We start from the raw sequence: 144,179 nt of genomic DNA on the forward strand, positions 1-144,179 counted from the left end.
AAATAAACCAACAAATAACAGGGAAACCAAGGAAGCTGAGAATTGCCTAATGTCGGCACCAGGGGGCAGCGTAAATGTTATAGGAGAGCTAAAATAAAAGTTAACTTGTTTTGACAACTTTATTGAAGAGTAATGAAGAGTAAAATCATGATTTCAGTCAAGTTGGCTTCTAAATCTCTTTTTGTATGCGTCTGTGTGGTGATTGGTTAACCACACACATCCTAAAACTAGTTTGAAGCAGCCAGACTATTAACCACTTTACCATGAGGTGAAAAAGAATAGGTGCCACCCCAGAAGCGTAAATAAAACTAAAGAAATGGAGCCTGTGAACTAATAATAGTACAGTATCACAAACCAAATGCTACGATACTTGGGGATGCAGGTAGACTAATATCTGTTGTTTTCATAAGAATAACAGATGAGGAGGACTCAGCCGTACCATAGGTTTTCTGCTAAATAAATAAGCAATCAGGTGAACTTCAGCCAGGATATCAAAATAACTTTTTGAAAAGTAAACCACAAGCAACTTAAAGGGTGTCAATGCTGTTGTTTAGACACAATAAGTGAAAACAGAGGAGTTTTAACTGACTGAGTAGCTGACTGAGCAGCTGAATGAGTGGCCTTGCAACGGATATTCTCACTAAAACCCGGAAGATAGAACACGTCGCCCCAGTTCTAAAGTCCTTACACTGGCTCCCTGTATCTTAGAGAATAGACTTTAAAATACTTTTGTTAGTCTATAAATCAGTGAACAGCTTAGCACCTAAATACATTTAAGACCTGTTGTTGCTGCATCAACCCTCCAGACCACTCTGATCTTCTGGTTCTGATCTGCTCTGCATACCCAGAACCAGAACCAAACGTGGAGAAGCAGCATTCTGCAGATCTGGAACAAACTTCCAGAAAACTGCAAATCAGCCGAAACACCAAGTTCATTTAAACCAAGACTGAAAACCTGTTTAGAGTTTCTTTCAGCCATAATAACAGCAACAATGACCAACATATTTGATGTGTATTGATGTTTTCACCTGATACAATTTAATGTTTGTACCGGTCTCACAAACAGCGTCCGTTTTGATGTGTTTCATGTTTCTATGATGTAAAGTGCTTTGAACCACTTTGCTGCTGAAATGTGCGACACAAGTAAACTTGACTTGTGCTGAAAGAAGAAATTTAATGTGATGTTAAGATGTCACGCTACAAACAGCATGCCTGTTCAGCAGCCAACTGCAGTCTTACTGCACAGACTGCATTATTAACCAACTAATATTATCTTGTTATAACTTCTGTTACTTCATAAACAGCAGAATAGCAAGAAGTGATACTATTCCACATACTAGACGAGTGGAACTTCTAAATTCAGAATGTTCTTATCATATTTTTGATAAAAACAAATAGATTATATTTAGCTGTGATATGTCCTTTTTCGCAGCACATTGCATTGCTGTTTTAGGTAAAATGAATTAGTGTGGTTCTAATAAGTCTTTGTTTAAATTTATAGTTGCAGTGACTCCAAAATGAAGAGCATGATAAATTATTGCCTTAAATAACATACTTGCATGACTACACACATCATGTACTACAAATGCACAGCAACACAACCTTGATATTTCTTTTAACACATTTTTGAGTTCAAACCAGCCATCACTTATTTTCTTGTATTTTTCTTATTTCATGTACAAGAAATGAAGTCATGGTCCTTTGGCATTTGCTTTTTTTTACTAAATCTAATGGAAAATTTGTGCAATTACTTGAGAATTCACCTATTCACACCCTGACTGTGGTGTTAGTAGCCACAGCTGCCCTGGGGCAGACAGACTGAGACGAGGCTGCCATACATCGGCGCCACCGGCCAGCAGGTAATTCAGGTGAAGTGTCTTGCCCAAGGACGAAACGACTTAGATGGTTGGAGCGGGAGATCGAACCAGCAACTTGCCGAATGTAGGATGAACTCCCTAACTCCTACACCACTGCTGCCCAAAAAGAAGACTAAATGTTGAAACCAATCGAAAATGTTATTTTTTTCAGGTTATTTCAGGGGCTTAATTTTCTTCTTTTTAAAATAAATATTTCCCTCCCTAAGAGATTTTATTTTGCTATCCCAGTTGAATTATAAAGAACACATGTCACAGTAAGGTTGGAGAGTGAAGAGTGGCTGGAGTACCCTGGAAAAACCTGCACACGTACTGGGATATCATTGAAACTCCACACCCAAAGACCTAAGGAGCTGAAATTTGAAGTAGAAACATTTTCCGTGTAAGGGGGCAGTTCTAACCACCAAGTAGCCCCAGCAGAAAAAAAAAGTAAAAAATGAAAATGTGTATCTCTGGAATACTGTGCAAAATAATGGGAAAACAGCTTTCAGTTTAGAAAATTGTGTCTGATTTTTATATGTTTTGGAGTTAAAAGCTGAATTAAAGCACATACGGTTCAACAAAGAAACAGGAAAAGGATAATCTCTTCACACCCCATGTGTTAACCAAACCAAATCCAGCTTTTCTGTAAGCACGGTTTATTGGCACACATAATGGTAAAGCATACATACCAGACATCAGATATGACACTGAACACCTCTGCTATATAATGTACAAATGGTGTCTAATAATACTAGGCTCAAACATATTTCCAAATGTGTTAGCTTCCTTACAAATACACAAATAAATACCCATTAGATCCAGTTGTAGTTGTAAGACATCTGTCATTGTCTTCTTGCCCGTTTTTAAACAAACCAAACAAAAAGATCAGGGATATACTGGGGTATCGATTCAATTAAAGATTAAAGAACAATCGTGAACACAAACACAGGGGTCTTAAAGCATTTCTGTGGGGTGGATGAGATTTTATATCAATATTAAAACGTAGAAATAGTTTATTTCCTTCAGTTTGTCATAAAGTAATCAACAAGCATGATCATGTGTCTGTGTGGGTTTTCATTAATTTCTGGCTTTGGTTCTGGTACTAGCTAGAGAGGTCTAGGAACATGAGAAGTTTTGGTTCAAAATAAAGCACCCAGCATCCATCCAAACCACCCAACAGAAATGAGAAACTGGTAGAAAACAAAAACAGCTGCCATATCCAAACTGCTTTCAGTGGCTGATTTACAGTGGACAAAATAGATTCCACCTCTATTTACAGAGCTACAAACCTTGTTACAGTGTTCCCAAACTGACCAACAGAAAAAAGAAAAAGAACAACCGATGCGTTTCAAAGAGCACATTAATCAAACCAAATAAAAAGTGTATAAAATCATGCAGGAGAAGGATTTCGTATCAGTTTGGGAGTAGGTCATTAAAGGGAAAGAAGTCCTACTTTCCAGGAATAATAATAATAATAATAATAATTAAAAAAAACAATAAAGCGTCAACATGTGTCAGCAAAGTTCACAAACTGATTGGCAAAATTACAATGTGACTTCAAAGGATTCAGAAAGAAGCAAAATACCAATAGACTACAAACACAATCAAACTGGTTTGCATGAAATCACAATCTGTGACAACCGCAGTAACGTTAAGAAAACAATTCCAGGACGAGATTTTCCTCATTTGAAAAAGCATCCACTTTGTAGAGATCTTTTATTTCCTCTTAATTGGAAATGAAACTCGAGCAACAGTAGAAACAAACCAACGGCCGACTGAATTTCCAATAAAAATGCAATTGCCTCCAACAATGTTTCATTTGAGTCCAATGTGGTGAGACACTTCCATGGGCTCTGCTGGCTGCTGAAAACCACCTTCCCTTCACCCGCTTTCTATTTGAGAGACATTTTGTTTGTTGTTTTTACTCTTCTTTCCTTCCCACTGTCTGCGGTCAGCGTGATGACTTGTGACCTGCAGGTCAACCAATCACAGCTGAGGTATTCCACCAGACAGCAGGCTTGTATCTGAGGGTCCAAGAAGGAGAATTTGATCCACAGTTTCCCCCCTGAAGGAAAAAGTCGCTCTGCAATAATCATTTTTATGTTACATTGCATACGTCTTGTACGCGTTTGTTGTCTGTAGATACTTCGGAGCAGTTCAGCCAGTTCTGTGTGTGTGTGTGTGTGTGTTTTTTTTTAAAGAAATTATACAATGATTCAGAGAAGAAAACATCCTGGATGACACAGTTTGGCTAGACATACCAGTGATGAGTTTGCAGACGGGTGAATTTGTTATGTGCCATAGAAGCGCTGCCCTCAGGGTGAGGAGGAGATGTTTAAATGTCTAACCCACATGGAGCCAAGGATCTGTTGTTTTCTTCTTTTATTTCATTGGTTTATGAGATTTTTACTGCGAGGGCTGGGGCGCCGTGCTCTCGGGCTTGCTGTCCTGGGCGGCAGGGGGTTTGCTGCTCCAGGGGGCGTTGTTTCCCAGAGCTGGGGAGCTGTTGAAATCGTCCTCGTCGTCCAGGCCGTTGGTGGCGTCGTACTGCGTGTTCTCCAGGCGGGTGATCAGACGCTCATCCTCGTCCCCAAACTCCCCGCCCATGAGGGTCGGCTCGCCGACGACCATCACGTCCTGCAGAGGTGGAGAGGGAAGGGAAACGGCTTGATGAACCGAAACTCGTTCTCATAAAAATGTTTTTAAAAAAATGTGTGATTCAAACTATTTTACATCTAATAAACTGTGAAATACAGGGCTGTGAAAAAGTATTTGCTCCCTTAGAGATTTGTTTTCTTCTTTCCTTCTTGTAACACTTAAATATATATCAGATGGTCAGATAATTGGCAATACCAAAGATAACTTTTGCAAATATAAAATGCAGATTTAAACTTTGGCCTATAATGCCTAGTGTTATGATCTTTTACATAATAATGTAATATTTAGCAAGTTGGACAGAGCCTTATGGCAGCAGATTCTCCCACAGGACACAAATGTCATTGTCCAAAACGCTTTAAGTCACAAAGTTTAGGGCACAGATTGATTAAAAGATATACACGAGAAAAATAGGGCATAAGAAATTGGGCATATATTGTACTGTAACTGATATCGTCATCACAATATTCATCAATATTATCAGCATAGCAAGATTTTCTTAAGTTGTGGCGCACTAAAAAAACCAACCTGGCCCTATTTACAAAACCTGTTTGATGATCTGAAGCACATCAGTGTGACAAAAAGCAAAAACAGAAGAACTCTGTTAGGAGGCAAATACTTTTCACAGCGTTGTAGTTGCTGCAAACCGCTTCTTATTTCTTTATAACTTCTATAAAAAACTTCTTTCCTCTGAGAAAGAAACATTTTGAAATTTGTAAAATTGTCTATTATTGTATACATAACATTGATTTATTCCTTAAGTTTAGAAGTAAGTTCATTGCCTGAATGATTTGCAGGTTACAGTTTAACAGCTTAAGGTTCCTCTGAAAATGCTCAGCTAAAGGACTAATAACACTTTGAAAATTCAAATGTTTTTTGTTTTATTTGGTTGTGGACACTGATAAATTAAAGTATTTAAGCATTAAAGTTAAACTGAGCAAAGCAAAGTCTGCTTCCTGATAAGGCAACATGCTGCTTTGTTTTCTATCTGAACTTGTTAGTTCACATTGTCCTGTTTTCTGCATCCTATTGGTCTTTGTTTTGTTTTATTTGCTATTCCTAATTTTATGAATTTCATCATATAGTGATCTCTCAGCAATCTCTGGCTAGGGTTTTGAAGAACACAAAAAACGAAAGCACTTTTTAAAAAGCGATAAAGTGTTTTTGATTATGCCCTGGAACCAACATATGCAGCCAAGAGGCGATTTGAAATGTTAATTGAACGGAAACAATCATCACAGCAGAAACAAATGCATATATGTTTTATCTGATTCTCAGACCAAAGCACCACCAGAACCTCAAAGGGACACTACGGTACTTAAAGAGACTTTTAATAGTGCTTCCATTACTTTAAACAAATTATGATGTTTGTTATGATATCATCGGCCACCTTTAAACTGAAATACCATAAGGGCAAAAAGATAAATGTTGACTTTTAAAAGGCCTTTATGGTTATATGAGGTTTTCTGTCTGATAGAGAAACATCCAGCTGCTCCACACTGAACGCTGAGTGTCTTCCTGCTTTAAATGCAGACCCCCTGCCTGCAGGTGAATGACAGCAAATGTGTGTTTGAGTGTGTTTAGTACAAGTGCGGCTGTATCCAGTGAACCTATCCGAATGGGCGACCCCTCTCGGAGCTCCCCGTGCAAATGAAACCTTCCCGTCCACCGAGTGGATACCCCTGGTGCTCTGTACCCGGGCCCGATCAATACTCATCATGTAAGACATATTTCACAGAGATAGCCCTCTCACGCTGGGTCATGGAAAAGATGGAGAGAGATTCATCCATTATCTACTGATATCTGTGACTCGCCAGATGCGAAGGAATCCTGATGGAGAGGGATGCTCCCTGGAAGTGCTTGTGTTTAGTCATTTTAAACTCCTGTGCAAAAATAATCAGCGCCGTGCAATAAATTATTTCAAGCACCGATCAATAAGGACCTCAATTACAGCTATATCTATTTGGGAGTTCTCGTGTCTCATCCTTTGTTGCCGGCGAGTGTCTGGACCTGCAATAGTAACCTGGGAGCAAGCCGTACGGTTAAATGGAGTGCATGCTTCACTGGCCATGTGTGTCAACGCTGCCTGGTTGGGAGATCTCACTCTCCGCAGCCATCTCCGCCGCAACAAATACACAAATATAAGCCACGGACGTGCATGTGCATTGGACAGAAGCCAAGACAAACCCACCGCATAACCGCGCCGTTACAAACAGTTCCACACAAAGGCAGATGAATTCAGATTAACCCGGCCTGCACGACACAACCTGCTCCTGTCTTGAACACAACAAAACGCGCGCACACTTTGATGGCAAAGACAACAAGGAAATCCAGCTCATGAATCCGAGCCATCTCCACCCTCTTTCCCCCCCCCCCCCCCCCAGCGACCACTTCTACACCTCTCTATGCCTTAATCAGGCTAATTAATTTAGGTGAGCTTTTCAACTAAATGACAATATCCACACTGATTTGTCAATTTGCATAGCTAATTAAGTCATTAGCTAAAAATGTACTGATTGCCAACAAGCCTTGCATTCACCATCTGTTCCTGTGAGGAGGCCTGTCAACCTACCTCTGGCCAATTTTAGGCAACCCTCTCCCCCCACCACCACCTCTTGAAAAAACTCCCTCCGACGATAACAGCTGGTGGCTAGTCTGAGACTGGGGAGAGCTAATTGTGAGCTAATTAATGCTGTCTACTTGTCTACTCATCTTGTTAGAGGAGTTTTCTTTCGCACTAGCCGAGCGGGGAGATTTTGAATGGGCCAACGCAGAGAGAGACCCCCCCCCCCCCCTCTTCTCACTTGATTTCCCTGAGTGTTGTATTAGCATGTTTTCACAGAGATCAGCAGAGGGGAGCGAGAACGACGAGTCTGCTCCTCCTCGGACCTCCAAAACAACAAGTGGGAATCTGGTGGGAGGGGAAAGGATGGAGAGGGTCGCTCAAAGCAGGACAACCAGACGACTGATTCATTCATTCGTTTATGGATCACGTGAAAAACAACTTCATTTGCACCACAAAGCTATACAGCCAGAAAGAAACTCTGCCATAAAAAAAGAAGGTTCCCAAAATGAATAAACTTTGTAAAAACAATGATCAAATAACAAATTATTACAATTATTCAGGGTAAAAAGTCTCAATTTTTAACATCTTTGACCAGACCGTAAGCACAAGATTGCTTATTGCCTGATCGACTTTTCAAAAACATTTACCTACAGGCAGTTTAAGACAGATCTAGCATTACAACGATTAGAATGGGAATTTCTCTTATTAGGCTTCATTTTCTTGCAACAAATTTGTCCGGCTGACAGTGTTTTAAACCATGTTCTAATGAACTTATTTTCATTTGAAGAACCTGTCATAGCTCAGCTGGGCTGTCGAGCTGGAGACTTCATACTGAGTGGATTTCAAAGATGTTGGATCGGTGTTAGAGAAACTGGTAATTTACTTTTTTTTTTTTTTGGTCAGAATATTTAAAGATTTTTTTTTTGAACTCATTCTTTTTTATTCAATAAATCCCTGTCAGAACCTAGCTACGAATAATCTTGCTAATGCAGGAAACTATACATCTAAAATCAAAGCACAATAAAAAGAGAATGCAAGGATTAGAATCTGATTCTTTTGGATGCGGGTCTGGAAATGGTTGCAGAGAAAATAATTTGCTCACTTCCTGATGGGCATCCAATCCAATGCGCTGGCGGAATCAATTGTTTTAGGAATGATTGTAATGCTTTTTCTCACACATAATTATTGTATTTAATAATCACTTCACGTCACTCTTTGCAAGGCTCAGAGATTATTCAACAGGCAAAAAGCTTTGGACTCCAGAGAAACCTGCTAAACAGTTCCAGTCAGAAGTTTTCATACGCTCATCAACGGCATTAATGTCATATTATTTTGGAACCTTAAATGAGTTTTGGTTGCATTTCTTTTTTTCAGGTGCACAAGTTTCAATTTAATGAGGATTTTTCCTTATCTTAATTCAAATTTTTGTATATTATCAGTTGGTATCACAGCCTCCCACTTTCTATGACCATCAACAAGATCCTGGTATAATTTCAGCTCGTCTTTATTGAGAGGCATTCCCCTGTCTTCATTATTCCAGATGTTTTCTATAGGGCATCAGTACCAAAGGGCAGGGAAACGTGTCCTCAGTATGATGCTAACTCTCCCGTGCTTGGCAGATGTCACAAGTTTAAAAGCTTCACCTTCACTTGTCCTTGCAGCCAGGTAGCTCAAAGAATCCCCCTCAGGCAGGCACTGCTTTCTTAGTCAGCATACTCACAAGCCGTACTGATGGTGAACTGTCTCGACTTTGGAAAGTGATGCTGGAGTTCAAGCTAACACCGGTTTATGGTAAGTTTCAGTGTTGGTGGTTCCTGGGTTGGACATCGTCTTTCCTTTCATTAAATTAAAGATTAAATCAAGAACCTTGACTGTCACCATGTTTTACCATTGGGACATTTTTTGAGACAGACAGAAATTTGGACGAACATTTTGCCCAAACACCCTTAAATTTACCGCATGGCCTCTTCAAAGCTATGACCTCGACCCTATTGAAAATTTGTGGACTACACTCAGAAACCAGATTTGTGGCAGGAAACCAACCAACTTAAATCGACTTTACCAATTCTACATGTGGTCAAATATCTAGCCAGAATCAGGCCAGCAGCTCCTTTGACGGCCACGACAAGTGTGCAGTTCAGGCCCAACTTGCTATGGGATATTTAACATTTTAGATAAGGTTTAACTAAACAGTAGTGTGTGTATAAAAACACAACCTGCTATATTCAACTTAAGAATCCATTTATTTCTTTTTTTAATGCTAATAAAAATTGTTTGATCCATAATCATTAAACCTCCTAAAAAACAGCAGTTTAAATTAAAGCTCAAAATAAGTTTGAAACTCCTGTCCATCATGAGTGTATGCACATTTCTGACCTGAACTGCATATGCCACAATATGAAGGCTATATAAATGTAGTGTAAAAGTGGTGTTATAGATTATAAAACAAGACAATTCAAAGATGATTTCAGTCTCCTAGGTGAACATCGTCTCAACAGCTTGCGCCTTTTGCTCTCCTGAAAGACCTTCATACATGTTCGTACCTGTGACCACTAGAGGTCAGTGTTGCTCATTCTATGAACCCCCTCTCCATCAGCACCAGTAACCCCCCCTCTTCCAGTTGCCAGGGTCCACTCCTTATTGTTATTGGACTCACGTAGGCTTATGTTCAGCCACAAACGAACAACTTCTCAGACAAAGACAGCAGGCGCGCAACATATGTAACCAGCATGTTACCGACCGCGCTGCCCGTCTTTAAGAGTTGTGTGAATGCACGACACAAGTGGGGATGTGTACATGCGTGTGTTTGTGCGAGTGGGTGGGTAGGTAGGTGGAGGTGATGAGGAAGGGGAAGAGGGAATGGGGGTGGCTCGGGTTCAATGATGGAGCAAAGACGGAGCATGTGAAGGAGGAGGAGGAGGAGGAGGGGGGGGGGGGGTATACAGATATCTGTGATAATGAGAGCTGGCACAGAGCCACGCTGCCTCCCAAAGAGAAAACAATTTGCGAGTGTGGTGTGTATATGTGCATGAGATGTACATTATGTATGGGTGAGACGAAGGCAGGCAGGTAAAAGAATAAGAAAAGATGAGGCAGCCCGAGTCCGTCCTGTCAATATAGAGGGGTCAGTGCAGAAAGTGTGTAGGCTACCAAGGGTGTGGGACATTTAACACTACAGTACAGCTAGAAGAACAACAAAATAGTACATTTGTGCATTCACTCAGTCATAAAACTGGTCTCCCTTCTTCAAACCCGTTTAAAAGGACTAAAATATCCTGGATGCCAGTCCCCTTCAATAACATCTCAAACACCAAACCTGCTTCTAGTGAGCACAGAGTAAAAATTCTTCTCCTAACATCTGTAGAGTAAAATAACTTGGTTGAAGTGGGTGAAAAAGCAGTTCTTGTCAAAATTTGAAAAAAAAAAAAAAAAAAATTTGTAACAATGGTTGTAATGCAATGTAAGTGGGGCTGGCCTAAGGCAAGTATGAACTAAGCCCCTACATGGGACCATGATAGTTTACAAAATAACTGATTTGAAAGAATTTCAACATCTTAATCACATCAAATCAATTGATAAAGCATTTAATCCGAGCAGTATTGACCCTGTAGGTGAAGGGTACACTGTGTAAACATATGAAGTCAAATGTTCATAGTTTAGAAGCTAACTCCAGGGAATCGATGCATTAATAACCTACTACTGTGGTTTAAGAATCTGTTTCTTGGAGTCATTTTATATCCACACTCTGTTTGCAACTAAACAAGAAGTTTGTGAATGTAAGCGCATTTAATTAAACCTCCCCAACTATCCTGAGCTAGTACTTAAACGGCATAGACCAGAGAGCAAAGCTGTAAGTTAGAAAAACTTTCTGCAATTTATTACCATCTTTTACATTCTAAACACTTTATGTTGTATTTATTTAATTAATCTAACGAATGATGAACAACTGATTGGTCTAATTATAATACAATCAAATTAAGGAATTGTTGACTAACCTGTTATCTCCATATCCACCATCTGCAAACTATTAAGCAGGGAGTTGCTGCGGTGGCTTCCAACTTAAACTCAGATTTGATCCCCAATAAACCGTGGGCCGTCCCCGAGTCTCCGTCTGGTTCCTACATGCAGGTCTTTTACAATCTCCCCCCTTTTTTATAATTTATGATAAGATTAGGTCTTGTTTTTGAGACAAATGAACTGTATATGGACATCTTTACTGCCAGAGTGGGCAGACACTGTATAGAAAGCCAGTAACAGCCTTAAATTTCCCATTAGGCTGAATTAGTGCCGAGGACAAGACGAACGCACATTAATGCCAACCAGCGACACCTTAACAAAAACAAATTCCTTTTATGTTTTGTATCAGTGCACTTTTCGCTGCTCTGAAATGATCTGTGCGGAGGAACAGCGGAGTGCTGTGCCGGCGCGCCTACAGAACAGTAAATTGGAAGCTGGGGAGTGAATGTAATACAGCATGTGTATAATGAGCATTGTGTGGAATAAAAGAGCCTCTGCAGACAGCACACTCACAGCGGCATCCAATCCTCCGGGGAGGTGCCAGGCATGTGGTGAAACACTGAACTGTTTAGGCGGCTGTTTAACCTTTAAGTACGCCAAGTAACCTTTTATAGAGCCGTGTCGCCGGATCAGGCACTTTAAAACTAAGACAGGTTATGAAGCTGCATGCTTTAAAATTCATTTCAATTCTTACAGGATTTAGTTCTTGAATCATTAAAAAGGTGTTGTTGTGATCGTTTACTGCCGATATAAAATAGTTTAATTACTCACGTGTCCACATTTATATAAAACTTCCTTATTTAATAGTAAAAAACGCACTGAGTTGGAAATTGAAGTAGAGATTAAATAACAATAATGGATTTCTGATGTGGTTTTGGTGATTATTTTTTGTAATACAATGAAACACATTTAAAAAAGTAATCTTGTGAAAAAGTTAAATTAGATTTATGTTTATCACATGCAGATTGCAAAAGCAGAAATTACCGCACGATTACTCTACCATGCTTTGTGAAAAGGTGTTAGAGGGAACATTGACTCCACTTTTAGCTTTATAAACAGCCAAGCTGCCTGACCAAAACTGGCACATATATAATGTTTAAGGTGCCGTTTATTACACATTCACACAGAAAGTATGTGTGTTTAAAGCCTGCTTGTTATGGCATTCACACCTTTGTGTAAATAAAAAAAAAAACAGACATGTACATCACCCCTCCACATCTATGGCCCCCAGTAAATACGTGTAAAAAACACCTAAATAAATGTAGCTTTTATCGTGGTAACATAATCTCACGCTGTAAAATATAAAAACTTTCATTTGAAGCTATTTGTACAGTGGGTAAACACATTATATGTTAAGAATTATTATTATTTATTTTTTTTACAAAATCACAGGTGCCTTAATGATTGCCAATGCTATATAACACGGCTGGCTTGCGTTCCGATAGCATAGAAAAATTACTTTGATCCAGTTTACAAAAAATAACACACCAGTATCCTATTTGACACTGTGGCATAAACAACCTGGCTTCAAGCTAAGTCAGGCTTCTACAGATGCGTTGGACATGTCAAACAATTCTGCAGCATATATACCACCCATAGCAACTACTGCTGCAGAGTTTTCTGTTTCCACTCCTCTGAAAGGCAGCGGAAAATCTATTTAAATCAGCCTAATGATGTATGGGGAAGCTGTCAAGAAAACAAACTGCACGACACCTCCAGTCCAACCAGTGGCGGTGATAACAAACCAAAGGCATCATCAGCTGTTCCAGCACTTGCCTCAGGGTAGCTTTTGCCGCTCACTTCGGCCAATGAGCCTCCGTTTGAATAATCTACTTAAGCCCCGCCCCCAACAACAATCCTGGGGTGTTCTGAAAGTCCAACCCACAGACCAGGGCATTTTATAAGGGAACGTGTGGGCGCAGAAAATTAAAATTACTCAGGTAAAAATATTTCCTAACACACTGAGGGCTTTTAGAATCCCAGTTAATGGTTGAACGTTTCTTTAATAGAAAAGGGGCCACAAAGGCCTACTTAAGTAATTCGTCAAACCAGGATATACAAGAAAACATGTAATTTAAGTGAGGCAGATGTACTGTATGCTAATCAATATAAGTCAGGAAATGGTGACAAGGAAATATACTCAACTCTTCGCATATCATTGTCAGATCAAAAATGACAAAAGTTTACAAACAGAACTATGACAAATAAGCCCGGACAAGGACTGTGTTTTATCTTGTCCCCAGGCACAGGGTGGAGGATGGTAAAGGAGGTAATAATAAAAAATCTCTAAAGCCCCCTTTTAGGAAGCATTCACACTGCGCAGAGTACTGTGTCCGCACAGAAAGGTTTGAGCGTAAAGATGAAAATGCACCGGGCCAGACGACCTGTAATAGCTGTTGTAATACCCATGCCAGGCCAGGGAGTGGCGCAGCAACATTGCCACAGAAGTAGAGAAGAACGAAGAAGAGCAGGGCGATAAAATAACAAATTAGTGTGTATTTCATGTTTTTGTATGTGTTCATTATTTTTAATCTGCCCTATCTCTTGTTTGTTTTTCTTCAAATTATTTGAATTATCCTGTGTATAAATGGCGCTGGATGTTTTAGTTTGCCTTTTCTTGCCTTGCTGGAATAGAAATGAAAATATTGGACTATTACATCTTTACCAGAGTTGCCATGAATTGTGGAGTAGCTGTAATGTTATTGAGTTATTTATGCCACTTAACTGAAATAATCTGCATTGATTTTTTTTTCAAACTTTTCTCAAGAAAAATAACAGATTGACTTATATTTGCATTTCCGACATGGAAATATACACACTTTACCTTAAACATTTCACAAAATGTGTTTGTTTTTATCTGCTAGCATGGTGCCATGCTTCACATCGATATCTGAGTAAAACTGAGTGCTCCTGGGCAGTCGTTGAGTTAACTGCCTTGCTCAAGGCCTTGGTCAGTATGGTGGCTGTGAGAGGTCAAACCGCTATTCTCACCGCCCACGTTTTTCTGTTTGCTTCCGAGATTTTCTTTCCTTTATTTAAAGCCCAAGGCTTCGGTCACTTGGATGAGCAACAGGGCCTCGTTGCTGATTGGTCGTTCAGAGACGGCTGCCGTTTTTCTGAGAACCAGGAGAGCATTTAGGAGGCAACTTTAATCATTAGTCACATGGCAACCCAGAGAAACAGTTACCTTCTAATGTTTCACTAAAACCCTTTTCTTGCATTTATCATTTCAAAATGTTATCATTTTATTTCCTTTCACATAACTTTTTTTTTTTTTTTTTAGTTTTGAAGCATTTTCTTTCATTTGAACAAATAAATTAATCTGTGAAAGCTGAAATGCCATTAGGAATTTCTGGTGCTTGTCTGAAACCCTGCAAACATTCCACTGCGGCTACAGAAACCAATTAAGGCTCCTTTCTGAGATGCTCGAAGAAAAGCGACTGCTAAATGGCTGTATGTAAATAAAAGAGGAGGCAAACCGAGAGGAGCCGATGCTTACAGGTACCTGACTGGAGAGGCTGAAGTTGGTGGCGGGGCTGCGCTTCTTGCTGGCGGCGGTGCCCACGCTGCTGTTGGCGCTGCTGGCTGAGTTCTTCCGTTTCCTCCTCTTCGTGGTCGTCTGTCGGGCAGGCTCAGCTTTGGCGCGACCAGCAAAGAGAAACAGAGGCCATGCCAAGAACATAATGCATACAGACGGAGACAAGGTGTAGGAGTGTGTGCAGAGTGTGCAGTGTGTAGGTGAGCTCATGCAAACTTGTTCCCGGCGCTTCTACACTTTAAAGGCATGCAGACAGACACCCCGCAGACATGTTACACAGATAACAGCCTCTATTAAACAAGGATGCATGCTTTGTTATCTTCAGAGGTGAAACCACACGAGCGTTAACATCTCCCACAACATGCAGTTATAAGAAAGAACCCATGTTTCATTGGCAGGGATGCTCAACTATGGACCCTGATGTGATGCAAATTCCTACAAAACAAGAGAAAGACTAGAGCAAGAAACACATTCGCAATCTAACTAGCATTGCTGCTCAGGTTTTATTCTTTCTATTGTGCATTGGTGAGTAATAGCTTTAATTACAAGTTCTAGCCAAGTCTTTGCATGCAGTAAACCTTCAGCACACGATCTGTCAACAGGCAGCTGAGCTTGCACGTAAACATGTATTTCAGTCCATCCAAGGGAGCAACACACGTGATGCGGCTTGACGTCGTACAGCTTGACGATTGTTAGAGAAGAAGATACCTTTTTTGTGATTTGTGGGAAATATTTCCGTTTTGAAGTTCTGTGGGTGTCCAGCTGAAACCGGAGCCAAAAATCAGGTTTGTTTTACTCGGTTGGTTAAACAGACAGAAGGATAACAGAGGTGACAGCAGAGAACGGCTGAGCAGATGCTAATGACATCACTGGGTAACTCAGCATACATTAAGCAGCACGAGCAATTAAACTACAAGGGAAATCATTTGTTTTACAATGTTACACAGGTAAATAGTTCAGCTTGTCCCTTTATCCCTCACTGTTTCACTCGCTTTTATAAAGGAAGAGATGCAATGTGCATCATTTATGAGGTTTTGCAAATGCTCCCGACATTTGTTAGAAAGCATTATTCTTTTCAAATCTCTAGAGAAGACAAGAACATCCAGCCGTGATCTTCAAACAGATGTCTGAAAGTGAAATACATTTTTTGAGGTTCTCTCTAATCACGCCAAGGGAGATGCTCTCACATTCAGTTATAACAATCAGAGACTCATAATGCATACAGAAGTAGCACTATAAATCAGAGGCCAAACAATCAAAGGAGTTCTTATTCGTATCTAATCTTGTTTGATTCCTAAATTTGACAGACGTGTTTGTTTATAAAAAAAAAAAGAAAGGAAAAAAAAAAGACGGGCCTATTGTGAAAGACAATCATTTGTGTTATCCAACGGGTTTCCTCCGATGCTGAGCCTGTGACGCACAAATATCGCTTCCATTTCCACAGAAAGGACTTATCAGAGCATAAATGCGCCCGTGGCTTCCTTCCTGCCAAAATCCCAACCTGTTTCCGAGCTGGAGAAGAATCGCAGGAAAAGTGGAACAACACGCCGCCAATAAGGAAAACCCCAATTTCAGCTAAACTGCAAAGATTGAGCCACAGATGTGTCAAGGTGTAAACGACTGAGATGAAATAACCTTTATTTAGGGGTCAACACGGAGTGGAGTAATTTTAAAATAAAAATGCTGTGTTTTACCTTAAATTGTGTCATGAATTAGGCTTTACATTTAAAAGTATCATGCATAGAGGATTTCAAATATGCTTATCCTCTTCTACCATGAACACAAATAACTGTCAATGCAGCCAAGGGTCTTTATTATACTCATAAAATGCTTTCTTTTCCTTTCTCTCTGAGTTTTTTTTTTTTTTTCAGTTTCTTTGAAGAATGTCGTCGACGCTGGGGAGCCACTGTCCGGGGAGCAGGATCTGCGAGTTTGATTACAGCCGGCACTCTTAATTAAAGATACACAGGTCTGAGTCAAAGGCTTTTTGACTGGTGTTGGTTTTTAAAGACATCTCGTCACGCCTCGCTAAGCATTGCTGTAATTTGCAGCCACTCCAATGTGTCCAAAAAAAAAAAAAAAAAAAGAAGCGGCCTCGGCTTACTCCCTCTCCGGCTTAAGACCGCGCAGCCAATTTAAGCTCGGTACTTTTCAGAAACCAGCCTGCAAACATCAATCAAGGGCGCCTGAGAGGCCCGTTACAGATTGGCAGGGTTGGGATTCAAGAGGCAACCCTGAATTCTGATGATTTCATATACCTGACAGGCAAAAAAATAAATATTTCAGGGATTAAGATGTATAATGGCAAATTTGGGAACATAAATGATGCAATAAAACGCACTCTGAGTGCAAATATTCTTGCAGAGTGATGGATGGAGTGGAAATAAAAGCTGTTTAAATGGAACAACAAACTCAAAAGCTCAGTAGAGGGAGCAATTACCTCTCACTATTTTTTTATGAGGAACCAGCTGTTTATTATGTTGGTTGCTTCAGTCCTATTAGGACTCACTTTTGTCATCAAATGTTCAAGAAGACAAAGCAGACCTGAAGAGTTTTGCTGAAGGAAACAGCTTTCAGGGGTTCAGTAAAAGGGAACACTACACGTTAGGGAGTTACCTGGTGGCGCTACCATTCGCTGCCATTTTTGGAACAGGCATGTCTTGAGACAGTCCCGGGGACTGAGGTTGTAGGTCTTGTGCCTCGACATGAGCTCTTGCATGGGCTCCAAGATGACACACAACTGCAGACACAACGAGACAAAGCAAAGGTTCGGTGAAAGGAGATTTAATGGTGAGAGAGAAGCCCCCCCCCCCCCCCTCCTTCCTGCTGATGCTGCTCCAATCATGGTAAACCAAAACCTGAAAAGGCTGAGTTTGGTGCCCAATTAATCACTCGCTCACTGACGTCTACGGGATTAATTAGGAAGTGAACTTGTTTTTATAGACACTTGGGTAAAGTATCGTTACCATTTCATATCAAAGAGCTTCTGTGAGAACAGGAAAACATAAAATTCATGGTTTTCTATCAAAATCTTATGGGATATATCCACAGAAAGACGTACATGACTGTGAAGTGGAAGAAAAAAGGATGCATGATTTTGACATTTTTTTAGACAAAGACAAATCAAAAAAGACTGCTGCACATATATTTTTAGCCCTCTTTGAGTCAATGCAATAGATTTTTGTGAACCACCTTTCAGGGCAATTATGGCTCCAAGTCTTTTGGGGAATGATTCATCCAGGTTTGGACATCTAAAGATTGACATCAGTACCCATTATTGTTTACTATCCATCCATCCATCCATCCAGACATATAGATAGATAGATTTTTTATATATTTTACAACCTCTAATAAATTTTGTAATCTGATAGAGGCTGTTTGTAATATATATATATATATATATATATATATATATATATATATATATATATATATATATATATATATATATATATATATATATATATATACATTGCTGTTTCTCTGAGGTTGAAATGTGACACAGAGGCCTATTTGTTTCAATCACTCTTCAAAATGGGAAAGAAAAGAGAACATGCCGTTTTAGGAAGGCATGCGTGTTGATCTTCATAAGTCAGGAAACAGATCAAAGGAAATGTGTGAATCTAACACTGCCCATATAATTAAAAAGGCTAAAACAACTGGGTTCATCTTGCGACCAGATTCACTGACAAAGATAACTGAGGAAGTAGAAAAAACCCCTCAACGGTCCACTGTTGGAGAACTGCAGCAAAGGGCCACCAAGTCTCCACTCCTGCTTAAAGCTATTTATTTTAAAGCTATTTATTGTAAAGCTTTAGTGCACATCTTTAGCAACAGTGCCAATAATTGTGGAGGCCACTCGATTCATCCACCCAGACATTTATTACATATTCCCTGGTTAGAGGAGCAGCCACAGAGAACAGTCCGTCCTTCCCACATTGCTCCTTGTATTGAAAGACCGCAAGTAAAATATTCATTCTGGAGAAAACCGTAAATCTCTGGCGACCCGCTTTGAGAGGAATCAGGGGTCAGCATGTCATCTTAAATACATCAGGATCAGCTTATCCACAGAACATCTGGACGACATTACAAGCCGGTTATAGCACTGTGTTCAGCGGCAGGAATCATCCGGATACGTTTTGGACGAGTCAGTTGAGAGGCTCAGAGAGTTTTATCAGTTTCCAGGTGAGATTCAACGTTTACCTGTACAAGTGAGCAAACATGTCAATGAAATGTCAACGTTAAAGGTTGTATTGTTGACTTTTTAATTTATAAAACAGTTTTCATAGTAATAAGGAACATCATGCAGGCCCCCTGGTGAAATGGCATAACTTAAAATGTAGTTCTTTGCTCAGCTTTCTTCTTTCCTTCCTCTCTTTCTCAGCACCAACGGGAGGACGAGCGGCATGATCATTTGTTGAAATGGCCCAGAACAACCAACATTTATGTTCCGTATTATTGGGAAGTAGCTGCAAAATGTTTTAGGGAGGGGGATGTGCTCACCAAACGTTTGACTTCATCTCTTGGCTTCAAATCTGTATCCTATTAACTGTAAACGTTGGCTTCTCGTAGCTTTGCGGGGTCTTTCCATTACAGTATCTATAACCACAAGCGTTTCAGTTCTCCTGGTGTTTCTGTGTTCCATTAAGAGGATCTAAACAGCTACAAAATGACTCAAATGAGCTAATTTGTCAAGATCGTGTATTTTTTTTGTGTGTGAGGAAACAGGACTTTTTAGTTAGCAGTGCTCTCAAATATTAAAAACAGTATTGCCACTGTTGTGGGTTCTACACCATCTGGCTTCCTTCTCCAGTTTTGATTTGTGGATAATTTTGTGGCTATACTTGAACACATATTGCTTAAGGGCATTTACTGCAACTATTGTTCAGTTCTTGTGCCCCACTTATCTGGAAAAAACTCCCAGAGGACTATAAAAGTGCTGAAACCCCAAGTCCTTTTAAATCAAGGTTAAAAACCCATTTGTTTCGAGTTGCCTTACCATTAAACTATTAACTGAAAAACAGTTACTTTAGGCCTGTAGTCTAACTTTTCCTTACTTGCTTTTATTATGCCACAGCAATCTACTTTTCTCTGTCTTTATTATTTTCCTATGTTCTATTCATGTAAAGCATTTTGAATTGTCCTCTTACTTAAATGTGCTATACAAATGAACTTGCCTTGCCTTAACTATTGTTAATTCCAAAATGCATCGAAGCCAAATACATCCATATAGTGTATGGAACCGTTAACAGGGTTTTACAAGACGTTTTTCAATTTAAATACCATTATTTTATGGACTAAGTGCTCTCTGTCCTATTTTAAGCCTATTTCTTTCTGTATAAATACGAGTCATTATGAATTTATTGCAGATATTTCAACAGTGGTCACCAGTTAAATATAACATGCAACAGTAAAAAACAGTACTCATGATTTTCCACATTTAAATTTTTATTTCTCCAACTCAGAATTTTGAGAGGTCTTTGTTTTTTTTAGCCTAATTTTAATGCATAAATGCAAAAGAGACCATGATGAATTAATGCCGTTATTTGACAAATGTCAAATAATGTCTTTAAAGACATGTAATATTTGTTTTGAGATTTTTTTAAGTTTCAAAGGTTAGAGCAGATCTGATACTCCTTGACTGAATGTACTAAAGCCAAAGGGCGGTCACCCTGAAGGCTTCATCATCTCATCCAACATATTGCCATGCATGTTGGGAAGGACACCCTAGGAGTGGTGTGTGAGTATGAGAAGTTGTTTAGGAAACTTGCAGATTACAGGAAGCACCTTCGTTCCTCCAGGTGAATTTGCATGTGAATCTAAACTGTAGTGAGGTCTCGCTTGTAGGTCAATAAACCTTGGAGCTCCACAGTACCCCAGAATTTTGAATTGAGAAAGCTTCCTGGTTGGGAAGCGAAATGTCTTCAGCTTTAGAATAGAAGTCCTGTTGTTTTATTTTTTAACCTTTTTTGGATTGATCATGACCTGGATGACTGAGAGTCTTCACCAACAAATCATCTCAGGTCTTCCAGCAGAAGCCGGTTAGTAGACAAAGGATCCTAGCTGGGGAATGAGATGCTACAGTTCTGCAAGATGTTGAGGTGTCGGTCCATTAAGAGCAAGCAAGAGCTGAAACGTGATCATGTTTTCACTGTCTCAATGTGAGAACTGGCTGTAGACAATGTATTATTGACTGATCAACACCATAGTGTAATTAGTTCAAGAAGTTATTAAAGTGGGGATCTCTAGATCTTTGAGAGAGAGATGAACTATGGCAATAAAAACCTGGACTTTACCCAAAAAGTTCGCCAGATTGGCAAGTTGGCTAGTCTGACAGTTGTGTGGAAATGAAAGTTTAAGAGGCCAAAGATAAAGTCAGGGTTTTTCTGCCCAAGCAAAATTATTTTATTCTAATGTTTAATTTATGTTTAAAAAGTTACTGGCTGTCCAGGATTTAACCTTGTAGTCAAAGGTTAAAGTGAAATCCTTGCTGTTTGGTCTCAGGAGCAGCTAGATCTGGACATAACCAGCAAAGCAATTAGAGGTGTTGTTTTGCTTTTTTTTTTAATCAAGTGAAGCAGCAATGACAATAGTAGAAAGCAAAGAGGGCTTAAGACAGAACCTTGGGGAATCCCAGAAGTGAGGTGAACAGCTGCTGTGGAAAATGACTCAAGCTCAGTCCAGTAAAGTATGACCTAAACCACCAAAGGAACGTGGCCACTAAGGCCACTAAGAGCACCTGTTTCTCTACTGTTGTACATTAAGGCAGATTGAAGCGTCTCATAGATATTGTCGGAAGACAATTGATTAAAAAACATATTATGTAAAAATATGGATGGTTTACAAATAAGTCTGAAACGAGTTAAAAACACAAGGGTCCAGGTTTCATATTAGGATGGAAATATGGAGGAAAACAACTTTAGACAATAAAGATAAAAGGTTAGAAATGAACATCCAACCTGACCTGGAAATGACAGAATAAATCAAACACTCTACTTTTCCACACGTTTCCCTACTGATTGACTTGGCCAGTGCAGCTTCCCAACAGCTGAGTGTTAACTACTCTAATGTGTCCACATAGTTGCTGTCTCCTAATCAGATTGTAATATAAGGTCAGAATTGCTGCAGTGACGATAGGCGTGGGTTTACTAAGTTGCTCAAGGGCACTCTCATAGTCATTACTGAAAGAAAAGGAGACTGTTAATCATTCGTTGCATGCTCAAATGATCTCATCTGACCTTCAGCATCCCACCACTCCTACTTTCCTGATGTCAGTTCTAATCAACGGGTTATTTCCATCCCGAAGCGGCCTGTACAGTAAAATAAGAAGAAAATAAAAGAAACCTTTGCAGGACACATGAATGCAGTACAGTCCGCCCACAGCTGTTTGTAAAGCAGCATCGGAGGCTTTTATGCAACTCCGGCTGCAACATTAGAATCCGAGCAGAAATGATGGATGTTCTCCAGGTTTTAAACCAGTCGATCTAATAGCAGCGAAGTCAGCTGCTCAAGCCAAATTACCCTACATGAACACAGCAACGTGTGCTGCTTTTTCCTCAGCTGGGATGTAAGGTTGTGTTTGGATGCTATGCCGCTAGAGGTAAAGTGAGCATCCCTGTGGCAGACTAATCCAGTGTTCTCCTCTGATGGTTCCCTCCTGACACAGTAATATCCCTCCCCGGCTCAGCCAACAAGCTCTGGCTCTCTGCCTGAAAACAAGGGCTATTTTCAGGCTGAATAGTAGGAAGCCAGCAGCTCCAATACATGGAAAGGCTTAAACACTACAAATAAAAAAAAAAAAAGATGTGTGTGTGCGTGCTTGTGTGTGTTTGAGCGGGAGAGAAGGCGAATTGTTGCCCCTTTAGCCAGGAAGCCGTCATCCTCTCTTGGAGGGGCTGATAAACGCTGGGAAAGGCCTTTTCCAAAGGCACGTTATTACTAGTTTAATGTGAGGAAAGGGACTATTTTACATCGACAATCTCAGATAAGAATGACAAAAGCGTGCTACCTGTTGACTATACAGCCGGGGTTTCCAGACTTAAGAATCAGACATAAGATGGATCTGAGGTGATGATTAGAAGTGCGAAAAGGAAATCTATTTTGGGTTATTTATGTATCTTGTTATGAAGCTGTTTTAAGTTTTAAATCTTCAAATGTCAGCTTTGTGGGTTTTTTTCCCCAAACTTCAAATGCATTTTTAAAATATCCTCCATGGTTACAGAATAAAGTAAAATAATGCTCATTAACAATCCTAACCGAGCAAAAGTTTATCTTAGGAAAGAAGTCTAAATTTACCAGACAAAACGAGATATGTGGGCTATTTCAGGGTTCATGAGTCCCATGGAGACAGTTTAGACACAAACACCTTAACCTCTCCCATTAAATGCAAGTTTTCAGCACTCAAGGCATAAACACCATTTTATTTCTTAAGTGCTGACCCCGTGAATCACCAAAATACAGAAAGAGCAGAAAGGAAACCTTTAGTTTGTAATTAAAGATGCTTGAATTACGCGTCCTCCCCTTTCAGCTGTGCTGGAGTCGCCTTCTGTATAGAAAATCTTTGTTATAGAAAAAAAAAAAAAAAAACACCATCCTGCTCCCTCGCTTCTTCCCTGTGTGTTTTTCTTCACTCGGCTATAATAAGCTGCGAAGGTGCCGTACTCTGATTCGCGCCATTTCACAATTATGAGTCTCAACAGGGAGCGTTCATTAATGTTATGCTAATTTTCTGTATCCAATTAATTCTTTCCTCTCCCCGTTTCTCTCCTCTCGTTCCCCCATTTGAAAATTGTACCTGTCAGTCAACTGTGGTGTTGCAAAAACACAAACAAAACCCGCTGAAATCACCTCCAACACATTCGGCGAGCTTATATCACATATTACTACATGTTAAAATGTCGAGAAAAAAAATTGTTATATCAATATTTCTTTGAATATACACAATGAAATGCGGAAAAACCCCCATAGTAAAGAGCTTTGGCTTTTAATGTAAATTTAAGGCAACGTGCAGGAGAAGAGAGCATTAAAATAACAAAGGCCTTCAAACACCTGCAAGTGCAAAATATCTGTATAAAAATTACAACTTGATTGCGGAGCATGTAATATTTTCTGACAACCAGCCTGTGACAACTGAAGAAGCATGAACATCCTGCAAAATAAAAACAACAGCATGCTGTCTAGACATGCGCCTTAATTAGAAATTATGAGTAACAATTTTCCCATGTATGAAAATGGATAAGAATAGCTCCTTGGGGTACATCGGGAGAGACTGGATCAACACTAAACCAGAAGCTAAAGGATCCCCCCCCCCGCCCCCCACACACACACACACACACACAAACAAACCACACACCCGCGCATACACAAGCAAGGTACTCACCCTGAGGTAGTTGAGGGTGAAGTTGGTCAAGCCCATGCGCGTGATGTTTTTGGACAGTTGTTCCAGCACCTGAGGGTCTTGCGCCTAAAGTCAGCAGCACAAAATAAACAAAAAAAGGAAAATTTATGTATATTTCAGCCCATGTGGCATCCGGCTGGACAATAGTTTAGCTAATTAGCATTAAATTGAGCTATTTGATTTTCATTTGACTGTACAGTTTTGCTAATTTGGCAGCCGATCAGTTACATTGTTAACATTTAGCAGCATTTATAGTGTTTTTTTTTTTTTTTTTTGTATTTACTAGATTTTATAATTGCTGACTGTGGGTATGTCGGGCCTGGGCTGCAGAGAGCATTGAATAAATAATGACAAGTTACAGAAGAATGTAGTCCAAAAAAACAAAAACAAAACAAACTCCTGGTTTTATACGCTTTGCTTTGTACTGTTTATGAAACATAGATACCGTGTGGCAAGGTGGTTAATTTGCATGATGCACAAACACAATTAATACAAAAAACAAATACCAAAATATGATAAACACAATAACTAAATAGTCTGCATGTTTTGTAGAGAACGGAATATTTAAAAAAAAAGTTGGAGTAGGCAATTATAAGGATAAATCTGAAGAGTTTTTTCCCTAAGCTTGTTTGCTCCACAGATACGCATTCACATCATAAAAAGCTGGAGGTATTGACATACCTAAACACAGCCCAGACAGAGCAGAAGCAGCGAGCACACTTGGATTCAGTGGCTCATGAAAAATGCATAATTCCATCTCCAGTCGCATCTCTGTGTGGGGAAAGTCAAGAGGGAAGCGGGGGAGTCCTTTTGTACCGTCAGCAGACCAGCATGAGTGATGGCAGGACTGAACTAGTGTGCATCATTTGACAGCTGGCAGGATCACAGTCTGAATTACTTCACTCATCAAGCAGAATTAGGATGAATGCACTGTACACGTATTTTTCTTGGCATCACTGGTACAGCGATGCATCAACAACAGAAGAAACTTGAGGAGATGCTGACACGTGTGGAGCAGCGGAGACAGAGCCGATCAGCTCAGGAAGCCCAGCAAACAAAGGAGTTCAAACCAGATTAGAAGGTCACTTATGAAGTTTAAAAATGAGGACATAAATTAAATCTAAGAGGCGACAAAAAACAATCCTCAAAGCAAACTACAGCAGCTGATAAGAGTCAAAAAAGACATAATGTCTTTCATTCCCAACGGAGCGAAGAAACACATCTTCAGACATCTTTGCTCATATATAACATCCAAAATATGTATCTCTTAATCTTCCTTGGTGATGGAAATTTAAGGACTTTAATTTTATTAAAGTAATTAAGTATGTTTTTAATGGCAATTAATTCTAAATGAAATTTTGTCATAGTGGTGATTAAATCTGGTAACTATTTAATTGTTTGTTGTTGCTTTTTTTGGTGGGGAGGAACCAAAAGAACTGAAAATTAAGAAAATTAACAATTAGATTGCAAAGTAAAGATGCTTAAAACAGACACATTTGCAACTTCTGATATCCATCCTAGTATGCATTTTATACTTGGAAAAAGTGCACTTTTATCTAATATTTTGTGACATCACGTTCAACTAATTTCTAAAAAGGACTTTGTTAAGCATGTTTGCTATTTTATTGAAAAATATTGCAAGTGAACCAACTTGATATTTTATCAAATAAATCAAAATAAATTGCTTTTAGTTAAAAAACTTGAATTCAGTCACTGACAGGTGACTTTGTGAGGTTAGCCTTTAGTATCTTCTGCAGAAGTTGTAGCATTCACATGCGATGTCCACTAATAAACTGATTACAACTAGGGGAGGGCAATTTAGACCTATGAGTTTATCAGGATATTTTGTGGAGTATATTTTAGAAATAAATAAAAGCGATGATAAAAAATATATATATTTTAACAACTTCACTGCAGTCTTTTTTAGGAAACTCTAGTCACAGACCCATAAGCACAAGTTACTGTATACAATAACTGCATTTAATCATATTTTTAAATAATTTTAGATTTATTGATGCTCTCATGGAACAAACTGGAGAAAAAGGTAAAACTAGCAACTGCAACAACACAACAGGTTTGAAGGGTTTTCAAACACCATTAATTAAAGTTGTTTTTTTATTACAAAATAGATAAACCATGCTTACTCCTAGCTGCACACTTAAATAAATGGTGACGCAGAAGCTTCAAAAATGTGGACCTTTCCAAAGCAGCTAGAATCTGTAGTCTCAACTTTCCTTTCATTAGCCCAGGCAGCGATCAAAAGAATGTACTTACACTCAAACACAAATCACAGAAGACCTGGCCGGGACCTGCAACAGCCCACAATATCCCACTCTCCAGGAATTAACGTGAATACCCAGAGGGGCCAATTTATTGGTGAGTGAAATTCATAAGAAGTTTCAGGCAAAAAGCAAGGCTGGCTTTTATACCTTTAAACCCACGTTAAAAAGAAACTAATCCTGCCTTCGTTCTATAGCAAGTTGAAGAAGTTACATGTGCAAAAAAATAACAATGATGAAAGGGAAAACCTATGCTTTGCAATTGAAAAGGGATTGTTTTTACTTTGATAAAAACCCTTTTTGCTCAATGATCACCCCTGCTAAATCATTTCAGTAATACCAATAAAAAAGGCAAATAAATGAAAGAAACAGCAGTGAAATTAATTACTATATATATATATATATATATATATATATATATATATATATATATATATATATATATATATATATATATATATATATATAGGAAACAATTACTCTTAAATGGACAAAGTATAAGTTAATAATCAGTCGGCCACCGTCTACACCACCCTACAAGATCTTAGCTCATAGTGTAATTCAGAAAGAGGTAGGGGATCAGACCAGAACTACTCAGAATGACCTTGTTAATGATCTCAAAGGAGCGGGGCCGCAGTCACCAAGAAAACCATTGGTAACAGATTTTGCCTTACCACAACGAGGGAGCATTGGATGGGAGTCTTCCTGCAGAACATTACCCAAAACCTATCACCAAAGCACCAAAGGAGTGGCCCAAGAAAAAACGCATTATGGAGTCCTACTCAGTCTCTAGACCAGAATCTCAGAAAAGAAGAATCTGTGGACAGATCTAAAACTGGCTGTTTCAAAAGTGAAAGCTGAACCAAAGTCCATCCTGAGGAGCAAACAACTCTGGTGACCGACTACAACAAGCATCTCATTTCTGTGCCTCCTAGCAAGGTTTTCACTCTTGGCACCAAACACCAAGTCAGGCTTTGCTTAAGGATCAATTATGTATTTCACAAATTTAAATATGAAGTTATTTAAGAGCTCTAAGCCATGTTCTTTCCCAGGAAAATGTGCTTAATGGTTTTAAATAAGAACATTCAGAGTCCCTAAAAGTAGAGATCTGATGTGCTTTATTTGGTTGATAATATATTGTAAATTTGTACATTACAAAGACATTTAGGTTCTATAATGATTTGCTGATTATGAAAGTAAATACAATTTTACATAAAATTCTATTATATGATTGCAGATGCAAAGCAAATAAAATTCCCAGTTGAATTTTATTTGCTGTGGAGCTCAGTGGTTTGTATGGCCCCTATGTGCTTGTATGCATGGACTATGTAAAAGCAAATGTCTAATGTTGAAGAACCTGGAGCCACGGCCCCATCAACTTTGTTAAAATGTATGGGATCTCTGAAAGAACGTGATGACTTTAATGTAACAACCCATTTTTTAACTCTAACCTAATCTTTTTCGAATAACAGCACAAGTGTCAAATAATTGGTGTTTTTTAAGTTGCCCCAAAAAGGCAAGAAAAGCACTGCTATATTGTTATTTTTGTGCGTAATTAAACAGTCTTTTATTGTTTTATGCACACATATACATACAGGCACAGTGCACAGAATAGCATCAAGCTATTCTGTTAAACATTTTTGTTAGCCTGAATATACTATTCAGGATTATTTCTTATGTTGTAAATTTGCCTTTACCAGTTAATCCAGATTTTTAGATTGTTTGTACTTTGTGTAAATCTGCGTTTCTCTTCACTATTGGTACACCTAAATGTCAGCACTGAAGAAAAGTGAAGCATATTTCTATTATACTCTAAGCCTTTTAGAGTTTCCTGGACCATTTTCTTCCATTTCTGAAATAGGCATTTTTTCAAATTCAGCTCACACACCATTGTGTTTTTTTTTTTTAACAATTTGGAAAAAAGCCCCAACTTTCAGCACAAGTGAACCTAAAACTAGTACATTTTGTAGTAATATTTTCTAACCCATGGCTCCTAGTATCTGTAGAATGTTAATCATCAGACTAATGACAATTTCCCATGTAAGACAATTGTTAGTCAGTTACAGTGTTTCACTTCACCATCCCATGCGGCCTAAAGGATCTTTACAAAGATGTCTGGAAATGGAAGAAAAAATAATCCTCCTTCTCTTTCAGTCCAGAGTAAAGTAAGGTAGAAAAAAATAAAAATAAAGTTTGACTGGTCTTCAGGCCCAAACAAAACAAAAACGTCTTGCAAAGTTGAAAAAAAATCCCCCAAAAGAAAGAAGAAAACTTTTTAATTCCTTTAACCCGTGTTGTGTTAGGAGAAAACAACACGCTATTGAGTCATAATTGCTAAAAGTTTGATGAGGCTTGCAAAAATTGCTGAAAAGTTACACTTAGGACCGGAGTTCAGAGATTACAACTAGGGCTGGGCAAGTTAACGCGTTAATTTCGCGTTAACTCATTAGACTATTAACGGCGATATTTTCTTTAACGCGCATTAACGCATGTTGCACACATGCTTTTATTTTGTGAAGGTCTGTTGCTGCGGTGTAGGGGTTTGAATCAGAACAGTAGGTGGCGATAATGCGCCAATAACCTCGCTGTCAGCCAAGCCTCGGATGCAAAGAAGAAGAAAGGTGCTGGCCGGAAAAAAACAAAGCCGACATGTGGAAGGCGGTGTTTCCCGTTAGGCGAGGCGGTGAGTTGACGGCCGGAACAAGTTTTGTGCGGAGCGGAGCGGAGCGGGGGGGGTCTGCTTAGACGCCGTCGGTGAAGTCGCTTCTCGTTTCAAAGTATCCATGTGTTTTTGCCTGTTTTTCCCTGCCATTCACTATATGCACAACAACAAAAAACCGCGTATCAACGTCAAATAAACGCAAGCAACGCAAGCATATCGAGTTAGCAAGCATTTCAGTTTAAAGTTCTTCCAGCAACGAATATGACGGAAACAAGTTAGTTGTAACCACTGCCAAGTTAAACTTTGGTATTAAACATAAAATGGTAATGCTGCTCCCTGCTGTTACCTCAGAAATTGCCTGTTTTTGGTAGATTTTTTCCCCATAAATAATTCCCTGTCAGTGGCAATAAGCTTTAATTTATTATTATTGCTATTTTTTGTTTTACATGTTTAAGTTGAGCTTTAAACTAAATATGTGTTACTGATAAGTGCTACAAATGTTACAACACTTTTGTTCATATGGCAGCAGAACATTAAAATAAAAGTGCTCTTTACACTACTTTTGAATTCATTCTTGGAGTTTGTAAATACAATGCGATTAATCACGATTAATCGCGATTAAATATTTTAATCGTTGCCCAGCCCTAATTACAACACAACAATAAACTCTACTTAAATATAAATCCATCATAAATCCATCTGTGGTCGCTTGCCTGCTGATGGATTTCTAAGTCTGGTCGGTTCGGTTCAAGTTTTCTATCCACTCATTTTCCTCCAGTGAAAGCCTTGTGAAATCATTAATTTTTAAATTAATAATTACATTTCTGCTTGCTGCGTCATTCTCTCCTGTCTTGTCGTTGTTGTCTTACTCTTCCGTACGTTTGAGTGACGTTCTCATCTGCGCTTCTTTTTTAAAAAATCTGCTCATCTAAGCTGCCAGGCAGTGATTGGTTGCAGAGAAGAAAATCTTTAAGTAACCAATTAGAGACCTGCATGAAGTCACATGGATGCCAAAAGATTACAAGCATACATAAACACTCACTGGTTTGCCGCCCCTCGGCATTGAAACATTAAAATTATGAAGCCTAAACAAAAGAGTTAATCTCAAATAAACCCAAAGTGAATTGGGAATGTTAAAAAAAAAATCAAATGTCAGACACATTTTATGAGAACAGATGTCATAATTACTTTTTATTTTCTCTGTGCCGATTTTATCTGCAACTGTGTGACATAAGAACTACAGCAATTCAGCTGTTCCTTAAGCGCCTGCATTGTCACTCGCTACTTTTAACTTCAACTATTTTTTTTCCCCAAAATGGGCTCATTGGGAATCTGATAACAGATAACATTTGGTATTTTTTTTATAAAACTGCAACCCATGAGCCCTGTAATTGAGAAACGGCTAGATGTACATGGAAATACCATTGCGAGATAAAATATGTTTTTAATACTGTTTTTATTTAATTTATTTTTTTTACATTTATTACCATAAAAATACACAAAAGTTCCAAAAACAGGTACCGCTGAGAACCAGTATCGCTTCCTAGGTACTGGGGATCTGTACCGTATCGGTTCAAATGTGAAAGGCACCCATCCCTCCCAGCCGGTGCTGTAGCTAGATGGAAGACGGTGATGCAATTGCTTATTGTCATTCGTCGTAAGTGACTTAAATGGTGATCGGACCATGTGCCCACATCAAACTTGACATCGTACCAAAAATTATGAAATCCACATTGCCTTGTGTGTCATGTAGTAGTCTTTTGAGACTGCTAAAATCGCACAGTGAAAGAAGGCCATGAGTCGGGATTCAAACCTTCTTGTTGCAAGGCAACAGAGCCCATCCACATTTTCAGTAAAATGTACAATTTGAAATGTTTAAATGTTCTCTTTTGATTCACATTTTACAGTGGATTCCATCTTTTTTGTCGCATGATGAGGGGGAAAATTGTAATTGCCGTTTCACGGTCAAGCTGTGTACTCATAAAGAAATTTGAAAGTTTGAATCGAAACCTTTTACTGTAAAATGTGCTTCAAATGCATCATAAAAAGAGGGAAGACAACAGCATTCAACTCTTCATAAACCTCCTCTTCTGCACCGAAATAAAACAGAGAACTGATCTACAATGAAAACAACACGAGTGGTTGTAATTTAATTCAATCTATTTTATTTTCAAGCATTGAATTCAATTCTTGACAAACTGAAAACAGTGACCTCTGAATTCACTTTGTTTCAGATCCTGTGCTGCAGTAAACTTTACATTATTCAGAGCGCAAGTTCAGATCATGTTACCTTGAAGGATTTCAGCAATAACTTTGAAATAAAACTGACCCTGATGCCTCTTCATAAATAAGACCAGCATGTAAAATTGTCACTGCTTTCATCTAAAGAGCTGCTTTGGATTTCTGATAGAGCGTATTGCAAATATTTTCCTAAATTCTACTACTCAGTTACACATTTCTTGGAATCTTAGTGTGCCATTTTTTTAAATCTGCATAGTATTTTGTTTTAAATGTGCCCTTACTGTACAGCCTCTTACTATTACTTTCTGTTTTTATATTTTTTTGGTTTCATGATAAATCTCTATACTTCTATGTTGCCATTGCAGTCACAGGCTGACCAATGCATTTAGTGGAATTAAGAAGAATATTCATGTAACCTTTGTTTGCTGTATTATATTCTTTTTTCAGACAAAGCTCTTATTTTTTGGTCTTTTAAGTCATAGTTTGCAGTAATTATTTCATATTACTTTGTTGGCACATGCCTAAAAAAGCTCTTAAAGGTGTCTCAGCAATGTGGGATCGACAATCTCTTAGTCAAAAAGTTGCCCAAAGTGGACATTCAGTGCCACGAGACCAAAATTAAATATCAACCTGAGTAACGTTAATATTCAGTTCCCTGTTTCAAGACCTGAATGACTTTCTATGACTAATAACATTATAAATTCATCTCCAAATAAGAAAATTCCAAAAAGAACGCCAGCGCATCAGTTTGTGACCCTAAACTCAAGCAAACGTGCGTTATGCAGACAGTGGTCCAAAATGCAACACAGAATCCACATTTGAATGGCTGAAAGGAAACACTATTTAGGTTGTGGAGAGCCCTATTATAGGTGTGGACTTAAATCCAAGTGAGATGATGTGTCACAAACTCAAACTAGTCATTAATGCTCAACAAATCCTCCAATGTGGCTGAATAAAAACTCCTCTGTCAAGATCAGCGGGCCAAAACTCATCCACAGTAATATAAAAGTCTCATTGTCAGTAACCAGAAATGTTTGAAGGCAGTCGTTGCTGCCAAGCGTGGAACAACCAGTTACATGATTGGCTGTAAGGGGCAACTACCTGTGTCACAAAGGGCCAGGTTGGTTCCAAAACTTATTCATCTTAGAAAATAAACAATCATTTGAAAATTGCATTTCATATATTCTCATTGTATGTCTCTCTGATACTGATATTTGGTTAATAACAGTGAAGTGTGGGAAAAGCGGAAGAAATCGGCGCTCCCTCTGTGGTTCGTCAGCGGTCGCACACTTACGTGCATGGCGAGGATGCTGCGCGGGATGAGTTCCCGGTACTGCCGGATGGTAAAGTGCCACGTCTTGATCCTCATCAGATCGTCGAAGGCAAACTCCAGTATCAACCGACCCTCTGTACACACCTGGAGAAAGATCACATATTTACTGTCACCCCACATTTCCTCACCTTTATATCTCTTGAGCGGGCTGGTAGGCAGCTATAAGATAAGTCTAGCACAGGAAAACGACTTTACAGTTCATTGTTCGGGTACGATTTCCATAGAAATGCTGGAACTGTTTTGTTTCGTTTCTGGAATTTGTTCAAGGACTTTTCAAGCTGTCGCGATCCTACTATTTATTCTGTCATTGGGCCCCTAAAATGCAAAAATAAAATGTAATCTGCTGAGGGGTGTGTTTACACCAGAGACAAAAGAACTTCAGGTCAGAGAGAGTTGCCAATTAGGAGGAGACGAAGAGAGCCAGAGCGGGGGAAACGGAGAGGGAAAAAAATATATTATTTCGCCCCTTTAGCTGAATCCAGCTCTTGCCGGGGCTCTTGCGCTTCCCCGTATTTCGTTGCTGTGACAACCAGGCAAGAGACGGGAAAGAGAGAGAGAGAGAAAGGGAGAGACAGACAGAGAGAGGGGGGAGGGGGGGGGGAATCAGCTGATTAGTTGGCATGGCAACAGCAAAGATGTAATCCCACCAGACACACTCTAATCAATGCCCCCAGCGCAGATGGTCTCCTGAGGATCAACAAGAAAGAGGCTAGCGGCCATACTGTCCCCCACCTCCCCCACCACCACCAACCCTTCATCCTACCACCGCGACCCCCCCCCCCCCCCCCCCCACCTCAGTTCCCAGCCAACTACCTCTGTTATTTACGTGCCAACACACTCAGTTATACAAAAAAAATATGAAGAAAAAAAGATACAGAGAATATCAACGGCTCTAAAATCCTGCATGGAAAACCGTCTCTACGCTGTTAAAAATAGAAAATTAGATACCGTGAAATGTTTTCCACTTTTAGTGAAAAGCCCCGTTTCCTGAGATATTTACCCATTGCTGATTAAAGAGAGAGAGAGAGAGGGAGAAAAAGTTTTGTTCACCAATAAAATGTTTCATGCGGGCAAAAACTTGTAGATTATACGTAACAACATATGCAACAATGTATAAAACTTGTGCACAAAATCACTGAAGTAATTATAGCCAGTAAGAAATAAAACATCATGTATAGCACTCTATTATTCCATTGATCTTTAATATTTCTTTTAATAAATATTATTACTTATAACAGTAAATTTAATCGGTCATTTCCAGTCACCGGCGGGCGGTGGTGAGCTACTTTGTAGCCACAGCTGCTCTGGAGCAGACTGACGGAAGCGGGGCTGCTATAGAGTCGGTGCCACCGGCATCAAGCAAAACCTGCAAAGTGTTTTGCCCAAGGGCACAACGACTGAGATGGTCAGTACGAGGGTTTAAACCGGCAACTCACCAGTTACAGCATAAACTCCTAGCTCCTGCCTCACTCTCACCCATATAATTCTACAAAATAAAATGATCTTCAGCGTAATTTCCATTCTGATTGCATATTTGCATTTATTTGTCTTAAAAACATTGCAAACTAATTGATTTCCTAAACTATATTTTTTTGTACCACAAATTGGTTTGTTATCTGCTTTGTATTTATTGTCCCATTTGTTAAAGTCAAGCTTGCTGTACTTAATAATAGCAACATGAATAAAGACAACGTGTAATGACAAACTTGGGAATAATTATTTGGTTTCTTCTTTAATACAGTTTGGAAGCTTTTGGTCTTGAAGCTCTTTTGCATGTCTGACAATTGAGTGTTTGAAGCGTGATCAGTCGCATGTTTGCTAGGACTGGATGATTACTAAGCTAATTAAGAAACAGATAGATAATTGTCTGAAAGTGATAACTTAATTAAGTTAAAATGATATAATGTGGAATATTACCATGTTTCCATGGATTATGCATGCTTCAAACTGCTATAAAGAGCTTAAATACATTTTATATTGCAAATTAAAGAATGATGACAGTGATTTAAATCTGAAATTCAGGATGAAATATTTGCCACTGCATTCAAACCACAAATAAATAGAAACGTATAAAACTTCAACTTTGATTGAATCCTTTTAATTATGCCGTGGGTTATTTTTCCTCCCCCTGGCAGCGCATTTAAAACTAAAGATTGAAGTATGTATGAAGCAGAAAAAACAACAACAATTAATTCCTTACATCATTCCTGAAAGTTTTTTCTTTCTCTGCATGGCATATACCCAGAAGCAGTGAAATAACTTGAAATGTATTTACCAGTGAATCAGTGTCTTATGATGCTTCCCAGGTCTATTGCCTACAGTGAAACAACAATGCACTATCGATTCCTTCTTCCATAGTGCCTGCTGTGTCCTTAGCGTTGCCTTCTAATATTGCTTCAATTTCTCTTTTAAATCCTTCTGCTTCTCTGCAACTGATAGATAAAATCGTAAATGGCCTAAATCAGCACCAGACAAAAACATTCCTCTAATTGCCAAGTGTAATAAACGCACAGGAGTTTGTCTTTGAGGTACTGGTGCAGAGACAAAATTGCAGCCATGGCTTCATTTTTTTTTTTCCACAGAGAAGATTTAATCACACAAGCTGGTTATTTCTCCAAAGTGAAAAGTCAGTTTGTTAAACCTCATATTTTCTCACAATGGCTCTAACCATTATATTTTTAGCTAAACAGCGTTCCCTTATGAAAAAAACTAAAAGGAAGAAAATCCAGATGAATTAAAAAGTGTTCCATTAAATGCTACAGCCCCTCACAGAGAGTCCCCATTGATTTAAGAGCAGGGTCATAAATCTTGCACACAACGGGGCTGAGATCTCTGGCTCAAAAGAGCAAGAAAGAATAACAGTGTCCCGCTGCTGAGACACTATTCAATACCGTGCCTCAACCTGACAATCAATTAACAGAGGAGCTGAGGGTCATTAAATTGAGTATTATGAGCATTTATCACTACTTCTGATAAATATAAACATAATCAATGTTTGCTAAATATTCTCAGTTAGTGCATCAAAGTGATTAAATGCCTTTAAACGCTACATGAGGCAAGGCTCCGTATATTCTGACAGAATGATAACCTTGAATAAAAAAACAATGCAGTATAAAAGTATAATGGTAATAGCTGAAATATATGAAAGCGAAAAAATAAAGAGCACGCCCTAAGTGCTTTTATTAAAACCAGAAAATCAAAAGTTATTCCCACTGCTGCTAAAGTGATGTACTAAATATCATGCTGCCCCTTGCTGAGAGTCTTTTTGATGTTCTTCTCGTAACACAAACATAACAAGCTCAGTTTAGCGGGTTAGCTGGTTGGGCTATTTAATCAGGCAGGCTGCTTGATAGACACGCTGCTTGCAACATGCAAACTGCCAACAGTGTTAACGTGATAAGAGCGCTGCGGGTCTCCTTTAGTTTAACCCCCCCCCCCAAAAAAATAAAATAAAAAATACATTACTTTGTTTCCCTCACAACCATAAAAAAAACTTTTTCAGACAACTTTGTCTAAATGTTTCAGCAGGAAAGTGTAGCAGTCTTCCTACAGCCAGCCCAAAGGCGGCAGGTTACAGGTGGAGAAGTTGAGGTGATGTCCTACACAAGCCTGGATAAACTCTGGCAGGGGCGCTTTTCCTGAAGGCTCAATGAAACCTTGATATCAGTAATTGTGCTAAACCCACACAGCACTGTGCTGATTGTGGTTTATACACATACTGCAATGTGCTTCCCTCTGCAATGTCTTCTTTTTTTGTGTTTTGTTCATCTTCAGCACTTTGAATTGTCTTGTTACTGAAATGTGCTACACAAATAAACTTGCCTTACATTTACACCATGTTGTTGGCACCTCTGGTAAAGATGTTTTATAAATAAATAGAATAAAACACTTTCACAATTTGTTTTATTTTATTTGTATAATGTGACAAAAATACTTTAAAAACAGCAAACTTTAACCTCTTCTAAACTTTGGTTGCATATTCGCCTCAAACAAACAAGACAAGGAAGCGCATGTTTACCACAAATGTCTATTGATGCATATTCGAATCATACAACGGTTCATACTGGCAGCTATTTGCAGTTATGCCTATTTTAGCTAACGTCCGTACTAAATACCTACATTTAAATCTAGATCAGATGTGCTGCAGTCAAGTTAAACATCAAATCAATTTGTGTTAATATAATTGTAAATTAATTGATGTAGGAAGGGGTCATTTTTCTACGGCTTTTAGCAAAATCACCAGTGCAGCTAGTGACACCCCTCCTCGTGTCCATAAAAAATATTGATCTGAAAACTTTTGGTCATTTTTGCTTGTCTTTTTTAAGTTTATAAAAAATGTTTTACATTATAAAACAGACCCACATTTGTTTTAGCCAGTTGAACTAATAACAAAATACCCACTTAACTAAAACAGCCAATTTATCCTACTAGATAAATAAATATAAAGCTTAAAACAATCAGAATTGTGACAAAAAGGCAGTTTGAGGAAGTAAATTAATTTTGCCATCCCAGACTTACAGGAACATGCCACAGGAGAAAAATGAAAAAGCTCATGTCAAGAGAATTGTAGCACAGTGGTATCTTGCAGTAACAAAATCTCCATAACAACAATTTATTTCAAACAATTTCAAAACATTTTTCCCTTGCAAATAAGGGTGGAGGAGACTCGGAATCATGTTATTAAACTATAAATGAACTGCTTGTATGTAGCATAAAATTTTTTTGTCTACATTTTAACAGATTAGCGATTAAATTCTGCACAGCTAAAGTATTCATCAGTTTCAAAGTTAACTATTATATACAGTCATATTAAAATATAAATATATATATTTTTGAAAGGTTCACTTATTTTAGTAACTGAATTCATTAAGGGAAACACATTATATAGATTAACACAGACTGATGATGTTTTAAAGCCTTTATTTCTGTTAATTATGATTTTTCTTCCATCTCCAGCTAAAAAAAAACACAGCATTTAAGATTAGAATATTGCATCATACCAGTAAAAAAAGCTATTTTTTTCATGCAGAAATGGGGGCTTAATGAAAAGTATGTTCAATACTAAAGGGTTGTTGTTTTTTTTCGCAAAAAGGTACTTTTAATCTGACAAACAAACCTCTTAGGAATTTCTGTTCTAATTTTATGAAAATGACTATATAAGGGAATGACAAAAACAGTTTCACATCGCAATCCCTTTGCATTTTTTCCAGTGGTTAAAAAAAAAAATCTCCTGGAATTAGATTGAGCAGAACGGTAACCATCGTGTCACAAAGTTGCCTTTTCCTTTTTGCTTGCCTCGCAGCATGCAAACCCCAGATGGGCACCAGTAACAAGGACCCAGGCCTCAGAGCTAACACACTCCGGTCAGGGAAAGCGAGGCCTGCTGGGTACTGAATAGAGGTGTTGGGATACTCGAAGGTGGCTGAGAGGTTGGGAGCTTTTGCTCAAATTGGCACCCCGTGTCACCTTGTCAACACCTCTCAGCCCTGCGAGGCGCGCACACACATTTTCCACCTGCACCTAGAGAGCTCGCCCACACGGAGAACCCCCCGTAGCTCCACCCATTCGTTAGATTATAACACTCCGCCGTGGTTGGAGTGACATCAATTCAGGGAGAGAAAGAACTCGCGAACATGGGGAGCTGAACAGAAAGTCTTTAAATCTGGCTTGCATTTATGTTTCCACCAGTTAAATTAAATTAGGTGGAATCTGCAATGCTCTGTCAGGGCAACATCATCGCTGCAGACAATAACAATTTACAACAGAAGCATAACTCATACTGTATATATCATGGTATTTCAGTACTGTCTGCCTGAAATATGGGTATAATGTTTCAAACAAAAAAGAAGAGCTTAGGTTTGGCTATCATAGTAACTCTAGAGAAGATTAGTCTAAAAGCAAACATTAACAAAACAAAGCCTTAGATTTAACCGATACATCTCTGTTAACAATTCGTATACACTGTATTTATCAATTCTGTTTTATATTGACTTAAACCTTAGTTACAACAGGCAAAATTATTTTTTTCACTTTTCAAATTAAAAGTACAAAGCTTTGGAAAAATTAACAACTGATAAGCATCAGCATAATATTATGTTTTTAAGATTTCTCAGCCAACAATTGTCTCTTCCAAATATGCATTTAAAACCTAGATCTTTGATTCAGTCAATACCAGAACATAAGGGCACTAATTTAAAGCTGATGATTTTGCACAGACAAATATTATGAATGATCATTTAATTATGAATGCAGATGACCATCACTTTCACAGCAGCCATATGAGTACAGTGAATTTATCATGTTAGGAAACCACTGTAATTTTTTGTGAGCATGTACGACATGCAGCCTCAGTTTCTTGTCTTCTGCTGCTGTAGCCCATTCATTGAAGGTTCAAGGCGATGTGGGTTCAGCCACAACATTGTGCATAGCTACTGTTATTGTACCAAAGCTTTATGTTAGCTGGTGTTGCCTTTCTATCATTTGGATCCAGTCAACAATACATTTTTGTCCAGATAATTGTTGCTAACTGTTGCTCCCTATTCTGATACTTAGTGTAAATTTCTGTAAGTTATCTTCGCAGATGCCTAAATGCATTGACTTGCTGCCATGCGATTGGCTCATTTGCAATTTTAAATATCAAGCAATTGAACAAGTGTGCCTAATAAAGTGGCTAGACTGTGAATATGTTTATCATGCTCACCATTCTCTGATGGACACCAACATCATTCAATAAAGAGTTACTATTATTTAATATTTTATATTTCTAATGAAACAATAAAATTATGATAATGCATAATATTAATTCCTCTCCAATATACCTTTTTATAACATAGGAATCTGAAACTGAAAAATAAGATGTTTCTTGTGCTGATGATCTGCATAGGAGAAAAAAAAAATACCCTGCCCTGTTTCTACAGGGGTCAATTTTGGTAAACCAAAATTCATGTCCTAATAAGATAGCTCAGCGTTGAGGACCAATTGCACTGAGCTTGTTAGGTTATATTACAAGAACCCAACTACCTGGAGTTAACAAGAACGCAGGCTGTGGAGCAACATGTTACCTCTTTAAACCGTGGTATCCATTGCACTGCCTTCTCCATTTCTTTCTGTTTTAATTTTTTGTTTTTAAAACGCACCCACATGTAAAGTTTCCTGTTTCTGTCTCAGCTCATTACAGGATTCTCAGGTTAACCAATTAAATTGATTCTAACTGTGCGTTTAGAGCTCATTGAGACACAAATCTAACTAAACTTTTAATATACCAGAATATATATATATATATATATATATATATATATATATATATATGGAAAGATTTAGACTTTTTGAAAGGCGGACAGAGGAGCAGAAAGAGACAGATACAGGCAGAGAGAGAGAGCGAGAGAGAAAGAGGGAGAGCAAGAGCACGAGTTGGGAGCTGGGGATGATTTCTCCAGGGATGAAGGATGCGGGTGTGTGTGTCTGTGCGGTGTGTGTGTGTGTGTGTGTGTGTGTGTGTGTGTGTGTGTGTGTGTGTGTGTGTGTGCGTCTCGAGGGAGCGGGGGTGGAGGAGAGGGGGATGAGAGAGAGAGCGGTGGAGTAGAGAGCGAGGGAAGAATGAGCGAGCCGGCAAGGCGGGGAGGGGGATGAGCAAAGCGGCGGTGGGGGTGATGTGCTGTGGTGGTGGTGTTTGAGGGAAAGCGAGGCGAGGCAGAGCTGATTGAGATTCGGGCCTCCAGAGCTGCAGGCTCGCTGCTGTTGGGAGCTCAGACAGAACACGTTCGGTTATTGGAATTTTTTTTTTTTTCTAATGAATTAATTCTTCTCATCCAATTTAGGTGAAGATGAAAAGAGAGCAAGGCTGCAAGCATCAAATTTAGCTTTTTGTTGACCGGGCCTAGCCTGTTCTGCTCCCATTTTGTACGGTTAATATCTGACACTTGTAATATATTATAGCTTTTTTTGGTCTGCTGCTTTCGAGAAGCCTTGTTTACAAAAAGCAAAGAAAACCCGAACAGCAACAACATGAAAAGAAATTTCCTTTTTCTATTACTTGAGACATCCCATTCTTATTTATTAACATGATAACAAAAGAGCTCCCCTTGTTCCACTTATAATAAAGTATAAACTTGTTTACACATACGCTGACGCCCAACCCCAGCCCATAAAAATTACCCCTCTTTCCCCCCCAGATAGAAGCTAAGCCTGCATTCATGTAAATGTCTCCCACATCCAAAACAGCAGCGTGATTGAATACAAAATAACCTTCCATTGCCACGGAGCTAAAATAAATAAATAAAGAAAAAATTTCTAAAGGGTCCTATTAAAATGTAGAATGACAGATCAAAAATAAGGCCTGTAGTTGTAATTTTTGCTGCTAATCTTCTGATAAAACTACTTTAACTAAAGTTCAAAGAATGAACAAAACCCATCAAAAGTAAAACATATTACAACTGCATTTTTAGACCTAGACTTAGAGATTTAGACAACTTTATTTCTCATTTTGTATGCACAGAGTGCGTACAGAATAGAATTTCTCCTTAAAATAATCACAATTGTTCTGAATATCATTAAAACAAATGTCGCTTTATAAACCTCATTTATCAAAATCTATCAAATTGTTATAGGTTCTGTTTGCAACCCCTACAGAGTACATAAACCTGCTTCTTTTCCCACCACAAACATCCAACAATTGAAGGAGGGTAATATTAGCTACCAAAATTATTACAATTAAATTGCTGCGTGATATTGTTTACATTTAATGATAGTGTCCTATATTTTTGCAAAACAAAATCCTACACGAATATTTTCATTAGCATTTAACTAATATCTCTAGTGGGAGGTAGTAAGTCTGATGTGATTATGTGAGTTGTATAGTAAAAATATAGATATGTCATTTCAGTTAAAGGTCAGGAACTGTCAGAATACTTGTAGACTTGACGTTTCTGTGCTGAAGTTTGTATTCAGCTTTACGTTGATTGGCCCCAGCGCTAATGCTAAAGCTATGCTTCTTAACCAGTCAGTCCTTGCCAATTAGCAGCACGTCTTAGCTATGCTTATCAAAGAAAAACTTTTTTTACTACCATGTTTCAATGGCAGTAAATTATTGTATTTGTCTGTGTCTAAATACGTTGTTAATATCAATGTCAACTCTTTTATCATGATTACGATTTAGTATCTATTTAGTATTATAGATATACTGTTTTTAAAAGCCCATACAGGGATTAGTGCTGCAAATTAGCTAATGCTCACAGCACCATGATGTGCGCATGGGACTGCTGCTTTCTCAGTTTGTCTGTTACTTTGTATCTGTTACTATAAACTCAATAAATAAAAAACTAAATAAATAAATGGATAACATGTTTACATGGCAGCTCACTAGACATCTCAATAACAAGCCGAAATTCATTCTTTTTTAGTATGAGACAATAAACCAAATGAGCAAAATGGGTTAATAATTAAAGTTTGCCTTAAAATTCAATGCTCTGTTTACAGTTAAAACTGCTCCCAACAGGTCAAATAAATATTAGCTGAATTAATCAAGATTCAGACTCCAGGGCAGCAACGTACATATTTACCCATACTAAGCCAAGTAAATCTTCATCTTTGCAGACAGAGCGTCTGCATACTGTAGCATAAGATGAGGTTATGTTATACTGGGTCATTATTACAATATTTTCTCAACATGTATCTAAATTCTACATATTAATGCAAGGGAAGATATTTATTTTATTATTGGGTCATTGTGACAAGTTTTGCACAAACTCTAAAGTAAATTCTATAGCGGGGGGGGGGGGGGGCATCTGGGTTGTGTATATAGTCTCTTTAAATTGCAATGCTTAAGTCATGATCAAAAAGATCTGTGGCATCCCTGTTTAGTTGTAGATTAAATTACAATTACAAAAGTAGAAACTGCAGCATTATTTACTCTAAGCTATGTATCGACATAATCCGTTGAAATGCAATAATAGTTTTGAAAGCAGCCTTTAGACAAGATTACACGACATAATATATTTACAGCTGGTAAATCAATATGCTACAGTACTTTTGGATGGACATTTTAAAAGACAAAATTAAAAGTGGAAATGTATTTTTTTTAAAACAAAGTTACTAAAAAAGCTGTTCTATTACAAAATGTGCTTTTTTTTAACCATGTTCAGACATACCCATATTTTATTTTATTTACTTCCTAATATTATTTTGTGTTTTAAAACATAATAAAACAACTAAACTGGAAAAGCTATAATAGCCCAATATAATAAATTATCACCATATTTTGCATGCTAAACCTGATCCTTACAAGCCTTTTGCAGGTCAGATAAAAAGCTGAATATCTGACTCATACACACACACACACACACACACACACACCTATACCTGTGAGTGAGTGCATAGTGTCAAGTCCTGAAAACAAGAGGGCTGTATAGCCATTTAATGTCAGAACAATCTGGTCTCAGGGTTCATGGTAGAGGGAACATGGAATCCCTTTAGCTCAGCTGCTTGGCGCTGACAAGGTATCTGGCCTCAGATTCATTTAGACAGTCAGCAGAAGAACACTAAGAGTCAGCGAGCCATCTGGATCAGACCGTGGAGGAGCAGATATTCACTCCACCTCGCAGGGGAATTCTGTCCCCGAAGACAAAAGCCGATGAGCTCAGCATTATTGCTTTCAGAGGACCTTTGTGTCTGCTTTGGATCATTTTACCTGCGCAATTAGTGTTTCCTCTCCTTTTTGCTTGCTTCCATCTGTGTGTCACTTACAATAGAGTCTAAACCACACTCTGCAAACATCTTACTCCTGTCCTGAGAGCGTTGCCTTTGGAGTACCTGCAGGCTTAGGAATCAGCCTGTGTCTTTAACATGGTAAATGCCAGAGGGCTGAAAGGCCAGATTTCTGATAAAAGACAGGAAAGTAAATATATGGGACATTTTACAACAACAACTACATGGCTTAGTACAAATATAGGGCCAAAAAAAAAAACATATAACATATCTTTTAAACCGATTTGCATAGTTAAATTAAATATAAAAATGTAATTATTTTCTGTGAATAATTTTGTACAATCATAGAGAGCAACTTCTTACTGTATAAAACTATGACATTTGTTATTTATGTGATAAAACAGTTGATTTTATTATGAAGAGACATAATTATCAGAAAGATCACCGTTAGTGATTAGCTGACATAAAAATCTCAACTCATCTCTGCTCTGGTCGAAAATAAGCATTTTAAAATACAAGAAACATGTTTTTCATTATTGATTCATAAAGACACAAGCGCCTTGCTGTGTCTGAGGGTAAAACCATCAAGTACTACTTCAAACATCAGGAACAGCATGAAAGAAAGAGAGAAAAAAGGGAATCAAAGGGTTTAAATGGATTTGATCTTTAAGCACTTTAACACCCTGTCTGGCCATTATCATAGCGCGTGATCAATTATTTATGGCGAGGGAAGCTCAAGGGTCAGGTGTTACCTTTGTAAACATTGGCTTCCCATGCTGGGTGACCATGGTGCACTGATCACAGTCCAGGGTGATGCAGGAGTTGTGGAAGGACTCCTTGGAGTGTTTCAGGATGTAATGGAGCTCGGTGACGCCGCCCTCAAACACTGTGCTGAAATAACGGGGTATCAACGTCCGTCCGATTGCTGCAGGACAGAGGGAGGAGAGGACACAAATGCTGAATGCTGGAGGAGGCCAAACAGGAAATGATGTGGGGAAAAACAGCGTCAGCTTATGGATAAACAAAAGATCTTTTACAGGCCAATAAACTGCACACCATGTGCATGTACAGTTACTTCGTTTTTACTCTTTGTTTGTGCAGGTTTTAGTTCTCAACCAAGTAGCATATGAGTTTTTTTTTAAATGAGTTTAATGTCTTGCTCAAGGACACTTCAACACATTCTGGCATTGTTCATTTAAGCAGTCATATTTCCACTGGGAGACTCTGGAGCGGCAGCCTGGGAATGGTACTGCAACATTATCTATTAGTTGAAGGTACAGTCTTTTGCAAACATGTGCATGCCACTTGAGCTGTTTTGAATTCATGTCACAACCACAAACTTAAATCTATTTTGTTGTAATTTTATGAGACGGTGCAAAACAAACTGGTGCATAATTGTTGAGTGGGAAATAATTATACATGGTCACAAAAACAAAAATGGTGGTGCACATATGTATTCAGCCCCTCCTGAGTCAAACTTGCTGCTGAAATTACAGCTGCAATTCTCTTGGTATATATCTACCAGCTTTGGGCATCTATAAAGGAATTTCCACCCATCCTTTTTTGTGAAATAGCTCTAACTCAGTCAGACTGGATGGAGAGAATCGCTTAGAGAATCAGTGAGATTTAGATCTGGACTGTGACTGGGTTATTCAAACATAAGTATGTGTTAATCTCAACCATCCCATCGTAGATCTGGCTATACGTTTAGGCTTATTTTTCTGCTATAACGTTTCTCAGGATTTGGCTATGTTTACCATTATAGTCCTATTACCTGTGACCACTGTGCCCAATGACAACTCATGCCACAGTTTCAGATTTTCATATGCAAAAACACTGAAAGAAAGATATCCAAATTGTTTCCACTTCAGAGTTATGAACTGATTTGTGTTGGTGTGTTAAACAAAATCCTAACAGACATGCACACACTCATACCTAAGGGCAGTTTGGAGAGACCAACTAACCTAATAGTAATGTTTTTGGGCTGTGGGAAGAAGCTGGGGTACCCGGAGAGAACCCACGCATGTACAGGGAGAACATGCAAACTCCATGCAGAAAGACCCCGTGTGAGGATTTGAACCCAGAACCTTCTTGCTGCAAGGCAACAGTGCTACCAACCCTTTCAAATTAGATCACATATATGTTTTAAATGGGACACGTTTACTTATAGTCGTGGCTTGGCATGTTTTTGGTACGGTTTCATCAAGAAACATAATTTCTAACAGTTCACCAGCTGCACCTGAAAGCAGCATGGCAGCTGTCGGGTAAAGATTCCTCCGACTGGCATTTAATACAGTGCATGGAGTTTGGGCTCATTGGATGTTATCAGCAGTCAATTTGGACGTCAGCTGATTTTTCTCCATTACCAGTTTGACGTTGCCTCAGGTGAATAATTGAGTTCAGTGCAGAGGGACCTATGCACCTAATTGACGTTGGGAAAAGCGTGCGCTGACCTTAAGTTCTAGTTCTGTCCACCTTTCTTTCCCCACTGTAAATGTGTGAGAAACCAAGAAGCTGGGGGACCTCACCGGTTTGTTTTGGTGTTACTTGTTGAAGTTGCCCAACACTGTTCTTCACACAGACCTTTTCCATGTGTTCAGGTATAGAACCACATTGTATTTATTCGGTCCGGGTGAACACTGAACCGACAGGGCTGTGGAAGATATTTTTGGTACGAGTAACTGTACTGTTACAGCCCAAATAAGATCTCCACCAATAACAATCTTACTGGTGTTTCTTGAATGCATGTGTCAGTAAACAACGATATGGATTAGTATCAGGTTAAATGTATTTGTCGATATAGCCCAAGCTTTGCTACTTAAATTGCTTTTTGAACCGTAAAGGAATAATTTGAGGCAGATGAAAACCCGTATGCATGTCCTCAGCTTGTTCTTCAGTTCTGAGCTGAAGCAGAGAAACAATTAGTTTGACTTTGCATTAAAAACTGCAAACAGCAGGAGGCATCTGGCCTGGCTGCGTGCCAGGACTGAAGCTCCACAAATCAACCTGCTATTTTTGCATCACACCTGTGTGTTATCAGGTTAAACAAATGAGATAAAGGAAGATCATTACAAAACTTCACAGAGACTGATAGCCATACATTTGAACAGAGCCGTGCTATTCCCTACTTCTTGGAGATATTTTAAGCTAGACTAATTGCCTCTGGGCTCAGCACACAAACAGCAACAAGAGCGCTGTCTGTTTCTTTTTTTTCTTTTTTTCAGGAGGAATCTTAAAAAGTCTGTCCTCTCCACCCTAACCCTAACCTTCGCCTGTGACTTCATGCATGCTCAGTATGAGGGATTGCTGCAAAGCCATCAACAATGCAGACACTCTTTCAGGAGGAGTGAATGCTGCTTGTCAAGACTTGATGCAACCTGCTGGGTTTCCTTAGAGAGGAAACTTTTAACCAATCTGTAAAATCTGACTGAATTTGACTTTGGAAAGAGCCTTGAGATGACATGTCCTGTGAACTGGTGCTATATAAATAAAATGTAAATGTTTGCTAGTTGATATGTAAGCATTTATGTGAGAATTATGTTGGAAGTTTCATTCTGAATACAAACAGCCGATGCATGCTTTGCTACAAACATCCAAATATATAATTAAAATTTACACACGTGTCTACTATTCCAACCAATAGACCCGTGCATATATAATAATATCATACAAATGCATTTCTGCATGAAAACATGAAAAGCATATGCATGCTACCATAACTGTGTTGAAAATTGCAATATACAGTAAAATTCCATCAGCTCTGGTGAGACTCATTTGTCAGATTAAATGTACCTTTTGAAAGTAACATTAAACAGGTACTAATAGTATTATTATTAGTAGTAGTAGTATTAGTCATAGTAGTAGTAGTAGTAGTAGTAGTGGTAGTAGTAGTAGCATACACATTTATAAAAATAAATTATTCATCTGATGTAATATTCTAATCTTAAATGTATATCCTATTGTTTTAATTAGATGTAAGGGGAAAGTCTTCATATTAAATTGATTTAAAGGCTTGAAAACAACAGTCTTTGAGTAATTAATATGAGTAATATGAGTAATTAATATGTATATTGTTTTTCACTTGGTAAATTGAGTTATTGAAATAAATGAACCTTTTATTATTCTTATTTATTGGATATGACTGCATTGTATTATAACAATATATCTTTACGTACACCCAGTGATATGATAAAAACCCTATATAATCCAAAAACTACAATCTAAAAGCTAACTGGCTTCATCATTAACAAATCTCAAAGCAAACTTCTTAATCCTGATTTCTTTTTAGATTAAATCATAAATATAGAGACTGGATAAAAAGTATGAAGAAAACAGGAAGGGACGAGGTGTTCCAGTAACTGAAAACAACACTTCCTGTTTACTTTGTGACACCTTCTATGTCCACGACAATCAGAGGAGCAGCAAAGTTATCAGGTCGGCTGCTTGGTTGCTTTTAATTATAACATGAAAAGGTGAGTCTTGATAAAACATCTGAATGATGGTGCATTCAAATATATAATTCATGAAAAAGATGCCCTTCTAATTGAGGTCATTTAGACATCAGAGCTCTCAATGAAGCAGACACTATATCCATATTGTCACCGTTACTTATAACGGCTCAAGCAATTACGCCACTAAAATCGATATTAGATTTGGACACCACTGCTGATAGTAGTCCATCCAATTTGTAACATATATTTGCATGCAGATAAAATATGCCTTCCACCTGAAAAATACCCGCCAACCAAAGTTTGCCTCCAAGCAGACCTTTGCGGTACGGCTTTTACAAAACAAATGTTTGTAAATTAAAGTTGCTATATATCAACACGTTGTGCCAGCAACACAAACTGGGCTTCAAACACCAGATTTCTCCTCTTAACGTCAAATAAATGTTCTCATACAAATCCTTCAAAACACTTGACATTTAAAGTATTGTCTTTAAACAACAACAACAAAAACACTAAACCCTTCAGTATACCTCTCCCAGGATAAGTCTCTCTGTATAATACATATGAATAACGCACATATTCTTATGTAAGACTGCACAGAAAATTGTGTAAACGGATTTTGTTTTAGCATAATAAGACTGCATGACTTAGCGTAGTGTTAAACTGACTTATTGAGACAGACAGCTTCTGCAGTGCAAACTTTCTGCAGAAGCCAGAGGAGACAATGAGCAGTCTGCATAATGAAAACCGGATGAGGAGTCAGGGAGGAACAGAGTGTCTCCAGTGCATCTATATCCTCAGGTTTTGGCGGGTTTCTATCTTTTCTCAGTTAGCTAATAGCTTTGAGGAGAAGAAACAGAGATGATACAGTATCCATGCTACACAACACTATGGATGTGTTTCAAAGTCCAGACAGAAACCGATTTCTGCATACCTGGATGTATTCTACAGGTCTTGTTTATTTTTACATATTTTTTTGATACTGGAAATATCAGGACTGTATCTTGTAAAATTTAAAGAAAAATTGTTTTCTCAAGAAGAGTTTTAAAAGCTTTGCAGTTCGGGGTTTTTTGTTGCTTTTTTGTCCCACCGCCTCTCTACATCATCATCAAAAATTCATCAATATCTCCCCAAAAAGAACCTTAAATAAGGTTGCAAGTCCTCTTTCTGCCAAAATACACCAAAAAAAATCCTGAAGCCCAATGTATAAAACATGAGCTTGAGCAAAACAATGCATAATTAAAAACCCAAAATTTGACAAAACAGCCCATATTGTTTCAAATATAAAGTCATTAGGTAAGAAATACAACAAAACAGTGCTGGACACATCATTTCACAGCCTGGTTAAAGATTTATGCAAAGCTTAAAGATAAGAATGATATTTTAGTGTGGTAGCATAATGCTGTATTGAAAATCTTAGAAAAATCCAACCTGTTGTTTGAGCTTATTCAGTTGGGAAAATTACTATTTAAAAAAAATCACTGATGGCAGAATTGATGGTAATACCACATCATCTTTGAATTTCTAATTAATATTGCATGAATTTCTTTTTTTCCCTGGAAGATAAATGTGACACAAAGGCCATTTAGGTACTGGCCATGATGCTGGTGAGGACCCGTTTGTAATCGACACCAGGCACAGTAAGGAGTTTGGTAAAGAAGGTATTTTAAAATTTCCAAAGCAACTTGTGGCCACAACAACCAACAAGCCACCATTTTTTAATTTTTTTTAATTTTTTTGGAGTGATCCCAGAAAAAAAGTCTAATGCAACCATGCTACATGCCACCACAACTTTAACGAGGGCCAAGGTTTTTAGTCAGAAGAGACTAAGATTGTTTTTTTTAGCAACACAAACAGAAGATAAATATGCGGAAGAGCATCTCCTGCCCACTGTTAAGTATGGTGGAGGATCTGTGATGCTGTGGGATTGTTTCTCTACCAAGAGTCCTGAGAATCTTGTCAGGATGCGTTGGCATCAAGAGCTTTTTAAAGTACCAGTATGTTTTAAATAAAAACCTACAGGCCTCGACTAGTACAGCGTATGGAGTAGTAAGTAATTTTATATGAGCATTTTTAACATGAGATTATGGTAATGCATTTTCAAACCCAGGGATGCCAATAAATGTTGCTGTTTCTGTGAATCCAGTTTAATTCATAGAAGACACTAACAGGTGGTAAACTATTAAACTTCCAAAACTGGATAATTGGAACTATACTGATGAACTACAACTGATGTTTGATTTAGTTCTCACAAATTAATCAATTAGGCAAGTTGAAGAATTAAGATAAGATAAAAAAAAAGAAAAAAAAATGACATCTTCATGTTTACAATTTCTCCTGAATCTAAAACAAGATTGTTTTTCGTGCACAAATGAATATGTGGATTAATCATCTGCACACCGCCCACATAGAGCATCTGCATCGAACAGCTCTCCGTTGGAAGTAAAACCTGCAGCCTCCACTGTTGACTGCAGACCTCAGTGTTGCAGTTTTAGTTACTTGTTGAGCAGATGTGCAGATGCAAGAATAACATCGTGGCAGCATATTCTTAAGGAGCCTACTTCTGCTGCTGTTATTTCGGTATCGCTATAAGCTACACGCTGCGGTACACGCACACGTCTGAGAGCAACTCTGCAAACACCTGCTTCATCCAAACATCACCGGCCAGTTCCACTTGAGCAAATTGACTTGCTTAAGGGCAGCTACTTATCAAATGCACAGGGAATCTGAAGCAGTATCTGCTCCAGCCTGAGCTGATACTTTTCTCTTCTGCCTGCAAACTATTATTGCCCCCTTGTATATGTATGCAAATCCCAGCAGACATGTCTCAAATTTGATTTAAATTTCAAGTTAAATAAAATATATCTGTTTACTAAAAGGGCAACAACATAATGAAACCCAGGCTGAACACTGATGTTTAGATAAGAGGAATGATGAATCACCGTACATGCTAAATTGATTTTCGGACATCTATAAGCAACAATAAAGAAAATGTTACAGTTTTGATGTATTACCACGAGAAATGGCTCATAGTTTCCTGGTGCAATTGCAATTCAAACATCAGAAAGACAACTTTCACATTATATAAAATGAAATAGGATAAGAAACATACTACCACTGCAACACATCACTGTTTTAAGCCCAATTCAACAACGTAGTCGAAATAACCTGAGTCAGATAATAAGTAAGTTTTGTTCATCCGTGTATTATTTGATTTTGGTCTGAATTATGGGTATATCAAACCTTCTTGAACTGGGGTGCCCATGAGAGCGTGTTTGCAGTTAGAAATGTATCCTACATTGAAAAAGATTATAATAAATTAACAAAAAAATTGTTAAGAATATGTATTTTTGATATAGCTGCAAAACTTTCTTAAGCTAAAATGTTCAACACTCTATTTAATAGAATACTTTATTCACCAGCTAAGTTCCTCCTACTGCTGCCTCAATGTTCTACTCACAGCTTTCTCTAAGGAAGTTTTGCCTGTCATAACGTCTGATTTGACTCAGAAAATAAACACATCCCTTCTGTCAGGAGTTTTCCCCCAGTCTCTAAAAACAGCTGTTATCAAACCACTGTTGAAAAAGAAGTATTTGGACAAACTACTTCTGCAGAACTACAGGCCCATCTCAAACCTCCCCTTTATCAGTAAGATTTTTGAAAAAGATGAGTTTCAACAATTAAACACCTTCTTAACAATGACCAGGCGCTTTGACGTTTCTGTGCTCACCACAGTACAGAGACCACCCTTATCAAGGTGTTTAATGACATCCATATAAATACAGACTGTGGAAGAACCACAGTGCTGGTACTATTGGACCTCAGTGCAGCATTTTATACTGTCGATCACTCCATTCTGTTAGAGCGCCTGGAAAACTGGGTCGGCCTCTCTGGTACAGCACCCGGCTGGTTTAAATTATTCTAAAAGGACAGGGACTTTTTTTGTGTTAGTAGGTAACTTTAAATCAAAGACGACAAAAATCACATGTGAGGTTCCCCAAGGGTCCATCCTGGGTCCCCTCCTCTTCAATATCTACATGCTCCCTCTAGCTCAGATCATAAAAAAACAACAACATCAGCTACCATAACTATGCAGACGACACACAGCTCTACATCACCATGTCACCAGATGACTATGGACCAGTTAAAGCACTGAGTAAATGCTTAAAAGAAATCAATGCATGGATGTGGCCAGATATTCTATAGTTGAATAAAAACAAAACTTAAGTAATAATTCTTGGATCAATAGAGGAGAGATCAAAGGTTAGCACACAGCTTCAGCTGCTTCAGCTAAAAACCACCAATCAGGCCCGAAATCTGGGAGTAGTGATGGACTCAGACCTGAACCTCCAAAAGCATCTAAAGACAGTTACAAGGTCGGCTTTCTATCACTTGAAGAACATTTCCAGGATTAAAGGACTAATGTCTCAGCAGGATCTGGAAAAACTAATCCATGCGTTTATCTTTAGTAGAATTGATTACTGCAACGGTGTTTTCACAGGTCTTCCTAAAAAGTGGATCAGACAGCTGCAGCTGATCCAGAACGCTGATGCCCGCGTCCTCACTAAGACTAAGAAAGTAGAGAATATCACCCCAGTTCTAAAGTCCTTCCACTGGCTCCCTGTATCTCAGAGAATAGACTTTAAAATCCTTCTGTTAGTCTACAAATCCCTGAATGGTTCAGCACCTAAATACATCACACTGACTTGTTATCAGTGTATCAACCCTCCAGACCACTCAGGTCTTCTGGGTCCAGCCTGCTCTGCAGAACCAGAACCAGAACCAGACATGGAGAAGCAGCATTTAGTTCCTATGCTCCATTTATCTGGAACAATCTCCCAGAGGTCTGTAAAGGTGCTGAAACCCTGATTTCCTTTAAATCAAAACACTTGCTACTATTCCGATGCAATGTTTTTTTTCTCTGTGTCTGTAATGCTTTTTATTTCCCTGTTTTTTGTTCTGTTCATGTACAGCACTTCGAATCGTCTTATTACTGAAATGTGCTTTATAAATAAACTTGGCTTGCCTTGCCTAATAAGTAGGTAAAACTTATTAAGATCTAGTTTAATTTCTGTTTACCAAAACATGGTTTAAAGAGATTGTTTGATTGTAACCATAAGGTCCTTTTAGGCATGACGGTGTACAAATGTTTTAGGAAGGTAGGATTTGACTAAAATATTCTGTCAGTCAGTCCAGTGGTTTAAAGTACTAAGAATCCAGTTAAAGTGTTAGATGGACCTGAGGCTTCTCCTGGGCTGTATGGAGCAAGAGCATCCCAGCCAATGGCTGCTCTTGCATAATTTTTGCCCTTGGTGAGCCCTTCTTTCTGCCAGTACAACTCCCTATCCATCCTTACCATAAACTGTGTTTCAAAGATTTAGAGAATCTGCAATCAGGGTAAATGGCAGGGGTTGTGATTCTTTATCTCAGCCTAAAGTGACCTTTTCTTTCAAAAACAGTCTTGAAAGGCTTCCTGTTTGTATTTAACACATCAATGGTTCCAGAAATATCATAGTCTCTGTTCATTGTTCATGACTAAAAAAGTCTAGAGATATTACTGATTGCAAAAAGCACGGATAGTCATGGTTCAGGAGCTAAAGTCCCAGCTATAACTCTTATAACTCTAACACCGTAAGAATGTTACAGAATGGCGTATCTGACAAGCAGACGGCTGCAGGCTAGCTATCTAAACTCGACCAATTACCAGCTAATATTATATACTTATATTAAATTGCACTTATGTTGCTCCAAAAGCAGCAGAAGCATAACCAGGGGTAATATGCTGCAGAATAGACACATGGAAGCCAGCTAAAATTAACAGGTGTTTATTCTACAATTTTATGTGAGTCTGTGTATCAATACGAAAATGTTGAATGCATTTTGAATATACATTTATTAGAACTGCAATCGATATGTTTTATCTGTAAGCAGCAATAATGATGGTTTCTCTTTTTAAAAAACCTTTAAACCCATAAATATTGAACATTTTTTTGTGTAAATTCCTTGAGAGTATGGTATTATTATTTGAGGTCATCATCCCATTAGAATCCTATATCGGCCGATGAATAATTGATAGTATGTCAGATTTAAAAACGAGGGATACGCCATTAATAATCTGCAACATTCCTAAAGTTTTTTTTTTTGTTTGTTTTCATTTCGACATCAGTGGGTTCACTTAAGATCAACTCTTTAATCCAGACAAGTATGTGTGGCCTGCGAAGAGCCCTGTAGCAGACCAGCAAAAAACAGAAGAAGTAAATCCTGACTTTGGGACTATATGAACGTGAGCATTTTGTGGATTTTCCTTTCGTCTCCTGCTCCTCGTCTAGCGGAACAGGTCTCTCCAGTCTTCTGCATTTTCCTGCCCGTCAAACCTTCATTATTAGAACACTGGTGCAAAAAGAAATAGAAAAAAAAAATGGATAGCCACATTATCCGGCAGCACATGGCCTCAGATTTCAAGCAGAAATAATCCATCTCAGAGTCAACACTCTGCTGCCTAGAATTATGCTCTCTCTCTCTCTCTTTCCCCCAGGGTGGCTGGTTGGTCAGGAGGCAGTGGAGGTTGGAGGCTGGGGGGTGAGGATGTTGGGAGGGTCTGGCCTGGGAATAAAACTTCATTTAGAAGTGAAATGTCCCCTAAGACACTGGCTCAAGAGGATTTTGTGGTCAGACCCGGATGGTGGGGTCTAAGACGAGGATGATGTGAGTGGCTGGGTGCGGAGGGGCAGCGTGGGGGAGAAACAGCAGAGAGTGGACCCGTGACTGGCATGTTTTTTTAAATTCGATAAAGTCAGGCATGACTAAATAACACATAAAATGTTTGGCATCGTGAGCAGCAACTGGGAGGAGGAGGAGGAGAGAGAAGGGAAGGGGGGAGCGTGCTCGGCGTAGATGACTGTGTAAATGATGCTCTTTCGCTCTCTCTGTATCTCGCAGCCTCCCGCACTTGGTCTCCACCACAGCTGAAAAACAAAGTACGCCAAGGAGTGGAGCTGACTGCTAATGCGGAGGAGCTCTGAGGAGAAGGGGTGGGGGGGTGGGGGGGGGGGGGTAGTTGGAGAGATTGGGACTGGAAAAAAAAAATTGAGCAAGGGATGAAAGAGAAACAGTAAGGAAACTAGGAGAACAGCTAAAAAAATACATAGGAGTGCTCGTCGATGAGGGAGAGAAGTCTGGCTGTGGGGGTACGAGGAAAACAGATGGAGAGATTGGCAGGGGGATGCTCAGGTGAATCACCGATCTGCTCCTTGCCCATCTCACCAAACCATGCAGGATTTTTGGTTGCATCTCCTCAACCAAAACTGTTCTAATAAAAGTCAGCGTGCGTAACTCCGGGTGACACAGTGATAGATAAGCATGTAATAGTAGCCATGCTAGCAACTCTTGGATCATTTCAAGCACAGCAGTTCTGTGTTTCGCCTCAGATAAATTCCTTTCTGAGGCTCAAATACCTTTAGGATCCCTCTATGCTGCAGTCAAACACTGAAGCTGAGATGCTGCAAAGACTCCTCACCAGTGGTAAGAAAAAATTGATTAAAAATGCATTGTGACTCTCTGAGTCTTGGTAAACTAATTTTCAATTCAGTTTTCAGTTCATCTAAAGAAGGGGTCTCAAACTCCAGTTCTCGGGGCTCATATCTTGCAACTTTTAGACGTGCCTTTGCTTGAACACACCTGAATGCAATAACCTGCAGGACTCTGTTGAACTTAAAGGTAATTCACCCATTTCTGGTGCTTTGGACCAGGGGCCATCTGAAAGCTGCAGTACAGGACTGAAGTTAGAGACTGAGGAGCTACAGTAATATTAGGACATATGAACATAAAAAAGTGCTTATAAAAAACAATCTATGCATTCAACCTAACAATATTTGTTTCATTAAGCTTTTGTTAATTCTCAGCTGTGTGCAAATACTGTTGTTTATTTGCAGACTGGTTGCAGGTTAAGGTCTCAAGTTATCTGTAACTTTATCTAGAATCTTGAAGAAGCTGCAGATTTTCAATTGACAGCAGATGGTGATTGTAATTGGTTAGCAGTGATGGAAACTGTATATTATATTACTGAAGATTTTAAGTGGGAAAACTATCAACATCAAAGGCCCTGAAGTAGATTAGCATTTATTTCATGTTCAAAGGTTCAAATATTATTTCTACATAAGATAAGAGGTCCAGAATTCTTTTGAATGAGCAAAGCCCTATTATTAACTTTCCTACGACCAACCTTGGACAAGTTACTTAAAAAGTAACTAGTTATGGTTTCTTCTCCCAAACAGTAACTGGCTTACCCGTTACTGCACTATAAAAGTAACTAGTTACTAGGCAAAGTAATCTGTACCATGTTAGTGTTTGGTGGGAGTCAAGACACCTATCAGTAGCAATATATTTATGTACATATGATAACTATTATGTTCATAATTTGTAATAAAAGCACAATGATACAAACTAGATGTTGTAGAACTTCATATTTATTGCACATTAGCAGTGTACAACTGCATATAAAATAACCAGTAATTTCCACATAGAGGTAAACAATAATGCATTTCAAGAAATACAAAAAAAAAATACACTTTGTAGTAAAATTAAATAGGGATCACACTGTTTCAAACAACAGCTACGTAGAATGTACTTAAATATTTTAATGAATATGACATTAACAGCATACCACTGAGGAAGTGCAAAACTAATAACCCGACTCTCGCCAGATGGATGTAGTTCCGCGGAGCTCCACACGGCTCCACGCATCCATCTGGGATTGCTCCATAATGTTAATCAGCAGGAGGGGCCTTATCAAAAATCCTTGCATATGATTGGATAAACCACTTGTCCATCATCTTTACTGACGCGCTACAAGCTCTTGCTAAACCCGGTCGGGAGGAAGGGCGAAACCATCGTTTCCACTAACAAAAGCCTTCAAAGTCGTTCTCTTGTGTTCTTTTAAAGAATTTACAATGTTTGAGACAAAGTGTTGTGAACTGATGCTGAATAGATAAAATGAATAAAACCGATGAATTGAGTAAACACTCGGTTAACTTTAAAACAATGTGACCTCTGGATTGTGCTCCTATCTATTGTATTTCTACATAAAAAATGTACGATTAAAATGCATACATTTTACTAAATATTGTCGCTCATAAGGGACCAATAGTTTTCATTAGCTGACTGCCTATTTTTTTAGCAATAATTAAAAAAAATGAAAGAAATTTCTAAAGGTATTTAACACAGTTTAAAAAAAAAATCAGTTTTATAAAAATAAATAAGAGGATTTGTTCTGAAAGTAGAAACTCTCAACTGAACTTGGCATGCAAACATGTTAATCACAGGATTAAAGTAAATCTCCACTTTGACTTAGAAGACAGCACTAGAAGCCCCTTTCACAGCAGAGCACATTGTATCCTTCAGTAAAAGATGTGTTACCAATCACACTGAAGACTAGAAACCTAACAAACTTTCTTACTGCTGCTACTCTTTCCTCTGCTGTTCTCCTCCCTCTTTCTGCTGCTTGAGTTTTTATTTTGCTGCGCGGTGCTGATTGGCCCGTCTTCAGTCACTGGGGCACTCCAGAGATACAGATTAGCTGGCACTTGTTTGGACGAACACGACAAGCAGCATATGTCTCTCAAGTAATGTGTACCCAAACATGCAATTTACAAATAATTAACGTGGTGTTAATTAGTCACATTAATTCATGCCACTTTGTTGGGATTGTTTCCCCCCGTCGGTCCACAGGACTCCTGCCAGCAGCGTGGCTCTGCGAAACAGCAACAGGGTTTTTTTTTTTTCCCGCTCCAAAGCCAGAGTGGGGCGTCAGAAGACAGAAGGGTCTGTAGCTGCCATGCAGACACTGACAAATAGACACACACATAGTGCATATATAGTGTCGTACACAGTGTTATGCACAGTGTATGACAAGAAATTATATTTGCATAAAATCGTGTTGAGACCAGAACAAAATCCCTAACAAATTCTTGCCTGTCTTTTAAAAAGACGCGTACCTGGTAATGTTTTAAAACTTATACAAAACTATTCTTTGAAAAGACTAAAAGGCTAAAATGTAAACATAAGCGCAAAAATAACCTTGACATATTTAAATTTTAGTCTATCACTGATTGTGATATAAGCCAGATGTGCACAACACACCAAATGATTTCATTTCCACCCTCTGTGTTTAACTCTATGCCTTCCAATGACAACAATTAAAAGTTCATAAAGCCTAAACTCATTAAATTAAATGACTAGGTTAAAAAAATTAGGATTAAAAAAATTCTAGAAAGGATTTAAAGAACTTTCACTAAGTACTGTACAGGACATTTTGATTTCCAATTAAGAGCTACATAATACAAAAAGTAACTGAATTAAGATACCTTCATTCTGAACCTACTTTATAGTAGGTTCAGAATGAAGCATATGAAGAATCAAGCATAAAAAACACTTGGTGACCTAAGTTTTATTGGCTTAAGCAGATGCGATCACAGCTAAACTTGCGTTGATATGACTAGATCCTCTTGATATAAATTCTGCCCATTTACCATTTTAAAACTAGCTTCATTTGCCTTATTGACGAAAGGTTATTCACTACTGATTAACTAAGCAAAAACATGTATAACAATGTACAAAACTACTAATTAAAGAAAAGAAAACTGTGAAAAAAAACTCTTATTTACTGGCTAAATATGTATAAATAAATATAAGTGTTTGTCCCGTGTCTCAGAACCTAATGCAAAGGTTTTGTGGCCAAGGTTTTTTCTTCATATATCCAATTTAATCAAAGGGGGGACAGAAAAAAGTGAAAGATGACTCTAAAGCCTTGGATTCACCAAAACCTGTCCGGTTTTCCTACACAAGAGTCTCTTACTTTGGTCCCGCCACGTACTGCTGGTTGACTGTTGGAACTGGCTTGGACATGAGGGTTCCACACCCGTCTCTTCGTTTAGAGGATGGTCTTGATCTTTGGAAAAACAGCTGGTTAGTTCAGTCAAACACTGACCAGCTGTGGGGGTATCTTGTGGCAACTGGGCTTGGGATGTCTTGGTGGTTTCCCAACTCTGAATCATGATAGAACTGGGAAAAATCCACTTAAAGAGAAACCTACTAATGAAAGCTGGTTGTCACATTAAACGACCAATTAAAACTGGATTCTATTCTTCCTTCTAAAGCTTAGAGGGAGATTTCGGTTCAAAATCTCAACAGTCTAACACTTTAACCATAATAGCTATTTCACAACAAAGCTGTTTTACATTTACAACAGCAAGCATCTAATTATTTCATTAAATCAAAAATAGCTTCATGTTCCAAGCTTGACACATAAACAGTTTACTGATGATTATTTAAAAGCTTTCTGGATTCCTGAACGAAACAAAATCAGCGTAGGAGAAATGTCTCATTCGTGTTGGGAGCTTTTGTATAATCAGGCAAAACAATAGAAAAAAAAGGCATTGAAAACACTCTATTTTCAAGGAAACACTCCCTGATATTGGAAATTAGTCGGTTTTTGGCCAAAATCTAATGTCCAGTGAAACCATTCGAAATGATATGGAAGGAGAGGGCTCTTGTTGGTACAAGATAAAGTCCAGTTTGTGTGCACTACACAAGTCCATGTGGAAAGCTGGATGTTCGGCTATTTGTTGCTGTGCATCCTGGGCCTTGTAGTTTTGTCACAGTGTAATAACACCCCAATTACACGGCTAGAACTCCTATGAACAAAACAAATAGTTGCCACCAGTACCACGGACGTAAAATTTGGAAATTTTCATGACTTATTAAAGCTTAGAATTTCTGGGAATTTGACTTGCAACACACTCACTTGAATGCGACACACCTTTAGAGGGGAATTTCAACGTTTCATGCAGATATTCCAACGAAATACAGTTGTGTTAATTTCATTTGATCATATTTATGCAGATCTAATTATATTTGTGAATAACAAAGAAGCAGGAGATGCATCGAGATGCACAAACATCAAGGTGGTTAACAGGTGGACTACAATAAAAATAGACTTCAGAGTCCAACAAAGCCACCCACCAATGCAAGGCAATATTAGGACAGAATATGTTGCGAATTTACTGAATCTATCATCTACTTAAACGCACACACATAGAGCACATCTATACACACAAACACAGACAGACAGCATATGCAAGTACAGTAATGATCTACCAAGGGACACCAGATGATGCTTGATATAATACTCACACCCACATGTATAGTCAGAAATAAATACATGTAAGCATACAGTATAAAGATGTGGAAAAAAGTGCCATTACTTCACTAATTTAGGCACAAATATCAGAACAAATTTGGTCTGTGGAAGATAAGTTTGACCCATTTATCTTCAAAGGTGGAATCATAATACTAGGAACAACTTCAACAATAAAAATAAAAACAAAAAACAGTCCACACGCATTAATTTGTAATGGATTTTTGAAATCAAAGAAAAAAACTACACACACACACACACACACATATATATATATGTATGTATATATATACATATATATATATATATATATATATATATATATACATATACATATACATATATACATATACATATATATATATATATATATATATATATATATATATATATATATATATATATATATATATATATATATATATATATATAAAAATACTTGTGAACTAATTTAGTAATCGTATAATCGTTACTTGGAGTCCACAGACTCTAGAAACATGCCATTTGCTGAAACAACCACCTACTCAGAGCAGTAATTAAGTGTCAATTGTACAAAAATAGATATACATTTTGCATTTAAGATGACAAAACACATTTTTAATCGATTCATTTAAAAGATAATTGATAGATTAATCCATTTACTTAAATAAGCAGCAGCCCGATATATATATATATATATATATATATATATATATATATATATATATATATATATATATATATATATATATATATATATATATATATATATCATATCATCATTGTGTGTTACCATAATATTTCCATTAACAAGTTGCAGAAAGAGCTGCTTTATTGGCACAGAGCCATGTCAAAAGTTTTAACTGGCCTTCTTTGTCTATTACAGGACCACTTTTATTTGTGTTTGGATCTTGAAAACCCAGCTGTGTCTACATTTTAAGCACCTGACCCAGACTCACCTTTGATTAAAAAAATGCCAGTGTGCCAGAGCAACCCTGCAAACCAAGGACTGAGCCCACAATGAGCTGGAAACTGATGGAGCACGACGGACAATTTCCACACTAAAAAATATGGACAAAACAATAACTAAAAATCTCTTACAACATAGGTAAAACCAAAAGTTAACTTAGTCTGATGTTACAAATTCAAAAAAGTGGTGGAAAAAACAATCTTACTAAACCTTCCATCATCACAGCGGACATTAGACAAACAAAGGCCATTCCCATCACGCCCTACGGTGCGTTCTTAATCTCTTTAATTAATGGGAGTGTCTAAATATTAACAAAGTAACCAAAATAATTCTAAATATAAAAATGACAGATTTTGGTTCCAAACTCACTATATTTTGTCTAGAAAAAAAATACTTAAATGGCTACAACAAAACCTAATGATAGCTACAGAAAGTCTTATGTGGAGGTACAACTAACCACCAAGAGTTTGATGTTTGGCCCTGGCAGGATAAGAAAAAAAGCTACAAAAGAAAGAAGAAAATGCTAAATTATCTTTGTAAGAACCTTTGGTTTATTTTCCGCATTGAAATGCCTATAATTGAATCATTAAAGATCCAAATTATCTTGACATTCTTGGTGATGATGAGTTGACAGCAAAATAAATAAAAATCTTTTGTATTTAGTTGTGCGTGTTAATGCACAATACATGTAAATGTAGATTGCAAATTCAGAACTGGATTTTAGACATTACAATAGGGGAAAAATAAAGCATCATGACTGCTTGTCATTGTGCTTATTAATAACATCCAATTATTAATAAAGTGCTGAACCTAAGTTAGCTTGGAAGAGTATTTTGTAAAAAAAATCAAACCTCAAAAGACTACATCTTATTTGTTACAGGACAGAGGAGAAGCTTTCCTTTAAAATACATTATTTTGATATTTATCTGTTTGCTTTTTTGTGAACCATATACAATCTGCTAAGTTAAAGAGCCATTTAGAAACCTCTGCCTGCTTTTGAGAAGTTTCTTCATTCATCAGACCTGGTATTAGTCTTGTTTACCAATAAATTAGTCTTTTTTTATTTTAAAGATAAAATCTTAAACTCAGACCAAAAAGACCTGTCAGTGTTATCACATCAGTGGTTCTGGCTACAAACTGGTGCAGTACCTCACATTATGAAGCCAAATTAAGAAGGTCGGCTATGTGTGTGTTTTGGGGACATGAAAGTCAGAAGCACTCAGTAGGCGATTATGCAGTGAATGCGGTTCTCTGCACTGCAGAAAGGTGGGAAAATGGGAGGAAAATGAGAAAAGGGGAGTAATGAGAGTCAGGGAAGATCCATAGTGTTTGCATTCTGCATAAATTCATCAGACAAAAACTTCATCGCTTTGGCTGAGCTTAATAATTCAGAGCAAGGCACTTTTTAGAGTAAGAGGTCTGTGGTTCAATTTCCTGTGTGGCTGTGAAAGAAGGAGCACTCAAGACACAAACAAAAAAATATACATATTGGTTGATAGGGGAAGATGAAAAGTGGGGAGCTTGACATAATTTATCGAAGGGGTATACATTTGATGTATACCCCAAATATACATTTGATACAAATATATATATATATATATCACATTGCATCAGCTCTGCATACTTACATAACTCTTCATAACTGTTTATAGCTATGTATTTCAATCTATTACTGCTGCGTTTGTGTGTAAAGTTGGGCTGAAACATCCTCAATCATTAAACCACTGCCTGTTGTTTTTGAGGCTAAGTTTCAGCTTATTACTCGAACATTTATATTAAATGATAGAAATAAATATTCATTCTTAGTTACATGTAGACTGAATCTAACTGGTTTCGTTGGCACATGAGGGTCATGTTGATGAGCTGCACACCTTGTTTCTAACAGTCAGATTTTACACAGGAACACGCTGTGTGATCGTTGACGTTCCTGGACAGTTGTAGTCCTTGTGCCATGTGACTACTTCCTGTTGAGGTGAATGACTGAGCAAGTTTTCTTTGTTAAGGCCAAAATACACAGAGTCAACCACTAAAAAACTGTGTTATTTGTATTGTGATGGTAGCAGATTTTAAATTGTTATCAGCTGTGTCATGTATTTTAAGCTGCTTATGCATTTTGTCACTGTCCCACCTGTTGCTGCACACTAATGCTCAGCAGGCAGAAAGAAGTGTTAACACTGCAGCTGAAAGTTGAGCCCGGCACATCTGTGAAGCAGCCAAGAGGAGATTCACGACCTGACTAGATTGCAAAATAATTAACAATAGAGATCAGCTCATTCTACTCTGTTCCTTTAAAAGTGAGATGGTAGAAAGTTAGACAATTCTTTGCAATTAGCAGGTTCAGTTATAACATGCAACTAAAGTAGTCTAGTTTACTCTATATCTTTGCTTAAGTTCATGCATTAGCATAACAATAAATAATTATATGTGTAATTTTTATGAGCGTAAAAATCAATATGTTATATTAATTGGTCAGCAGGGGGAATTATCGTCTCTCTTATTGTGTCTCTGCTCTGTCTTCTCTAACCCCCAGTGGGTGGAGGCAGATGAGCGTTCACACTGGTCCTGGTTCTGCTGGAGGTTCTTCTCCCTGTTAAAGAGGAGTTTTCCTCTCCACTGTCGCTTCATGCATGCTCAGTATGAGGGATTGCTGCAAAGCCATCAACAATGCAGACGACTGTCCACTGTGGCTCTACGCTCTTTCAGGAGGAGTGAATGCTGCTTGGAGAGACTTGATGCAACCTGCTGGGTTTCCTTAGAGAGAAAACTTTCTCACCAATCTGTATAATCTCGTCGAATCTGTATGATCTGATTTAATTAGACTTTAGAAAGTGCCTCGAGATGACATGTTTCATGGATTGGTGCTATGTAAATAAAACTAAATTGAAATTGAATTGAATTGTGCCATTAAGTACAATTTCTTAAGCTTAGAGCAAAAACTAGCAGATGGTAGAAAAAGGGGTAAATTTTGGACTACTGACTACAATCTAGTATTTAATATATTCTATATAGTCTAGTCATACTCTATGGAGACATTTTGCTTTCTGTAGATTCCAATCTAAAGGCTTTCAGTCGCCTTGCTGGGAATTCAAATCCCAAATGAAAAAAATCAGAAAAATAATCTCATGAGCATAAGATTCAACCCTCCAGTTAAGAAAAGTTTTCTTATAAGCTCGCAAATGTATAACCTCACAACATAAATGCAGCAGTTAGATGAAACACCAAAAGGCAAAATTCATGGTACTTAAACAAGAATATATATCTACAACTTGATATTTTTTAAATATTTCTATAAACCATTGCCTGCTTAGAACCGCATTATGTGTTGTACTTCTATCCACTGAGCTGAAAATTACCATTTATTAACGGATTATTCTCTTTCTGTGTATGCTGACTCTTGACGACTGGTGAGGAGGAACATGCAACGATTAAAACCAGGATGACATATTGATCCGTGAGCTTAATCAATGGTTGGTGAGAACCTAAACTGCTTGGCCAACGCACATCTGTCTTCATCAACTCATATCTGTATCTAAATAGCCGTCACGAGCTGCCATTACTCAGCCAACAGGGAGGAGAATCAGATCATTGGCAAACTGATTAAGTCAGCTCAAGTTACTGTCTGTCAAGCGTTTGACAAACACTTCAGTCGCAAAGTACTTCACAAAGAACACGAGCCGATATGCTCACAGGAGAGAAGCAGACGGCACGCACCCACAGGACAATATTACAGAAAACTGGACGAAAGTCTTCATTCGTCTACATTATCCTGGTACTTTCTGCATCACTAAAAGCTAGAACTGATCCGCTCAGTCAACACAGACAACAACACTGACAAGAACGTTACACAGATGGGAACACAAAGGAGAGCATTCCCATGCCTCCATTAAACGGGCGAAATGAAAGTTCATGTTTTCAACTAAAAAACAAATAAAAATTAAGTAATTTACTAAGACGTGCCAGCTGAACACCATTCAGTGTAAAGCGATGGTCCTTGTTTTTTAAAGGTCTGTGGAGAGTCAGACCATGTTGCTTCCAAAAGAAATGCTGAACCAAGGCGCTCATTAATAACAATACTTTTATTGATAGATAGCACAGATTCTGACTAAAAGTTTAACTAAAATACAACTTAGTCTAAGCTTGAGTAGCTTGGCTTTAATATGTATGCTACAGAATTTACTTTTTTTACTTAGAAATTATCATTAACTCACGTTGAAAAATATTTTTCCCCCGGGTAAACAATAAAAACACTACACAATCTCATGTAGAATTCCCTTGATTATGGAAAAATACAGCGACTATCATTTCAAATAATTTAACAATATTTATATTTGGTCTATATAATTGTTGCCTGAATCAAATGTGGTATAAGAGGCCATTAAATTAATAACATTTATTATATAAAAGGGAGAATATCTGTTGTAGAACAAATCTGACCCAACACAGTAGAGCAACCAGGCCCACCAAACAGTTTGCCAAAGTTGTCAGGAAAAGACACAACAAAATAAATTAATACATAATTCTGATATCTGCAGTTTATGTGCATGCTATGAGAGCATCACATTAGTTTTAGGCAAATCAGATAAATGTTAAGGAAGCAGTTTGTTTTATTAAAAAGGAGAGATTTCCATCTCTGCCACAACAATCCTAACCTAACCCAACAGCACATTTTGTCCTATGGAAATAAGGATAAACAGTAAAGATATAAATTCTGATAATATTAGCCTTTGTGCAGAAATCTTTTAAAGTAGAATTTGTGTATTTGTATTTATACAAAACTAAACATTTTAAACTTAAACTGTAATGTGTAAAAATACGTATTGACCTAGACGAGTCAATGCAAACCTTGACGGCGCTTGAAAACACAAGATGCTAGATAAGAAAGCTAACCTATCCACACTGAGGTGTACAGAGGCACCACTCAATGGTGAACATGCTGAAATTTTAGTTTTAGCTCAACTCGGGGGGCAACATTAGAAATACGGAGGGGAGAAACAGGGTTTTCAAATGCCTTCACCCTTAGACGGAAAAACTTCTCTGTAAGAGTTTGAAGGCGAGAAACTTAAAGATACAGCATAAAACGCAGTGTGATGTTAACTGTTCAAAACGAAATACAGAGCAATACAAAAAAATCCACATAATGATTATAAACTCCTAATATTGTCTAGAGTGGGTTAAGCCATGCAGCCTGAAATCTAGGAGAAAGTTACTCATACAGGCAAACGCCTGTGCACATCCGTGCCCACACAGAACGGCACAAACACACACCAAAATCTGGGAATCACTGCCCAGAACATGAAATATTCATCAGTCATAAAACTTTAATTCAATCCCTCTCTCTCTGTCATTTTGGGAGCTGCTGTATTTTACTTTGTGAGGTAAACAAAACAAAAAAAGAGCAACTAAAAAAAACAAAAAAACAGATTAGTTTAAAACACATTGTCCACGTGCACAGACCAAAGCAACCCGTTATGATACCGCAACATTTCAGATAAAGCAAACTGACATTCATGCAGTTCCCGATTACATTTCAAAAAAGAAAGCAGCTGTGAGCTCTGTAACGTAATACGGTGGATTAAAGAGTCTAAACCATGGTACTTAAACAGATTCAGAAAACAACAACCATGAAATCATCATGCAGTTTTAGCATTCAAAAACAAAAACATCTGTTTTTCCTCTCTATATGCAGTCCTTTCTGTCATTTTTCCTGTACAGGCCCCAAAAAAAACCCATAATGAATCTCAGCTATGAAGCAGAATTGTGCGTAAACTCATCAACAAAGTCACAAACACTGTAGGAACGTACTCGGTGTGTAAACTGAGCAGCAACATTGTTGTAATAACTTTATTTGAAAAATAACATAGCTGATTTTCACACTCGGTCAACTTGTTTTTCTTCATTGGTTATGGTTTGATTTCTAAAGAAAACATCATTTATTAGAAGGCATTAAACAATTCTTGCCCCTTGGGCAGTGTGACTTTCCACCACAGGCACAGCATTCACGCTATTGGAAAAAAAAAAAAGTGTTTAGGGGAAGTGAGGTGGATGTTTTTAATTCAAAGCTGAAGATTGCTAAAGTTGGCGAAATTATTTATCACTGGATGATAAAAAAGCTAAAAGTTAAAAACATAAATTTTTGTCAACAATGTCAAAATTATGTACAGCATCAATTTAACAGAAGCTGTTTTCTGTTTCCAAATGAAAAAGCGTGTTTCATTTCCAAACCTCTGGTTGTACTCGCTCTGCGGTCTCTACACGGGGAGCATTGGGTTACCCGCCACCTTCAGGATGACGCCTCAGCACAACCTAACCACACTGCACAACCTGAACAGCTCTGATTTACCTCTGTGGATTCATCGAGTTAAGAAGCATATGGTCCCATTTCCAAACACAAAACAGTAACAAGTCTTTTTGCAAAGCCAATACTAAAGCAAATTGTTTTATTTCATGTTTCTTCTCCTATTTCAAGCTGCTGTTGCAAGCTTTCAGGAAGCTGACAGTTAGTCGCTAACAGCGCTGGTCTGGGAGATTCAGACAGTTTTAGCCTTGACTTTTGCATAAATCTGCATGACTATGGAAAGTAATTTTCCCCAAATGAATTTGAAAGGCCCATTTCAAATGTTTGCTAACTGAAAGTGAGTGCACGGAAACAAATTTCGCTTGATAGTAAATATGGAGGGGGAAAAAAAACTTTCTTTGCAAAGTCTTAGTGTTCGAGATGGAGATGAAAACGCTGGTTCGCTCCTGCTGTGAAATTTGGATCAGACCAGAGTGGATTTTGGAGATTTTTTTTCCCCAGTAGAGTGGAAGAGCAGGTAAGATGGCGTTGTGCATGCGCAGTTATTCAAAAAGGGACTTAGGGAAACTTTAGTAAAATTGTTGACTCTATCTGTAAGTAAGTACACCTTACATTTCTTTAATGTTTTATCTTTTTTCTAATGTCTAGCTGATATTATTTAACAAAAATCAATCTAAAGCATTTTTTACTGAAAATTGGACACATTATTTATAGTGTATTCATTTGAGAATCTGTTAACACATAAGGAAATAATGACTGTATAAAAAGAATGATCATTGACACATTAGTGTCACACAATACCGTTTAAGGATTAAACTCTTGCACCTGTAAACGCCATCCATAGAGAACATGGAAGATGTCACATCTCTGAGCATCCAAAAAGCTGACAGACGAACGGTCCTTGCAGATATTCATTAGTGTGTATCTGGAAAATGTCACATATGTCATTATATAAATTCAGTGCTACGGTTTTAGCATCACAGATTTCTTTAATTTGGTTTTAATTCATGTTGTAAATCATTGAATATGATTATATTACAGATAAATAATATCAATTCAAGAAAGTTTCATTAGTTTATCTCAATAAATGAGAACATAATCGAAAATAAGATTTGTTTTAAGTATCTATTATTACATTTTCATCATGAAAATGTCAGCCTGAAATGTAATCCACAGTAGGAACTCAGTATTTGTTTGGTGCTTCTTTTGTGGTGTGGCCTACAAGTCGTCAGCAGGTAACCAATGGTTGCTTTAATAGCAGCTTCATATTATCCCTGTGGTCACGTTGCCTCTTCTTCTTCATGACAAATGTTACTCCTTTTTCTCGTGCTTCTTCTTCTCCCACACTTTTTCCTTCCACCCAACTTTCTGTGAATATGGTTGGTTACAGCCCTCTGTGAACAGCCAGCGTATTTAGAAAAGTCTTTTTGATGCTCTCTCTCCTTGTAGAGACAATATTCTACTGGATCATTCTTCTCTGTGACACTATAAGCCATAAAACGGTCATAACACCTTTGTGAATTAAAATTATGTTTTTATTGGTCTGTTGTAATATAATTGGAAACTAAATTTAGTTTTTTCATCAGCTTGTAACCATGAAGATAAAATAAACAGAGAAAACAGTAGAAACACAAGACTGTGTGCGGGTACGCTGCAGCGGAACGAAATGAAGATATTCCTCGGCATTTTCTTCTCTGAACATTGAACGAACATTGTTGGCAGAATGAAGCCATGTCATTTTAACTTTACACTTTGAGGTGAAAGACGGTGATACGGGGGAAAAAAAGTGAAACAACACAGAGAGAGAGAATCCTCCACAGCCGACCTCATTCAACCCCGGCCACGCGTGGATGGTGACTGTTTGGGTAACGAAGTGAGCAGGAGACCATGTGGGGGGAGGGGTGGACAAAAATCGGAAGTGTTCGGGATGGAGGGGTTTATGCCCCCCCCCCCCCTCTCTCTCTCTCTCCCGAGGCCAACCCTCTTCACCTCCATCCATAATTCAGCAGACCCTCCCTCCCCCCAGCTGTGCAGACCCCCAGGGCGCAGCTCCACCGGGAGGACACAACACGCACAGGAGGAAGACACAAAGACGCCCTCCCACCAGCAAAACTACCGAATACAGCACAAACAGCAGGACAAATAGGGAAACACGACGCAACTCAGAGGTGAATCGCATAAAGCTTTCTATATAAAAAGCAAAACAGCACGAACAACAATCAGACAGCATCTTCAATCAGACACCAAAGCCTCGATCACAGGCTGGCCCGTTACAGTGAATTAACAGCTAACACACACAGAGGTTCACACACGGCCCCTCTTTGACTTAGACTCCTGGGGAGCCTAAATCAATGGTAATGAGTGTCGCTTTGCACTGCTTGGCCTCTGATAACTGAGCTCTGATCTAAATACGCGGCGGTACCTGCTCAGTTCACACAAGTTCCCTCTGAAGGGGACAAAGGAAGTGAATTTTTACAAATCTACATAAGAGTAGGGTCTTTCCCTCTCAAGAAGTCAAAAATAGAAATTTTAGATATTACTCTTTAAAGTGACACCGAATGCCATTTGCGCTTTTAAAACTAGCAAAACAATCAAAAAAGAAAACAACTTTCAAATTGAAGACATTTGCAAAATATCTATTATTTGTAAAAAAAAAAAAAAAAAAAACTACATGTGGTTATGATGTGCAACCAAAACGTTGCTATTTGAAAATGTTAAATCTGAATTCTACAGAAAAGCTTTGGGACGAGAAGAAGTGAACTGATAACATCAGAAACGACTCAGGACTCTGGACAATCTGGAGAGCAATTGGCAAAGAGAATGACTTTAAGGCTCTCTGTACCTCAGCCATCTGACAGAAGAAGACTGAGTGTCGTCCTACTGGCTAGATGGGTTGGATAATGTAGTACCAGCTGAGGTACCAACATCTGTAAATCTTTGGTTTAATTGAAAACTGTTACTTCTTAAAGTATTTCTCGCTTCCAAATAATCATCATCAGATTAAAGGTAGTATTTTTCTAAATGTAATAGTGCAAGATAATGGCAACTGCAATAAAACTAAACTTGCACATAATTGCTATATATATATATATATATATATATATATATATATATACATATAAGAATATGAGGAGCCCAGGAACTCCCTTAGCGAGCACAGACCAATTAAAGAGACTAAAAAGACATTCATAACTAATGTTTTTATTACACCATCCAGTACCTTTGGAGACTTTTTAATAGTTCATGTTTAACAAACTGAAACTCAAAGTGACATTAATTGAGACAAATAATGCATATTGATACATTTTCATTTGAAGGAGCCACCAATTAGGATAGTTGCCAAACGAAGCGCTGAAAAATCAAAGATCTCTTGATGAAGTTATAGCAGAACTAGATTTCCCCATTTGGTCTATTTACAGCTATGAGGTGCTGCGTGTTTTACTTTTACTTCAGCTGGGGGTCATTTTGACACCACTAGGCGTGAAACCAGGACTCAAACCCCCATCGCTGCAACAAGTGAACGACTCGGTCTGCCTGCTGAGGCACAGCCACCCGAGCTGTAACCACAGCCGAGTTCATTGTTTCAGTTCAACCTGGTAGATACTTATTATAATACCGAAAACAACAACAAAAATATATAAAAAAAAGTCAAACCTTTTATCACTGATTCTTACAAAGATGCTCCCAAAATAATGAGCTGCAAAGCTAGAAAGAAAAAAAAAAAGTTCTGTTTCGAGTCATTTTGCATTTTCGGATTTCTTTAGCGTCATTGTGTCTAAGTGTGTGTAAGAAGGTGTGTGTTTCTGGAGAAAGATGAAGGCGTGCCGCATAAACATTTAATAGCTTAAGTAAAGTGGTGCATAGACCATGGAGACTGGGGGGTCTCCAGCACACTGTATTATATATAAATATGGATCAGTCCATGTGTCGATAACAAAGCTCAGGGAGCAGCAGCGTGCACGTTTGCGTGCGTGTGGAAAGTGTGTGTTTTTGTACACCAGTCAACACTGTTTCTGCTGTGACGCCAACGTCATCTCTGCCTACAACCGTCGGTGTCGGCGTGTGTTTGTACTCGTGCAGAAACACATGTTAGCGCTTGTTTGCATGTTTTTGTTTTATCATGACACTGCTTTCCCCATGCATATGCAGATGACTGCGTCCTGGTGCGTGTGTAGGTGGGCGGGTGGGTGTGTAGCATCTATACACTAGATGCTACACACAAAAAGGGTGCAACTCTATTTATTATTGATATAACTTCCCATCCGTTCTCTCTCAGAGCTCGTCTTTCTGGGCTTTCTGAGATGTTTCTCTGTTAAAAGCCCGACTTGCATTTCACTCTTCATTTTTTTATGAACTGCATGTTTTCCGTCACGACTTGCAACGTTCACAAATTTCACTTTGGCAAAACAAATCACAGAGGCGTACAGTAAGAGACCTCGTGGGAGACTTTCCAGAAACAGTTTTTAAAGTAATTTTAACCAATTACTAAGTGGAGGTTTACAGGGATTTCAAAAGTAAATACCGGCGATGATGACTAACGTAAATTTGTGTTTTATACTTGCTTGCCAGCAGGATTTTGAGTATTTAGCTAAAACTGGATGTTTTTTAAACTCTTCTATCCAAATTATATCAATTCACATATTTTTACATCTTTTTTAAACTAAAAAAAGGGAGCAGATGAGAGCAAAAACTGGAGAAGATGAAAAGAAAGATCTGCAGATGAGGAGCAGAATTTATGTGAAAGGCTGGAAACAAACTTTCGCAATTCTTATTTCTGGATAATCCACCGATCCAAACTGGCAGTCAAAGGTACATTTTCCTATAATTTTCCTATTTTTTACAATAAAGCCAAACATGTTTAGGTTATATTATTAAAACCGCAAAGATCTTTGCTGAAAAGGTGGAAGCTTTTACTGTCAGGTTTATTTAGCAAAACAATTCCTAGTCCTATGAATTTGAACATTTTGTCACATTACAATCGTACACGTCAATGTTTTGTTATTGGGATTGTATGCGGAAGCCCAAATGGCTGTAGTGAATAATTGTTAGGTTGAATGAAAAGAATACACAACAAATGAAAATTTAAAAATGTGTGATGTGTACTACGCTGCCGCCTCTAAATCCACCTGCATGTAATTCAGTCCTAATAAGAGTAACAACACGATTTTGTAGAAGAGGAAGAGAATATTAACAGTGTGAGAAAAGAGAAAATAAAGACCGAGAGTGCAAAATGGGATGAGAAAAGAAATAAAAGAGAGCGCAAAGATAAATGAAAAGAATAAATGTAAGAAAGGAGGGGAAGAGAGGGCAGGATGGAGGCAGAGGAGAGCGGTCTGGGATTTGTATTGTTTCTCCTACTGGAAAGGAAAGCTGGTTTTGTTTTGCTCCGGGGCGCACAAAGTGTTGAGAAACAGGAAGCCAGGAGACCTGCCCATCCTCATGGACAGCTGGTGCCCTCCGATAGCTGGTCCCCTCTTCCTGTTAGCTACAGCACACACAATGGTTCCCACCCTAATCCAGGCCACCTGGAAACCGGCTCTCCGCCGCCCCTTTTCAGCCGTGCTTTCATAAAATCCGGACTCCAGCTGAACATGTCAGCTTGTAAACCCCAAGAAGACTTTATTGTTTTTAAAGTAACTGTAAACAGTTATTATCAGGATCTTCTTTTCTTGATAATTACAAAGGATACGCCTGCCTATCCCAATGAAAAAAAGAGCAAAATATAAGTTTCATATAGCACATGCAAGGCAGCCATATTGGATTTTGGAGGTGTCGATAAAAGGCGTGAATTCCCCACTTGTAATTCACGTTACAAGTGGGGACTTCTCAGGCAGTTTTCCTAATTAGAACTCATACTTTCCAAACTCTGAGTAAAATAATAATTAAACGGCATATTTATGTGCATTTTTCCTCAGATTTTTCTTGCGACATAAAACAACTAACTGAAAATCTCACAGTGCTGTTGTACCACAGTTATATAGTGGCACATGTTGTAAAAAGTGTTTCAGTTGCTCTTTGTACATCAGACTTTATAATAAACTTAGACGATAGTATATCATGCAAAAAGAGACATTTTAAAGACACATGAATCACACATCATGGTTGCAGTGATCCATTTTACCACCTGTGTTGTCACCTGGATAATGCATGAACACTGATATGAGTCTTTAAGATTGACAAGAAGGTTTTATTTTAATGCAAATGTTGAAGCTAATATTTCTCCCTGATGACTGGTCCATAAATAAAACAAAACAAAAATATAGATGGTCTATGATTGTAACAGAAAAGTTGGGAGTTCAAGTGGAAAAACATAAATCAGCTATCAGAGGAGAAGATGGACCCATTAAAGGAGAAAGAGCGCTCTGTTGAGATGCAGCGCGTTTGAGTGTTTCTCTCAGCGTAAAAAACAAGCTGATACCATCAGAATACTGATTTCACAAAACAACTCTGCAGGGGGTTAGCAACTTCTGACTGCATATTTTCAGCTAATTTGATTTGAAAATAAATGAACTAACAAGAGGTTATCTTACGTCAGGAATGCTTTTTACCGAGCAAAATATTAATATATCACACCAGGTACATACTTTAACAGAAATGCTAAAATAAGTTCTCACCCAGTACTTTTCTTTGCCCTCTCACTGGAATCCCTAAACTCAGTGCGTGTCATCAATTCAGCTGGAACTACTGGGAAAAAAAGCAATCTCTCCAGATTTTTTTTTTACTTTGTAAAATATATTTTCATTCTCAGTTTAAAGCCACTGAAGCTTGGTTTGAAGAGCTGATTGAGAAGCGACGACATCTTTTCTTTAGATTCGAAAGGTCTACCTGAACAGCATGCATCTTGTTCTCCCTACAGCAGAGGGCAGAAGGGCTTTCTGAAGAAGTCACGACAAGCAGGACTTGTCAGGAATGAGCCTATGAGTCTGAGAAGGAGGAGATCTAAAAAAAAAAACTAACAGCTTTGATTTTAGGAGTTTCTTTCAAGGTCAAAAACATAGATAATGTTTTATAAACTGGTTGCAACTCAGATCTGTCAAATCAAAGAACTCAATAAAATCAGAATAAGCCAACATTTCAGCAATCAACATCTCCGAAGTGGTTTCCGTATTTAAACTTATTTATCAAGCAATAACTTTAGGAATTAGGATCATATTTTTAAAAGGGTGGCATAAAAGGGGAACTTTAGTATTCACTTTAGCATTTTACTTTGTTTTGCACAATCATTCTTGCTTCTGACCTCTAAGACTTAACCTATGAACGTGTTTAAAGTTTTCACATATGTTTGATGCCGCAAACTTTTTCCTTTCTCTCTCTTTTTCCTGTGGATGTGCTAGAAAGAGTTCCTATTCGAACATTTCATTCCTTTAGTTTCTCATTCTATGTTTTCTGACAGGCTCACTGTCATTCAATCCTCTCACCATTTGAATCTCTGCTTTCAATAACTTTTTTTTTTTTTTTTTTCCAGTGCAGCCAAAAAACATAGAAGCATGTTTGGTGGGCAGACAGCTGTCAGTGATATCATTAAAATGGGACGAGCCGGGTTTACAATAGATGGCAGTGTTGAACTATTCTGCAGCAGACTGCACAGCAAAGCGTTAAGGCTGGATATTTATGTTGGAATCTATGATTTTTCTCTCTCCTCTGCAGGTCTTTCTCTCCGTCTCTCTTTCTTTGTGGCCAATCCAGGTTCCCAGTCTGGGCTCGACTGTCAATCAGTAACAGCCTACACCTCAGTGCTGCAGCTGAGCCAGGGCCGCATCATCCCACCTGTCAATCACCGCTCTACACCTTCAATCCTTTCCATCTCTCTAAAGCAGATTCGAACACCACCACCCGCTCCCCCATCTCTCCTTCCTCCTTTCAAAACAACCGCCACCACAGAAGCACTGAGATGCCTTTAACTCGCACACCACTACTTACGCACATTCACTAAGACACACACACACACACACCTACACACACTGAGACACAAACATTTGTCGTTGCTCCACCTTAGGAAGCAGGCATGAAAATATAGAAGGTGTGCACGGCTGTATGCACAGTCACATTCCAATAACTGAGAAGACTGAACGTTGTGATAATACATAATCAATATGCAGCAAGTACCTGAAAAATCATTTTAATATCGCAGTGCCAAGATATAGTGCTTAACCGTGGAGTGGGTTTCAGTAAACATGATCGAGAGATGAAGAGGTTCTGACTCAAGCTGGCCATTAATGTCTTCATATGACAATGTGCCGGAGAATAAATGGTTATTCAAAACTGTATGATGCTCTCTTGAAGCTGGGAGCAAATGTTCTCACAGAGCAGCGCAGAATAAATTCTCTAGATCTGAATCCAAATATGTGAATTTTCTTAGAGAATGTTCATACTATATGATATCAAGACCGGCACACACAGATTATTTTAACGTAACAACAGAAAACGTTTTCAAAAAAGGTTGCAGTTGTTCCTTTATTTACTAATTTTATCCAAATTGGAAGTTTAGCGTCGCTTGGTTACAGAAGCAAGCTGCTGCAGCTCAGAGCTCTTCCCATTAAAACAATAAAACCGATATAAGATAGGATAAGTTTATTTGTCACTGCACACTGTTGTCAGCATTACAACCAAACTGCGCTGTTTCCCGGACCGAGGAGTAAAATTCAATTCAATTCTCTTCTGTTTATTTAGATTGTGCCAATTTACAACGTATGTCATCTCAAGACGCTTTAAAAAGCTCAATTCCATCCAATCATCCAGACAGATCGGTTAAAACGTTTTCTATCGAAGGAAACCCCACAGATTGCATCAAGTCGAACTGTAAAAAAGACAAAATCATGAAGAAGGTAAGTAAAAATCAGTCACGAATCAAACAACAATAAGATGAGAATAGGAACAAAGCTGTTCAGGAGCCACTGGGGAGAAATGTGGTACGGCCAGTTATAAACAAGTTTTAGGTGAGAAAGGGAGCTGCAGAGAGAGTTATAAACGGTAACAAACGAAGGTGAACAAGCAACAGTGCAGGAATAGATAATAAACAACTGTGGCTGAGAATTCAGAATTACGTATAAAATATGGGAAATGCACAATGGAAACAGAAATTAATTGCACGTATCATCATACTGCATACTGGACTCTGGGGGTGGTGGTGGGGGGGGGGGGGGGGGTTAACATCTGAGTATTGAAACATAAGTAACACTGAAAGATGACAGAAATGACATCAGTTCATTAAAACACAGTTGTTTGTTGGGAAATGCTAGGTCCTGCTTTCATGTAAAAGTTACGTGGACACATCATCATCATCATCATCATCTTCGTCAAGCTCTGTTGATGCTAATGACGTCCACAAGCACAACACAACGTAAAAACTGCTCACGTCACAAAAGCCCACAGGACAAAGCTCTTGTGATTAAATCCCCAAACACGTTGCTCCTTCTCTCAAAGGACTAGGACTGGGCAATATTTTTAAGATTTTATAAATATCGATATTTTTTTATTAAAGAGACATAAGATGAGACTATATCATTTATATCGAGATGGTCTATGTTACGTTATAATTATACTTTAACATATTCTAGTTTTTTATTTGTTTGTAATATTCATCTACAGCTGTTTGTTAAAAAGAAAAATCTCCCTCTGAGACATTTGGGGGTAAAGCTTTGATTCAGAAATGGCTTTTTATAATTACATTATGAAGAGAAAAACATAAAAATACCATATGTCGGCATTCAGCCTAAACATATTGAGATATTATGTTTGGTCCATTTCTCCCAGTCCTACAAAGGACCAAAAGTTTCCACTGTTAATGTCCTGGTGGACTTTCCATTAACCAAGGACAACAAAAGCTGAGCCTTTGGGGAAAAAAATCAATTAATCAATTAATTTTCTATCAATGTATGTGGCAAAATTATTAAAATGTTGTATCTGTGTATATATAATGTTTTCACACATTCTAATATTTCACTAAATATAATGGCTAAATCCTTGTGGTTGTATGGCTATGGCTTTTATTCTATAGAAAATGATAGTAAATTCTATAGTATCTAGTATAAATCACTTAAGTTCTAGATGATTCTGCTGCAGGTTTCTCTCTATTCTAATAAATACGTTTGTACGCATAAAAAATACGTCAGCAGCATGTGTTTTGAATATGGGATGACTTTAACAACACCACATAAAGTAATAATGAGCAATCTAATACATACATTACTGCTTCCCCTTTCCTATCATTAATATTGCAGAACTTTATCATTATCCTTTATCGCTTTATGGCTTTGATCTTGTGTGCTGGTGGATAAGGCCCTGAAGAATGAAGTCTGTTTAGCTGATTATTTCTGCTTTTCAGACATGAATTTCCTTGACAACGTGCTATCAACTGTTTCTATGAACAAACAGGATTTGTTATTTCTATAGAAACTGTAAATGATTCAGCAACCCGCTTTAATTGCTGCAATGCTGGCAAGGAAACAGGTATTGAGAAAAAAATAAATGCATTTGAGATTTGTTCATGTAACTGAAATTAAATTTCAGCTAAGTTTACTAATTCCAGTGTTTCTTACGCAGCACGTTAAAATGGTGCTAAACTATGATCATTACATCCTACTTAAAATAGATCAATACTAAATGATTATGCTTATTAACCATAATTTTCTATTTTTGATTGTAGCCACTGAGTTTGGTCATTCTGACTTCAAGGCACAGCTGTTTTGGTTCATTCCTTCTCATGTAATAAAGAGGGCCCCTTGTCTTTTCTGCCTCCTCATTATGTCTTTGTGCTTCCTAAAGGAGAATTAGCTGTGGTCATTTCGTCACTGCAATAATTGGGAACCACAAAGCAAGGATAACAAAATTAATTGCAAAAGCATTGTGATTTTTTTTTTTTTTTGTGCAGTTTGTCCTCAACCAGCCCACGAAATACGCCGGGTTTTCCCTCCTTGTTTGAACTTCTGCTAAAATGAGCCTTACTCTTTGATTGCATCATGGCGCACAGCTTTCATCAGATGCCTCGTAGACTGCAAAGCTAGGCAAAACAGCCAGCCAAGTGTCCAGAACACCAGGAACTAGGACATAATCAGACAGAACTCTTTACATAAAACAGCACAAAACAAGAGCCTGCAAAGATTGATACATAGCTATGGGAATTTTAACCCAGGCCCTTTGAGTAAGAAAATAAATAACTTTACCAAACGGATACATTATTTTGAAAATATATCCCTTTATCAGCTTTTATTTGTAATGAAACTACAAAATAGTATTTAATGTTTGAGACAGGAGAGTCTAAAAGCTCATATTTAGTGAGCCTCTGATCGTAGAAAGGAGAAGGATCGTGAGGCAACAAATAATGCAATTTCTCTGGACAAGCATCTTACGTTGTCCTCTGTAGTGGTGATTGTCTCACATATGTGCAGATCACAATTAACAGGAATATGTGATCTGGTAAAATTAGGCTTTTATTAGTGATAAAATATGGAAAATTATTCAGGAGCCTTCTGTTAGGATTCTTAGGACTCATTGAAGCCATTTCACACAAATAACACAGTTGAAATTTGCTGTTACAGGTGGTTTTTGTGGAGTAATATTAAAGTAATAAAGTTTTTTTGTAGTTTTAAATTTGTAGTTTTAACAAATATGCGAAAATATTTTTTTCACATAAGTTACCTACTGCACCTTCGATGCATACTTTTTTTCATTAAAGTAAATATTATTCCTTACTAAAGTTTTAAATGATCTCAGTTTATTGCACTCTGAATTAAATATTGAGGAAAATGTAAGCTACAGACAATGAACGGATGGAACAACGGACAGATGGATGGAAATGATAATGTTGTTAACACATAAAAACTGAGAAGGTTAGATATATATATTGGCTGACTATTAAAACGCCTCTTATATGAGTTCAAAAAGAGCAAACATCTATCTATCTATCTATCTATCTATCTATCTATCTATCTATCTATCTATCTATCTATCTATCTATCTATCTATCTATCTATCTATCTATCTATCTATCTATCTATCTATCCATCTATCCATCTATCCATCCATCCATCCATTTTAGCGGTGCTAGCGTCACATGGATCCAAAACAGGCAGCGATGTATTAAACAGAGACTTGACTGATCAATTTTGCAAACTTTTTTTTTTTTACGTCCCCTATTGCTGTTTTGTCCAGTGCACAGTCAAACAAAAACGATTAATGCTGAACAACATAAAAATGTTCACATTAACTGATTGTGGGCCAACATACCCAACAGGACTTCGTGCAAAACCAGCTTTGTTGTCTATGCAGAACTGTCTGATCACTCATATAGCACTTACCCTCAAAAGACCAAAAGAGAACTATTTACTGGTTCCTGACCAAAAAAACAACAACTTTAGATTTACAAAAATGCCAACAATGTTTTTCTCAAACAAATATTCAAAGCTGGTATCAAAATAAAGGTCTAAAAAAAAACAACAGGCACACTGAGTGCTCATAAAGAAGACCTCCTGTATTTACAGCAGTTATCTTCAATATGAGCTATTTCCTCCGAGAGGCAGCTGGAGATGACTTTCCAAACACCCCAACACCAACACCAGTCTTTACAATAAAGAAACAGATTCGGTAAATTACCTTTTCTAATAGTCTCTATGCTAAATGTTATGAAATTAGAGCACGTCATCCAGGAGTGAAAGGATTTTTATTTATTTTTTGTAATTATTACGTAAGCCACTTAAATAAATATGATACATAAGACACTGAAGAATTAGAAATGTACTGGGTAAGAAAAAATAAGTAAACGTGAAAATGAAAATGAACACAAACACAAATAAATAAAGGCATTACAAGCGAAAGCTGTTTAACAAAACCAACTTCATAAGTTTTTTCGTCGAAGAAACATTTACATTTTTTGCAGAAATGCCATAAGTCTGATGAAGTGGAGCTAAAATAATCTTTAGTATAATCAGTATTAATCTCTTGGTTTAACACCTGAGGATTTATATTTAGAACCCATACAGCTGCGTTACTGCAGTTTGGTTCCAATCATTTATTTAACAGTATGTTTATTTTATTTTATTTTTCCATGGTTGCTTTTAAATCCTGGCAAACTGTCCTCCCCACTGGTCAGTATTGTTGTGACCTGCGTGACAGTAACTACATGTATTCAGTGCTTTACACAGAGCTGGAAGCTATAGGATTACTCCAGCGTGGGGTCACATTTACATTTTTTTTTTTTGCAAAGGAGAGAGCTGGCGAGATTAAGCATGGAGAGTAACGACACAACAGAAGGAGCTTACATATCTGAGCTGCAAACAGGAAAATAAAAAAACAAACAAAGGATGATGTAAGGATAATATGAAAGGTGAAGACTTTAAAAATAAACAGAAATTTCTTTATTTTACACCTAATTGAGTATATTTACATTATGTGGAAAGCAAATGGTTTCAGATAAAATCCTTATGAGTACATGATTCCTTTTAATACAAGTTTTAGTTTCTAACTACTTTTTAAAATTATATCAGAAATCATTTTTTGTGTTTTTCAATTAAGTCAAGATAATCTTCTTGGTAAAGTCTTTCAACCTGCTTAAATCTGGTAGAAAGCTGTGAAACTAACAAAAGGAGTAAATGTAAGTGGGCTATCCTTTCAGAACATCAGTTCAGACTTTTTCTAGCACCAAAACAAACTGGTTTTGTTTCCAGGGTTGACTCCAAGTAGAAGGGAGCCTGAGAGCATTACATTTAAACCACAACCTGTAACGCTATTAAATAAATAAATAAATAAATACTGCTCTTCATGGTTTTGGAAACCAGGGCTTTGTACAATGCAGCAGGTTCAACACCTTTAGCATGTAACTAGAATCTGGTTATTAATTTGGTAAGTGGACCCAGGGTTACTGACTCGGGACAAACGCATGTTCGTATAAAACAGATGTAGGTGGAATGAGGAGACCAATCAAAATGAAGAGGCTGGAAGAAATCTGGGACACTAAAAGTAGCTGCGATATCTGCTAATATTTACAGATTACTTTACTACAAGAATCAGTCTACTTTTTTTATTTTCATCAAAATAATATTGTATGTTATTTTAAATTTTGAGCCAGTAAAAACAATTACAATACAATTAGTTCTAAATTGTCAATAAAACCTTATAAACAATCACATTTCTGTGGTGCACAAGTACTTTCAACTTCCCACACGGCAAACAGTTTGGAAACCAAAGAGTCTGTAATCAGTGGAGAACCTTTAAGTCCAGGTTAGAACAGACTAAATATTGTGTTTTTAATGTTTCTTTTTTTTTCTTTATTTCTTTTTTTCTTTATCCTTTATTTTAATGTTTCTAAGGCTGTCCTGGTTTAAAAAGAAGGTCCTTTTATTCTTCGCAAATTTGATAAAGATTAGAGAAATCTTAAAATGTGCTGGTCATTTCACTGCTTCTCTATTTTGAACATCTGCAGTTGTGCTCAGAAAATTAATGGAGCCATAGAACGACAGAAACTTCAAACAAAATATGCCTAAAAATCAAACCGTCGGCTTTGAAAATAACAGATTTAATTTTCCATATCTATTTATAGTCTAATTCCAGGAAAAATTACATGATTCTAATACAAAATATCCACCAGCAGGAGGTAGAGGTGTTTCGGTTTGATCAGACAGCAGAATATGTCAGCTGTTCCAAATAGAGGTAAAAAATATGTAATTAGGGTATCGGTGGACAATAATTAAATATCAATATATGTCGTGATATAACTTTTTTCAATAAAGGTGATATGACATTTCCAATATTTCAATATACATTACAGACTATGATTGCAGCATTTGTCACCGACCGGCGTTCTGGGTTTCATGTAATTTTATGTTTTATATTTTAAAGCAAGTATTTATAAAATGTTATAATGGAGGAGTTTTATAAACATGGCAAAATAATTGTCATAAGTTTGTACAAACATCTGTTTTAGGCGTTCTCGGCAGTCTTTCTGTGGCTTTTATTTTGCTTATATTGATATTGTAATTTTATCGTATCGACGGAAATGAGAAAATATATTGTGAAAACAGTTTTGGCCACATCACCCGGCCCTAAATTGGGGTGTAAATCAAAGTTGTCAGAAAATATTTTGCAATTCATTTCAGTCATATCATGACCATCTATCTAAATAACTGACATATAAAGACCTAACTACAAAAAATAAAGTGTTATGCAATGGTTTAAAGTTACAGTTAAGATATGGTTTATACAATGTCTTATAGAAATAGGAAATAGATAAGAGGTTCTGGCAGACCTTTATGCCCCTCTGGCCATGCTGCCCCCGGTGGTGAAACATATCGCCATATCAAAAACCGGACATCAAATTGCTGTGTGGTTGCTTTAAATTATATTTGCACTAAACAATTCACAAAGACAGATCCAGTAGGAGAAGATTTAGTTAAATGTCTTTTTATTTAATTTTTTTAAATTCAAGGAATGTGAGCATGATGACGAATTTACAGTCAACATGTAGCCATTTTAGAGTACATGTTGTGCTCAGATACTCTTGATACATGACAACGAGATATTGTCAGAGGCGTGCATTTCAATTAACATTAGTTCCTTAGTTTCTTCTCTCAGGGAATTGACTGGATTAGAGACCGGATCAGGTTTCCAGAACGAGTTGCCATGATGATACAGATTATCAAGAGGTTTTGTCTATTTTAGCTATCATGCAGGTAATGTTGAAATGTTAATGTGAATATTATTTGGACCGTATGGAAAAAATACATGTAAAGGTACCCTGGTGTGCTTACTGTTATTATGCTGAGTTATACATCTAAGAGATCGTCTGTTCTGAAAGCTTTAACTGGCTCTTCGCTACAAAGTCCTTCTCCTTGCTGAGCCGAGCTGTTTTAAGCTGAGACTAAAGCCAGAGACGGAACAACAATCAGCAGACAATAAATGACCAACTCCAGCAAATTATTTGCCCTTTTTCTTTATGTGTTTATACGCTTAAATAAAAGTGTCATTTTTAATGATTACCATATGTAGTAGTTTGTTGTGCAGTCTTGAACAACAACACTTTCAATAGTTTAGTTTTTCCAAGACATGAATAAAAAGGAAAGATATTTTAAGTCGGAGGTGTTTTTGTGAACATGGGTGCAACTTAGCGCACCTGGATGTGAATCGACAAAAGCTCGAAACTGACGGTGAGTCATCATCGCCATGGCGTTAAGCCTCCGGTTCCCGAGGGAACAGGGTTACCATCTCTACACCGGTGGGGATTTTTATTTTTACATTTGAAAAGCAAAGCTGAGCCTGGCTAACAACAATCCTCCACTGCATGTCTCTCGGCTCCCGCTTCCTCCTCCTCCTCCTCCTCCTCCTCCTCCTCCACCGGTGAGCTGCGACACACAATAACACATGCAAACACAGCCGACGCTACTCACACATCTGCTCATTTCAGAGCACCACGTCCTTATCTATGTCCGTGTGATTTTCAATATGTTTCGAAACAAAACATGCAGATGAGATGGAGGGAACAAAATCACAAACTCGGGGAGAGCATCTGCTTCGTGGCTCAGATGACAAACTGCAGCGCCGGAGTCTTGGTGTTTCTGGAGTTCAAAATTAAGTTGCGAAACTCAAGCATGGCAAACTTTTATGGATCTAGAAATAAATGGCGCTATAAATTCTTAAGATGGGAAACAACAGCAACAATCCCCCATCCACTGAACAGGCATAACATTATGACTACAGACAGATGAGGTAAATATCTCAGTTCGTCTGAGCATAGAAGCGGAGGCACATCGTTGCTAGACAGCTTGGGCTTTGAGGTTTTATTGCATTCATGGCTGCATATCTGCAGACCAGTCAGAGTGCTGACCCCTGACCACCGCCACAAATACCAACAATGCATCAGGACCAGAACACAGAGCAAAGAAGAAGGTGCCCTGCTCTGATAAATCACATAATCATCTACACCATGTGGATGTGCGTCTCTCACCATGTGGAACCAGGATGTTATAGATGAACCCAGGATCCATTTGGTTGTTAATTTCACACCCCCTACCTTAGTACTGCTGAATACCATGTACAGTGTTTTAGGGAAATGATTATGGCTGTGGCTTCTTTAAGCAGAGCAGATATTCCTGCCACCAAGCCAAAATGGTTCAGTAATGTTTGAGGCGTGGCGTGGCCTCCAAATTCTCCACATCTCAATCTAATCGAGAGTTTGTGGGACGTGCTGGATAAACAAACCCAGTCCATGAAGGACTCACCTCACAATGTGGAGGACGTAAAAGATCTGTTTGTAAGATCTTGGTGCCAGCTACCACAGAACAACTTCAGAGATCCAGTACGATTCATGTGTCAAGGGTTCCGGGTTCTTTTAGCAGCAAAAGGGGGACTAACCAACAGGAAGGTGCTTACTATGTTGTGCCTTACTGACATGTCTGCTCGCTAGTTATGAAGAAAATGAGATAAAGATATAACCAAACAAAAAGACAACATACTGGTTTTAGCGAAGCCTAGCAGTTTAAATCAGTGGACCCCAAACAACGGGTTCCTGGGTCTTGGCCATTGGTTCCTGAATGCGGTGCAATCAATAAATATTTAAAGTAATTTCCGTGGTATTGAAGAGTGGAGCGTGTGAGTGGGTTTATTTTCTCAACACATGCCTAGTGAACGGCCATGCTGCCTGGAACGTCTGGCCATGATTAAAGTGTGTACGATTTTCACACTGGCGCCCCATCTAGCGGTGCGCTAAATTAAGTACAAACTGCTACAGAATCTGTTGGAAGTCAAAAATGTGACAATGTCAACATGTCCTCCATGCATTTGGTACCAAGCTGCTGCTAATAGCTACGGTCATCCTCTGAAATGGTTTTTGGCACAGTAGCAAAGTCAGCTTATTATAAGTTACATTTTTTTTCTAAAGTCACTTGTAAATTCCCTGAGTCGCAGGCTGCAGTGCTTTGAGCTAGTTTCTGAATATGAAGTCACTTATTTGGGTGCTAAAATAAGCAACTATAAACACAAGATCTACTTGCACTGCTGCGCTATAGACACCATGAAATATCCCTCCGCCTACACACATAGTCCCTGAGAGGGAGACGGAGACTAACAAACTAGCCGTCTCTGCCGGGAGCACAGAGTACTTGCTGGACTACACTGCCCTGTTCATAACATAACTGCAAAATAAACATCACTGTTATATTTAATTAACTTACCTGTCGAGCAGAAAGCCTGAAACCTCTGCATCCAGAGGTTGCATCAACAGAAAACGGCACATAGAATGATCTACGGTCGTCTTTGCTTGTTTTCTACTCCTCTTCTACCAACATCACGTCTTATATATACAACATATAGGAAAAACGCGTAAGCCTGACAAGCTACTTTTCAGCTACTGAAATCAGAAATGATGCAACATGGTGTCTCCCATTGGGTGCATCGCCACCTATGTATTTATAAACTACTAAGTTATGAGAAGGCTTTCCATTAGACTTTAGACTTTACCAGAATATGTTTTCACAAAAGCAATACTTGATTTTTGGTAATTAAAAACCTAATTAGTTACACACTGTTCCTTTAACTTCACTGTCATGACCACAGCAGATAAATTTTCAGCTGTCTTTATGCTAGCGTATCTAAAAGCAAATGGAAAGCATGAAAAGAAACATCTAGTTTAGTTTAAGGTTAAAATCACACAAAATCTTAATTCTGATGAGGCGTTTTAAACTTTCCTCCTAATGTTTTTATGCGTACACTGTACACATTCATCCAGGCCTCATAGTGCATAAATCTGCCTGTCATAAAAACGGATATAAGCAGCTGAAAAGCAACACCCTTACAGCTGTATTGGAATAAAACCTATTTAGTTCAGAAATGGCCCTGTTTGTCTCCACATGTTAAAGGAAACATAAAAAATTGGCGATTCCACCAAGCAGCCAAAGCTTTTTCCAAATACATTTGAAATGTTTATGGAAGGTAAACAATCAATAATTTTCTAAACTTAAAATGGGGTTTACATGAAGAAAGGCAATTTGTGAACAGTGAAGCCAATATATTAAGGCTGTGATGAAATTTTCAGAAATATGTTGCCACTAGTTAGGTGTGACATTGCATCAATGCTCAGCAGTCACATGCAGAGTAAAAGCAACAGTACGGAGAGAGCGATAGCAATTTTCTCAGAGACACAGAGAAGTATGCTGTTTGGGGAAAAAAATACATATTTCAGGGGTAAAAATCTTTACTGGGAGAGCTCACTTTTTTCAGTGAGGCGTTTCAGTGAGGTATTTTGGGACATGTATGAAATCAATTATTTGACTAGAAACTTGGTAAAAAAAAAAAAAAGTGGCAGGTTAAAGAAAAGGAGAAATACAATAATTATTTTTTTTTACTTCAGCAAAAAAAAAAAAAAAATCATTTGACAGAATAATGAACACCACAGACAGAGGTCTTGATCTATGTGCAGACTCAGGTTTCCTGTAAAACATAACACAGGACTTTGCTTCACAACCTACTTTGAGCTCTGCCTCCTACAGCGTCATAAAAATCCATATTTCTGCTAGATGGGGATAATACTGAGGGCGGATGAATTGCATTGGTAAGATCTTGCTAAATTCCAGATTAATAAAACAATGACTGACAAAGTGCAAAACGTAAAGCTCATAGGAGTAAGGTAAACTATGCGCTGAAAATGAAAACAGCAGGTAGCGCAGCAGGTTACATGTTGACTGCCTGACCTCCCTGACATCTGGTTTCAGGAGGCTTTCACGAGAAAAACGGGCAGTTTGTCTCACAGCCATCCAGCTTGGCCTAAAAACACTTAAATCTTTAATTTGTTACAAATGATGCCTGCGGTTTCCTTACTGTATCTCTTTGGTCCATCTTCGAGGCAGAAGGAGAGGGTGAGGGTAGCATCTTCCTCGAAAAACTCGGTAGCAAAGGCGTCCCACCACAAACTGTCACTTTCCTGTCAGAAGAGAAACACAAGGACAGATTATCAGAGCTGCTGCAGCCCTGTCTAATCACACACTGATAATGATCATCTATTATTATCACAATATATGTTTTATCATGAGCACTGCATGATGCACTGCGTGAAAACAGTGTGTACTATTAGGACTTTGGGTTGTTTCACATAAGAAACATTTAATAACCCAGTAAATATTTGTTATGGAGGTTGTTGCATTCTTTCGCATTGTTATACAAATTCAACACAGATTCTTCATAATGTGACATGTTTTATAGTGTAGTGTCACAGCTATTTTTAGATACCTCAAAACATGTCAAGCAGTCTTCTGGATTGTTTTGTCTGTGTCACAGCCAAAGCATGACAATTGTGTATTAAAGATATATTTCTCATTAATCATATGTAATATTCAACCTCTTTTATAAATCCACAATTATCTAAATTTAAAGAAACAAGTGTTTCAAATAAATCTCTACATCACGCCACATCCCGCCTGTCAAGGCAATTTATTCGACCCTCAAGAGCCAAAGAAGGCATATCATGTCATAAAGTAGAGGTATAAATCCTTTTAAAGTGTATAAAGAGGCTAAAACTGTGCCTCTTGTAGCAAATGTTGATTTTTTTAACTATATAGTATCAGCATCCTGCCAGATGTCAGTTTTTCCACAAGACATTTAAATAAACCAAAAATGTCCAAAAAGAGAAAAAGTGATGCAGAGTGATGAGAGTTTAAAGTGAAACTCATCTCATAACTTTTTATTGCAGATAAACTGTATAAACTGGGCCTAGTGTGCTACTTTTGCGTTACTGTCAAAAGTTTTACATTTCTATATGAACTGCAATTACATTATAGAATATAGAAATGAGTTTGACTCCCCTGCTCTGCATCGTACAATGAATCACAAGTTTCACTTTGGACTTGTTTATGATATTCCAAGTTTGCACCCATTGTTAATAATTATTATTGTGTTGTTTTGTTTTTACTTATTAGAAGTTTCACGTTTAGTGTATGTTTTTATGCCAATATAAAGTAAAATACACAGTATTTCTGCTCAAGAATAACGTCTAAAACCTTGAGGTAGTTAATTGCACATAGTAGTTTTAGCAGTAGAAATAAATATAACGGAGGCGGTGGGGAACTGCAGGATAATACTTCCAGCTCTGGGTCTGTTAAAGTGATTTTTTTTTTTATCATCCATCTTCTTCATACAGCAGGGATGGTAACTCCCTGCCCCCCCCCCCCTCCACACCTTCCTGTTAATATTGGCGGGATAACCCCCCCCCCCCCCCCACCCCCTGCCTCCCACTTCCACCCAGCGACGTTCAGCTGATGCTAATTTACTCTGACATGTTATGACAGATCACCACGTTTCAGTCTGCGCAGGAGCCGGAGAATGGCAAGCACTTCCCAGATGTTGACAATTAGCGTTGTCACCATCGAGCAGTGTCAGGCCTGACGAGCGGTGACCGGAGCGGCCCGCGGGTCAGCGGGTCTCATCCGCCGCGAGCCCGACGCAAAGAGGAGGACGTTGGCGCGCAGTCCCAGAACATAACCCTAATCAATCTGGGAAATCAATAGACGATCATGAGCCGGTGGCGAGCACCACTGGAGTGAGATTCTGCTAAAAAATGTTTTAATCAAATAATTTTTTTATAGTAAAACCATTACTACAAGATATTTGGAGAAATATGGAAACTATTTTAACTTGGGGACAAGAAAACGCCTCATGTTATGATGAGATGCAGCTTTTTTTGTACTTTTTCAGAGACATTTTAAGAATTTAGTCAAGTGTCTACTTGTGTCTAACAATAGCGTATTAGAAAATATTATTTTCACTTTTTCAGATGTATTTCTTTAGGTTCACACTAACAAAAAACTGCTGCAAACTGTTAGATCTCAAAAGCTGGAGGCAACAAAGATTTCCCTTATTCCTTCATTAACTGGTCACAAAAATGTAAAAAACTGGTTCAGGTAAAAAAAAGGAATACAATATGAGCATGACAAATATTAATAAATGCACTCAGAGAGCAAAGAAAAAAGAGCAGTTGTGCACCAAAGTTGCTTGTTTTGCAGCCACAAGCTGAGCCAAAGACATCACCTTTAAAAGGACACTATTGACCTGTAATTATAGCGCTCCCACTGGGTCAATCAGAGTAATTGCTCACCCCAACAGTGCAAAAATACATCTCCCCCTCCCTCAGTGTAGCAGTAAAACAAACTGATAATTGATTACATGCCAGGAGTTTGTCTGAGTGCATCTTCGCTTTTCAAAAAAAAAAGTCCTGAAAAATAAATAGAATCTGGAAAGCCGACCGTCCGTCCACTGGGGATGAGCTGCACGAGTCGCCGTGTGTTTCTCTGTGCGTGCGTCACACTGTGAGAATCAGCAGGTGTGAACAGCCAGCACGTGTGTGGTGTCATGTGAATATATCTTCTTCAAAAAGACAGAGAAGGGCGGCACACCGGGACAAAAGAGATGGAGAGAGAAGGAGACTGAATCTGGTGCTGGTCGGCATTCAGGCGCAGTTCGCCTCGTAATCCAGAAGCAGAAGGAGACAGGCACGCTCGGGATTGACAGTCAAGTGAGGGGTAGCCAACATGCTCACTGCTCTCACACAATGGCCCTTAACCATCCTGAACCACTCTCAGTACAAATACTTGAAGTAAAACACGACAAAAAACATTAATAAAGTCAAACAAATCAAGTTTTGTAAAATAATGTTCTACCAAAACTGCGTTAATGTGGCCTAGTTTCTTCAGCACAAAGTCAGTCATAGGCTGGGTTTCCATCGATGATATTCACACTGAAATGTGAATGAACAGCCATTCTCAAACATCATGTTAAAATGTCCAGATCTGCTTTATTAGGTCGAAGGTCCAGATATAGTGGCGAATAAATCCTTTTCATTACATTAGCTTGCATATAACAAGCAAAAGAAATGTCACTTTATGCCAGGACCTGTTCGTTTGTAACACTAAGAAACTCTGAATGTTGGCAGTAAAGCAGAATGAGCACTCTAATTATCTAAGATAATTAATCTTAAACTTGATGAACTAATTTACTTTTCATGCCTCGATAAATTAAGGGCCCTTTTTTCACACAAAAATATGTAAAATACATAAAGTGAACATAAAGTGCAACAGAATGGTTTAACGTTGAAGTAAAACTTACAGATTCCCTGTTATAATACAAAGGAATCTGACTTCAATGTGACGCCCAAACTTAAAACCCCATGAAAGATTGTTATATGCTCCCTGATACAATTATAGTATATTCCAAATTATTTTTGTTTAGTTTGACTTACAAACTAAACATATTATTTGACCTAAAAAGTAGCTAATTGTAATGTTGGATTCTTCCATCACAGAAATCTTCCTGTTTTACTTTTAGTTATTCTTGAAAGTTTCAAATCATCAAACAGATTTTAATAGCAGACCAAACTAATCTGACTCAACACATGGAAGCTATTTATTGCCCTGCTTTTTAATGCTTGAGCTTAGGATCACAAAGCCATTGGACACTAACACCACCATATTCAGGTGTGATGATTTTTACTCCTGAAAGGCTTCGTTAATATTACAACAGGTGTAAGCAGATGTTTCCGAAAAGCCACTGTTATATTATAACGAACATCCTGGGATATAAAAGATATAAATTCAATCATCACTAAAAAAACTCTCTTTTGTATTTACTCAGGTTCTCTTTGTCTACTCGATGATCAAAAACATAAATGAGAAACGAGAAACACCTGCAAGGGTCCTGTTATAGATGAACAGAAATACTTTTTCACAGTACAGGAAATGATCAGTATGGTTTAAATTTAATTTCACAACTACTCTGATTAAAACTGAAGTTACCACTTTCATAAATATTACATGTTGTAAAAACACACCTGAACTACATTTTTACTAGGCAGACTTGCTGTTTAAAAATAATGGCATTTAAGTTGACAAACTGTATTTACTTTTTGTTTTATTTTTTTGTTTCTGTAATGTAAAATGAAATCTGGATTTAACCAAACTAGTTTCATGATGCATTTCTATGGCAGACATTTCCCCCTGTGGGACTTTTTTTTATTTACATTTGTCTACGTAAAGACCTTAAGATGTTTTCTGAGCCAAAAAGAGTTTTCTCACAAATGCATGATGTAAATTTCAACTTAAACAGTTTAGATCTCAATCTAATGAAGTATTCAATGAATTTCTATGTGTTCCATAAAACGGCCTGTCCCACCAGAATAGCGTTTTAGGCTCCAGTATTCCTTTAATCTGAGTTTCACCTTCCCACAAATAGTTTTGGCTTCTCCGTTTGCCTTTCTCTGCATGTTTTCAATATTGTCCTGAAACCAAAGCTTTAAAAAAAATGAATGTTCTCTCAAACTTAATACAGTTCATTTTAGCAGTTGCCCGATATTTGACTCAGGCCTGAGACCACCCTAAAGAAAATGAGAATTTCCCGTAAAAGCAGAGCGGACAACAGTGCCTATTGTCTCGTCTCCATTCGCTGCGTTAGGCCCAGCGGGGTTCAGCCACAGCTGATGTGCTTTTGTTTGTGTCTTTATTGACGAAAAGCCTTCCTGACGCAGACAACAGGGGAACGTGAAAATGACCAGCCGTCTTTAAGACCAAATGCCTCCTTATCATTGTGAAGTCCTACTTAGGATTGGCAACCGTCAACCCCTCAGAGTGGAGCTGCCTGGCAGCTTTTGGCCGGTGGGGCACTGAATTAGAAAAAGAGGCAAGCTGTGGCCAGATTTGGCCAAGATCTAGAAGAAAGGAGAAACTGGAGACCAGACAGCAGCAAAAGCCCAAACAGCAAACAAAAGCCATGTGAAACCCTCAGCTGAAGCTAAACCAAACTCAGTCAAGACTCCCAGCTTTGTATAAAGTAAGGAGGCTTCGTTATTTCCGTGAATGGTGATCAATGTTGGGCGAAAGGCAAATACTTACTGTAACATTTTTTAGCCGTCATTCCTCTGCCTTGCAATAGGTTTCTAGACTCCTTTGTATTTTTTTATCTCTCTGCCTATCCTCACATCTGTCTCCCTCTCTGCTGCTACCCTGTGACAGACAACATCCTGCCTTCATTCACGCCCGTGGACTCTCTGACGAACCGCGTGGCATGACGATGTTTGTTGTCAAAAGCAACAAATCAGGCCGACTCCGAGGGACCTTAGGTGAACTGACACAGTCGCAGCCGTGACGGCCTTGACGGCCGTCAGACGATAAGGCTCTATTGATTCAAATGAATCGCGCCCCATCTGAGGGGGATTTATCAATGTGTCAATTGCCCACTAGCCAACCACAAATCACCAGCACAGTCCAAACCCCGGGGGATTTACAGGGAATCAAGTGGATTGGAGGGACAGCGTCGTAAGGATCCTCAGTAAATAGCAACAGAGCCGAGGGTTAAGTCCTGGCATAAAGAAACATCCATACAGAGTGGAAAGGCAGAGTTTCATGAAAAATACCCTTTAGTGCTGCATGTATACACAAAAGAACCAGCATGCTTTATAAGAGCAAAATGCATATAAACACGCTTCAACTCACTTATTCTTCTGCATGTGTTTCTAACAAACCAGTACTTCTTCTGCTTAACATGGACCAGTTTCCCAGGAAGGTTCTGTCCGTCCGTGTCTTTTTGTTACTGGCCGTGTCCAGGGCCTGGCCTCGGAGAATAACCGGTGTCTGAAACCCTCTTCAGATCCCGAATTGTTGGTAGTGCAGCTGACTGCCGTGTAAAGAAAAGTTCACTGTACAATAAAGTGCATCTCAGTAAGGTTTGGCCAAAGTGTTTTAAATCCAGCGCGTTAGATAGGAACTGGGCAAAAAGCTGGGTGGCCCTCAAGCCCGGCTGGAGAAAATATTAAACTGAAAACATATTTTATGTTAACCAACCAATCCTTGATTATGGTTCACTACCTGTTTAGAGACAAAAACAACTTCCTGTCATTCGTGTGATGCATTTTTACTGCTGTGACGACCGGTAAAATATACTTCCACATTTCCTTTTTTACATTTTGGAACATATTTTTTTCTATTTTTAACATTTAGTTAACAGAACTGTAAATAGTAACTTTTGCTCTATTTTGTATAGACTTTGTCTCTGCACTTAAAGAAGAATCTTTTCAATCTTGTTATACACTGTTTAATGACATTAAAGCATATCCTGTTCTATTGTACTATGTATACTGGGGTAATTTACAAAGCGGTTTAATAATGAACAGCCATCATGATGGACCACGAGTACGGCGTCTCTAGAAAGTTTCTGTCTTCTTTTTAAAAAGGGAGACTGGACCTTTATCTTCAATGACTCCTTCTTCTCAGACACGTCGGTCCAGATTTGTTGAACACAAATATTGTGACAAATGTTCCTACCGTGAATGTTTTTCTTGAACAAAAGGGGGAAAAGAAATGTCTTGAAAAATGTTGCAGAATTTATTTTACAAACCTGCATATTAAGGGAAATAAAGGCAACATTAATGTCAAGTGTGACAGCAATGGAAAAATAATGTGCTTTAAAATCAGTTATCAACTTTGGTGTAATTTTACTACATTCTGGATTTTTTTTTTTACTATATGTTTAACTATTTTTTACATTGTCGATTCCCATGTGAATAAATATGATTGCGCTCAATTGAGGTTTGCCCTTTAGTGGTATAATCAAACGACTTGATGTGGGAAACGGAACTGGTAATTGGACAAAAGAGTTTTATATTTTTTTAAATATTTTACTGTCACTTATACCATCATTGTAATAAATATTCTGATAAAATAGAAAGTCTACGTCACTTAACATTTGGTCAGTATACTCTATCCCAAGTTGCACATTATGACTGAAAAAGAAGTTATTTTAATCCTATTAAAATTCTTTCATCCATAAATTCCCCTGATGTAATAAATTTTCCTAAACAGACACAAAATTAAACAGCAACACCAACTCGGAATTTCATCTTTTGCATCTTAATGAATGTAAAACGGAAGTGATTTTATTCAGTCCCAAATGCTCTGTGCTGATCTCGTCATCCTGACCCACATTTTAAGGCTGTTGTCTCCAGCGTAGGTGCTGAAATAGATGCTGCTTATTGAAAACCATGTTAAAACTGGTGAAATCATAATTCTTTCCATCTTAGACGTCTCCGCTCTCCTTTCTAGGCGTAGCTCGGAATCAGTAATCGACGCTTTTATAACCTCCCAGCTGGATTATCGTGACCCTCTTCTAGGAGGAATTGGCCAGGGCACTTTGTCACTTTTATCTACAACTAATACAAAATGTGACACGGCGGATTTTAACAGGCACAACAGACGAGAGAACGTCAATGTCGTGGTAACCTCCCTGCCAGTGCTGATCATTTATTTCACAATTCATTTTAAAATTTGTTACTTGTTTTTAAGTCTCTATCGACTGTTTTCTGTAGCGGCCTCAAAGCTCCGCCTCTGCATATAAGACAAGCTCCTTCAGCTGAGGTTTTTAAATCTTACTATGAAAGCTTTTACTCTTTGGCTTTTAACCCAGTATTAGTCTGATATCGGTTGTACTTTTTAGTCTGACTTTATTGTGCTGTTGGTGATTTTAGGTTATTTGTTTTTTTCCTGAACGCTGAAGTTAGGCACCAGCAACCCCCGCGACCCCATGAGGGATTAAGCGGGTCAGAAAATGGACGCATGGATGTTTTTTTTCCTGTCTTGTGTTTTACTTGTGCAGCCGTTTGGTCAATTGTGTGTTGTTTTTGACCAATCTGTATAATCTGACTGAATTTGACTTTAAAAAGTGCCTTAAGATGATGTGTTTCATGAATTGGCGCTATATAAATAAAGTGGAATTGGATTTAATTACTGTTTAAAGTGCAGTATAAATATGGTATAAACTAGTATGGTATACACAATAATCAATAAATCAATTCATCACACGATACATTTTAATCGCACGATTAATTAAAATGAGCTCGGTAATTTGTGTTTGCTTTGCCTTTCCTCTCTGTGAGAGTGGATAAGAAAAGGTTTCAGCGCGGTCGGTGCATCGGTGTCGGCTCATCCCTCCCTTCTCGTTCCCTGAGTGCAGGAGGAGTTAAACCTTGTGTCTGGTAGGCACAAGCTCAAAGTTTAGCATGTGAGCGAGAGCCATAAAAATGCTAGTTTGGAAAGTAAATCGAATTGGTGTCAAAGCCGAACACGACCGCTGGACTGTGAGAGTTTTTTGGATTTAAGCCAAACGACGGCAGTCGACCGCCAGTTCTATCTGAGCTATTATGTTGAGATGGTATATTTGTGTTATTATGTCATTATGATATTAGTTAAAAAGATCTCCAAATTACAATATTGTGGTTTATTGCAATCATTTTCAGGAAGATTTATCGTCCAACAAAATATGTTATTGTGACAGGCTTATGTATACCTTAACCTGAAATATAGTTTTCTCCCTTTTTAGACAGCACATAAAGCTTCATAAATCTGCAGTCAATCACCACTTTAATTCAATAATTCTGTGCCTAAACTCGTGTAAAACCAAAACCACTGACATTTTGTATTCATGGCATAGTAAAACTGTAATTATATTTTCTATATATCAGATTTTTCTTCTACTATTTGAGTCTTATTCTGGACATTCTTCTTTGTCATTTTCATCTTCCTACTAAAGATTGTTTTAAAAAAGGCAGTGGCGCTAGCTTGCTCATAACTTGTCTCATAACTGCTGAGAGAGGTCCTAAATAAATATAAAGACACAGACATCCCTGAGAGAATAAACCTTTACCTTCATTGTCAATGCATCTTTAGTGGAGATTAAATTGACAAAGTGAAGCAATTCTCTCTGTACAACCATAGCTGTGATCATTTTTAAGAGCCAGGACACACTAATGTTAGACATCCACATGTTTATTCCCACGGGTGTGGAGTGCAGACTTTACATGCTGCTGCATTTGGCCACCGTGCAGCCACCTGCCACGCATTATGGAAATGAAGAGAAATGAATGCAGCAGGAGAAAGTCATTGCCCTTGAACAGCCTCCGCACGTTCCCCAGAAATGAACTTTATCTCCCTGAATGAAGTCGCCGAAGAAGTCCCCAAGTTTAATTTCATATCTGCCAATTTGGTTGCTCTTCTTCTGCACACCCCCCCCCTCCCCCTGCTCCCCCCCATTGTCCCTCTCTTTCGAGGCATCAGACTTCACCTGCAGGAGTCATGGAGCCGGTCGGCACGCACGCCACCGGGTAACAGCGGAGGAAAGGTCAGAGTAAATACACAGAAGACGTGTGTCTGCCGTTTTAAAGGGGGCAACAATTCAGAGCAAGCTTGAAAAATGACAGCAGGCAACATTCAAGACTGCTGGCTTTCATCCAGAATGGAGCCAGATTGATTCCTACAGCAGCAATAAAGTCACTTATGCAGCAGATAAACACTGAAGAGAGAGACACTGACTTAGTGACCGTGGATATTATTATCAGCCACTTTTTTTAAATTAAAAAAAATGTATTCTGCATAGAAGAAAAAAATATCAATAACAGTTTAACAACAAAAAAGCGGAAAATTACACAGTTTGGGTGTTATAATTGCGATAATTTGAAAGGTTCAATAACGTTTTGTTTACTTCAATTATTTAATCTTATCCAACAACATTAGGGGGCTGAAATTATGTGGTACAACGGAAAAATCTCCGGATAAATATCACGGATGCTTTCGATCTTATTAACGATTTGACAAAAGATCAAATTTACCTTGTGAATCAAACCTGTCTGTGAAAACACTGTTTTAGAGAAATGTTTCACCAAACAATCCACCAGTAATCAGCAGGTCCTTTAATGCAATTTGTTTCCAGTTAAGTAAAACATCAGATAAAAGACGAGAACAGATGCTTTGATGAATATAAGGGGAAATTCTCACAGTTGACTCTCCATCTTTTCTGTTGGGTTTAAAAATACTACCTGTAGCAAAGAGCATGGTCAGTCAGCTTTAGGGCTGCACAATATTAGAAAATCTTGCGATATGAATAACATGTAAATATTGCAATGACAATACCAGATGTGATACTATTTTTCTGTCCTCCCTTTCTAATTTTTCCTTCCTACTCTATGTGACCTTAAGTATTTTTGGCGATGTCATTTGTGTCCAGTATGAGCTTTTGCTCCCATGAGACTCTGTCCTATTGGTTAAATATTGCATTAGCATGCAAAATACAACTTCAAAAGTCTTCAAATACATCAGTCAACAATTATTGCACTCTAAGCAGTCCTTTGCGATATGAATGTTGGGCACACTGATATCGCAATGACGATATATTTGCAATATATTGTGCAGCCCTTTTTTGTTTTTTCTTGTTGTATTTAAACCAAGTTTCCCAAACAATTTTGAACGTCTTATTTAAAATTGGATATGGCTAAAATCAGATTAGCAAGGCAGTATACTGTCCTGATCCACCTAAAAAACAGTGGAAGAGACTAACTTAAAATAAAGTCAAATAAATGAGGGTGTAATGGCAACACTAACACCATCAACAGCAAATATTGCTTTTATTTGTTTATAACATTTGTACATTTATAGCATAAATATGTTTTATAGTCTTCTTTTTTGCATATATGCTTTATTTCTGAAGAAGATCTCTAGACCCTATACTTGCTATCATCTGTGGGGTCCCCAAACAAATCTGGGAACCACAGGTTTAATCTGCTGACAGAGAATGATACCTGAAATGTTTCTTTTATAACTAAAGGTTTCCATTTGGACTCCGAATATGCTGATGAAAAACATCAGAAACTAACCACTTGAGAAACATAAATCTAAGCTTTTAAACATTTGCTAAGCAGTAAAGCATATTTTGATCTTATCTCAGGATTAAAAAAAAACACTAAACAAAGTGAGCAACTAAAACCAGGCAGATGAAAAGTATCTAGTTACAGAACCGTTAAGTTTCAAATGTCAATAAAATAGGAATATAAAGATAAGCGGGCATAAAGATTCTGACTTTTTCCACTAGCCACTGGATCGCTTTCCCTCCCCTCTGCTAATTAGACGACTAAACGAGCAGCTCGGCACATATTTTCTACTGCTCAGAAGGAAGATTCATCAACACAGGATTTCTTCAGATGCTCTGCAGTTAGGAAACTTTCAATGTAAAACCGCAGCTATAAAAGCTTTATTTTGCAAGTCCTCACCCGTAGCTTTATATGGCGGTGAAAGAAAACACATATACAGGGATGGATTTAAAAAATATTTTTTTTTTTTAGCGAAGCCTGAGATAAATTGGCTGGTGAGCAGGACTGGGCTGATTTTATACTTGGCCAGCCTGGTTGGTGATCAGCCATGGAGAAATGAAAAAAATCCAGATTTTTTCCAATCAGTGAACGCACCCTACCTCCACGTAGACGACGCTGACAAGAACACTATTCGGTGTAGAAGTGGGTTCACTGAAGAACATCGATAGGTAGATGCTTAGAAAAGGGAAGCATCTAGAAAAAAAATGCATTTTATTTATGCAGGTGTCTTGTTTTTTTTTTTTTTACATTCTGGTTTCCAGTCAAAAAGGAGGGAAACATCAGCGGATAAGACGAAGGTGGTCATGGAACATGGATTTGGAAAAGTGACTTGCACGGATTAGAACTGGGTTTCTCCACCAAGAAAAGAGACTGATGAGTAACGTTAACAGGAGTGCTCATCGGGTAGTAGTCATAACAGCACTAATCACATTGATGGCAAGAAGAATCTAGAGAATTAGAAAAAAAATAGAAATGATTTTAAAATCTAACACATCAGAGCAGCTTGATGCTCTCAAATGTTAAGCAGCTCACTGCTGTTATTTCTTTAAATAAACTTATACAAAGCAGAATGTGTTATGACATGGTGAACGGTACATTTGCAGTTGTGGAGACAAAAGAAAAGTCATCAAGATCCTGATTTGTAAAGCAGAAAATGGAACGTTTCTAGTTTGGTTTTCTTTATAGATCCCTTGGTCCCATATCCTGGAGAATGTTACTGTATTTTAGAGAGAGAGAGAGAGAAAGAGAGAGACAGAGAGAGAAAAGAGAGAGAGGATAGAGAGAGACAGAGAGAGAGAGAGAGAGAGAGAGAAAAGAGAGAGAAGAGAGAGAGAGAGCTGTTTAATTTCACGATAAACATTTTCCTATCTATAGCCAGTTTGCCAAGTTATCTTAAAAAACGTGAATTGTACTGTAACTCTAAGTACTGTAAATCAGTCTTAATCCGCTAAAATCAGTACTAGCAATCAGATATTTCATTTAATTTATCTTTTGACCCACTTGATGTTCTTCAGTTTTAACTCTTTTAAAAAGAAGATTTAAGTTGCACTCTTTTAAAAAGAAGATTTAAGTTGCACTTCATCTTATACTTACGCTATTTGTGGACTTAAGCAAAAGAGTATAAATACTATGAGCGGTGTGTAGTTTTAACTCTCACAGAATTTTACTGAAACGACTGTTTCAGCTGCATCTGACCACATGACTCAAACAACACTGGATTACAAACGAGCCTAATGTTCTACTACTGAGAGGCTAATTGTTGTTATCACTCATAACCCACGTTTGCAGTGCCGACGTATCCAGATGGATTTGTTTGAAATATGTGCGCAGTCCCATGGTTCCCAGTTTCAAAATGATAAAATTTGAAATTATTCTAGATTGACGTCTTGCTCTAGACTTTAAGACATAATCATGTCCCTGTAGGGTCAACTCTTCCTCTATTAAAGGTTTCATCAAAAAATATCCTGAACTTATTGGAAGACACTGCTACAACAGGCACAATTAAACACAATAAAACCTTGGGAAGGGGGAAGACCAGCTGCCTGCTGTACAACAAACACCCTCAGGGCTGTTTGACACACCAGCGCTGCAGATACTGAGCTACAGGCGCAACTTTTCTGCTCAAAATCCGGATTTTGTCAATCATGGTGCACGCAGAGTGGGTTTCCATAAGAACATCAGTATGGAGAAATAAATTAAGTCCATATCCGTCCGCAGTCAGAAAATAATAAGCTCAACTCATTTACATGGAAAACTACATTAGACTCACACAGCTGATCAGCAAAATGATGAAACAACCAGAAACCTGCACAAAGCAAAGCCTGGCTGCCGGTGCAGCTTCCCTCGAGTACAACTTTCTTCTCTGCGTTTGCTGATTTCACTGCTGAAAATATGCAGCAGGAGTTGCAGAGCTTTTTATGAGCCAAGCTGCATGCAACGATAAAAATTGGTGTCAAACCACTATGCATACTCTTCCTGAATTGCTAATTGTTCGACTGACTGAAATGAAGATCAACCCCTTGATTAGTTAGCAAAGCTGATGAGGGTGACTAAGATTATGTGGGTAAATCTTTATCTGTTCCTTTATTTATTTGTGTATAGACACATTTACTACGTCTAACTCGAGATTTAATTTTAAGATTTTGAACTCATATTGCGTGAGAGAAGATTTTACAGACATGAAAACCCCTACTCTTTAGCATTTTAATGTAAGCATTTTAACAGAGGTAAAGTTGTGCAACCTCAAATACCTAGTACTGTCTCTGTGGATTTAACCAAATTACCAATTTAGAATTGAACATCATCAATGAGGCGTTTACTGACTGATAGGAATCTCTAGTTTTCTTTAAGGTCTGAGTAGCCAGATTAAAATTTTCCAGTTTTCTATAAGACATCCAAATATATTTTTTACTTTAAATATATAGGTCTCACATTTTAAATGCAACAGAAAATTAAAAGATTTTCCTAATTTGTCAACAACACATGTCGGATTTTTACTAAACTAATAAACAAAATTAATCGAAGAACATGAAACTAATTTTCTTGTTATCAGACCAAACTAAGTAAGAGTTTTTAATTTTGATGCGATTAATGAATAGCTAAAAATAAAACAAAACATTTTCCGGTCAGAACCAATCTGAGAAAAATTGGTAAATTACAAAAAGTGGCTGATTAACTGGTGCGTCACAACCTCTAATATCATTTTAATTCATTTTCACTACCATGTATTCATTCAGCGGCAGTTAATACAAAACAAATAATGCTTTAAAACAATAAGGAAGATCAATTATAGGTAAATTACAGCTATTGCCAGAAAACAAAAAAGTCCAGCCAGTCACACAACTAAACTTCACAGAAATGATTGACATTAGGAAAAAGTAATGATGTTTTTTTTGTTTTTTCAAAAGGATAATTTTGGTTATTTTGTCCCGTGTGTTAGAATAAACAACTAATTTCCCACAGCTCAGGTTTTCACTATGCCCGTCACACAAACTGAACACAATGTTTCAGCTCCAAGCTTTCAACCTGTGACCTCTCGGTTTGAGGGCCGACTCGCCGACCATGGCGAACAGAGAAAACAACAGGACATAGACTGACTACAGGCACGTTTGTCTTCTCTGTTATCTGCGCGGCAGAGCAGCCTGGAAGGAACCATGGGAAAGGGCCAGGAAAAAGGTGGGTCCATTGTGCGAGCATCCTGCTGGATGTGACTGACGCTCATGATTTCACCAGAACTCTTTTCTTTTTTTATACCTTTTCATCTGAGTTTCTGGGAACCTCCTTTCAGTGCATCCCACAGAAACAAGGACATTGCAATGATCTACCTTTTTGATACCTTATTTCACATACAGTAAAGTAGAATGTTTTGCCAAAAGTATCCAAATGGCACACAATAATTTTTATTAGAAGGCCGTATGTATACAGGTAGTCTATTTAAAATAGTCATGGTTAATCAGAACCACTAACATGGTCACTGTAATTTACATACACACATTAGATTTGTTCACCTTAAAAAACTGCTCTCCTCCAAGGACACTTAAAAATGTCCTTGTCAGACCTTTGAGACTGAGTCAAAATAACCTCTAATTCCCACAGGAGTCCTCCGAGAAGCTCCACAACATGAATGCTTTTAGAACATTTGTTATGCTACGAACAAGTTTTGTCACAATTTCTTTCATTATAGGTGAGAATTATTTTTTGAAAATTACTATTTCAGGGAGGTTTGAAATTATCCACAATTAGTCAGTGCTTTAAATACTGATTTATTTGCTAAACCTTGAATGTGAACCTGTGTCTTTGTTAAATAGAAATTATCACATGTTTTGGATGTGAAAAAAGCTCCAGTAATGAAAAAGATCTTATGACCACAATGATAGATTGTTAATATTTACGGAACTGAGTGAGGTCTCTCTATAGCCCAATGCTGGTGTTTGTAAAACCAATAGAATCCATTTTTTTACTAGATGCCAAATCTGTAGCTTTAAGCCCATCTGATTGGCTGAGAAGCACTCCTGACGTCTCCTCCTTCAGAGGCCTTGGCTGCTGAGGAGCAGAGCTACGTTCTGATTCAAACAAAGAAAGAACCAGTGGACCAATTAAAAGGTCTTACCGGGTCAGGAGAGGCGCCCGATCAACCTTGAGATTTGGTTGTGAGAAATGTTTTTGTTTGCATCATACACTTTGCTGGGCTTGTGTGATGTTGTTAAAAGATCCAGAGAGTATTTTGTTGAGTTTTCCTTTGTGCACTGGTCTTTTGATCAGGGTCATTTAGTAACTTTGTTCACCCAGATCCAATTTCAAAGTGAGAAACCATCAAGACAGTCAAGGATCTGCAGCAGGACTTGCAACCGCCAGTGTCCAAGTGTCCTCCAGGAAGAGGAAACCACAGCTGGACCCAAAAAGCTGATTATCCCTCCAACTAAACGAGAGATAGAGATGATGGAACTAACGCAGGAGAAATGCAAATCATTTCCTAGTAAGTAAACAACCAAATCGGGCCCAGTAAAGTGCTCTTTCCAGTTCTATCCCCTGTGGTTCTGGTCTTAAAAGCTATCGGATCATATGTGGGTCAAAATTAGGCTGGAAACCCATTTCCTAAGATGCCTGAGAGACTGATAAACACTTGATAAAACTTGGACTTTCACAAGTTCAATTAGTTCTGAAAACTTTTATTCCCCAGTCATAAACTCTTCCTTTTAGCCTGCAGTAGTAGTTGTAGAGTTAGCATTAGGTGCTTTGAGTGTTTCTTTCCACTATAATAAATTATTAGTAAACAGACCTTAGATTGATTAATAAGATTAGTTCTTGGTTGTGTTGTTTTTACCTATGATCTGTAAATGAAGTACAAGTATTGTTGACTGACACTAAAGCCCTGTTTACGGAACATTTTTTGGTAAAAACACAAAACATATTGTTGCATTTCTACTGTTAGTGGAAAACGAGTTCCAGAGAGCAACGTTTTGAAAACATCCTAGTCTCCATTGTCGTGTTTACAGGAAAAACTCAATCTGCCTGTGTGGAGAATATCTATCACATTAGCAGAATGACCTAGCCGCGGTGCCTTTCAAAGCTAGATTTGGTAATCCTGTTCAAAAACACTTTTTGTTATACTGGTTAAAAAACCCTTTCATCCTGAAAGTAGTTAATACACTATGTATTCAGAAAAAGGAGGTAAAAAATAAGCTCTCTGTGAAAGCTGCAGGCCTGTAAAACCTCTGACCAATCCCTGCCCTTCATGCTGAAGAGCAGGGATTGGTCAGACCTTTGGTCTCACCCCCTTCTGTCCCTCAAGTTCTGGGGTATCACCTTATCTATTGGCTGTCCCACATGCCAGTCATCCTGACACGTTTACGTAACGCCAGTGTGCGTCCACGTAACTTGTTAGTTTCCACTAGCTGGCTGTACATGCGGACTTCTAGTGTTTATGTATCCGGTTAGCTTAGCGGTTAGCTTTGTTATTAGCCGGTCATTAGCTCCGCTGCTCTCACCGTAGACTTTGAACAAGGCTGAGAGTTGCAAGAAACAAACATAACATGCATAAGTTTATGAAAAGAAGAGGAAGACCTCAGTAGAACCAAATAAAGATTTTTCACACAAACCCCCTGAAGAGCAGAAGAGCAGGTAAGACTGTCCTGCGCATGCGCAGTCATTGAAAAAGGGACTCTACCTTTAAGTGGTAGATTGCAACACGTTGACAAGACATTCACTGTAATTCTGGAAAAAAAAAGCGGGATTCAATTAAACTTTTGTCAAACATGATTTTGTTTTGTCCAAATCATCAATAAAATATAAAATTACAAATATTAGGTAACATATCTATATAACCGTCTGCTTTGGGCTCTGCTGTACAAGAATATTAAGAAATGTTTTTAGTTCTAATGGAATTTTAAGGTGTTTAATTGTTGGTTACATCTTGTAAAATCATTAGTTTAATAAATAAATATGTGTCTTTTCAATATATCATTAATGTCCATACTATTTTCTACTATGATTCATAACTTAAAATAAGACAGGATGGCAAAATTATTCTAAGGGGTAAATTGAATCTTATATATTTCTGTCTCTATTCAGAGATTTCACACCAAAAAACAGCTTTTCTAAGAAGAAAAAAAAGCAATAAACAGGCGTGAGGTATTCAGCTCTGACACCAGCTTTCTGTGGATAAGGTTACTTTGTCCCTTCAAAATGATCAGCCAGCCTGCTCACCCTTTAGCACTATTATTCTTTAATTTAGCGAGGCGGATGTTGCCGGGGACTTGACGAAGAGACGCAGGATTAATGCGATTCAGTCCTTTCAGTGACTGGCTAAATTATGAAAACACAAAATGTCTTTGTTTTTAATGTGAGAGCACTGAGCGACGTTTCCTAAGCCCACAAAGGCACACGGCTGCTCTTTGGCAATAAGCCTTGAATCATAAAAAAGGGACATATTAGAGATTCAACTGATAGAGGAATAAATAAAAATAATGCTGTTGATTCAGTGAAGCGAAGTAAACACAGACATTTTTGACATATTCAAAGAGCGCTGCTTCTTTGTTTTGCCATTTATGAGCAGGAGGGAACGTCGGCGCAGAATATTGTCACATATTTTCTCTATAGTTAAAATAATCATTAAATTGATTACTGAATAATCTAAATCAGAGCAGATCAATACTCATCAGTTCAACTAGGATCATCAACAACCGCTAAGGGTTGTTTGAACCTTAAAATTAAATAAAAATTAAAAAATAAAACCTTTGAAAAAAAAAAGACAAAAATTTGGATACATAAAAAGGTTAAAGGATTTAATGCTTTAGAAGCTTGTTTTTCTTGGGGGGGGGTGATAAATGCATCCAGATTTAGTTAGTTCTGTAACAGAGATGTTTTAATTTAAAAAAGGACTACTTTGTTATTCGTTAGATTAAGAAAGCAGCAACAACTACCATTACATGTTTTCTGAAGGCCGGGATAGTTTTAAATACTTTGTTTTTTTCTAATTTTATTTAAATTTCTAACAAACAAATATATACATAATATTTATTAATTGAAAATCTAATAAATAAATAAATAAAATTCTAAATCTACCTTATTGTCAAAATGTTTTTTGTGACAAATGTTTGGAAGTGATACCTAAAAAGATTATTTTGTGCCACATTTAGAAATTACGAAAGATTACAAGCTAAAAGGTCGCTGTTGTTTTTTTTTTTTTTTTTATTCAAACCTAATATACAGCTTGAATTTTGAGAAGGAATGTTGTCCCACACTGTTGTGTTTAAAGTTGCTTATATGCATTATTATAAGCTACGGTGTTTAAAAAAACAGGTCTTTTAATTAACAGTCCTTAAGGACATCCAGTTCACCCACTTGTGCTTTGAGCTTCTGACCTCATTTTTTAAAGCAACAATAAGTAATAATGACACCTAATGGTTAAAATCGGAACAACACATACACAGTGCCTTTCACAGAGACCAACCATTTACTCAACTGTCTGTTGCTGCTGTGAACACCATTACATTTTTACTTTCACAGGACAGGTAAACGATGTTGTGGTCTGTTTTATTTCTGGTCCGCTTCTCTTCTGGCTTCCATGTTACTAGGCTGCTGCTCTTTTGCCAAGATAAAATACCAAATGCTGCGCTCTGTGTTGGGAACCCTGGGAACTCTCATATGATTGGCTCAGGGACCAGGAAGTAAATGCGGGCTACACTCTGAACCGAAGTAGTTCTGGATCATACCTCTAATTTTGAAAGGAGTAAAAACTTGACTAAGACATTGTTAAAGGAGAGGACTGAGTGTTTATAGGGGATGTTACTTCAGTCCCAGGTGACAAACGAGAATGATTTAGGATTTAATTGTAGAGTAAATATCTTACTTATTGCTCCTTTAAAATCAAATCCCTTTTGCAGATAAATTATTTCAAAAGTCATATAATAAAACCTGATATTTTCATGCTTTTAGAAATAACAAAAAGAAAACTGTAAATATAAGTTTTACTGTTTTTTTTTTTTTTTTTTGCTTCCTCTGATTAACTGCTTAGATATGTCAAAATCTTGTATCATTTGATGAGAAAGTTTAATTTCTGATTCAACGGTTCACCATCACTATATAAAGATAAATTAATCACTGGCACCTTTTCCAAGCACTATCAGCCAATGATTACAGTATAGCATTTTTTAGGATTTAGCAGATTGTGTGTGTGTGTGTTTTTTTTTAAAGGATTTAACTTTAAACATAAATGTGACATGTTTAAAGTGACTGTAACAATAAAAGTATGCATTGACTTTTTCTTCCTGATTTGAACTGTGTGGGTCTCTTCAGTTTCTTTTACACCATATATAACGTTCATTAAGGCATGGCAGCGACTAAAGCTCGTTAAAGATCAACATTTCCGATACGTGACGGCTGAAGTCAAAACCACAGAGTTGGTCTAAGAAGGACATGGTTTTAAAAGGCTTTGGTTTCAAAACTTTTGTGCATACTAATGCTTTCCTGGTTCTTTTAAATAAATAATATACCAGAGAAGGTAAGTAACTGAAGTTTTCCCCTACAGAGTGAAACATAGTCATGTAATGCTGGCTTTCCCCAACTGGTCCTGGGCACTGTAGGTCAGCTGGATAAAAGGAGTCTCCTGCACTTCTCCCTAGCCTGATAAAAGATGTCCACCCATCCATCCATTGACCTTGACTTATCCAGAATCAGATTTCAGGGGGGGGAGCAGGTCCAGCAGGGAAACCCAGATATCCCTCTCTCGAGCGACATCCTCCAGCTCATTCTGGGCACTCCCAGGTCAGATGGGAGATCTAGTCCCCCAGGGAGTTCTGGGTCTTCCCCAGAATCTTCCCCCAGTGGGACGAGCCGGTAACACGCCCAGGTAGCAACCTGATCAGGTGTCCAAAGCACCTCAAAAAAAAAAAAAAAAAAGATATAAGATTGTATTGTACACTGTTCCACACGTGGTGTGGAAACTAAAGGAGGTCTGCGTGTTGATTTTATTAAGTTAATGATGTCTGTCAAGCAACAGGCTGCAGGCTTACTTTCCCCTAGCCTGAGCCATTACACGGCTAATATGGGATCTTACTATCTAAATTTATATATATACATAATGTTAAATTGACCAGTCCACTTCCAACTGGAAAACCAGTGGAAACATCTATTCCACTAGACAGTCGATAGATGTTTGTCATTAAAAGTTCTGTTCAACAAAAAACATTTTTACAATCATCTATACCTTTCTCAACAATCCTCTAAACTGTATTCTTTGGTATTACAGTAATCTAACTTTTCTTGTAATTGCTGAACAACTTTTAGCGTGTTTTCACTGGGATTTTGAGAATTTATATCTGTTGATCAGTAACTAGGTTTGGGGGCGCCACCATGTCATCACCATTATCTTTAACCCCACACAGACTCTTGATCAGATTTAAGTCAACAATCTGGCAGGACTAGTTCAAGATGTTAATGTCACTTTCAGTAAGAAGAAAGCCTGTTAGTATTGTTAAAAGATTGGTTTAAATTTGATCAGCCAGGGTAAGTAATTTTGGGTTTAACTGTATATGTCTAAGGGTTTAAGGGAATGAAGCGTTTCTGTGTTTTAGCGTTTTCTACATTAGCTAAAAGCAAGTTCAACACGTGTAATTTTGTCTTGAGTTTTTGAATAAAACACATGACACCCTAGCATGTTTACTCAGGCATGTTTACTCAAGGTTATCAAACTTCAGATGGTCGAAACCATGGAGCCTTGCATTATGTGTCAACCCCGTCTCTTTCTTTGCCGGCTGATCTTATTTTGCCTGTAGACGTGTATTTTAAAAGCATTTTTCTGTGTGATGCAAGCATGTCTTCCCAGGTCTCAGATTTACATCACTGCATACTGGAGCTGGAACCAGTGAATATCAGAGCTACTGCAGTGAACGTCGGCTTTGCACTCCCCAGCTGAAGACAAGAACCAGATGTTCTTGGGTGGGTGTTACAGAGTTTTTATTTCCAGTATGACGGTGATATCACATTCAATACACTTTTCTTATGAGCGAGGGACAGTGAAAGTCTCCATTAAAGCCACGGTGTACAGTACGTCTCTAGAAGGCAGATTCTCAAACATAAATCTCTCGCTGTGTTCTCGGTGGCTCATCTTTAATCCCTCCCCGTGAACCTAACAGCTCACTGCCAACTTGACCTCTACACCATAAGCCTATTCATGTCAATCTGACACTTCGTGCTGATGGGAACAGATCCACTTTGCTCCTGACAGGAACAAGGGATTTTACCATAATGAACACTCCAGTTCCCCCAGTTCCACAGCGAAGCCAATGAGTCAGGTCTGCAGGCCCATTTAAATAATGAGAATCAGACTAACTATGTGCAATAGACACAAAAATCCAATAAAAGGCCTGCCAATCATTGTTACTGATCGCATGTCTATCTGCTGAGGAGGAGTGTGACCATTAGACCCACTGTCAGCAGCAGCAGTGAAGCCTCTGAAAGCAGCGCTGCGGCTCTTGTTGTAGCGGCTCCATTCAAAGGATTTTGTTTTTCCCGTTTCAACCCTCCGTGTTTTAGTTTTACTTACAGTGTTTGTCTGCGTCTCCACTCCCTGCTGCTGAATATTAATGTCCTTTATGCAAATGGCCCCGCACCAGCTGAGGTAGACCAAGCTCCTCCTCTGAATGTTAATCCGCCGTTGGACATTTGCATACGCATAAGTGTCAAATTCCCCCACAAATCAGCGAGGCTGGCTCCGAACGCCGGAGGTCTGTGCCCTCCGTGCGACGGCGCAGAAACAATGTGGTCACACCGTATGCATGGCATCAAACCCACATCACAGCCTGTTTAGATTGCCAGGTCAGAGCAGGTTCACGTTCACTAAAATGAAGGTAATGGGATAGAAGTCAGTCTGGCGCAGAAATACAGCCAGGCAGGTAATAAGTATGAATGGAGTAGGTAATAAGGTTGGGATAGAAACAGAACCCTGAGTAATCACCGGACCAGGGTCTGTTTTAGTGGCAGCAGAGTTCTCAGTTCAAAGGTGAGCTCTGATCCCAGGCAAACATGCGACCAGCTGAGCCGTTGGCTTTTATTAGGCCATATTTCCATGATAATGCAGGGCAGGTGGAAAGGTTGTTACTGAGAACAAACACACAAAAATATCATCTGAATATTAAGGACAGTCCCCCCTAAAGGTACAAGACTCTAATTGACAAAACACCAGAACAAAGTGTTCATTATCAATTTACAGGAATCCATTTTTTAACTACTCCCTAAGTGTTAAGAGCATTTTATTTATCAGCTAACATAAACCTGGAATAATTTTAATACCTAGATTACTCCTTAGGTATTTTTGATAACTGCATAATTTCCTCTCACCTATCCCAAACAAGCAAAAGTTAGCATAAAGTTAGAAATGCTGCTGCAAATAAAAGTCTCCAGCTTTTTCAACACTGCCTCAAGCTTAAAAAACCTTGCATTATTAAACGTAGCCCTTTGTTATTTTGGTCCACAGATAAACCTGGTTAGGGAAATACCATAATGAGAATCATCTGATTCTGGTTTTGAAAACAGCTAGCTGGAAATGGCTCTTTCTGGTTTCAGTAAAAAGACTTTGTAGAACTTTAACTATAATTAATTGGTCAAATCTATTTCACAGTTAAAATAAGCAAAAGGTGTTGTTTATTCTCTAGAAGACTGCCCCAGTGAGATGATGTAATTAAATTAGCAACAGTCAGGTTTTAAATGAAATTGGATAAAGCATAATTAATTAACAGGTTAATGGGTGAACAGAACAATAAAATAAATACTTTGTTCCCCCTTGAGCTAATGCCACAGTTTCTTCACGTGACATGTTGTATGTTGGGATATAATGGAATACATATGGATAAAATGTTACAAGGGTCAAAACATGAAGAAATTAAGATCTATTTTCTAGAACATCAAGTTCTTCCATGTTTTTGAGGCATCACTTTTTATGTGTCCCTGTTTTAGATGGAGATGATTGATCTGCTTATTTACCAATGTTGGACATGTGGAAGACAACAAATGAATGATTTGTCAAAGTGTCACTTTGTCAAAGTGGGATGTATTCCATTTGCTGTTAAATCACCATCTCATTTTTATTTTTCCTGTCCATATTTAAAGATCAACTGACCATCTGGGGATGAAAGTTTGAATACTCTGAGTGCCACCTGGTGGACAAATAATATTTAACTGCATTAATCAGGAAGTAGTACAGCCTACTGTTAGAGCCATTTCAAGCATTCAGCATGTTGAGGCAATCAAACCTTCATTAGCGCAGACAGAGTCCCTGCACAGCATAGCAAGAACATTAATGTTAATACCGGGTTACTGCTGTGAAATCTGAGTATAACTTAGCATCTGTAGTAGGGCATTTGTACAGTGTACAGAAGATAAGATAAGATAAGATAAGATAAGATAAGATAAGATAAGATAAGATAAGATAAGATAAGATAGAGTTTATTGATCTCACAGTGGAGAAATCCAGGTGTCACATTGGTTCAATAATCAAAAGAAAGTACCAAAACAGAGATTTAAGCATGGCATGGCACACTATTTTGTGGTCCTTCTATTTGAGCATTGGCAAGTTGCAGAATTGTGTACACCACTGTATCAGACATGTCTAAAGACAATGCTACACTGTTATTCATAAAGCAGCATATTTAGTATGCCACTAAAATCCAAGGCTGATACATATCAGTATAATGGGACTCTAAGGAATTTGTGGATTTTTCTTAAGCTTAAGAACTTTTGTGTAAAGTTTCTGGATAATTTCAAATTTTCTTTACTAAGGTTGAAAGGACATAAAAGACAACCTGAGTAAAATTACCTGTGGCTTACTTAAGCATTGGTGTAACTATAAATATTAGCTGTGCTGAAGGCTTTACAAAGTATATCTGTTTAAGAGCATTGAAGAGCATCACTTGCAAAGATTCAAACTTTTGAGTTCAAGAATATCTTTCATTTTGATGAAACCTTTACCAGTTTCTGGGTTTGATTGTTAGTTTTTTATGGTTGGAATAAATCAGAATATTGTGTTGTTTGTGTTTTGCTTCTATGAACACAGAAGCTTCATATTAAACGGCAAAACTTAGAGTGACAAGGACACATAAAAGAGCTGACTGTTAATGTCCCCTTTGAGTCAGAGATCTGAACTCCTTCCAAACTTGGCTCTTGTTGAAAAAGGTATTAAACAGACCATTGAAGAGTTTTTTTTTGTTTGCTCAGTAATGCATTTATGTCATTACCAGAAATTCTGGGTTCAGCGTTGCAGGGTGGCTGCAGCTTATCCCCACTGTCAAGGGAAGAGAAGAAAGGTACAGGCTGCTGGTCCATTTAGAGAACCAACATGGAAACAAGAACACATTTAGAAACACCAGTTAACCAAATGTGTGTGTTTTTGGAAAGCAGAAAGAAGAACTCAAATAGAACCCATGCATGCATAGGGAACAACATGCAAGCTCCCCAAAGAAATGCTTTAGTTGATTTCTGAATAGGGGACCGTATTTATCCATGGCTCCAACAATAACAACCACCTTATAATCAGTTATCATTATCATTAACTTGGACAAACTCCAAACATTCTCTCTGCAGTTTCTAAGCCTACTATCGTAAACAGAGAAACAGCAGAAGGCATTGTTGACCAGTTTAACTACGGCTGAGTGTTAAGCAACGGAAGGATACAGTAAGCAATCATTAGCTTTAGCTCTGCTCTACATTTAGATCTCTCCACCAACACGCACTTCCAGTTAAAAACAAGACTTTTTTGTTTTAAGATTAAGAAACAAACATTATTGATGTGAAAATGTGCATAGTTAAATGTAGCCGTCAAAACACAGAAAACACATATAAGAAACATTTTAATGCATTTATGCTATCAGACAAACAACCTCGTTAACTTGACATTTTCCAGGTTAAAATGTTTGCATACAACAAAAAAAACGTTAGTTGCCAACAATAGTATGGCAATCTAACAAAAAATATCTAATTATTCATGTTTTTGTTTCTATATAGGTAAGTCTCCAGATATTGTTGGCCTGGATCAGTGGCAGCATAATTCAAAGGCCCATTGTGAAAAGAACAATTGGTAGAATTTAAAGAGCAATCTGGACTAACATCACTCGACTCTTTGAGCACTTTTCCAAAAGGTGCCAAACTGAGGCATCATAAGGAAGCTGACTAAAAACCAACTTATATCAAGAGGAAAGGCAATTGCCCTGAGTCATTTGAGCCAGAGCAGGATGCCAAGTACCGTCTGAGCTTTTTGTTGCAGCCAACAACGGCAGTTCTTTCACCACATTAAATATGTGTTTGCAAGCTTAAAATTCTGTTAACTGGATTAACAACCACATGTGAATTATATCACTGATTTCTAAAATTATACACCCACACACACATTGGTCTTAAAAAATCAACACACCTACAGAGACTTTCATACGTTTTCGTACACCATGAACTTTTTTACGTTTGTTTATAACTGAAATGTGTGGCATGTATATTCAGCGCCCTTGAGTCAGAACTATGTAGAAGCACCTTTTCCGTACATTACAGCTGACAGTCTTTATGAGTAAGCCTCTACCAACCGTGTACCTCTAGAGACTGCAATTCTCACCCATTCTTCTTTTGCAAAATAGCTCAAGTTCAGTCAGATTGCAAGGAGAGTATCATTGAAAGGGAAATTTGAGTTTTAGCAAAGACTCTAAACTAGATTTAGACCTGGACTTTGACTGGACCATTCTAGCACAAAGCTTTAATGTCAACCATTGACGAAGATGAATCTCCAGCTCAGGCCTATGTGCTTGGCAGGTTTTCTTTCTTGATTGTCCTGTATTTAGCTCCATGCACCATCCCATCAACTGAGAACGATGCCCACAGCATGATGCTGCCATCACAAAGTACCACTTTAAGTGATAAAAATACATAATTTTTAATCACATATAGTGTTTTGCATGATATCCAAAATATAAAATGCTAGTTTTATCAGACCAGAACACATTCTTACAAAGGCTTGCTTTGTTCTCTTTGTGGTTTGTTACAAACTGCAAATGGGATTTCTAATGGCTTTCTTTAAATGATGGCTTTCTTTATCCAACTTGCCAAAAATAAAAAGACTGGATTTGAGGAATGCAAAACTAATGTTTGCATTGTCCACATATTCTACCACTTGAGCTGTGCATTTTTGCAGCTCATCCAGAGTAATCATAGAGTCCTTGGCTCTGATTAATTCTCAGTCAGATAAGGTGGATGGCCATTTCTTTGCCGGTTTGTAGTTGTGCCAAAATATTTATCATTTGCAGATGATGGATTGAACAGAACTTTATAGGATATTCAAATTGTGGGTTATTTTGTACCTAACCTTCCTTCAAACTTCTCCACAACTTTCTCCCTGACCTGTGTTCCTTGTTCTTAATAATTCTATTTCTTCACTGATATTCTCTAATGAACTTCACAGACCTTCACAGAACAGCTGGATTAATCCTGAGATTAAACTACAGACAGGTTGACTTTATTTTAGGTCAAATGATTGCAATGGGTTTTATTTAGGGGGGTTCATGGTAAAGGGGGCTGAATACAAATGCAAACCAAACTATCTGGGCCTTTATTTTGAAAACAATTTTGTAAACCATGTATAGTTTACCTTTAACTTTCCAGTTATGCACTACTTTTTGCTGGTCTATCACATAAAATGGCCATAAAATACACTGAAGTCTGTGATTGTGATGTCAGAAAATGTGAAAAGGTTTGAGGGGTATAAATAGTTTTTGCAAAGCTTAAAAGAAATTAGTTCTAAACTAAGGTCCTGTTCCAAAAATATGCTTCCTGAAATGACACATGACGTCTGCTTGGAATTGCCCCAGCTTTAAAATTTAGTTAAATGCTGGAGACTTTCGTTATGCTTTGCAGCAGTGATTTGTTTGCTTCATCCCATATAAATCTGCTTGACTTACCGTTATTTAGGTTTTATTACAGCCTATTCACATAAGAAAACTCAGACCAAAGATCCCAGAAGTCAAAAGAGTACATTGCACACTAAACCCTTTTGTATTTTGAACAGGAAATAAAAATATATTCAGCCATAGATTTTGCATAGCGTATGCAGCAAAATTAGAAACAAAGGAAGAATCAGCACATTTCTACCTGATGATGGGTTTAGTTAGGTCAGAGACTAAACTTTGAGCTTATTGTCAATAAGCTTAAAGATTTATTTGAATTTAAGTCAGATTTTCATGAAAATACATCAATTCCTTGCTTTATCCTCACACTTATCCCCATATGGTCTTGTTTATAAGTGTGAGCTGGCATTTAAAGTTGTGTTAGCGGAGATGGACAGAACAGCATCAGCTCAGTGATAAAAGAGGAAGCAGACTGACTTATCATGCATGCATCATCATTAAGGGACCTGCAGCTAACTATGCTCCACAGGAAGTAAACGGCTGCAGCAATGCAGCTTCATGTGGAAAGTATAACATTTATCCCCTTAACGTCTTAGTTAAGATACAGGACACAAATATATCACCGCTATTATGTTGAGGGAAGTTTTTTGTCTTCATTAAATACGTCAGTTTTAGGTAAAACTGTGGCTGGGGTTTTGCTTTCATGAGGGTAATTATGATATAATTATGTTAAAAGCCTAAACCCAGCTATATGGCACATCTGGATTCAAACGTCTAAGCTCAAGGCTTTTATTTCCCTGCTATAGGACACAATTTCCTCCTCATTATGTTCTGTAGTCAGACAATATGCAGGAGGCATATGATATATATCCTGACTACTGAGGGAAAAAAATAAAAAACATGAAGAGAGGGTTGAAAATGCAACTCATGCCCACAGTAACAGAAAAAAATAAAGATACACATTTAAAATATAATTTCTCAGGTGAAAGTGATGGTTTAAATAGGCGTGCACCTAGACCTAAGCAAACGCCTGGAAACGTGTGCCTGCATGCCCATGCACCCGAGACTGTGTGCGAGTGTGCGTGGTGATTGCATTTGGTTTCTGGGTATGTGTGCTACAGGAGTTGAGGTCCACTGGGGCTCCATATGAATAATGCATCAGACTGAGGCTGCTGCTGCTGCTGCTGCTGCATCTCAGCAACATTGACTTGGTCGGTCTGCTTAAAGTTGCAAGTTCCTCCTCTGGAAAGTCAGCATCATTCTGCAAGCGGCTGCAGTAACTCAGTAGCTGGAGCCTGGTTTTAAACCAATTCCAAAATAGTTGCATAAAGCACACTTTAGTTTCAAGCATTCAACTAAAACTGATTTAACTTAAAGTTCTCAATCAGAAAAAAAGTTTTCATTTGAATACCAGATATAGAAAGCTGAAAAAACATGCATATTTTTTTTTAGTTAGGGGAACAATATTGACTTATTATTGTTGAATATTGCAGTGACGATATTGATTTGTAATTAACACAAATGTTTTCCTCATTATTCTATTTCTTTTCCATCTCCCCAATGACCCCCAACATGTTTGGAGAGCTTGGGTAAAGTGTCAAGATCTATATCAGGCGTTGGCCTGCAGGGCAGCAAAGGTCCAAATACGTCATTACTAATACAAAATCGAATGCATAGGTGCCTGGAATATATAGTGACTTAAGATTTTTAAGACACATTTCAGTGTTTAGACCAATACCAGAGGAAAAAAAATGCGTAGGCGTTTTAAAAAGTGCACATTTTAGGTTGTCTGACTTTTCTGTACAGGCAGAATTTTGGACAAAGAAATATATTTTTTTTTTTTTTAGATTTCATGGTGAAATCCTGAAACACAAAGAACAGGAAAGGCAACGCACTTTTAAAATCATGTACACAAAAAAGCTTTATATTATGTTAATTAAGACTAAATTATTTGACACGTCGGATGAACTTTTTATCTGCAGATTCACACATGTGTGATGACGGAACAGCTGGCGGAGACAGATGCTCGCCGTGCAGCGCGCAGTGGGATCACCAAAGGTTCAGGCTGGATGACACTGTGCGCCACACACGCTTAGCGCCCAGCGACTTCAAGCATCAGGAGACTGCCGTCAAATTCATGCGTTCCCATGTGCTATCAGGACCACTTCCATTAGGAAGTTTCGCTTAAACTGGACGAACCGTGGGTCTGGGCTTTTGCGGCTGGGACTCTTTGTTGCAGTGGAGAAACTCTTCTGTCTGTTGGAGCTTTTCTACACGAGATCAAACGCTTTGGGAGAAATTTTAAACCCAGGCAATATGTAAATGTATGCAAATGAAATAGGTTACATGAGGCGATCAGTCGCTGGATAGTTTTTTTTTTTTTCTAGACTTCTTTGTTTAGATGTTCTAAAATCCACTCTTTAGCTGTCTCTAAGCGCGGAGCCTTTTAAAACCACAGTGCCCGGCATTAAAAGTCTGTCACATCCTGGTCTCATTGGACTTTAAGGTGGATCACAGGTGACACTTGCGCAACGCACTTTAAATTGTCACCGAAAGCCCCTCCTGGACTAATCAATATTTTTAGGACCAAACATGTACCCAACAAGACTAAAATAAGAGCGGCGTGTTTGCAGCGTGGACTTCGCACGCAGCTGTTTACTTTCACCCCAGGAATGTTTGGCACTTTGGAGTCCGTATCTCCTGAATGACGGACCTTCGCAGCTTATCTCCCTCTCCGAGCCACGCTCTTCCCCTCCCTCCCTCCCTCGTCCTCCTCCCCGCCGTGGACCTTCCCGACTGTCCCTCTTCCAGGGTCCCGTTTTCATGTGACGGCTACGTCCGGCGGACTCACCTCTGTGCGCGCCTGCAGCCGCTTGTTCATCTCGTAGATCCGATACTCGGGCTGGACCATGTAGGGCGAGTGCCTCCTGTAGAAAGGTCCGAACGGAGAGGAGTAGAACGGGTCGTGGGTCGGGTTGGACATGGTGGCTCCTGGCGAGGCGCACGGCGCGATTTCAACATCCAGCGGGCACAGCAGCGCACATGGGAGTGCGATGCTCTCCGAGAAGCCCCAGTTGGAAGCAGCCGCTGTCGAGGCTGAGCTGCACTCTGCAAGTTGGCCTGCCTAGTTCCCTGCTATAGCGTGGAGCCGAAGGAGAAGGGAGGCAGGCAGGGAGGGAGGGAGGAGAGCGAGGGGGAGGAGGGGGAGCGCGGCGGAGTTGGGTGGGCAAAGAGAGGGGGGGTGGATGGAAGGGGGGCGAGGAGGGAAAGCTAGTTTCCTGTTCCCTCAAGACCTACTCTCAGTTTTGCACTCTTGCAAAGTTCATTGTGTGGTGTTGAATGTGTCTCTTTCTTTGTGTGTCTTCATGCCGATTTTATCACGCAAAATCTCAACTGCTGGGTCATTTGGGTAAAAAACACCAATGCACCCACATTGGATTCTATGAATTTTATCAGCATGTCCCGTGATGGAAAAGGTGGAACATAAATGAAACCAGGGCTGGATTTAGGAGGATGTGGTACCCTGGGCTCGTGCCACAACTAGTTTGTTTTTAAAAAATGTAAATTACAACATACCAGCAGTTCTTAATTCATCAGTTGCCCCTTCAGAAGAAGGAAAAATTCCAGGTCCCCCACCTCAACAGGAGGGTCATATTAAATTTTAGATAAGCAAAAAAGAAAAAAAATCTATCAATCAAACTCTCTGTTTGTCAAAAAAATTGAAATATATCATGTTCTTTTGTCCTTTGCGTTTTTTTTTAAGTAAAGAAACAAGTAAGAACCAAACCTTCCTGAGACAATGAAAATAAAAAAAGATCCCACCCATTGCTCTTGTTCAAAATTAGAAGTGAAACATGTTTTATGTACTTGGAAACATCCTTTGTGCAAAGATACCCAGCAGATTTAAAAACTGCTTCATAAATATGTTGACCATATGGAGTCATTGTAAAAAAAAACAAAAAAAAAACAGTTTATTTCTAAAGAACAAAGTTTAGTGCAGTTCAGAGGCAGAAATATCTTTCATTCATCAGGGATCTGTTGTTGTCACTTGATCAGCTTGACGAGGACTAACTGTTAGTGCTTCATTTCGCTCTGGAGCTGTTTTACAAATTACTATTTTCTAGACATTCTTGAAGTTTTTCTCTGAGAAAATGTGTGGCCTTCATGAGGTGTCGAGAATATGTCCTCTTCATTTTTATTTGATAATTTTGCTAAGAATAGCAAAACGGCTGTCTTACGGCTTAAAGCTGTCTCACAACAGGCAAACAGTTATCCAGGTATTTCTTCCCATGACTTCAACAGCAGAGAAGCAATAGTCTGTCCTTTTCTCTCCACGGGTTAACGTCATTAAAACTAAGTCATACGTAGCGACACACAAAACGCTGCTGCCTCTTTGTGTTTGCCTTTTTTCTAAAGAGTTCCTGTTAAACGGCAGTATTTCAAGAAATTTCTTCATCCATACAAAATATAGCTGAAAATGTGGTGACGCAACGCAATCACAGAAATGTCCCAGAAAAAAAACTTTGCTTAAAGCTTTCATGAGGGTTTAAGGTTAGGGGTTCTTAAAAGTCCAACCAATGATACTATATATATATATATATATATATATATATATATATATATATATATATATATATATATATATATATATATATATATATATATACACACCTGTGTTTCTGTTACTTTGGATAGCACAGATACTAAATTAATCACCTTGGACATGGAAACCTAGTAATGTCAGTGAACAGGAACGGAGTTGATTTTATTTGTGTACAATTTAAATAGTATATAATTAATAAAGGCAGGCCGTCAAATAAATTTGCCATTATAGATTCTTTTTGACCTTTAGATGGGCTTTTCTGGTCCTGTGTATACCAACCAGGTAAAATTTAGCCCCATATGCAATGAACTGCAATGCTCTGTGCATCTTTCTATCAGAACCAGCAATCAAGTCTTGAGTAATTTGAGCTACAGTCACTCTTCTGTTACACTCAAGCACACAGATCAGTCTCCACTCCCTTTTTGGAGATTCTTCTAGTTATCATCATTTGGCTCTCGTCAAACCGGCTCAGATGTCCATTGGTCCTGCTTCCACCATATAAACACTATGGATCATATCCAAAAAAGGGTAAAAAAAATGGATTGATAATGATCTGGATGACTGAGAATCTTCACCAACACAGGATCATATTAATTCTGCTGCCATATATGTCCCACCATCCAACAGGTGCGACAGGTGCACCTGCCTGATTGGTGCAACTGATAGTTAGCAGAGAAAAGAAAGGGTTCCCACAATGTGAGCCTAGAATAAAGGTCTGAATGAAGCACAAAATGAACAGTGTGGGATTGACAGAGAAACAAATCAAAGCAGTAAAACATCTGCCTGAAGATTTAGTGCATCTTGACATGTTGGTGTCCTGTTGTACTGTGCAGGCAAATCTGACACAAATATAACCTCTGTTGAGTAATTTTCAGAGGAGTCCTTTTATGTTTGTGTGGCATCTTCTTTCCAAGTTGATAGCGTGGTCAATGAAATATTTCAGAGGAGGAGGGGAGAGAGAATTCATAAAATATTTAAATATCCTGAAAGCAAACACCAAACTGTAAAAAAACAAAAAGAACAAAGATGGAAATATCTTGTTTTGAACAAGACGCTGAGAGAAAGCTGTCATCCAAAGAGTCACCAGACCACGTTGACGGCGTAAATGGCAGCTCTCATTAGTACCTCCACCTTTTTTCTTCTTCCAGCCACTTCCTTCAGGGGTCTCCACATCTGCCTGTATCTCATACGATCCTGTGCATCCGACTTTATTACACCAACTCTGCATGTCTTTTACTACACCAGTGAGTCTTCTTGTTCCTCGCCCCCTGGCAGCTTCATGGTACAGATCCTTTGTCCAACATGCTAAGGGTAGTTCATAAGGTCCCCCTCACACAGAATTAAGACTGCGTTAGGAGGTCAAAAAGTGATCAGGAATTCTGGTGCGCAGGGGGCTCTCCATTATTTGTGACAGGTCCGCTGGTGTTTTGACCATGCACCAAACTTATTGGCAGCAGTCCTGAGTGGAGCATGGGGAAAACTGCTGAGGTAGAACTCAGAACTCAGTGAGGAGGGATGAACAGGTCCAGATCGATTCCAGATTTGACAAAAAAGGGACCATAAGTTCTAAGATTCCCCAGAATGCAGTTGGAACGTGCATAAAAAAAAATCTGTCATTGAATGCATCAACAAGGAGGAAGAGGGGGAAGAGGAGGAAGGCTGATCTGCAGCTTCAAGGAGAGCGAGCAGAAAGCAAAGCAACGTGAGAGTCTCTGTGTGTTTGGGACAGTCAGAGAGAGATTCATGAAAATAAAAGGTAAAATTCAGGCATCAGGGACTCAGACTGATCAGCTCAGTGGACAAACACATAGGTTTTAGATTTTGTTTGGATGTTTCCTTTGTAATTAAACCCACCAGGTTATCCTCACAGAGTGTCCAGGAGGGCACGGTTAGTGGGGGTCAGTGATCCACAAGTGAAAATACTGATCATGCTTCCCCTCAACGGTAAATGAAAGTGATGGTAGAGGTGCAGAAATCTCTGTGACATACACAGAAATTTCAAAGACAGCAAAAAATATATACAAAATCATGGAAATATGTGAAAATGTGATTTCCCACATAGCAGTGTTTTGGATACGTTGTGATCTTGGACATGTTGGTGAGATCCTTCTCAGAGGGATTCCCTGATGTGTAGCATAAATAGTGCAAGAGATCTTCTAAAGAATGTTTGCAAAGTCCCACATTCTAGATCTAACTTCTAAATTTTCCACTGTGCAGCCATATTCTGCACTTATACAGAAATTGGGGAAGTCTTACCTCCCCTCTCCCAATGATCCTCAATTCCTGTCTACAAGGGCCGGTATCCTGCAATCTTTATTTGTTATAATCGTAATCAGGTCATTAGCAGGACTCTGGAGAACTTGGCTACATTCTGAGGAGTTAATTCAGCGATTAGATTCAGGTGTGCTGGATCAGGGACAGCTGCAGGACTCCAGCCCCCGGGGACCGGAAGTGAGAACCCCTTCTCTATCGAGTGTAAAGGAGACCTAAAATATGCATGGATTGTGCATCTGGAAAATGTTTTGGATACCGTGGTGTTGGATTAGTAATGAACGTGTTTTAAACATCAAAAAAAGTCTTTATTATTAAAAGGTGTGTTTCTTTGACTATAAGCTACTTGCTCAACCTTAGACTTCTGTTTTGCTTTAAAACAAAGTGCTAATTTAAGTCTAACATCTTAATTTGCAACTGTACTGTGGTACTATGGGACATTGAACCAGTGTTGCTCATGTTAAACTGAGAATGTAAATGCATATGGAAGTTTTTGGGGGTTTTATGAGGCTTAATGTAAACTAACAATTTTTTCCAACAGCTCTTCTTTAATGTGAAAGCACATCAGAGGCTGCGCTTTCAGGATAAACACTAAAATGCAACACACATACAAAGCAGCCAGGGCCAGTGTTTAGTAGAAACCTGCTGATGCAACATTAGGAAGGAGGATACATTTTACCTGCAGAGTAACAACCACAATTTATTGTTTTCTTCTTGTTGACACATGTAAAAGCAAAAGTATAATTAAAGTTCTTATATTTTTCTAAAATGACTTCATGTAAACCAGAAATACAAAAGTAAACAGATACATTTTACTGAATGATTTCAACATTAAAATCTTTAAAAAATTCCAGACTTTGAGCTCTGAGGAGTGAATTTCTGAAGCCCCAGAGGACCAGATGACAACACGTATGTTAAAGCACACAGCTAACGAGCCCACAAACAAGTTTACGTGAGAAATGAGTTCTTAATACTGTATTGATTATGTTGCCTCTGGTCACCGCTGCTAATGACGGAGTCTTTGTACCTTGCTAGTTATGCGCCATAATTTGTGATTAAAGGAAGATGAGGGAACATTTGCTGCTCTGACTGCTGCAGTGAGCGAACACATCCTGCAGTGTCACTTTACATCAACACACCCATTGTGTGCTTGAATCACGTCAGGTTTTTGGTGTTTAATTCAGCGGCTAGACGGGAATATTTCTTATTCTAATGCATTTTAAATCCAGTCCTTTTTTTTGGCAGTAAACAGTGGCAGCCTTTAGGAAAAAAATGGCTTGAGAAGTGGATTTATTTAGGAAGGAAGGCACCGAAAATCAAACTACCTTCCTGAGCTGGCACTTTTAAATGACAACAAAAAATATATTTTAACAATGTTCTTTTTGGGCAAATTATATCTTTTGACATGTTTAACCTAAGTCATGGCACACAAAAACAAATGTAAAGTGACTGCTACCAAATTGTTTTAACTACCTAATCATGCAGCTTTGATATCTCACTGTTGTATGATGTTGTTGTGATTCGGCAGCTTTTCCATTTATGTGGAGCTATAATAATTAGGAAAACCTCCTATTGGCTCCTGCAACACTGAAAGCCCGCCAACTTGCTTGAAAACTCTAGTAGCTGGGTGTGCATTATGAGAGTCTGGATTAACTGAGTCCCTAGTTAGACATTCACACTATGACCATTTTAAAGAAAGCTGTTTAAATTCACACTGCTGATCACTTACATCCACCTTGGCTTATTGATTCAGAGAACGAACGACGGTTTCAAACGTCATTTTCACACAGAACCAGAGGAGCTGTTGACCTGGACAAACTGTAGCATGTTTATCCCACGGCTGAATCCCATTTCCCCCTTTATTAATCTTTCTCAGCCCTAACCCTGTGTTTCTAATAGTTAAATACAGTTTAGTTTGTCAGTCAAGATATTTCTATCAGACAAAAAGCACTGCAATTCTATATTGTATTTCTGTGTGATTATCTTAACATTTACAGCAGCAACAACACAATTTCACATTTTAACTTATTCCCCAACTACATGAACCATTATGATGTCTAGTTTGTTACAAGAGTTATCAAGAATTTTCAGTTACTAATACCAGAGCCTTTGAGTATTGTTTAATATATGTCTAAAGGAGAAAATGCAGCAACAGAGGAAAGTTTAGTCAATGTAATCAGTTGTACTGCATTTGGTATAATTGTTGTTCCTCCTTAAGAAGCATGACAGACAGAATTATGTCTGCAGCTGGATTTTTAACTGTTTATTCCACACACATATGGAGGGAGGAGATCTCTCTAACAAGGAATCAAGGGAAAAGTCAGTCAGAGCGCTTATATCAACACCAAATCAACATTTATTCTTCCATTGTGAAAACACTGTAAACAGACATACCTACAAGCAAATATTGTATCACCTTTTTATTTATTGATATTTAAAATGTTGTATTTCAGCAAAGCAGAACTGTAGTCAAATTCCTTGTTTGTGTGCACAAAGATGCCAATTCAAGCTGATTCTGATGTCTTGGCTTCTTAATGGCGTGTTCTATTTCTCACTGAGATATTTTAACCACAATCTGAATCAGAAGCCAATGGATCTATCTAGGACCATGATGAAGGACCTGGATAAAAACAGGAAATGGTATCTAGTACTTTGAATATAAAGTGTTGCTTTTCTTTCTCTCATATTAAAAGAAACAAGGTAAGAGATTGTGCTGCTAATTTTCCTCATTCCAAAATAAATGACAAAATAAATCAATTTAATCATTGATTTTCATCTATTTGTGTTTCAGTCAGTGCTGCATTTCTAAATTGCTACCTATGTTGTTGCTAACACTGCCTCGCTAAAGATTTTGTTTATAATTGTATTTATTTCTTTAGTTTTGCTTCCATTAATTATCTAAACAAGGACCACCAGATTGTATATTAATTTTGGTTTAAACCAAACACGCCCACCTTCACTTTTTAAAAGGAATGAAGCATTTTTTGATTGGTACCTTTTTTTATATGCACCAGTTTATCATACATTTGAACCTGTGGGGTTTAAATCCAGGTGAGATCTTTAATCCAATTTGGTCAACACCAAGTTTTCATAGCCTAATATGAATATAACTGTTTTACTATTCTCACTTCTGAATGAGTAGTAATACATCTCTGCTTAGATGACACCCATTATACAATTTTTTTTAACAATTAAGCAGTTTTTTCTTCTTGCATCACAGTTATGTTCCATAAAAATCAAAGATTTTGCAGAGTTCAAACCCACATATGCAATAAAGGTTCCATTCAGGGTCTGAACTCTGGTACTTTATTTACCTTGAAACATGTTTCACAAGTGATCTCTGCTGCACGTCAATCCTGTGATTTACGGAGACAGTTTGTGTTCTTAATATGAAAAATGTCCGCGCCGGACACACCGGAGTGCAGTGAAAATCTTTTTGTTGCGCAGTGATTAAGATTTCCTCCATGCTTTTCACCGTGACAGATCAGGCCTGGGCTGAAAAATGGCCACAAGAATCTAAAAATAAACAGACGCTCGGACCGACTGTAACGATGCAACTGAAGCTCACATTAACTCCACACACTGGGAATTAATGAACAGCATTTATGAAGTCTGACTTTTAATCCAAAATGGCTGAACGGGGGGAAGGCAGTCTGAATCGAGTGAGATAAAAGTTGTAATCCAAACGCCTCAGGCATCCGGTTGGGTAATTAAAAAAAAAAAAGTTTGAAAAATCTATTAATAAACCGTTAATTAAAAACTACATTTTTAATATCTCAAGACCTTTTCAATTGACATTTCTAACAGGATTTACTTGCTCGCCTAAAGCGCTTACTGCTGGAGTGTAGCTGCAGCATGGTGCATTGAAGAGAACAGCTCATTTACCACAATTCAGCCTTAACCTGGTTGTAGTACATTTGATCACAAACACATAATGTTGGGTCCAGTGATGATTTCATGTGCAGTGGAGCAGCAATTATACAGGAAATGACTGATATTTTCATTATAAGCCGAAATATCCCGTAAAGGAAAATCCCAAAATGTCTGCTTTAATTATATAATTCTTTGTGTAGGTCTGAGGCAAAGGCATCGTCATGCTGGAATATGATCTCTAATTTGATTTCAGTCATTAATTCTCTTTTAGTTTATCTGCTTTTAAAATCACAACATCAAATTTAGTCTTAAAAAGTCAACGGTTATGAATTGTGTCTGATTACCTAGCTAACGATTTAAGATTTTCCTTTAAATTACATTTTAAAGACATCTGCATTCCAAATATGCTTGTAAAACATTTGTAGAACGTATGTAAACTGTTTTTTTTTTTAAATCACTAAAAGCCAGAAACGCCCTGGAGAGTCTCTTGCACAAAAGCGGTCCTGGGCAAGACCGGGCAATGTCTTTGTGTTTTAAAACTGATTGATTTATCAAAATGACCCGTCAAAGACCTGCCTGTTCATTCAAGCTCAAAAAACAATGTCCCCCTTTTTTTCTTGAACATCTAGACATTTCAGAAATAGATACAGAGCTGGGATGGATAATATTGAAGTGTTTATCATACATGGGGGGAAAGATTACCTTAGGAACATTAGTCATCTTTTTACAAAGCCGGACCAAAGGTTCTGCAGAGACCTGGGCAGAAATTGATTTGGGACCCACCTTCAGTTAAGCTAAAATCTCTTTTATGTTGTCCGTGCTTCGTCTTTATTATTATTATTATTATTATTATTATTATTATTATTATTATTATTATTATTATTATTATTATTATTATTATTATTATTATTATTATTATTATTATTATTATTGCTTTTGCATCCAATATTCACCAAAGCTTTGCACTAGAGAGACAAAAATGTATTCTAATTTTTCACAAGATTACGAGCAGTTTATATTTTACCTGCAGAAGATGCAACTCTCCGACCGCTTAAACAGAGGCTGAATCTAGCCGCTAATCGATGCCTGGTGTTGGTGTTTACCATCCTGACACAACTGCAGCTGCAAACAGTTCATCGGTATTTATGATAATGTAGTTTTATTAACCTTTAAACTGCTGTCAGACTTGTAATGCATCTTTCCAAGCAGCAATTTTGTAAACCATCCTGTGAAAGTCACGTTCTTATGGGGTCTCCAGGCTTAGCAGTTGTTCAGCACCCTAAGAGGGGGGGCTAGGCAACTTCATATTGGGGATTGAGTTGGCTCCGCCATGCAATAATACTGATAATTCCGATAAAGCATTGCTTGCAAAACCTTAAATTTTATATCATGTTTAGGGTACTTGATGTTGTCATTCTCTTATTTCTATTAACTAATTAATTAATGCAAACATTTTTACTACTGATCCCTTGAGAGCAACAATAAATTGTCTTTTTTTAATAAAAAAAAAAAAAAAAACTTAAGCAGCAAAGTTGCAATTCTTGTAACTGGTGTAGAGAAGAAAACATTTTGACAATATGCCAGTTTCATTCCAAGAACAATGTTTGTGTTTGCTAGGCTAAGACTGAATGCAGAGATAGATTTAAAGCCAGAAGAAATGTCATTATATATATATATATATATATATATATATATATATATATATATATATATACATTGTATTAATTAGATTTTAAATGCTGGGGTAAGTCAGATGGTCCATATTGTCTGTCCTTGATTGAGCTAATCAAGCCAAGCTGAAAGAAGGCTCCTAAATATGGCTCAACGTGAGTCACACAGAACGGCAGCGCATGTTGTCAACAAAGCACAAGAGGTTTAATGGTGAGCAAACGGTTTCAGTCCCACAGTTGCCGTCTCCTGCTGCTGCTGCTGCTTTACCTTCCAAGGCTGTGTCCTCACGGAGCTTTTTCAAAGGGAACATCTCTACTGTTTAAATTCAAATTAGCTTAGCATGATTCAGAGGTATTCAGAAATTCTGTCTGTTGTTCAGCTTCTTCTTTAGCTTATTTCCAGGAGGAAAAAAAAAACTATAAACCCCTGTGACCGCCCCCCTCGCCGCCTCACACACACACGTTACAGCCCATCTACAAAATACAGGTGGGGATGCTATTAAATCAACAGTCTTTGCTGTGCATTTTAACATTGAGATCCTATCCAGTAGTATTTTACTCTGGTTTTGATAAACAGATGATGATTTCTCAGGGTCTTTTTTTAAATGTTTTTCTCCAATGTTTTTCCTCCCATTTTTACAACAGTCCTTCTACCTACTGGTACTTATTAATATGTTTTTCATAAGTTTTCATTTGGATGTTGATAACTGATAACGACTTGGCAGGAAAACTAAACTAAATAAAAGCTATCTGCAACACGTGATCAGCAGCTAAAAGTCACGTCTCTTAGAAAGAGACAGAAAAAGACAAAGTCCAGCGCAGTCCTGCTACACACAGGAGAAATTTACTGCACCATCCAAGTTGTTCATCTTCTGCAGCTCTGTGGGAATCACCTTGTTGGCACCAGTTTATAATCTCGACACTTCAGCATTTGTTTGAATCCTTTTTAACTTTTCTCTCATGTTTCTTTTGGAGAAAAGGGAAGCTTGAAGTTGCTATGATGCTATGATTTACTGTTGATTGGTCAGAAAGACATCTGACCGACTGTAACGAAAAACTAGTTCATGAAGCATTTTGTCTGTACGCTTCTTCACTTTTTGTTTTGTTTTGTTTTGTTTTGTCCTGAACTAAACCATTCTCTCAAAAACTGTGTACTAATCTGTGCAGTAAAAAAGGATAATACATTTGCAAAGATATTCAGGATGGGGATGACTACTGTAACCCTTTTCATGTCGCCGTCTCTCATTCGTCCCTCAACAAGCATCAATCAGTCCAAAATGTGGCTGCACATCTTTTAACCGACACCTCCAGAAGCGAGCACATCTCCTCCGTTATATCCTCCCTCCGCTGGCGTATCGAGTTTCTGGGTGCGCGGTAGATCCCTGACGTCATCGACCCAGTTCTTCTTGAATTTTGGGAGAACTAAATATAAACATTGGGGTTTACTGGGCCTTCTTCGTCGTGGCACCCAGACTGTGGAACCAGTTCCCTCTGGATCTTCAACAATCACTGACCTGGTGATTTTAATAATCAGTAGCACTGTGGCATTTTATACCAGTTCTTTTATGTCATCTTTTATTTGTTTTATCTGTTTGTATCTGTTTTTGAATGTTTTTTTATTATTTTATTGTAAAACTTTTTATTGCAAAGCACTTTGGCTGTCTGGTGGGCTGCAGTAAAGGGATGTAGAAATGATAAAATCAAGCGAAAGGAGGACATAAATGCACAAATACAAGGACTGCAGGCTGGTAGAAGGGAAAATGTCATATTATCAATAAAATAGTATGATACACATACCTGTTGCACAAAACTGTTATGGACTGGAGAACTGTCCAGGGTGTACTCCACCTCTCACCCAACAAGCGCTGCAGATACCAGCAGCACCCTCTGTGCCGCTGCAAGGATAAGCAGGTATGGACGATGGATGGATGGATGGATGGATGGATGGAAGGATGGATGTTGCACAAAACAAAAGGAAATTCATCAGAGGAGCTACCAACAAAGACTGCTAAAGAAGAATAAGAAAACCAGAGATATAGTGCAAACTGCAAGGAGTGATTAAGTGCATGGACGGCTGTGGGTGATGAGAAGTAGATAATAACAATATTATCTAGAAACAGGAATATAAATATTTCAGGTTTCACAACAGTATGCAGACGTGTCTTTATGAGAAATTAAACCAAGGCATCACGCAGCGAAGCAGAGACACATAAAAAAAAAAAAAAACTTCATGATGACCTAATTTACACCTTGGCTTCATTACGCGGACGACTCACAGTTGGAAATAAAATGCTGTCATGTAAAAGTTAATGCATTTGAAAATGAAAAAAAATACGCAATAAGAGGTGATTAGATCTCCCCAGTCTTAGTCTTAGTTTGTTGATGTTCTGAAGAAAAGTAAAAGTCTCATAAAATGTCAGGATGTGAGATTTTTGAATCATTAGTGAGCAGCGGTGACGTTACGTCAGGAGGACGAAGATGTGTCACGCTCTCAGTTTCAAACACTTATGACTGCGATGCCATTTCCCAGACGGCGTGAAGGCGCAGAGGACGAGGATCTGAACCAGCAACCGCATACCAATATAAAATAACTGAGAAGCATAACTGTTCATTCTGTACTTGTTATCAAAGAAAACCTGTATGACCTGTGATCACTGATGAACTTTATTGAACTAAACTGACCTAAATCAAGAGGAATTTATTTAAATAATTTCTCTTTAGAGGCTTTAGCTCTCTAAGACCTCCCTTTGGTCTCCGAGACCATTTGGACATTGCTAAATCACAGGAAATAAGATAAAAAAAGGCAAAGCTTGACCTTGTCCTCATCATACAAAAGTCCCCCCCCCCTGCTGTTTGCCATTGAGGAAGGAACATCATTGATATTTTCAGCAGCATGAAAAGATGAGGATCTCTAACTTTCTGCACAGCGCGCAAGCATCCTATGTTGCGCAATAATTTCAACCTGCTGCATCACTCTGTGTGCGCAGCCCGGTGAGTGTAGTCGGAAGGAATCAAGCAAACACTTTTTTGCTGATTACTCTGAGCTTATTACACCGAGAGTCTGAAACTTTCAGTCATTTTTTTCTTATTACCCATGCTGCAATACTTTACGCTTGTATTATGAACCCTAAAAGATGCAGATTTAACTATTTACCATCAGGTCTGCGTGCAATGTCAGGATATCTCTTAGAAATAATCACAAATACATTTGCTGTTTTGTATGAAAAACTAAGAGCTTCAGTTTGTAGGCACAATTTGGAGGTGGGGGCACTCATTCATCAGCTGGATGCCCATTTCACTTATCTTTATGGTTTTCTTTTCTTTGTCATATAGAGTGTGAATTGCTCAATAAAGCTGAAGGATGAGATTATTTTCTTTTAAGCCAGAGAAGCGGATGCAACACACAATTCGGCAATGGTGCCACGAGCGCAAAAAGAAACAGCTTGGCGGGGATGGTTAGGTTGCCAATTGGCCATCGTGGTGGTATTCCTTTCTTAAATCCTCTTACCACACATCATGGATAACCAGTTACAAAGTTTTTTTAATGTAGCAACCAGGACCCAGATAGGATTTTTATGCTTAAAACAGTCGGACAACTCCTATATGTAACGAGAAGCGTGCCGCATTCTTGGTGCATCCCAGAAGTCCTCTTCAAGAAACAACAGCAACTTTCTACACTCCAGCTAATTTTTATTGTTTTGGCTTTAAAGGTTGGTGTGAATGGGCCGAACTACCTAAAGTAAGTGTGCGGAACATTTATCATCTCTATCTGAAAGAATGTGTGCATATTATACTTCTGGTCATCAGGTTAAAATGTTCTTTTTTTGTTTTGCCTGTTGTAATGTTTGTTTTCTGTTTTTTTTCTCCCCTTGTGTGTCGACAGAGCAGTATGGAATCAGGTTTGGGTAAACTGGGTAGAAAGCCAAATGATCCAAATGAGAGTTGGCTCTTTTGGATCCTGCACATTTGCAGGAGATTTCGATATTTGGCTGCTTTAAGTTGTGAAAAGGCAGTTGTGTGAGAGACAAAACACTTGTGGATGAGAATGGAAATGGGTCAGGACATATATATACTCTCCGCTTCAGCTGGGTTTCCTTTTTGTGTTACTATGGTAACGTATCCTGTCTTCCTTCTTTCCTACCTACCTACCTACCTACCTACCTACCTACCTACCTACCTACCTACCTACCTACCTACCTGTCTTTAACATACGTAGTACACCTTTCTCTACAGGTTTTGCACCTGAACACACAAACAACGCTCCAATTTGCAAGAACTACCAAAACATATTTTCCTCTTTCATGGCAGAGCGTGGAAATGTAAAGTTATTTCTATGTCTGATGCGACTGCTGCTGCAAACAATCAACACTACTTTGCTTCTTTTTTTTTTCTGCTTTCTCGTTTTGAGGAAAACATGTCTCCACATGCAGAAAAATCTGCAAATAGTTTAACCCCAGAAGAAAGAGTCTGATTGTGTTAATAAAACGGAGCTGACTGGAGACTGACAAGTAGACAGGAATCAAACCAAGAGCAAAGAACAGAACACATGTTTATTAAAAGTAAAGGTGGTAGAACTGGAAATAAACCAATATAACCTGCCACCAGTATCAAGCTGCTTGAGGAAAGTGAAAGCAGAAACTTGTAAACTTGTTTCTGAGAACCCGGGGAGCGTGTCCCCTATTTTGAGCACACAACTGTTTTCCAAATATGGATGAAATATACCCCGGATGCCGGAGCAGCAACTTCTATGGTGGAATCTCATTAGCATCGTAATAGCTTCCAGGCTCATTTGCATTTTGCCGTGAGTGATTTTTCTCTCACTCTCTTTCCTCTTCGCCGCTGGATGGAATAATAATAATAATACTGGAAAAAAAAAGAAGTAAAACTTTAAAGCACTATATTTTATTTCATTATTTAAGTTAAACAAATTGTAATTGAAAAGCACTTTTCAATTAGGCCATTTCCTCATCCTGGTGACTAATGAGTCTTCCAGTTGTGTCAAGCAATTATGGAAAGACACACAAAACTACAAACTAATATTTGCGCGCAGGGATGGCAAATTAGTCTAAACAGATTAATAGAGGAAGTAGATGCTTTTAGTTCGGTTTCAGGACTAGCTTGTGTGGGCTTAGATGGAGAGTCGGATCATATTTGCCCCAACACGGTGAGCTAAGGGGTGAAAATAATCCAACATGAAACAATACCCACGGCGGATAAAATAATTTAGCTCCGAGTTCTGAAAATGTCAAACTATATTTGAAGGGAATGAGCTGGGCCCGTGGTACCTGAAGGCCGCTCTACCAGATGGCAACATGTCGGCGTGCTGAGAACAAGGATGCAAACATCCAGCGCAGCTTGTTAAACATCCACTCTGCCTTTCTTATGCTGAATTTTTGCCGCTCAGCGAGCAAAGAGTTAATATTTTCAACCAGTTCTGCCTCTGAAACACACACACACACACACGCACGCACACACACACACACACATCCCCACAACCCATCACCCCTGATCACACTCAGACACACACACTCTCTCCCACGCACACACACACACAAACCCATAATTCCCAACACCACCTCCCTCCCCCCCCCCGTCTCCCTCCTCCACCACCACCTCCTCTTGCTTCCCTGGGCTCACCCTCCCCTCCTCGCCCTCCTCCTCCTCCTCTATTCTCCATCTCTGCACCCCCCCCCCCTTCCAACCCTCCCTCTCTCCTTTCCTCCTCCGCCACCGCCCCCCTTAGGTCAGTTAATAAGCGAGCCTGAGCCTGTGCCTCAGCTTGGCTGTCTGGAGGACATGCAGAGCAGTGTCTCCTGGGAATTGGCTCATGCAGAATGCTGCTCCACTGAGAGAATGGAATTTTACCCTCGCTAGGGCTCCCAGCCGCACCGCACAGCAGGAAACCTGACAGACGTGCACACACAAGTGCACACGCGTGCACACCAACACGTGCTGCAGATCAGCACACAAGGCATCCTCCTACACCGAGCCAGCCCCCCCCCCCCCCCCCCCCCCCCCACCCCCAGGAGTGCGTTTGGTGAGACGTCTCCCCGTCCCCTTTAAGTAAAGTGACCACTACCTAAGAAAAACACTTATTTTCTCCCTGAATCATCAAGAAGCCATCATTAAGTTAATGGCAACACAGTCTTCGGGGACGTGTGGTAATAGTCTGTGATGCACAAAAGCCTCCTTTTCACTGCAGACAATGTAAACACACACACAGCCAGGAACGCAGGGACATCAGTGGGTACAGTGCTGCTAATGAGTTGCCCTGTAGATTCAGAAACAGTGGCTTTTCCTCACTTCTGTCTCAACTTCAAATGTTGAGAAAGTCTCCCCCTTCCCCCTGCACCTCCACCCACCCCCCCTTTCTTCTTGGTTCTCCTCAAACCCACAGCTCCATCTATTGGTGTCACTGGGTTATAGGGAAGAACCTGTAAGTGACGGAGAACAAACGCTGAACTGCTGGCATTGATTCGGACATAAACACACAACGATGTCCTACCAAGCAGGGAACGGGCTCCTGTAAATTAAACAGAGGGAAAACAGCATGTTTGGCTGAAAATTAACAGGAGGTGGACATATGTTTGTAGAACTGAAAAAAAAACAGCTGAAGAAAGAAAAATACATAACCCCTAACCCTTAATTTTGTTAGTAAAGTAGCTTTTTCTCAGTCAGATTGTTCACAAATGTGACATGTTTGGTTTCAGAGACTGTGTTTCAGGACAAAATGACAGAGGTCTGATGAATCATGTTGCCCAGCAATGCTGACTATGATTCATACCTTCAGCAGGGTCGAATTTACCCGGAAAAACACATCAAACCACAACAGACAGCAAAGAAAGATGTTTTTTTTTCTGTTTGCTTTGGTAGATCATTGGGAAAAGAAAACATGGCATTAGTGATAATGATGGTCTTCTTCTTTGGATTAAACTCATCTGAAGAATACACTCTGAGCGGGATGTATGGCTGAGGCACATAAAAAAGCATCGTCTGAACAGGATCTCTGGGGAGAGCTTCCGGCACCTTCATTTGTGGATTAATGCCCCCGATCCAGTTGGATTAGCACTTACACAGAATGTGAACTGATGTCTCCGTTGGTGTGAACGGCAAAACCCGGTCCGGCTACCTTTCTGCCAACGTAAATAAGAAAGAACTTGGCTTGCCAGACGCCTCGGAATGAGAGGTAATCTTTGTGTAGTTCAAATTTCACACAAACATCAATAATAATTTTTCCTTTAAATATAAAAGCCATTAATCTAACACGTATTACCATAACCAGCTCTGATATTAAAGTGAGTACTCATTTTTGTGCACAGTAATGCAAGAAATGTAAAATACTAATTTGACAGCATGTGGTGACCTCAGAGTGACGGACCCCTGTCATCAGACACTTTAGCTGTCCTGAAGCATTTATATTCCCTACGTCCTGCTCAGAGAGAGATGTGGCGGCACACAGGACACCTCTCCATAACCTCTTAAGCCCGAGGGTCTATTTTCCAAAAAATGCATGCTCATACTCTATAAGGCATTTCTCAACCTGAACAATTCTTAAACTGCCAATCTCAAAACGTCTTACCTTTGCTGTAAAGAAGGAAATAAACACAATATATTGAAACTACAACATCTTGGTTACGTCTGTAGCCAGTTTGGTGTCCACACAACAAGAAAATGTTTTTCTTTTTAAATCCAGACGAATCCCTGCTGTTTTTGTGCCATTTTGGGACCGTTTTTTTTTTTTTTTTGGCACAATTTTTAAAATTTTTAATTTATTCTTGAAATTTAAAACATGGGATGCTATTATATATTTTGTAGATACTTTTGTATAGGAGTCTCAGATGAAGATCTGGAGATATGATAAGTTTGTCATTCTCAGTTAGTCAGCTACAAGCAGACTAACTTTATTGTGGCTAAAGAGCAACCACTGATTTATTGGGATTCTATTTGATAGACCAGCACAAAGTATTATGAAGCCCCCCCCCCCCACACACACACACACACACACACACACACACACACATGCACACACACTCCAACCACCTCCATTTACTTCATATTAAAGCCTCGGGTCTTAAATCTTTGCTGATTCTTTGTCAAAAATAGCTGAAGGTCAGCCATATTGGATGGTGATCATATTTGTGACCAACAATTTTCAAGTCTTGCTGTCGATTCTCAATGAGATTTAGGTCTAAACTTTGACTAGGCCATTTAAACACATGAATATGTTCTATCTAAACCCTTTTACTGCAGCTCTGGCTGTATGTTCAGTGGTTTGCAGGGTTTCTAATGATGTGCTCTGTTAGTTTTCTAACACACGTTGCATCTTGCATGACTCACTGGTTCGGTTTTGGTCTCATTCGGGATGAGCGTGTTCTGCAACATGTTATCTCTGCATGGCGGTTGTTCAATAGCAAATATTTGCATTACATTTGTTTTTCTTTCAACAGTGGTTTTTTTCTTGCAAGTCTTTGTTAATTATAATCTCCTTTTGTAAAGATTTACCAACCTGGGCAGTGGATGTCTGCAGCTCCTCCAGAGTTACCATGGGCCTCTTGGGCAGCCTCTGTAGAAAAACATTTTCTCAGATGTTTGAAGCTTTAGACATGGTTTGAAAACTCTGCCTTAAACTTCCCCAAAGCGTTTTCCACGACCTCCCTAACATGTCTGCCATGTTCCTTGGTCTTTAGGATGCTGTTTGTTTCTGGCAAACCTTTGAGACATTAACCAAACATCTGCATTTATACTGAGGTTAAATGACTCACACGTGGACTATTTACGAATGTCTGATGGAAGTTAGTTAGAAGTTAGAATGGATTTTGTTTAGGGGGGTCGGAAAAAAAAGGAGGTTGAATATAAATGCAGACCAGCATTTTCAGTATTTTAGTCTTATAAACAACATAAAATCCATGTATTATTTCTCCTTCCACTTCAGAATTATACGTGACTTTGTGTCGGTTTAGCATATCCAATTCAATGAAATATATTAAAGTTTGAGACTGTATCTCTACAGAATGTGGACCAGTTCAAAGCTATGAATGCTTGTGCAGGAAACTGTATTAGCTGTGTGGTTTTTCATGTTTGCTAATTGTTACTGGCGAAAACAATCCCTGTGAATATAAGTGGTTCTGAAAACTGAATATCATTATCTGCTTCCAAATGTACCATGACATAGTTGGGAAAATTGTGGAAATGGAGGAGTTCAAACCAGCTCACACACACACACACACACACACACACACACACACACACACACGGGTGCACACACACACACACGCACACACATCTCACAGAAAGGAGCCTCTCTCTATGAAACGCTGAAGCAATTTTTACCACGAAAATGTTCCAATTTTTTAAAAAAAGGGACATTTTACATGCAAAATATTTCTGCACTGTTTCCTTACTGTAAATATTTCCCATTTGCCGCATCTGTCAGGTGTATCATACGGAGGTTATCGTTATAATTATAAAATATTTCTCTCTCAGCCCAGGCTGCCTGAGCTCTGGCTGTTTGTAGTGCAGCATGCCGAGGCAGCAGCGCTCTCTTTGGGATTTAGCCTTTCAAAAGTCCTCATCAGATTTGCAGCGCAGACGTACTTCTGCTGCCTGCCGCCCCCACATCTCCACCCCCCAACACCACCACCACCACCACATCTCCCCATCCCTCAACCCCGACGTACCCCCCCCTCTCTTCTTCCCCATCAGCCTCCCCCTCCTCTCCCCTCCTCTCCTCTGTGCTCACCCTGCTGCAGATGTTTTGGATATAGGTTTTCTTATTGAAGAAACTGTGCCAACTGCAGAGCACCAACACAATACTCATCAGCTGCTGGTGTGGTGGAGCTGGCCAATGAGCGGTGAACTACATCCTTCACATTGTGGCCCACATTTCTCAGACACTAAGAGGTTGAGAAGAGGTTTTCTCACTGGCTTCCAAAGTGCAGAAAGTGCGAGATCTGGAATAGTTAGAGAAGAATGAAGAAGAAACACTGCAGAAACCGGAGGAACCTATCACCACTGTGTTTGGATTCACGGCTCTTTGATGTTTTGTAATGCAGGTTGGACCAATCCGCTCATTAGCCTGCTTGTTGTACGGTCTGGCATCACAACAGCTCAGGTGCAAGACTTCTCACGTATAAGAAGAGAAAGAGTTTCTGTACATAACAGGAGACACGTCACCTAATGTTCCACTTCCACGCAGGAAATGTCCCTGTTTTCACGCCTTTGGGTTGTTCACTATTACCCTGTGTGTTGATTATGCACCGATAAAGGATCTGGCTTTGAGGAAGTTCAAAATTACCTAAAAGAGTTAAATTAAATCAGACAGGAATGGATTTACAAGAATACTGGCGCAGAAATCTACACAGTGGTGTAGATTTTATGGAGAGAATGTTGCATTCTTCTTTAACTTAATTGCATAAGTATAGTGCAAAGCGTTTTCAATGCTGAATAATTATTCTTAATGATTAAAATCCAAATGGTTGGATAGATGAGACACAAAAATAACCAACTAACTATTGTTCAATGAATTCAGCATCTTCTTGGATGATATTTGAAATGCACAAAATTTCTAGTATTTTTTATTTTTTTATTCAATGGTTTTATCAAATTCTTTGTATTCCACTTTTCTGTGCATGTAGAAAGTACAACGGAAAGAAAATAGCAGCATTCTGTTGCATTTTTTATTTTTTTAGTTTTACTTTTTTCTTTGTTTTTAAATTAGAAACAAACAATCAAAAAGACATAATCACGCAGATATTTAGAGAAATTACAACCTTTTTACCAACACATTGATGTACATTTAATACCAAGAATAAAAAAGGAAGCAGAACTACAATTAGCATCTGCCTGCCTGCTGGTCATGTCTCACGTAGACTCCCTGGTTCAGTTGAGGAGATGTAAAAAAAATGCTGTTAGCATGAATATAGAAATGGTATCAAACAGATCACAGGTTGGTTCCTGGGTTGAAGGATCATGCTGCTTATCATGAATAAGCAACATGATAAACTATTCATCACGAGTCAAATCCAGTGCTTACGTTTCACATAATAGATGCTTGCAGAAAACATCAGCAGCAAAGTGACAATTCTTTTGTTATTCATTAAATTTTTTTGAACACAGGCAGATTAAAGATATTTGCAGTAGACCCTTTAATTGGGGTGGCTACTTATTGCTTGTGTTAAACCAGTTTCTTCAGTAAAGCCCTCACTACAATATTTATCTGCCTGAGTAGTCGAAACTTAAACTGCTGGTTTTCTAACTCCTTGTACAGGCTAGCTGCGCTGCACTGGTAATGTTAATGTATGTAAATAAGAACAGGTGGATATTTAATTACGTCTGTGTCGATTATTTAATTTCCTTTCGGGATTAATAAAGTATTTTTGAATCGAATCGAATTTAATTTAATCCCCCTTTTAGAAACTTTAGAAACTTATTTTCTTTGTAGCTTATTTTAACTCTCTGCTTCAAGAAGTCTTGCCTTTTGCAAAGTGCGAGTTGTAAATAAGAACTTTCTCTGAATCTGTCCTGCACGGCAAAATAAAGGTAAAAATAATATAAAAAAACACACACAAATAAAGTCATGGGCTGTGAATTGTTTTGTAGTATATTGTATCTATAATGTAATTGGTCTCTCTAATATCAGTCCTCAGATATAAGTATATGATTGTATGTCTCTCTGTTGCCCTATGATGGACTGGGTACCTGTCCCCGCCTCTGCTGGTTATGATTTGATACAAGTTTGGTGCTAAAGAAAATGGGGTATGGAATGAGCCCAACTGAAAAGGCTGTAAAGCTCTGCAACAATCAATTAGAAAAATGGTAAGACTTGGTGGCAGCAGTGGCGTTTAGTGACAACAACCAGACTGGAGACGGCCAGAGACAGAAGGAGGAGGTGAGCTCGCAAGGCCTAGAATCAAACCCCAGGAGAAGCAGCGGTGAGGAATACCAGTTTCTGCATATGAGTGACTTAAGTTGCTATACATTCCAGACTGGTTCAGGGCCTATTAGCCTCAGCACTACCTCACAGTCAGTGCTAATTTGTTCTTTTATTATTGAGCAAAAACGGCAGGTTAAGTTGAGGTGCCACAGAACGGCAGTCAGCGTCAGGTGGATATAAATCTCTGAAAGCCAGAGGTTGATTTTTTTTCTCTTCTCTGAATGAACGGATCTCTGACTCTTACATAGGAGCATGTTGTGGAACCTGTTACCCAGGCAACTAGACAGGTTGGTCGAGAAAAAAAAAAAAAAAAAAAACTATATAAAATGAGCACAACTTCTTCACAGCATATAGGCAGAGGAGGAGAAGCTTGTTACTTTTTCCCCCAGACACAATTACTCACATGATATGGCAGCAACACATAAAGTCATGATTGTTTGGATCATTTCTGGCAGACAAGCATCTTCTAATTAGACTGCTGTATAGGAACCTCAGAGCAGCATTTTATATAAAAAAATATGCATTCGCTTTAAAAGAATGAAACTTCTAATACCGCCCTGTTTCAGATGAAACACAGTATTAACATCCCCATCAACTTCTAATTATCCATATCTGTTCATAGCACATCACCCCCGCTAGTATTAGCATCTTCACCTTTAGGTTCAGTATTTTACGCCGCATATTTTGGTCGTATCCAGTAATCAATAAATATTGATACCCCCTAGATCAATCAATAATTATGTGGATAATATCTTCTAGTTCATCAATACCTGTTAATGCTATGTTTTTCCCCCCCTTTTTTGTCGATTAACTGTTTTGTGGAGAGGGCGAGGCTGATAGAAGACCAAACTTGATGTTCAGGAGAGAAAGAAAGAAAAATAGCTGCCTGTGCTGCTACCATCCCCCATCTCGTAGGCATGGCAGCAGTCTTACACACATGCGCCTGCACTTACACACACCAGCTCACGGACACACAGACGCACAAATACACATGCATTCAAGGCACACATACATAAACGCACACACACACACACATACACACGTACATGCACAGCCCATCTCTCTCTTTCTGCTACCTGATGTGCAGCAGAGAGAATATTCTAGAGACCAAACACAATGAATGTTTTTTTTTTCTCCACTATTCTTACAAAACAGGCCATAATTCTAATTAAATCCGCGCATGTTCTGTTTAAAAAGCTGCTCATTTTGGTCTAAATGTTCCACGTTAAGATGTGAAATGTAAAAAGGGCGAGTAAAAGTTTGTGAGCGAAGCTTCAGCGGAGGATGTAAGAGATGTTTTAGGAGTCAGTATTTGAAGGCAGGGAGCAGTTGTGATGATCTGTGGAGGTCCTGCTGCCCTCACTGCACCAACACACGCACTGCAGCTCAGGGCGCATTCGCTTCAGCTATCCAAGGTCATTCCGTGGAAATTTTATGATTTATTTTTCAAAGTTGTTTAAAGCACTTGAACGTTAATTTATTACAACACATTTATTTATTTATTTATTTTCAATGCCATTGTAATGAAGCAGTGAGGCACATTCAGGGAGATTTGCTTGCTTTATTCAAATTATTATTATTATTTTTTGTGTGTGGCCGGTGCTTCTGCAAAAGAACCAAACTTTCTTTTATTGGGTTTCACATTAGATCATAACTTCTGATTTTGACTGTTTTACGAGTAATTTTGAAATTCATAATATTTGATTGCACTGGTATCAATCTGGTAGCCGGGTGCACAGCGCAGATAACAGAAGGTTTACATTAAGACGGAGAAAAGTAAATTGAAACATTAAAAATTACACTAAGGTATTTTAAACTAATCCACACCTGATCTGCCTGCATGTGTGTCTTCTTGCTCTGTTTACCTCCAAAGTCTAACATGTGGGGCAACAGCTGTCTTTGATATTAAAATCTGACGGTTCAACTTCAAAATGATTTCACATTTACAGTTTGTAAAAAAAAAAAAAAAAAAAGAAAAAAAAAAGGGTTTTGCGCTGTCAGAGATTTGTTATGCTTTTATTTTTTATTCTTTAAAAATCACACTTCAGGGTAGGAGTGGCCAAAATTTAAATATCAATATCTATTGCAATATAACTTTATTCAACAACGGTGATGTGACATTGCCAATATTTCAATACACGTTACAGTCTATGATTCCAGCATTTGTCGCTCACTGAAGTTCTGGGTTTTATATATATTTTATAAATATTTTATGTGTTTTATAAACTTTGCAAAATAATTGTCATAAGTTTGTACTGGCATTAGTTGTGGGCATTCCATTCTTTGCAGTCTTTCTGATGCTTTTATTTTGTTTATATAAATATTGAAATTATATTGTATCGACATATCGACATAAATCAAGAAATATATCATGATGTAAGTTTTGCCCATATCGTCTAGCCCTGCCTCAGTATTTCAGATCCATATCAAGCAAACCATAGTTTGGATAGCTTTTTCCCCTTAATATCTGATATTTTGTAATTATTTACTCTGGCTATTTTTGTCTGATAGTAGAATCCATTTGATAATCTAAACCATTGAGAAATAAACACATATTTTTAGTTTTTCATTAATATTTTAGTTCTTTTTAAGTCAAATCTTTAAGACTACATATACAGCATCTTTTAGTGCGGTACTAGACACGCTTTTTTTTTTCCAGGTCCAAGTCACGTCTGAAGTCTGACTGAGACTGAAATAATCAGCCTCATCAGGTGCATGCCAACTAGTTGGCCCCTACCACAGACCTCCTGCAGGTGATTCAGTCAAATTGTTTAATGTTTTCTCTTTACTCTTAATTTACCTTATAAACAGAATAATAACTGTTTAATCTAATGTCCCCCCCAAAAAATATAATTCATTTTTAATGTTCACTACATTTTAAATAGAAACATCCATTTATGTCAAGAAGTTGTACAAATGGATTAACACCTGTTAATTTTTAGAAGGAATTACAAAAAGGACTGCTTCTGTTTTGAATATTTCACATCGGTTCACATGGTCTGCATGTTCATAATTAAAAACTGTAGTTCAAGTCTGGACGTTCTTCTATCCTCTGATTCAATCAGAACCAGAGAGAATGCAAGATTATTAGGAAACCAGGCTCTAAATCTGCTCTTCATACATTTGTTATTGAACCCAATTGTTATATATGTTCCAAGGTACATTATAAATCACAGAATAAAGAGTGAAGCACAATGAATTAAGGGAATTAGAGAGGATATCAAATGTTGTTAATAAAAATATGAAATGCTTTTATTTTGAAATAAAAAACAAAACACTGGCAGCTGCTTTTTTTTTTTACTAATAACACTTCCATAAAAGTGAGAGAGTTATGGTAATTTTGTAGTGAAGCAACCAAAACTGATTTAGCACAGTCATGTATTAAATCATTAAATCAGTCCTGTTTTAAGTCATTATTATAAAAGGTACAACAACCATGAACAGATTGTTCAGAACTTGGCAAATTGATCAAAGACAGCCTTTGTCATGTTTTGCTGAGGCGGAGGAGCTGGACCAGAGTGCAGAACAGAGCCGAGAGGCAGCATGATGGGGTTATGATAGTTTAATGCAGAAATTAACGTTCACAAAGTCCGAATTAGTACAGAACAGGGAATCCAAAACTGGAGAACACAACTGAGGAACAGAGATGAGTAACAACGGGGGAAGTGACAATGAGTGAAGGGGGACAGGTGGCTTTAAACAGAGGGGAAGGACAAAGGGGAAATCAGAAGCACAGGTGAAGACAATGAATCAATAATTAAAGTGACAGGCGCCAGTAAAGAAAGTGAAGGAGGAAAGAAGGCAAGGCAGACAGGGAGGAAACAGCAGGAAGCAGGATACAAGGAACCAATAAATAGATAGAACACTAGAAATAATAACTGAAGAAACTATCCAAATAAGCAAAGTCCAACACAAAGCTGAGCATCGTGACACCCTTAGACACAACAAGTCTATCACTGCCAGGTCTAAACTTTACTCACTGGCTTCTTTTCATCCTGATTATATCAGATAAAGATTGTTTATGAGACTCGATTCACAGAGTATAAGCCAAGTCTGAAATCTTTGTTTTAACAACTTAAATGTGACTCAAGTTCTAGTTTCAGACTCTTCCTCATATCTGTGCTCACTCACAGTTGTTGTAATAAGTCAGAAGAGAATTAAACATCTCATACAGCTGTTGAAAAATCCTATCCTACGACACCCTCTATGTATTTCCAGAAAACACAGTTTTGTTGATATGTTTTGTTTAATGAGAAAAACAGGAGTAATTTTTGTTTTTTAACTACAATTAAATCTGAATAAAACTAATCAAAAAATTGTTTTTTTATCTAAATCTAGAAGCAAATGACATTTGCTGTAGAAAGTTAACATTCATTAGTAAGGAGCAGAACTGGGAGTCCTTAATGTTTTCACAAGCCTGTCTTTGTGCAACACTTTGAAACAAAGTTGAAGGGACATAAGAATAACGAATAATGCAGGTACAGTTCAATGTTTACTGTAACAATAATAATAAAAAATGTCCCAACGTCTTCTTAAACAGGGAAGTTTCCAGGTTGGTTCTGAAGGCAGATAGAGACTTGATGTGCCTAAGCTACATTTGTAGACTTCTGTAAAATGTGGGCTCAGACGAAGAACGCTCAAATCTCCTTTTGTCACCACCTGGGAACAGTTAGCTGAGATCCCAGCGGTCAGGAGGGTAGATTTCACATCAATGAGTCCATGAAATATTTAGGGGCCAAGTCAGTTAAGGTTTTAAAGGTGAGAAGGAAGAATTTTAAATCAATACAGAATCTAACGGCCAACCAGTGCAGCAAGAGAAGCCAGGGGGACTGTTTTTGTGCCTTTGAGTCCCCGCAATGAATCTAGCAGCAGCGTTTTGACCCAACTGGAGGGAGCATGGAGAGTCTCTGCATCGCTAAAGTGTTGCATCTTGTTTTATGTCACCGGTTGGCAAAACTGAGACAGTTTCTAAGATGGAATTGGGAACAATAGAATCATGCACTGAAAATCAGTTTGGACTAAAAATGTACAATTTTTATTATAATGTTTTTTAAATATTACTCCCAAATTCTAGGTAGCGTAAACAATTTATGTAAATAACTGTTGTCTTTCTGGTTCAGGATTATCTTAAACATTGTTTTTTATTTAAGATAAAAAGGTTCACAATATGTATTGTTCACCAGAATACATGGAAAGATGTGTCTGAATCAATTTTTGGGCACCTTAATAACAGATATCAGATTTCTGTAATGCTGGATTCTTTGAAAAGTTTCCTGCAGCTGTTTTGGATCTCTATCTGAAACTAAAAGCAGGCAAATTAGGGGGAAAAAAATTGTCCCTACATGTTGGGTTAGGGTTTTAACTCTAAAATGTATTTGTATGATACTTTTTTTGTGTACTAGCTTTATGAATAAGCCTGAGAAGCTGACTGTTTTTAGCTGCATTCCTACGTGAGAATTTCTGACTGTTTTGCCGAGTTTGCTGGGATTTCGGTCTACAGTGAAAAAGGTCAAGGGCACTGGGATTACGTTACATGGCTAGACTTCAAAAAACAGTCCCCAAAAAATGCTTTTAGTATTTAAGAAGAACACTTTGGTGTTTTTTGTTGACCTATTGTGGATGTTTTGCAACTGAACATCTGTGAGGTAAACCAAATCAGTCCATTAAAGGTA

General features: G+C 38.2%; 1 protein-coding gene across 6 annotated transcripts; it reads right to left on the reverse strand.

Annotated features, from left to right (window-relative positions):
* Positions 1 to 2,495: 2,495 nt before the first annotated feature.
* ldb2a (LIM domain binding 2a) lies at positions 2,496 to 117,313 on the reverse strand. 6 transcript variants are annotated; one of them, XM_012870850.3, is made up of 9 exons: positions 117,010 to 117,313; positions 86,931 to 87,033; positions 43,998 to 44,170; positions 32,506 to 32,628; positions 24,012 to 24,095; positions 17,249 to 17,372; positions 15,341 to 15,394; positions 14,600 to 14,730; positions 2,496 to 4,493 (listed from the first exon to the last, which is right to left on the reverse strand). In XM_012870850.3, the coding sequence occupies exons 1-9, from the start codon at positions 117,139 to 117,141 to the stop codon at positions 4,263 to 4,265; spliced, it is 1,155 nt and encodes a 384-aa protein (XP_012726304.1). In that variant the 5' UTR covers positions 117,142 to 117,313; the 3' UTR covers positions 2,496 to 4,262. The 6 variants fall into 6 exon arrangements, with proteins under 6 accessions (XP_012726304.1, XP_012726303.1, XP_012726300.1 ...); XM_012870849.3 differs by having other exon boundaries at positions 14,594 to 14,730; XM_012870846.3 differs by having other exon boundaries at positions 14,594 to 14,742.
* Positions 117,314 to 144,179: the final 26,866 nt, after the last annotated feature.

The sequence above is a fragment of the Fundulus heteroclitus genome, chromosome 23 (assembly GCF_011125445.2).
Source record: "Fundulus heteroclitus isolate FHET01 chromosome 23, MU-UCD_Fhet_4.1, whole genome shotgun sequence".
NCBI lineage: Eukaryota > Metazoa > Chordata > Actinopteri > Cyprinodontiformes > Fundulidae > Fundulus > Fundulus heteroclitus.

What these genes read in the sequence shown, in the direction of transcription:
- ldb2a (XM_021320646.2), bottom strand. Translation starts at nt 117,141, where the DNA reads ATGTCCAACCCGACCCACGACCCGTTCTACTCCTCTCCGTTCGGACCT. An exon ending in GGAAGCCAATGTTTACAAAG is followed by an intron (nt 32,629 to 43,997) that starts GTAACACCTGAC and finishes ATCTTTCTCCAG; the next exon opens with GTGTGTACAGAGGGTCGGTT. An exon ending in GCAGCATCCTCGCCATGCAC is followed by an intron (nt 24,096 to 32,505) that starts GTAAGTGTGCGA and finishes TGCTGACTTTAG; the next exon opens with GCGCAAGACCCTCAGGTGCT.